Source organism: Alnus glutinosa, chromosome 2, assembly GCF_958979055.1.
Source record: "Alnus glutinosa chromosome 2, dhAlnGlut1.1, whole genome shotgun sequence".
Taxonomy (NCBI): domain Eukaryota; kingdom Viridiplantae; phylum Streptophyta; class Magnoliopsida; order Fagales; family Betulaceae; genus Alnus; species Alnus glutinosa.
The window spans coordinates 14,941,059-15,048,797 of NC_084887.1; the positions used below are offsets into that span (position 1 = coordinate 14,941,059).

At 36.1% G+C, this 107,739-nt stretch overlaps 2 protein-coding genes and 3 long non-coding RNA genes across 5 annotated transcripts; all 5 read left to right on the plus strand.

Annotated features, from left to right (window-relative positions):
- Window positions 1-23,887: 23,887 nt before the first annotated feature.
- Window positions 23,888-25,520, plus strand: LOC133859382 (uncharacterized). The gene is made up of 3 exons (XR_009898739.1): window positions 23,888-23,982; window positions 24,760-24,793; window positions 25,357-25,520. It is a non-coding gene; the product is annotated as an uncharacterized LOC133859382 (long non-coding RNA).
- Window positions 25,521-30,311: 4,791 nt separating this feature from the next.
- On the plus strand, window positions 30,312-31,944 carry LOC133859403 (uncharacterized). Its single transcript, XR_009898744.1, has 3 exons — window positions 30,312-30,406; window positions 31,184-31,217; window positions 31,781-31,944. It is a non-coding gene; the product is annotated as an uncharacterized LOC133859403 (long non-coding RNA).
- A 7,827-nt stretch (window positions 31,945-39,771) lies between these two features.
- LOC133861461 (multiprotein-bridging factor 1b) lies at window positions 39,772-43,043 on the plus strand. The gene is made up of 4 exons (XM_062297256.1): window positions 39,772-40,047; window positions 40,537-40,620; window positions 42,543-42,625; window positions 42,716-43,043. The coding sequence occupies exons 1-4, from the start codon at window positions 39,906-39,908 to the stop codon at window positions 42,833-42,835; spliced, it is 429 nt and encodes a 142-aa protein (XP_062153240.1). The 5' UTR covers window positions 39,772-39,905; the 3' UTR covers window positions 42,836-43,043.
- Window positions 43,044-50,021: 6,978 nt separating this feature from the next.
- Window positions 50,022-51,167, plus strand: LOC133860668 (uncharacterized). The gene is made up of 3 exons (XR_009898901.1): window positions 50,022-50,153; window positions 50,231-50,295; window positions 51,090-51,167. It is a non-coding gene; the product is annotated as an uncharacterized LOC133860668 (long non-coding RNA).
- A 14,197-nt stretch (window positions 51,168-65,364) lies between these two features.
- On the plus strand, window positions 65,365-79,918 carry LOC133861266 (uncharacterized). The gene is made up of 10 exons (XM_062297011.1): window positions 65,365-66,049; window positions 66,217-66,294; window positions 66,832-66,873; window positions 66,965-67,067; window positions 67,462-67,526; window positions 67,615-67,659; window positions 67,783-67,890; window positions 67,990-68,077; window positions 78,671-78,717; window positions 79,514-79,918. Exons 1-10 carry the CDS (start codon window positions 65,444-65,446, stop codon window positions 79,589-79,591), a joined length of 1,260 nt encoding a protein of 419 aa, XP_062152995.1. The 5' UTR covers window positions 65,365-65,443; the 3' UTR covers window positions 79,592-79,918.
- The last annotated feature ends 27,821 nt before the right edge of the window (window positions 79,919-107,739 follow it).

Here is a 107,739-nt window from a genome sequence, read left to right on the forward strand (position 1 = left end):
CTGTCTGAACATTCCTTTGTATCGAGAAGCTTCGAACTGTTCCAGCTTGCATCCATCCAGACATTTCAACAGCACGTCCGGACGACATTCAGTGTTTGACTAGCTATGGGATTTCTTTCCAAAACACAGATATGGGAAGATCGCTGCAACCGTCCGGACGATGTGGATTCCCGTCCGGATGCGTTCATCCATAAGGCAAATTGCGCATTCAAAATTCAAACGTTCGGACGTCAGCCTTCATGGTCCGTACGCGCGAGCTACTTATATGGAAATTGCATGCATCTGATCAACCGTCCGGACGACCATTCCCTTGGTCCGGACGTGCATAGCCTTGATATAGAAATTGCATGTAACTAAAGTGCATCCGTCTAGATGAAAAGGCAACACTGCCAGGATGCAGCTCAAATCAGGAAAGAATTTCATTGCAATTTTGAAAAGCCGATCGCATAGTTGTCCGTCTTGACGTCTTATGTCTACCGTTCGGACGGCCCCTGGGTTTATCAAGCCAAACGCTCATTTGAACCTGCAGCATATAAATAGAGGTCCCTAGGCTTGAAAACTGCAACAATTCGGTATTGAATTCCGTAGTGCTTAGAGAGTTATATTTTAGAGTTACTGCACTAATCTGCTCACTCTCAAGCTGTTGCCAAGTGCTGTTGCTGTGCTGAAACTGAAGTCTATCTTGGGGGTTGGCCCTAAGGTAAAGGATTCCATTGAAGACCCCTTCAAGTAGGAGACTTGGTTGGGAGGCGTTCGTGTTAGGTTACACGTTAGAGTTCAAGGTACGACCACTGCATAAGGGTATGTGAGTGGTACTGCTTTGTAACTAGCTTTGTCTTCTGAATAGTGGATATCCTGAGTTTGGCTGCCCTGGAGTGGTTTTTCTCTTAACTGAGTTTCCACTTCATCAACAAAATATCTGTCTCCTTTAATTCCGCATTCTGATATTTTGTTGCACATTATTGTACACACTTGTTTATATTAGAAGTCCAATTATTTTTCATTTGATATCAGAGCAGGTACACTTCATTTAAAGGATTTAATTCATGAGTGTGATCCTTATCTCTTTGTGACTTCTATTTTTTTATTACACCTTTATCATAGATTTCTCTCAGTTATCTGAAGAAAATAATAATATTGACCTCTCTAAAGTTTTTGCTAAATTGGATAAAATTGTTTCTCCAAAAGAGCTCAAAAAGGTTAAGCAAGAAAAAGAGTCTTTGATTGTTCAGTTATCTAAATCACATGCTTTAATTGACTCTTTGAAATCTGAGAATACTATGTTATTTGACATTATTGATACACTTGAGAAGAAATTAAAAGAATCTGAAGATCTCTTGAAAAAATTCTCTAGTGATAATTTAAAGAGCGTGTTTTGTATTCATTCAGATTTTCCTAACAAGCCTGATTTAATGGTTAATGATTTGAGTGCTTCTACTTCACATGCTTCTGATTTTGAATTAGATTCTATTGTTATTAAGCCTGTGATAGTAGACACTATTTGTTTGGATAATTCTGAAAATTCTTGCTTGAATAATTGTGTGAAGCCAAAATCCAAAGATACAGGTACACAAGCTCATGGTAAGTTTGTCCCTACTTGTCATAATTGTGGGAAGATTGGTCATATTAAGCCAAATTGTTATTTGTTGAGATCCCACAGGCCTTGGATTAAGCAGGATGCTCTGAGGAAAAGTGAAGTTGAAGATTCTTCCTCATCCCTCCGCATAGGAGACATATAAAAGGTAAGGGCAATATTGTTTATAAGAATGCTAACCATATTTCTATAGAAAAAGTCAAGCAGCATTCCAACAAAAGAAGCTGCCCACCTGTCATCACTGCGGCATCATCGGTCACATCCGACCCAAATGTCCATATCTTCAAGCTCATAAGTCGAAGGTTCAGAAGGAGCTGCCAACAAGAGCTACATCAGGCACTCTACCTCTGATTGCACTTCAGGCTCCACGGCATCAGCAATGACAGCTGAAGTTTGTTCCTGCCAATCATAGTGGCAAATCAAAGAAGAATAAATCAAGGCGCTACAAGAGAAAGCCGCAGAAACCCATTAGCAACTATGGCTATGAAGGGTTGCTGAGCCTAATGCAAGGTATGCTAAGAAGAATAGACAACATGGACAAAACCTGCAAGCCACCGCCACAAGTCAAGCAAGTATGGGTCAAGAATGACGAGACCATTCACCCCTTGAGGGGGAGTAGACTCACCTAGTAAAGGTGAAGTCTTACCATGCATAGGATTTTGGTTCCTAAATCCTAGTGCATGTCAGGTATGTTTGCATTGCATAGTTTATCTTGTCATATCTTATTCATGCCTTGCATTCTGTTTGAGAAACCGTTTATTTTATCCCCCATATTTTCTCTTGTTGTCTTGAGAAACATCTGCAGATATTTTTTTTGGGGATGACAGTTAAAGCACGTCGAGCGGCTGCTTTTCTGTCTTGGTATTTCTAAACCTCTCCCTGAGGACAGGTTTGATTTTACCTTTCATGCTGGGACTAGATGTCATTTTATTTTCCATAAGCATGTCTTTGTTGTTTTTCTGTTTATTGGATTTCAACAAAAAAAAAAAAAAAAATGGGGGAAAAGATGCAGAATTTTTTTTTTTTTGATAGCTTTTCAAATATTGTATATGTTTTTGCCGGATATCTCAGTTCATTGTGCATTAATTGAATATGCTTATATATGATTGAGAGTTTATGTCTGATATCTGTTAAATTTTCCTGTTGCATCTTAATGATAGATAGTTACTTTCCTCATGCGATGAAAATGTGCACTATCCAAGGCTCCCCTAAGGCACATCATTTTCCTCTCTAACTTCTTGCTTCTAGAAATTCTAATGAGAGAGATATTTTTGATTAGATGGTCAAATTGACCAATATGCTAGTTGAACCTAGAGCCTAAAAATTCTAGCATTCACTCTAGGTTGCAGCACCATAAGAAACAAGCAGTTATTATTCTGAATTCTGTGTTATATGCTTATATTCATTGCTTCTGTGCTGAATTAGCTTTATATCTTGTCCTTCATGGTGCAAGTAAAATTTTATCTTGTCCTTCATGGTACAAGTAAAATAATTTGGTGCTACATCTTAGAGGGAGTGTATCAGATGATGTAATGCCCCGCCTTTTTATAAAAAAAAACGTAAGTGAAAATTTTAAAATTTTCATGTGACATTACTACATCATCAAAGTTAAGATTTGGCAGCGGAATATAATATATCCAACAGACTTGGAATTAAATAACACATCAGAGCTTCTAACTAAAATACCTCTAGACATCCATTAGAAAATATTTAGAACAAATACATGAAAACATGTGTCAATAGTGACACAAATGAATACATGGAAATTTTAGCAATCTTCTCAACATAAAATGTTATAAACACAGAAGACCACAAACAAATTACAATCTATGTGTCCTTAGCTTTAAAAATTCTTGAGCTCTAATCTTCAACTATAAAACCTGCACCAATATGAAAATATTTATTGACTTCTAATTTAAACCAAGTGTGTGTGTTTGTGTGCAAACAAATATTTTAAATGCGGAATTTAAATAAGACAAGATATTTGTTACGAAGTGGAAACTCTATGAAGAGAAAAAGCCACTCCAGGGCAGCCAAACCCTGGAAATCCACTATCCAAAAACAAAGCTAGTTACAAGACACTCGTACTCACATAACCCTATGCAGTAGTCATACCTTTAACTCTGACATGTAACCCAACACGAATACTTCTCAACCAGATCTTCCACCTGAAGGGGTTTTTGATGGATTCATTTACCTAGGGCCGACCCCTAAGATAGACTTCACATGAACAACTGAGCACACATCGGCAACGGCTTGAGAGCTAGCGGATCTTCGATTCTCCCTAAACACCCTCTCAAAACACTATGGAATTCACCACCAAATTCTGTACAAAACACTAGCTTAGAGCCCCATATTTATAGGCTTCAAGAGACCTCAAAAACTGCTGAGATTCAGACTCTGGCTAGCGAGCGTTCGGACGAAAGTTAGCCACGTCCGGACGGTTTTCTGCAATATCTTTCAAAAATAGCACCAGAAATCTACTCAAACTCAGACTCTAACTGCGGACTGTCCAAACAGAAGTTAGCCTCATCCGAACGGTCTTCTGCGACCGCCTTTCAGAAATAGCACAATTCTAGAGGATGTCTGGACGCTACTCTCTTTCCATCCTGACGGTGGGCCGTCTGGATGCCTTCTGGATGTTTATATTGTAGGATTTTTTTTCTTAGCTTTCCAACGACACCAATTTCATCTCAATCAGATACTTGAGCAGAGAGTTATGATAAAAACACTGAGAAGTGCGCAGAAATATTCTTGGAAGCCTGAAATGCGTCCGGACGGTGTTGCCCTTCTGTCCAGACGGTTGCTATTTCCCAATCCGTGTCTGAACATGAAATCCAACTACTTGTTGAACACTAAATGGCATCCGGACGGTATTGCCACGTTGTCCGGACGAATGCACTTGAACATTGGATTCTTCTCGAACTCTTAATAGTGTCCGAACAATTTGCCATTACGTCCGGCCAGATGCAATCTTGAACAGTTCAAAGTTTCTAGACACTGATAGGCATCCAGACGAAAAGTTCTCATTGTCCGGACGGATGTTGCTAACTGAAGAGCGTCCGAATGGGAACACTACATCATCCGGACGGTTGCTTGGGATCCGACTTCACTGAGTTGGAATCTACACAGAATCATCCTTGAACACTGAAATAGCCTTCATGAAGCTTGTGACACTTGCAACTTGTCATAATACGGCTCTTTCACATCAGAGAAATAAACTCTGAATATCTGAAGACTCTGAAATATACGGCATCCCTGTGAAAGCAACAACAATACATAGTAGTGATTTTGTCAACAGAATGTTACCAATCAAAAACTAACAAACTCCCCATTTGGCCATTCTGGGACAAAAATCACTAGACCGATTAAAAATACATTCCCGGTCCAAAAACTAACATATACTCCCCCTTTTTGTCTCAAATGGACAAAGGATAAACAAAGTATAGAAAACCACGGTATTAAAATACTCCCCCTTGATGTCTCAACAGAACAAGGGTAAACAGAGTATATAAAATCCACAGACAAAAATGTTCTAAAATTCAAAACAATTGGAAACTAGAGAAGAGTTTGCAAGTGGCCCAAAAGAGAGGAACAAAAATCCTCCAAGTACTAAATCCTGCTGATCCACTAAAATCAAGTAACGGAGAGAAAATCGTATAAAAAGCTGGATTTGAACTACTTCGACTTCTAGCTCCTAAAGCTAGGAAACCATAGACTGAAAAGTTTCAGTCACTTGAGTCTTCTTGCCCGAAACTGATCATCCGCATAAAGAAATCCTCTAGACAAGTGGTCTGCAAGATGATAACGAAGATTCACCCCTGAATCTCTAGCTAGTGCAGATCTAGAGGAAAAGGTTACGGAAGACTCTGTATGAGCAAGAGGAATGAGCTCATCTAAAATTTGAGATCTTTGGAACATATGATTTCAACACTGGTCTGTTTTCCAAAGAGCCCTCTGTCTGACACTTTGTTGGAAGCCGCTGGACAACATATTCCTGAAAATATTAAACAAAAATCTATCCAAAAATAGCACCACAAGGAAATATTATATCCTATTAGTTTCAAAAATAATGTGGTATTATGATGGCTATCAATTGGATACATCAAGAAATACAAAAGAAGATATAGCAATCCAAAAGACATAGATTAGTAATATCCATCCAACATAAAGACAGAAAAAGATATCCATGCGCAATCTCTCAAATCATAATCAATTAAAGATTCCAATATTTTAAAAAGAACCAAACCTTAAGAGAACAAGGAAAGTCAAAGGAAATACCTGGGAATGAGAAAAGATGTGCAGAGAATGCCAAAATCTCGAGATCAGTCCGAGAGAAAACACACACAACACAACATGATAGAACAGGCAAAAAGTAATGTGTGTGTGTGTGTTTGGCAGAGAAAGCAAAAACCTCGCATCCGGACGTGGTGCATACTCATCCAGATGGCATGCTGTCAGATAAGAGATCGACAGAGCTGAGCGTGTCCAGACGCAAGAACATGTCCGTCCAGACGCTTCACACTAGAAGCTGAAAAAACAGAGGGAAATATGCAGAACAAAAAATTTCCTAACGTTAGCTTCAGAACATGCATGTATAAATAACTGATAAAACAGTCAAATAGCATTTCAAAAATATACCAAGATATAATTGAGAGTTAAGAGTCAATAAGCACAAAAATTTCCCTGCAGATAGAAATTTTTCAATAGTAAACTTAACTCATGCAATGCGTGTGTGTGTGTGAAAGCTTTCTCAATAAGGTATGAAGTTTACTGATATGACTTAAAGCAACTGGATTTTCTAAATAAGAGAGAATCAATGTTAGATCAGTCAAAAGTCAAACCTTATTTTACTAGGGCCTAGCCACCCTCATCTGATACACTCCCCCTAAGCTGCAGCACTTTTCTTTTACTTCTTCCTTTAGTGAGCGTCTATTTCCGCAATGATTTGGTCACTGATTGTTTCTATAGGGACAAGTTCAAGAACAGATTTATAGCACAAAAGTAGTGAATCTTTTTATTTATCCATATTTTTTTCAGTTTTGAATGATTTTTATCACTTGGTGCTGCAACCTAGAAAGAATGCCAGAATTTATGGGTTCTAGGTTCAACTAGCAAGTTGGTCAATTTGACCATCTTAGCAAAAAAAATCTCTCTCATTAGAATTTCCAGAAGCTAAAAGTCAAAGAGAAAAAAAAAATACCTTAGGGGAGCTTTGGATAGTGCACAATTTTTCATCGCATGAGAAAAGCAACTATCTAGAATTAAGATGCATAGGAAAACTTCACAGATATCAGACACAAACTCTCAATCATATATAAGCATACTCAATTAGTGCACAATGAACTGAGATATCAGGCAAAAACACATACAATATCTGAAAAGCAACTAAAAATAAATAAAAATTATGCATCTTCTCCGTTTTTTTTTTTTGTTTAAAACAATAAAATAGAAAAACAACAAAAACATGCTTACACAGAGAAGAAGACAGTTTAGTCCAAGCATGTAAGATACAAGCAAACCTGACATCAGGGAGAGAGGTTTGACTATATCAAGATACTAAAGCAGTGACATGCTTTCTCTGTCATCCCTAGAATGTAACTGCAGAAAATTCTCAAAGCAACCAAGAGAAAATCTAGGGATAGAAAATGTGGTTCCTCAAACAGAATGCAAGGCAAAAATAGGACATGACATGATAAACTATGCAATGCAAAACGTACCTGACATGCACTAGGATTTAGGAACCAAAATCCTAGGCATGGGAGACCTCACCTACTAGGTGAGTCCACTCCCCTTCAAGGGGTGAACGGTTTCATCCTTCCTTACCCATACATTCTCTACCTGTGAGGCAGGGGTGTGAGCCATGTCCAAATTGATCAGTCTGACTAGGACACTCTTCATCATGTTGAAAAGTCCTTCATTGGTTTGATTCTTCTTGGGCTTGTGAGGCTTCATTCTAAAGCATTCGACTTTGGTGTGGCCATACTTACCACATTGATGGCATGAGACTTGGAAGGTTTAGAGCTAGACTTACCTGTCTTTTGCTCTGGTTTCCTTATCCGAGGCTGCTGATGTCAGATCTGAGGACAGTGTGGCCTGATGTGTCCAAAGACACCACAATGATAGCAGGTAGGCTGACTTTGTTTGCTGAAATGCTTCTTGAAAGACTCTGTAAATTTAAGATTAGCATTTTCACAAATAACAAAGTCCTTACCTCTTTGAGATATATGCCTCCTATGGGGCGGGATATATTTATCTGAAGAGGTTTTCTCAATAAAGCCCTTTTTGGAATCCTCCTACTTCTTCCAAGGTCTGTGGGATTTTAACTGATAACACTTTGGTCTAATGTGACCAATCTTCTCACAATGATGACAAATAGGAACAAACTTACCTTATGTTCCTGAATCCTTGGAGCTAGGCTTCACACAGTTATTTAAGCAAGAAATATCTAAACAAGCTGTATCTTCTATCACAGGCTTAATATCAAAAGAATCTAATTCAGAATCAGAAGCATGTGAAATAGAAGTACTTAAATCATTAACAATTAAATCAGGCTTGTTAGAAATATCTGTATGAATACAAATCATGCTTTTCAAATTATTACTAGAGAATTTTTTCAAGAGATCCTCTGATTCTTTTAATTTATTCTCTAGTGCATCAACAGTATCAAAAAGCATGGTATTCTCAGATTTCAAAGAGTCAATCAAAATATGTGATTCAGATAATTGTAAAATCAAAGACTCTTTTTCTTGCTTAATCTTCTTGAGTTCTCTATTGGATTTCTTAAAGAATTTACCTATCAAAAGGGTATCTTTAGAGAAATCATAAAAATCATCTTCAGGGAACTCAGGAAGATTTATGTTAGAAGAAGTCATGGATCACACTCAAGAAATAAATCTAAAACAAAAGTGTAACCTGCTATGATACCAATTGAAAATATTTATTTACTTCTAATTTAAACCAAGTGTGTTGTTTGTGTGTAAACAAATATCTTAAATGTGGAATTTAAATAAGACAAGATATTTGTTACGAAGTGGAAACTCTATGAAAAGAAAAAACCACTCCAGGGCAGCCAAACCCAGGAAATCCACTATCCAAAAACAAAGCTAGTTACAAGACACTCGCACTCACATAATCCTATGCAGTAGTCATACATTTAACTCTGACGTGTAACCCAACACGAACGCTTCCCAACCAGATCTTCCACCTGAAGGGGTTTTTAATGGATTCCTTTACCCTAGGGCCGACCCCTAAGATAGACTTCACACAAAAAACTGAACACACACCGGCAACGGCTTGAGAGCTAGCGGATCTTCGATTCTCCCTAAACACCCTCTCAAAGCACTATAGAATTCACCATCGAATTCTGTACAAAACACTAGCCTAGAGCCCCCTATTTATAGGCTTCAAGAGACCTCAAAAACTACTGAGATTCAGACTCTGGCTGGCGAGCGTCCGGACGAAAGTTAGACACGTCCGGACGGTTTTCTGCAATATCCTTCAGAAATAGTGCCCTAAATCTACTCAAACTTGGACTCTGACTACGGACCGTCTAAACGGAAGTTAGCCTCGTCCGGACGGTCTTCTGCGACCGCCTTTCAAAAACATCACAATTCTGGAGGACGTCCGGATGCTACTCTCTTTCCGTCCTGATGATGGGCCGTCTGTACACCGTCCGGATGTTTAAGTTGTAGGATTTTTTCTTAGCTTTCCAACAACACCAAATTTCGTCTCAATCCAATACTCGAGCAGAGAGTTATGATAAAAACACTGAGTTGTGCACAGAAATTTTCCTGGAAGCCTGAAATGCGTCCAGACGGTGTTACCCTTCCGTCTGGACGGTTGCTGTTTCCCGATCCGTGTCTGAACATGAAATCCAACTACTTGTCGAACACTAAATGGCGACCGGACGGTATTGCCACGTCATTCGGATAGATGCACTTGAACCCTGGATTCTTCTCGAACTCTTAATAGTGTCCAAATGATTTGCCATTACGTCCGGACGGATACAATCTTGAACAGTTCGAAGTCTCTAGACACTGATGGGCGTCCAGACAGAAAGTTCTCGTCACCCAGACAGATGTTGCTAACTAAGGAGAGTCCAGATGGGAACATCACATCATCCGGACGGTTGCTTGGGATCCGACTTCTCTGAGTTGGAATCTAGACAGACTCTTCCTTGAACACTGAAATTGCCTTCATGAAGCTTGTGACACTTGCAAGTTGTCATAATACGGCTCTTTCCACATCAGAGAAATAAACTCTGAATATCTGAAGACTCTAAAATATACGGCATCCTTGTGAAAGAAACAACAATACATAATAGTGATTTTGTCAACAAAATGTTGTCAATCAAAAACTAATACAATATATATACATATAGAAACAATAACACAAAGACCCTAAGTGAGTCCGCCGTTTCCAATAATATAATGAGTGCTGATTTATTTAATAGATGCAACATAATGTAAATATGGCTTTATAATCACATATATACGCAATATATGATCTATGATAGCTAATCATGATCATAGATTGAATATAAACATAACCATAAAGCAGTAATATGACAGTTTTAAATGTAGAGTTTTAGGTATTGCCCTTTTTCCACTCCTCTCTTGGCCTAGGCATGGTTAACGTCTTATTTGAAGCCTGGGCTTCCTCACTTTAACTTTTAATTATATTCTTTGGGAGCCTAGGCTCCTGGAAACCTGGGTCTTCCCTGGTGACCTAGGTACACCAGTTTTTGTATTTGTTATTCTCTTTTTCGGTACTTCTACATTCACTGCACCTAGGCAACCAGTGATTCGTCATATACCACTGTGGATCTAGATCCACAGCTTGTTATTAAACAGATTATTAAAATAATAAAATATGCAAAGTCACATGCGCAAACAAGTAAATAAAGCAGTAGACACAATATTATGGGAAAAATCCACCAACTTTGTCCTCAGTAAGTATAGAGACACTTACAGCCTTTTAGTGCGGTTCTCATAATAGCTCATTTTCTGCGATAAATATATATATTTATACACAAAGTGTTAACACCATTACTTGTGAATATTAATTATACTCACTTAGGTACACTTATCTTTTTAATTTGGAGAGCCACTTAAGATAATATGTTTGTCTTGATGTTAATTCCCAAAATCTAAACTCTTTTTATGTAAAAATACTAAAACTCAGCCAATAACATTTCTTCTCAAAAGAGTTCATTTAAAAATTAATTTTACATTAAATTTTCCCCAATTCTAGAACAATTGAAACAGTTCCAAAATATCAAAACAACCCAAAATCATTTTACTCGAAAATCATCAACAAACCCGAACACTTCTCAATACACCACAGATTAGTACCCAAAACCCATATCATTCGGCCAACCTTCAAAAGCCACAACTCAACTCAGCTAATACAAAAACTCGACCAACACAGGGGACACCAATCCGAAGCATATACACATAGGGATCTAAGCACTCAAATCAGCAACCGGCCGAACAAGGGAGAACCCATTCCAAACCACACGGGTTCCACCCAAAAACATTATCCATCATCTACCCATCAAAATATAACCACAAGAAATCAACACCCATATGGCCAGAATACTACCCGAACACACACGACTAGACACAATTGGTCAAGAACAGGGAATACACAAAAACAGGGAAATACCAACTCAATACCCATAATCGGTTATCACCCAAAATACCTGGCTGATCAGTCCAAAACACACCACCAATTGGCCACCGTAACACCACCATTAACATCAAATTATAATCCAAAACACCCATTCTAAATCAGTCCTTCCAGAAAATACCCAACATCAAACCTATCTAGAAATTGCCCAAACATGGGTACAGGGGATCGCATGGTCGAACACACACACACAAAACACACCTACTAGCTGGAATAGGAACAACGCCAAAATACCCATGATCAAAACCATCAATACCGAAACAGGGGAAGGAATCAATCCAAGAAATTGGGTTTCGAAAACACATGGATTCAGCCAAACATCAAGACACCTCAGTTTATTCATCAATTCATTAGATAAATCAAATAAAAATTCAAGAACCACTTACATAGAGGATTTCGTTCAACACAGAAAATCCACAGGAAAATACAACCGTAAATCGCCTCTAGACCGTCGAAAATCGCTACTGGAACCATTACCTGCGATGACCCATGGCGGATTGGGTCTGGGTCTCGTCGAAGGGTCCGGTTTCTACTGGGTTCTAAGTCCTCTGGCTCCACCGGAAGACCGGCCTCCAATCGGGTCCTCTTCGGGCTTATCCCAGTTTCACTCTCAGCTCCAGTCTCTCTCTCTCTCTCAAGATTGGCGCCTCTTCTTTCTCTCTATGTCTCTCTAATTCTCCCTCTCTCTCGTCCTCTCTGTCTCAGAAAAGAAGAGAAGAAAGAAGAAAGGGGAACCAGGTCTCTCTTTCTTCACTAATTTCTCCCTCTTTTCTCTGATTTCCCCATGGGTTTTGGATAGAAGAAGAAAAGGAAGAAATTAGAAAGAAGGAGGAATAAGAAAGGGAAAAGGATTAGATTTCTCTCTCAAAATCTCCCTTCTGAGTTATCAATTTCTCCATTACTCTCACTTCCCCTTTCTCCCACGATCGTCCCCTTTCAGAAACTTGGATGGAAACAGGGAAAGCAAAGAGGAAGAAGAGAGAAATGAAGAAGAAAGAAAACTCAGTAACTTATACTGAGTGGGGCGAATTCTGTTGAAGGAAATGGGTTTAATTTATAGAGGAGTTAACTAGTCTGGTTAATTTTACCACAATTAGGTAATTAGAGTTAAAAGTAAAATATCGAATTAATCCATGGTTAAATTTTACCATAGTTAGATTAACCTTAGTTAATTTTTGAAAATATCTAGTTAACCCATGATTAACTTTTATATAATTAGGTTAACTAGAGTTACTTTTTAATAAAATCTAATTATTATTAATTATAAGTAATTTTATATAAGGTCTTTCTCATTTAATATCTCACTAGGGTATAATTTTATATTCGTTTTGAGCCCAGGTCATTTCATGATTAATGTTAATTTTTGAATAACATTATTACACTGATAATATTATCATTCCAAATAATATTAGGCCAAACTAATATTGTGTACAATAAATATTTAATAATATTATATATCAATAATATTATTCCACAAATATTTAATCAATTAAGAACAGGTGACACATAAATATGCAATTATCAGAATAATGTCGATCAAGCGACTTTACAGTCGATCGAGCGAATGTGTGGCGAATAAAATAGATCGATCGATTATACAATCGATCGAGCGACTTAATAATGATGAGTAAATAAAATCGATCGAGCGATTAAGAGTGGTTATCGAACGACAGGTATGGTCGATCGAGCGATTAAAAGTGTGAATTGATCACCATGGGTCTTCAATTTTATTTAAAGCGCCCGGTCTTAAAATCTGGGGTATGATAGATGAGGGTGGCTAGGCCTTAGTAAGATAAGGTTTGACTTTTGACTGATCTAACATTAATTTTCTCTCTTGTTTAGAAAATCTGGTTGCATTAAGTCATATTGGTGAACTTCATACCTTATTGAGAAAGCTTTCACACACACACGCATTGCATGAGTTGAGTAATCTATTTAAAATTTCTATCTGCAAGGAAATTTGTGCTTATTGAATACTTACTCTCATTTATATCTTTGCATATTTTTGCAATGCTATTTGACTGCCTTATCAGTTGATTATATATGCGTGTCTGAAGCTCACTTTAGGGAAAAATATTTTCCTGCAAATTTTCCTCAAGTTTCAGATTTTAAGTGTGAAGCATCCGAACGGATCTATTCTTACGTCCAGACGAGCGTAGTATTTCCATACACTGTCCTAGCAGTAGCCGTTCGAACAGCTTAGTGACATGTACGGACGGGATCTCTACAGGTTTAAGACTTGCATCTCTTTCTCTGCCATACACACATCTTTGCATTTTTATTGATTTATCATGTCATGTTGTGTGTTTTTCTCGCAGATTTTTTTTTTGAGATTTTGGCATTCTTTGCACATTTCTTATCATTCCATGGTATTTGCTGTATCTTCCTTTGTTCTTTTAAGTTTTTGTTCTTTTTAGAATATTAGAATATTTGGTGATTGGAATATTCTCTTGAAATATTGTAGATGAAAATCCTTTTCTATCTGTGTGATGGGTTGATCTTGATATATTTATGCCTTATGAATAGCTGCATTGCTTATATTTTTCTTTGGCATCCATTTGATAGCCGTCTTAAATACCACAATATTTTTGGAACTAATAGGATCTAATGGTATTTTTGGAGATATTTCTGGTTGGTTTTGGTTCAAGAATATGACATCTAGCGGCTCCCTGCGCAATGTTTGACAGAGGATCCTTTGGAAAACTGACTGTTGTTGAAGTCAGATGTTCAAAATTCCAAAGGTCTCGGGATTAAGATGAGCTTTTTCCCCCAGCTCATGCATAGCCTTCCGTAGCATCCTCCTCAGATCTATAACAGTTAGAGGTTCGGTGGTGAATCTCCTCTTTTATCTTGCAGACCAGCTGCTTAGAAGATGTCAATCTGTGGATAACCAGGTTCAGGCTTTGCAAAATCAAGCGGCTGAAGGTTTTCTAGTCCATGGTTCCCGGCTTCCAGATCTAGAAGCTGAAGTAGTACAAATCCAACCTTTTGTACGGATTTCTCTCCGCTACTTGATTTCAGTGGATCAGCGAGATTTGGTACTTAAAGGATTTTTGTTCCTCTCTTTTTGGCCACTTGTAGACTCTTCTCTATTTTCCTTTTGTTTTGGATTACAGAACATTTTTGTCCATGGATTTTCTATACTCTGTTTACACTTGTCCTGTTGAGACATCAAGGGTGAATATTTTGTTACTGTGGTCTTTTTATACTCTGTTTTACCCTTTGTCCCTTTGTGACAAAAAGGGGGAGATATGTTTGATTTGGACCGAGATTGTATTTTTAACCCAGTCAAGTGATTTTTGTTCCAGAATGGCCAAAGGGAGAGTTTGTTAGTTTTTGTGTTGGCTGCATTCTGTTGGACAAAATCACTTCTATGTAATGTTGCTAATTTCACAGGTATACCGTATCAGTTCAAAGTCTTCAAATATTCAAAGTTTATTTCTCTGATATGGAAAGGGCCTCATTATGACAAGATCATTGTCACAAGAGTCAAGAAGAAATGCTTAGACTCCAAGAAGACTCTACAAAGTCTACAGCTCAGCAAAAGTCGAATCACGAGTTTATCGTCCAAACGGCCTAGTGAAACGCCTGGACACTCATAAGTTAGTAACATAAACAATGATGCTTTTAGTCAGGGGTTCAATCAGTTCTCAGAAGTCTTCTTTAGAGATATGTTTCTAGAAGATTCTGTGCGGATTTCAAGACAGTGTAGTCAGATCCCTTGCATCCATCCGGACGACATGGTATTCCGTCCGGACGCTCATCAGTCAAGCAACATCCGTCCGGACGACGTGATATATCGTCCGGACGCCCAACTATCCAAAGCATCATCCGTCCGGACGATGAGAACTTTCTGTCCGGACCTTCCTCTGTGTCGAGAAGTTTCGAACTGTTCCAGCTTGCATCCGTCCGGACGTTTCAGCAGCACATCCGGACGACACTCAGTGTTCGACCAGCTATGGGATTTCTTTCCAAAACACAGATATGGGAAGATCGCTGCAACCATCCGGACGATATGGATTCCCATTATAACGCGTTCATCCATAAGGCAAATTGCGCATTCAAAATTCAGACGTCCGAACGTCAGCCTTCATGGTCCGAACACGCGAGCTACTTATATGGAAATTGCATGCATCTGATCAACCGTCTGAACGACCATTCCCTTGGTCCGGATGAGCGAAGCCTTGATATGAAAATTGCGTGCAACTAAAGTGCGACGATTAGGAAGACAGGGCAACACCGTCCGGACGCGGCTCAAATCAAGAAAGAATTTCAGCGAAATTTTGGAAAGCTGATCGCACAATTGTCCGTCCGGACGTCTTATGTCTACCGTACAGACGGCGCCTAGGTTTATCAAGCCAAACGCTCATTTGAACCTACATCCTATAAATAGAGGTCCCTAGGCTTGAGAACTGCAAGAATTCGGTATTGAATTCCGTAGTGCGTAGAGAGTTATATTTTAGAGTTACTGCGCTGATCTGCTCACTCTCAAGCCGTTGCCAAGTGGTGTTGCTGTGCTGAAACTGAAGTTTATCTTAGGGGTTGGCCCTAAGGTAAAAGATTCCATTGAAGACCCTTTCAAGTAGGAGACTTGGTTGGGAGGCGTTCATGTTGGGTTACACGTTAGAATTCAAGGTACGACCACTGCATAAGGGTATGTGAGTGCTACTGCTTTGTAACTAGCTTTGTCTTCTAAATAGTGGATATCCTATGTTTGTCTGCCCCAGAGTGGTTTTTCTCTTAACTGAGTTTCCACTTCGTCAACAAAATATCTGTCTCCTTTAATTTCATATTTTGATATTTTGTTGCACATTATTGCACACATTTGTTTATATTAGAAGTCCAATTATTTTTCACTATTTGTCATAAAACCAATATCAAATCAACAATTCATAACAAGGTCAACATAACTAAAACTACATACAAGGTCACCAAAACAAAACTCTCAAAATACAACCCATATACAACTGAACTCAATCCTTTACATAAATGTGAATAACATATTTTCTATCAAAACCTCATAATACCAATCATCAACAACCAATTAATAAACTACATCCCAATATTGCAACACCTAACAATCTTCGTTTAAACAATAATTTGAGAGACTTCTCTATTACTTCAACATCATTGACAAATAGAAATTCTATAAAAACTCAACAAAAATCACTACCAAATCAACCCATCCTTCTTTAAAACCCACATGAAAATCAACCCTACGATGACCCATTCGGCCAAACCACAACAGAACCCAACTTCAAACATCAATCCAACAACATAGCAAAGCCCCAAATCAAGCCCTAAATTCAGAATTACAAAACCATAGCAACCCATACCATTTTATAGCTCAAAAGAAAAATCAATGGGTAAAGTGAATCCATATGGACAAGCTTCGAACCTTACCCTATAGCTTCCATGGATGAAACCCCATAGTAAATAACTCAAAAATTAACTACAATCTCCATAAAATCGAAACCCATTAACATCTCAACCTAAAATCCGAATCTAAACAAATCTCAAACCAAACACATGATTTTTGTGCTATATAAACAATGGGTAACGTGAAAACACAAAGAAAGGCTAGAAATTTACCCCACAAAAGCCCACGGCCGAAACTCCTATTTCTTCTCTTCTTCTTCTCCTTTTTTTTTTCCTCCACAGGAATCTCTCTCTTTCGGCAGCTCTCTCTCTTCTCTCGAGTGTGTGTGTGTTTATGATAGAAGGAGAAATGGAGAGAAGGAAGAGAAAGAAGGAAGAGAAAAGAAAAGGAAAGGGAAGGGAGAGGGAGGGGTGCTGGACATGAGGGAGAGGGGAAAAAAAGGGAGAAAGAAAATGACAGAAAAGAGGGAGAGGAGAAAGGAAAGGAAAAGAAAGAGAGATGGGTGTGAGATTGAGAGAAAATGAGGAATGGAAAAATAAAAGAGAAAAGGGGAAGATGGGGAAAGTGACCGGTTATGTGCTTGTCCCACCTTTTTTTTTTTTTTAATATCAAGTAATAAGATATCCCCTCAACCAATCCTAACTTGTCATGTGGCATGGATAAGATTACATTTTTATTTAAGCCTTCCACTTTTCTAATTTATGATATTACCCCCACAATATCAAATTCTCTCATTTATTAATTGTTATTTAACCCATCATATTTAATTCAATTAAAACTTACCCTTTATGAGGCTCGTTATTAATATTTATTTCAATCATATAAATATAATCACTTAGAATTTACTACTAGTCCCATCTTATTTAATAAATACAATTTATTAATGCCAAACCCCTTATTAATCTTCTTGGGCGTTACCCTTTGTCATGGAACAACGCGATAAGGAAGAATCCCCTTGATGTAGACTTAATGGGAATGATTATCCTAAAGGTCGGGCCTGAGTGTGTTAGTGGTATTTACTGAAACTTTGTTTTGTGCAAGGTGAGATGAAAATCTCATAAGGTACAAAAATGATATATCATGTAATTAAATTAGGAGTATCAAGAAAAAAGGTAGTGAACTAAGTAATAGTGTATAACTTTGATTCGACTATGAAATGATTCTATGGAGGGGTAATATGTAATAAATAAGTACATCATGGGGATTAATTCATTAATTTGAAAATACATATTAGAGTATAGTCACATTTATTCAGTGGAATCAGTTGTGATTAAATAGAGTCGTGTGATATTGTCATAGACCTATTTGAAACTAATTGTATTTTACTTTTTAGGTCTCTCTTTGAGATGATGTAAATTGACAATATGCTACATGCCTCGATTATGTATTTATTTATTTGGATTATTTTATTTGATAAAACATGGGCCAAAGGAATTTAATTCTTATGTGGCTCATTACTTAGAAATGGTTTGGCTTAGGAATTAATTTCCTATGGGCTTAAGCAATTAAAGAGCTATGAGCTTAGGAATTAATTTTTATGGGCTTAAGGAATTAAATAACTATGGGCTCTTGGAATTAATTTCAAATGGCTTAAGTAGAGATAAAGAAGCATTGAGCATAAAAAATAAAACCCAAGCCCATGCTGAAAAATTGGTAGCAATGGGCTAGGGTTTTAACCCTAGCCCTAGACGCATGGGGAAATAATTATCTCCCCATGGCCTGTGGTGCATGGCCAATGGGCTATATGGTAGGGATTGGAATTTTAGTTAATTTATGACTTCAATCCTATGTATGCTACAACTCTATCTTATCTCCTAAACCTATCATAAGTGTAAATTAAAGTTTATAGATAAAGGGCCAGAGTGAAGTATTATTAATTAATTCACTGCTTCAAGTTGTGTGTCCGCACTCACAGTTATATTTAGTCATCAGAGAGAAGATTCAGAGGTTGAATCAAGAACAGGAAGAACATGTTCTTCACCATTCAATATACAAGGAGCAAATAAACCAACATCAACTGGCCCTAGTAGCCTAGGAGAGGCCGATTTTGATTGTAAGTACCCTAAACATGTTATTTTAATTAATTTAGCCTTGTTTATGTTGAATAAATTTTTTCTTGGATCAGTATTCCGCTGCGCATACTTTGATTGGCGCATGATCCCCAACAATAATAGTAAGCCCATGGCCGCAATACCGCACATACCGGTGTACCATGTCATACGATGCAAATAATGTTCATTTACTTTAAGAAAATCATATATAGACATTTATCCATTTGAAGCATTCTAAACATGTTATAAAATTAGTAGACTCAAGACATACAATTTTGAAAAGTAAAGCATGCTCAGTCCTTTGAGATATCGCATGTTAAAGTGAAACCAATTGTGTAAGCAAATTTACCTCAATTGCTCAACGACAAACTCGGACATCTTGGATTCCTGCTACTGTGAAACATATCTTAATATTAAACATAATATAACAAGAGTTCTAACCCATGCACGTAAAAACCCTAATGACGCACTAGGTACTCTAATCCATCATTAAAACTTTAATAATTCATTTCTAGTTATTGTCAAACATCGGTATCGAGTTTGAGCATTGGACCAACAAGTGTAATATTCAAGAAATTAATTAGGCATTTAAAACGCGAATTAGACTAATTAAACAAGAAATTAGGAGAAAATATAAGTAGGGCAATTAGAAAAATGTTAAGAAGTGAGTTTTTGTGCAACGTGTTTGGATGGACCAAGAGAGTGTCCAGACGAGCTTGGCAGAAAGTCTATGTCTGCTGCCGTGTCTAGACAGCCAGCAAACGAGACTTCCAGTAAGTCCCAACCTTAACGAGTGTCCAGACGGACCCATGTTGGATGGGCCTTACCAAAACTTCAGATTTGTGATTCCTCATGCGTGTGTCCGAACAAACTACTTATATGTCCAGACACGCCTCTGTTGAAATTCACTAAATGAGTTTTTCAGGTCATTTCTCCAAAAAAATTCTCCCCTCTCACCCGTTTTCTCTCATCTCTCCTAGGGTTTTGCCACAAAACCCTAGATCCCAGTATATTGAAGCCTCCAATCTCAAATCTAACTTCAGAAACGTGATCCTCGAAGCAAGATCTACTTTTTCACCGTTTGGTTTAAGGTAAATCCAAAATTTCTAGTTTCTATAGATTTGGTGTAAATTTTGAGAGCTTGAACTTAATCTTCCAATTTTCCTTAGGTTTTGTGCATATTGGAGCATTCTAAACAATCTTCGAGCTTTGGGTCTTGTTTGGGTAGATTTAAGGTAAAACCCCAAAATCCTAGTTTTTGTCTAAGTAGTTTAAGTTGTGATTTTTGGTGTCTAACCCTAAGATAAGCTTATGGGTTAGTATTATTTGTTAATGGGTTAGTATTATTTGCTAATGGGTTGTCAAGTGGAACCCTAGAAATTCAATGGGTTTTTCATGGGTAAAGTCCTTGAGCAATTCAAGAACCAGTTGAAAGTTTAGAGTTAGAAATGCCAATGTGTCATGCAATATTCTTATGCAAAAGTACATTGTGAGGCTTTGATTGAGGATTCATCTTTAAGCCATAAACCGAGCAGCCAAAGTGAGTATTTTACTCACTGAGAACTTGTTGTGTTTTATGACAAGAAAAATGATGTGAATTGATAACTTCAAGCCAATGTTATTTTAGATGAATATATGCTTGTGGATAATTACAATACTTGCAATGGTGTTAAGAAATGCTTTGATGATATCTTATGTGATTTGAGATATGATTATGAAATGATGTTTTGAGAAATGTTTTGATGAACATTGTGTGAAGTTGGGTTCTCATGATGTGTTGGAAAGAAAATGAGAAGAACATGATGCTATTTGAAAATGATATGATTTGCATGTGTGATAACATGGACACGGAGCACAAATAGTGTTGATGCACTAGCATAACGAAATCATGAACGCTGAACAAGCTCTAAGGTTGATGCCTCACAAGTAGAGACAATAGGTTTCAGAGAGTTGATGCTCCTTGCCTCAGAAATAATAAGACCAGAGAGTTGATGCCCCTGGCACAAGTGAGTTGATGCTCCTAGAAATAGTAAGATCAGAGAGTTTATGCTCTTGACTTCAGAGACGGTAAGTTATGAGTGCCAAATATTGTATATTTGGACCCCTTAATTTACATTTGTTAAACCTTTAGTTTTGTTAGTTTCTAATTTTTTTGGTTAGTTTTGGTGTTTCAGTGTTTTGCAGGACATTGAGATAAAATTGCTGTATTTTTGTAGAATTTACAAAGAAGCAGGAAAAGAAGTTGTCAGAGCCATTCAAGCATGGGTGTTAGGGCTGACGTGGCAGACACAAATTTTCGTGCTCTGACAGCTGCTGACACCCTAAACTCTAGCATTCTTTTCTCCTATTAGGGTTTTGAGGGGTATAGGCGCCATTTTGAAAATATGGACATAAACCCTAGCATTCTTTTCTCCTATTAGGGTTTTGAGGGGTAAAGGTGTCATTTTGAAAGTATGGCCCTAAACCCTATCATTCTTTTTCCTGTTAGGGTTTTTTAAGGGTAGATGTGTCATTTTGAAAATATAGGGTTTAACCTAAAATTTTGTTATAAAAACCCCATGATAGGCACCACTTTTTCATTGAGAACGTTGTATATACACATCATTTATTCAGAGCATGTTTTTAGCTCTTTTCTTTCTTTTGTAATTTAGTTTAATTTATGTCTTTCTATCTTCTCCATTTCTTTAGTTTCTTTTATTTTTATGTTTTCATTACAAGTTCATTCTGTATTTTTTATCATGTGTAGCTAAATTCTCAACTAAGGTTGAGGATGAAGCCTCACCATTGATTAGCAACAACATTTTCATGTAAGTTTATACTATCCGATTTTATGCATTTTTTATTTCTAATTGTTTTACTTCAAGTCAATTATTGAGATGATTCCTAGATATCTATTGTGATTTCTAGATACTTGCAATGATTTAGGATAGTTTCATTTAATTGATTGCTTGGGTTTTTATTTATCAAAACGTTGGATATTCATTGTGTTTTATTCTACAGATACATCTGATGATTTAGTTTAAACTAGATATCATTTGTGATTTATGCAAAGAATGGATTCATTGAATGATTTAATTAATTTTTGAAGCAAAGTAGAATATATATAAGATTTGTATGGTGAGAATTTCGGATATGTATTGATGAACATGAGAATATGTTGCTACGATTTGGTGGGTGTGGATTCTAAAACCTTAGTACATTTTCTTTTGTTTTACTTTATTTTATTTTCTTTTCTTTTATTCATAAAAACCCCAAAAATTGGAACTAGGTTAAGATAGGATTAGTTTAAATAGAAATTAATTTTCGTACGCAATTCCCTGTCGATTCGACCTCGCACTTGCACACACTATATTGCAAACGATTCAAGGGCTTGCGAGTTAATTAAAATTTGCAAAACAAGTTTTTGGGGCTGTTGCCGGGGAGTTATTGATTTGTGAAAATTGATTTTTGTTTAAAATGATTTCACTTTTCTACTAGTTTAGGTAGATTTGTGTTTTATTTTTTTTTATTTTTTTTTCTTCTTCAATTTTTGTTTCTTTTTATTTTTATTTGTTTTTGCTTCATTGTCCAAAAAAAAATATTGCAATTTTTTTTTGTTAGTATCTTTTTTTTTTTTTTTCTTTGCATTATCTTTTGTATGTTTTTATTCTCTTCTTCTTTTAAAAAAAAAAAAAAAAAAAAAAAAAAAAAAAAAGGGGGGGGGGGAGTTTCTGTCATTGTTTTGCTGGTGAAATAATCCACATAATTGTGCTCGAGCACACCAACACTAAGGGCACCACCTACGGTAGATCAGTAACTGAAACTTTGCCAAAAATTTATTTTTGGTCCATTTTGTGAGTTTTTAATTTTTGGTTATTTGTTTGTGCTTCTGTATTAATTTTCATTTTTTTATTTTATATTATTTATTTTTGGTTATTTTAACTTGTAAAAAAAAAAAAAAAATTGCTAGTGTAGGATTACGGCACTATCCAAGAATACAATGTATGGGAAAGTTCTGATTAGAAAAGTCTTGAAATTGAAGAGTGTAGCGCCCCAGATTTTAAGACATAATTTATAATGGTTTAAATTAATTTTAAAACACTTTTAATAAGACAAAAGAATAACTATGATTATTTATGAAAATAAATAATGTATTTCTGTTTTTAGAAACGTTTATAGTTGCAATTTGATAAAAACTCAAAACAGACCTTAAACTTTGGAATAACGGAAACAGGGTCAAACGAACTCCATTTTGGTCGATTCAAAAACTGAGACACTCGTTTTGAAGTCCTCTAGGTCCCCTCCAAATTTCATGATGTTTGGACATCGTTAAGGCCATGAAAACATCCGTCAAAAATACGACCCCTGTTCTGGACGGAAATTCACATTATTCATTAATGGGCTATCTTTGGACTTAACCCAACCCATTCCAATTGCTATCCACAAACCCAACCCATCTATCACATGTTATCTTCCTATGATCATGATGATTACATGAGTCATCACCCAACTCAACATGTGAAAGACCTATTTTTATACCTTAAAGAAATGCCATTAATTAATGTGTGTTAGATGATTAAATATGTTAGTAGAGGATATAATGATTCAACACCTAGTACAACATTCCACTACATTTATTCCCTCCCCCTCTTATGATGAAAGAATAAAGGATGTCTAGAATAGAATCTAGAGTAATCATAAAATGAAAGTAGTCTAAACAATATCTTGGTTTAACTTGTCAAAGTAAACCAGAAACTTTGATTGACCAAAACTAAGTCGTAACGAACTCGGATTGAGTTGAACCAAAAATAGAAAGTGTTCGTCTTGACGTCATGTATCTACCCTCAAAATTTCACAGCGATCGGAGTAGATTTGACCATTGAAACGTTGCTTGGAGTAAGCTGGCCTCTATATGGACGAAAATTCATATATAGCATTACTTAATACTTCTTTTGATTGGACAACTCATCACCCACTTCCTCTAATGTGTGCACTCATCACCTCAAGTGTTGCCCACATCCCACATCTAGAATGCACCACCTTAGTAATGATGAAACCCATGTGCCTTGGAGATAAGGCTAAGATGCACCAATTCCCATCCATTGGATCACAATGTGTCTACTTGATCCTAACCATTCATTCTCTTATAAATAGAACCAAGGTGGAAGATGCAATGCCCATTAAGCTTCACTCACACACACACCTAAGGCCAAGAGAGAGAATTGTAGGATTTGTGTAGTCTTGTGTTGTTCAAGGCTTGAAGTGTATGCTAGGAAGTATTTTGGGTAAGCTTCTAATCATTAGTTTCATTAATTTGATGATATAGGTTATGATTTCATTACTTGTTATTTGAATTGTTTAAAGACCCAATAAGCTTAAGAGATAAAAAGAAAGTAATATAAACTACTTTTATATTTCATTGTCCTCATGACTTCATGAGTTGATCGTATTTATATTGCCTTTTATATTTCATTGTCCTCATGACTTCATGAGTTGATCGTATTTATATTTCCTTTTATATTTCGTTGTCCTCATGACTTTCATGAGTTGATCGTATTTATATTTCCTTTTATATTTCGTTGTCCTCATGACTTTCATGAGTTGATCGTATTTATATTTCCTTTTTACATTTCATCGTCCTCATGACTTCATGAGTTGATCGTATTTATATTTACTTTTATATTTCATTGTCCTCATGACTTTCATGAGTTGATCGTATTTATATTTCCTTTTATATTTCATTGTCCTCATGACTTCCATGAGTTGATCGTATTTATATTCCCTTTTCATTTCATTGTCCTCATGATTCTCATGAGTTGATCGTATTTATTCCTTATTGTCCTTATGATATATTTTAATCCTTCAAGTTCATATTTGGTAGCATTGGTTATATAGCCTCGTCACCAAATCATGAACCAAGGTTTTAAGATTTATTATGAGTGATCGTCTCAAACGTAATGAAGTGATGAATAATAAATATAAAAAGATGAGGGTCTATAAACAATGATTTGTTTGATAGATGATTGATAAATATATTATTGCATGGATGGATTTATATGCAGAAAAGAAGTTTAAAGGAACTACACGAAGAAGAGTGTAAGTATTTCTATACTTACTGAGAACGAAGCTGGTGGATTTTTCCATGATATCGTGTTTATTGTTTTATTTAATTTATTCATTGCATGTGGCCGATCATGCATAGCATGTTGTGTCTAAAATAATATAACGGCTGATGAGATAGCCATCAACAAGCTGATGTAGTAGCTAGGGGAAAGTATGGCTAGTCAGTGGATCCAAGAGGGGTTCATAGTGACCCAAGGATATCCGAAGACCTAATATATAACTAATGCTGGGACCGGTAGGATTCCAGTAAAAACAGGTAAAACTTTAAGTGGGAGGCAACGGACGTGAACGGGTTCAGATAACCTAGAACGAGAGGTCTGAAGAAAGATGATCATAAAATACCAAACTAAATGGTCACTACGATGCATATTCATACAACCCATACATTTGCATTACACGCGTGACTATAAAGTCACATTTGCATGCTAAGGAATTTATTAAGTAAATCAGTATTCACCGTATTATTGGAAACAGTGGACTCACTTTGTTTGTTTTGTGTTTTTGTTTCTATATATATATATATTCTGTTAATGCAGGTTAATAGACAAAGATTTGAGCTCAAGAAATTCTATAGCTAAGGAAGCATAGTTTACATTTTATTTTTATGTTGACAAAATTACTAATAATTTATGTGTATTGTTTTGTGTCTTTATGGACACCTGTTTTCCTTGTATTTGTTATAAGTATTTTCTAATGAAGTCTAGAGGTATTTATTTTTAGAAGCTCTGATGTGTTATTTAATCCAAGCTTATTGGATAATTATATATTCCGCTGCGAGAGTTATCTCTGATGTAGTAACGTCACGTGGAAACCGGAGGTTTCTGCTTACGAATTTGCTGGTTCAAATTCGGGGCGTTACAGAATGGTATCAGAGCAGTTGTTCTGCGGCCTAGTGAACATTCAGTGTCATACTGTAACTTGGGTAAGTTACAGAATGGTATCAGAGCAGTTGGCTCTGAGGACTATCGGACTTGACCATAGAAGTCTAAGTGTTAACACAAGAGCTATAGGAAAATGAACTTTTTATAAACTCCTTAAAAGCTTTTGTATGAAGTTAAGCAACGTAAGAGAATAGTAACTATCATTAATGGTTAGGATTTTTATGCTTGTGTGAATGTATGCATTATATGGTTCCTATGTTTTCATTGCTATGCAACTTAGGAAACATATTGATATGATCTATTAAAAATTGCATGCCAAATAAAGAATGTACTATGAATATGCGTAGGAATAATATTATTAACCACTGCGTACAGTTAGGACTTGTGTAGTATGATGACTTATTCCTCTATAGATATTGGACGATGTATGTTTGTATATGCTACCTATCCTTGATAAAATAGTACACAACACTACCTTCGATAAATCGATCATACCTTTAAATTTATTTACTTAGTTTTTGTGTATGATCTCTAAGTTATCACTAGCTTGATAACACTAAGTGTGAATACTTTAAAGCTATCGATAAATGTTTGAATTATTATTTGTCTAGTGTAGAGTCGAATAGATATGCCTTATTTGAGGTTAACAATTTGGATGTTTTATGTACAGAAGGATTTTACCATGATCATGATCTCAGCATCATGATGATAAGATTCTTAGTTATGGCATTAGGCAGCAGAGTGTCTATGATATACATGAGATTTGAGGTATGGAAGTATAATTGATCTTATGATTAGGCTGGATGATACTTAGTATTATTGTGAGACATAATCTTGAAATGCTCTTTGGAGATATAACTTGCATAATCTTGATACTTGATATCTTTACAGATTTATGAATATTAAGTTAATAGGTTGATATAACACTTTATTGATGTACTTAGAATTGATAGTTGTCCTATGATCATGATAAGGTTAACCTTGGAATCAAAAGAACATATATTGAGATTTTGAGGTACACCTGATTAACCTTAGAGAATAAGGAAAAAAATAAATCCTACGGATTAATGATTCATGACTAGTTGTGTAATGAATATTTATAATATCTTTTGAAGATAGGTGCATAAATTATGGATTACTAATTTATATATATATGAGGAAATTAGTTGATCAAATGATTTGATGATTTTTGGAGAGATTATTTTCCCTATGCATCTAACAAACTTTGGAGAATATATTTGAGGTCTTTCTAGAGCTTAAGTTAAATAAAATTTTGATTATGTAATTCTTAGATATCCTTGCTTGGCAGATAAGTTTATAATTAGCAGATCTGAGTATTGATTGACTGCATAACTAAAATGGAGTAATATTAGGGTTTTAATCTATTGAAATTTGAAGATGATAGTAATTATGCAGAAATAGAAAGAAGAACATAGTACCATAAGGATTATACCCGAGTTTAAGATCATAGTTCAAAGAATTACAGACATATTAGACGATAAGGACAGTATGTAGAGAATAATTATTGTCTTACAAGATGAACCACTTTGGATTTAAAGAAAAAGCATAGACTTGCAAATCGGACCTTTTTGCATCATTCCCGGAGAGTTCATACCTGCAGGTATTTCATAGTACTGCAGTTAGTTATTTATTTTTGTTAGTAAAGAATTTCTAGATCAAATAGAATACCTGGCTAAGCCTCTGGGCGGAAAACCCTAAGGTTTTGGACTGCAAGCAAGAGATCCCTATGTTGTTCTCGGAGTCGGTTGGTGTTCTGCTCCAAATCAGCATACCTCTTTCCCAAGTCTTTCTCATACGAATCTACCACCTTCTTCAGCTTTTTATTTTCTTGCTGAAGAACCCGATTCCTTCGCCTAAAGTCCATATACATTCGCTGCAAAGTCGAAATTTGAGCTTTCAGCGTTTGAACTTCATTTCCCCGGACTTGGAGACGCCGAGCCATATTTGAAACCGAAGAGGCGCCCTGAATATTGAAAGCCAAAGAATCATTGATGGCTTGAGCATCAGTCCTATCCGCCAACAACTTTTCGTCTCGAGGAGTTATGATGCCTTCAGCCACGGATGCAGCTACTGCATCATTCAGCATCACAGAGTCATTAGTCAGAAGAGGACCTCTCTGAGATAGGAACAAAGGACGCCAAATTTCTGGTACTACAGGCGCATCATTTAGATCAAAATTATTTTGAGAGGATGAGGAAGCCATTTTTAGAAACTAAGGAAATGATGATACTCCTCAAAGAACCTGAAGGAGAAAAGATAGAAATGAAGGGGTTATTGGAAAAGATCTGAAGAAAAGAGGACTTAATCAGTGAACGAGACGCAATCTAATCAAACGTCATTCTGAGCGTAGCTGCCACTACCACTAGCAGACAGCTCTCGAATCACGAGCTCTCTCATTTATCAACTTTCACCTTTTTCACCTTCTCGAATTCCGAATTCACCCAATGGCTTTTCCGGATTTCTCGCCGCACTTTTCGCACCTTGCAGAGCTGGAAGAGCATCTCGAGATAGAGCTGGATAAGCATTCCGAGAAAAGGAGAGAGCGTTTCACGACCCACTGTCGGCACCACTTGCACCGTCCCCTCTCGAATCTCCTCTATAAATTCACTCATCTTCTCCCTTGCAAAGCACACCTTTGAGCTCTCAACCCTTCACACTTTGAAAGCCAAAATTTTCCTTCTGGTTTAAGCCTATCATCACTTCTTGAGAAGAAAGATGTAGTATCACCACCTCAAACCTAAATCAAGAAAAATGCAGCATCACAACCAGATTCACAAACAACGAAGCAAGATTATTTTTGATCATGTCATCCAGAAGCAAGATTATCCTTGATCATGCTTCTGAGATGAAGTATCTTTCTCTTCCTTCGCATCACCATAAACTTTTCTGGCATCTACTCTCAATCCGGTGATGGCGATCTATGACAGAAGAGAGAGAGCACTACGATATGAGTACCGCACTCATATCCTTTCCTGATTGCTTGCCTAGACTTCTTTGCTTTCTTCACCTTCCCCACCTTCCTCTCCTTCGAGGCTTCCATGTTCTTATTTGGCAAGCTTTCCACCAAGATTATCAGAAAGCATCAACGCAAAAGGGAAATGTTATACAGGAAATTTTTCCTATAATGAGATAAATAAATGCAACCGCTGTAGTAATTTCCATACTAGTTCGATTAGTAAAATAAATGCATTCTCTTCTGCAATCTACACATTAGTTTGATCTGTTATACTTCTTGTTATAATGAGCTTAAAATTCTATATATGATAATTTGTCATACGGTGTTGTATGCTTGTTTATTTTTCATGTTTAATAATTAGATACTTCACATAAAATCTGTATCACTAGACTTAAGATTTAGGAATCTAAATCTTCCCTTAATGTAAACTTTATGCGAAGAATAGTTTACGAATTTCGGGGACGAAATTCTGTTAAGGGGGGAGGAATGTAGCGCCCCAGATTTTAAGACATAATTTATAATGGTTTAAATTAATTTTAAAACACTTTTAATAAGACAAAAGAATAACTATGATTATTTATGAAAATAAATAATGTATTTCTGTTTTTAGAAACGTTTATAGTTGCAATTTGATAAAAACTCAAAACAGACCTTAAACTTTGGAATAACGGAAACAGGGTCAAACGAACTCCATTTTGGTCGATTCAAAAACTGAGACACTCGTTTTGAAGTCCTCTAGGTCCCCTCCAAATTTCATGATGTTTGGACATCGTTAAGGCCATGAAAACATCCGTCAAAAATACGACCCCTGTTCTGGACGGAAATTCACATTATTCATTAATGGGCTATCTTTGGACTTAACCCAACCCATTCCAATTGCTATCCACAAACCCAACCCATCTATCACATGTTATCTTCCTATGATCATGATGATTACATGAGTCATCACCCAACTCAACATGTGAAAGACCTATTTTTATACCTTAAAGAAATGCCATTAATTAATGTGTGTTAGATGATTAAATATGTTAGTAGAGGATATAATGATTCAACACCTAGTACAACATTCCACTACATTTATTCCCTCCCCCTCTTATGATGAAAGAATAAAGGATGTCTAGAATAGAATCTAGAGTAATCATAAAATGAAAGTAGTCTAAACAATATCTTGGTTTAACTTGTCAAAGTAAACCAGAAACTTTGATTGACCAAAACTAAGTCGTAACGAACTCGGATTGAGTTGAACCAAAAATAGAAAGTGTTCGTCTTGACGTCATGTATCTACCCTCAAAATTTCACAGCGATCGGAGTAGATTTGACCATTGAAACGTTGCTTGGAGTAAGCTGGCCTCTATATGGACGAAAATTCATATATAGCATTACTTAATACTTCTTTTGATTGGACAACTCATCACCCACTTCCTCTAATGTGTGCACTCATCACCTCAAGTGTTGCCCACATCCCACATCTAGAATGCACCACCTTAGTAATGATGAAACCCATGTGCCTTGGAGATAAGGCTAAGATGCACCAATTCCCATCCATTGGATCACAATGTGTCTACTTGATCCTAACCATTCATTCTCTTATAAATAGAACCAAGGTGGAAGATGCAATGCCCATTAAGCTTCACTCACACACACACCTAAGGCCAAGAGAGAGAATTGTAGGATTTGTGTAGTCTTGTGTTGTTCAAGGCTTGAAGTGTATGCTAGGAAGTATTTTGGGTAAGCTTCTAATCATTAGTTTCATTAATTTGATGATATAGGTTATGATTTCATTACTTGTTATTTGAATTGTTTAAAGACCCAATAAGCTTAAGAGATAAAAAGAAAGTAATATAAACTACTTTTATATTTCATTGTCCTCATGACTTCATGAGTTGATCGTATTTATATTGCCTTTTATATTTCATTGTCCTCATGACTTCATGAGTTGATCGTATTTATATTTCCTTTTATATTTCGTTGTCCTCATGACTTTCATGAGTTGATCGTATTTATATTTCCTTTTATATTTCGTTGTCCTCATGACTTTCATGAGTTGATCGTATTTATATTTCCTTTTTACATTTCATCGTCCTCATGACTTCATGAGTTGATCGTATTTATATTTACTTTTATATTTCATTGTCCTCATGACTTTCATGAGTTGATCGTATTTATATTTCCTTTTATATTTCATTGTCCTCATGACTTCCATGAGTTGATCGTATTTATATTCCCTTTTCATTTCATTGTCCTCATGATTCTCATGAGTTGATCGTATTTATTCCTTATTGTCCTTATGATATATTTTAATCCTTCAAGTTCATATTTGGTAGCATTGGTTATATAGCCTCGTCACCAAATCATGAACCAAGGTTTTAAGATTTATTATGAGTGATCGTCTCAAACGTAATGAAGTGATGAATAATAAATATAAAAAGATGAGGGTCTATAAACAATGATTTGTTTGATAGATGATTGATAAATATATTATTGCATGGATGGATTTATATGCAGAAAAGAAGTTTAAAGGAACTACACGAAGAAGAGTGTAAGTATTTCTATACTTACTGAGAACGAAGCTGGTGGATTTTTCCATGATATCGTGTTTATTGTTTTATTTAATTTATTCATTGCATGTGGCCGATCATGCATAGCATGTTGTGTCTAAAATAATATAACGGCTGATGAGATAGCCATCAACAAGCTGATGTAGTAGCTAGGGGAAAGTATGGCTAGTCAGTGGATCCAAGAGGGGTTCATAGTGACCCAAGGATATCCGAAGACCTAATATATAACTAATGCTGGGACCGGTAGGATTCCAGTAAAAACAGGTAAAACTTTAAGTGGGAGGCAACGGACGTGAACGGGTTCAGATAACCTAGAACGAGAGGTCTGAAGAAAGATGATCATAAAATACCAAACTAAATGGTCACTACGATGCATATTCATACAACCCATACATTTGCATTACACGCGTGACTATAAAGTCACATTTGCATGCTAAGGAATTTATTAAGTAAATCAGTATTCACCGTATTATTGGAAACAGTGGACTCACTTTGTTTGTTTTGTGTTTTTGTTTCTATATATATATATATTCTGTTAATGCAGGTTAATAGACAAAGATTTGAGCTCAAGAAATTCTATAGCTAAGGAAGCATAGTTTACATTTTATTTTTATGTTGACAAAATTACTAATAATTTATGTGTATTGTTTTGTGTCTTTATGGACACCTGTTTTCCTTGTATTTGTTATAAGTATTTTCTAATGAAGTCTAGAGGTATTTATTTTTAGAAGCTCTGATGTGTTATTTAATCCAAGCTTATTGGATAATTATATATTCCGCTGCGAGAGTTATCTCTGATGTAGTAACGTCACGTGGAAACCGGAGGTTTCTGCTTACGAATTTGCTGGTTCAAATTCGGGGCGTTACAAAGAGTATCCTTGTGACCCCCCTCACTTTTCTGGGAACTAACCTAGTAGCACCTTGGATAATTCTGTTTACCCAACTTGCATTTTCTTTTTAAGTTAAATTTTGGTTAAAAAAAAAAAAAAAAAAAAAAAAAAAAAAAAAAAAAAAGGTCCAGTTTGTGGGATATTTGCATGTTAAAGAGTGAGAGTGAAGCATGGAATTTCTGTTTGATGATTTTAATAATTTTTCTGCACAACATGTTTCACCTAGTGGTAGGACACCCGCTCCTACCAACTACACTCCTAATTTCTACCCACATGGACCATGTTCATATTACTTTTAATCCTTATCATTGTTCTAGTAATTGTCCATTTTAGGGACAATTCTCTAATTTTTCACATGAGCAAATGAACATCAATTTCTCCAGCCCAGAGTTCGAATCAAATTCAAATTTTTACAACCCTGACTGGAGCAATCATCTTGATTTCTCGTGGCAAGCTCAAGCCATAGGAAATTATGCTCCCCAATGCCATAAACTGCACCATCCTGAATATTCGCAGTTCGATAGCCAATCTTCCCTTCATTCATCCTACAATCAACCGGTACCACAGTCCACTCTTGAAGATACTCTCAAAGCCTTCATGTAGATCACAGGCCAGGCGGTTGCCAAGCTGGAAGGACAGTTCGATTATTTGGTTGCTGAATTCAACAGAATAGAGGATGAAGAGTTTCAAAGTTAGTTGATGGCTAAAGGGCACACTACATGATTGATGAGGATGTATCCAGCAATTCTTGTCATGAGCATGTCCATGCCACCATCATACTTGAGAGCAAGGAAATTGTGGATAACAATGAGGAAGAAGGAAAAGATGAGCACTTGGAGTCTATTGAGCACCTGAAGCAGATTGAGCCCCCATCAACTCCAAATTTGTCCAATGACAAGGAAATGAATACTAAAGATCATTCCTTCATCACCACCCCTTCTGAGACACTTCATGAGCCCCAAGCTTCAGTTCTTCAATGTCTCAAAGAGCCAGCTCATGATAAATTTGTCAAAGATCTATGCACACAAGATCACAAATGTATGAATTATTTTCCTAAGAAGATCTTTAGAAGCAAGCAAGTAGGCTATCTGAGATGGCGAAACATTGTGCCAGAGGGCTATCAAATTCTAAAGAAGAAATGGTGGAAAGGATTAGTTGGACATCCCAATGATCGGGGAAAGTGCGGAAACTTTTCTTTTCCATTTTATTTTCCACACATTTTCTTTTAGTCATTTTTCATTTCATTTGTCTTTTTCTTCTATTTCTAACAGCAATTGACCTTGTGATGTGTGTTTCTGTGACAAATTCGTTTGTGACAGGTGTGCTCATGTTTAAGTTTGGGGGACGCCTTGGCCTTTTTCACACTTTGATGTTTCCTTACTCTTGGTAATGTATTTCTATACTACACATTGTGGACAATGTGTGATTCAAGTTTGGAGGTATGGAAAAACACTTTATCTGTTTGTTTGTTTGTTTATTTATTTGTCCTTGTTCTAGAAAATTTTCAGAAAAAAAAAATTGATATGTTGTTGATTGAGTGTGATTACATCTTATTGTGGTTTGCATATCATTGGTTTGTTTAACATCTTAAACATTGTATGTCATTAGAAATCTGAATCTTTTGACTCATCTGTTAGATTAGAGAGACTTCACTTGTCTGAATTGTTTATCACAAGCACATTAGCATAAGGTCTGCGAGGTCTGAGATTTGAATTGAGGAAGGTGTATCTTGAGATTTGTAGGATGATTTGTTGATGAAACATTGGCTTAAATTCAAAAAAAAAAAATTGAAAAAGAAAAGAAAAGAAAAATATAATCAATTTGAGTTCTCATTGAATAACCGGACCTCTTGCCTCACTAAGCATTGAGCGTTCGCGTAAAAAGATGAGAAATTCAATTTGGTTGATTGTATGGCTAGTTTGACTTCATAGCCTTTTTTACTTGAGTAATTAAGCCCTTAGGGATGTCTCTACATCTAGTGCTATAAAACCATCTGGTTTGAGAGTCACTGGCCAAACAATCGTTACATAAGTCAATTAGAAAGCTTAAGGGAGTCAAGCATTGCACAACCTACACACACAAAAAATAATAATAATAATAATAAAATGATTTAAGCCTTGGTTGTTTTCATCTGGCAAGAATTCTTATGAATTTTGGGGTACACAAACTTTGAGAAAAAAATTAAAACCTTATAAGTCTATGTTAATCTCACTTTACACATATTTGAGCATATGTTATCTCAATTTTCTAGCTATGAGTTGATTGATTTTTGATGTTCTGATGATGATATGATGTTCACCTTGTTAAACTTGCTCATGATGTCTGAACCGTGTATTTGTGTGGAAGTCTTTGTTTGACAGCAACATAGTTCTTTAAAATGTTTGTGGATATCATTTTTGGCAAATCCTCACGAGACTTCACTCGTCCACTAGGGAGTCCTAGGGGTTTAAAAGGCTTGTTGCATATGCTAAATGCAATCATCTCCCATGCAATCATCTCCCTCACGACAGCGGACTTATGTTTCATGCCTTGATTTTTGTTTTTCATTTTGTTTTGCTAAGGGACTAGCAAAATGTAAGTTTTGGGGTATTTGAAGAGTGCCAAATATTGTATATTTGGACGCCTTAATTTACATTTGTTAAACCTTTAGCTTTGTTAGTTTCTAATTTTTTTTGGCAAGTTTTGGTGTTTCGGTGTTTTGTAGGACATTGAGATGAAATTGCGGTATTTTTGTGGAATTTGCAAAGAAGCAGGAAAAGAAGTTGTCAAAGCCATTTAAGCACAGGTGTTAGGGCTGACATGGCATACGTGAATTTCCTTGCTCTGATAGCTGCTGACACCCTAAACCCTAGCATTCTTTTCTCCTATAGGGTTTTAAGGGGTAGAGGCGTTATTTTGAAAATATGGCCCTAAACCCTAGCATTCTTTCCTCCTATTAGGGTTTTGAGGAGTACAAGTGCCATTTTGAAAATATGGGGTTTAATCTAATGTTTTGCTATAAAAACCCTATGATAGGCACTACTTTTTCATTGAGAACATTGTATATACACATCATTTATTCAGAGCATGTTTTTAGCTCTTTTCTTTCTTTTGTAATTTAGTTTAATTTTTGTCTTTCTATCTTCTTCATTTCTTTAGTTTCTTTTATTTTTATATTTTCATTACAAGTTTGTTCTGTGTTTTTTATCATATGTAGCTAAATTCTCAACTAAGGTTGAGGATAAAGCTTCACCATTGATTAGCAACAACATTTTCATATAAGTTTATACTATCCGATTTTATGCGTTTTTTATTTCTAATTGTTTTATTTCAAGTCAATTATTGAGATGATTCCTAGATATCTATTGTGATTTCCAGATACATGCGATGATTTAGAATAGTTTCATTTAATTGATTGCTTGGGTTTTTATTTATCAAAACGTTGGATATTCATTGCGTTTCGTTCTACGGATACATTTGATGATTTGGTTTAAACTAGATATCTTTTGTGCTTTGTGCAAAGAACGGATTCATTGAATGATTTAATTAATTTTTGAAGCAAAGTAGAACATATATAAGATTTGTATGGTGAGAACTTCGGATATGTATTGATGAATATGAGAATATGTTGCTACAATTTGGTGGGTGTGGATTCTAAAACCTTAGTACCTTTTCTTTTATTTTATTTTATTTTATTTTATTTTTTATTCATAAAAACCCCAAAATTTGGAACTAGGTTAAGATAGGATTAGTTTAAATAGAAATTAATTTTCGCAACGCAATTCCCTATGGATTTGACCTCGCACTTGCATACACTATATTGCAAACGATTCGTAGGCTTGCAATTTAATTAAAATTTGCACAACAGTAAGTTTCTTAGAGTTGATGCTTTTGGCTTCAAAAACAAGTCCTGGATTGATGCCCTGCAAGCCTAGAAAGTTGATGCTCCTAACTTCAGAACAAAAAAACAAAACAAGAGCATGCATAGCATGATGATATGTGGCATGATTTGAAAAATAATTTTATGCTAGACGTATTAGTATGAATATATTTTATGGTATGGAACAAAAAGCATATGTATATTGATATTCGACTAGATTGCATATGATTAAGCGATGTCAAGTTTGGATGTGCCTGTATATTCATATTCCTGGAGTTGTGGAATATATGTATGCTTGTATGACCAGGTTATGATGCCAATGATTAGCATGCTTAGAGATGCTTGTATGCATGTGTTTCTCCGAAGTTATAGAATGCTTGTATACGAGTATAGCTGAGTCACTTAATATATATGTATGTGTGTATAATGTAGTAAATTCTTCCTGTTTATGCGTACTTGTGTTTACTCTTATCAGCTACAATACATTTTATTTTTTTTAATAAATAGAAGCATCATGTTAATAGTAGCTGTTATTGTAAACATTCCGTAGAAATAAAAGGGATTGGCTCATTGCGAAAACCAGTGTATATTATAGTACTAAGTTTGTGAACTCATACTTTCACCTATGTGAACGTGGCTACCACCACGATCATGTAGTTGCTAATGCTTTTGCTGCAAATACCACAGATGTCGACGAGGACCTTGTGGCTATGTACTTGGGATACTACAACTGAAGCCTAACGTGACGGTTGTAGGTGTTGGACTTGAGGATAGTCCATATTTTGTATTTGGCGTGTGTCGTATGTAACACGTTTTGTATATCCATTCTTTTGTGTAATTAATATTGTGATTAAACCTTAAACAGATAGACAATTATATGGCTTTGTTGTTGTAATTAATACTTGTTAGATTTATGAGATTTAGTTTCCGTTGCATAGATATTTGTCTCTAATATATCAGGTACATGTTATGGAATGTGTACTTAAGTTGGCTGGGTGAATAGTCGTCATGCGACTGTGCGATTGCATTTTTATATGAAAAAAAAAAAAAAAAAAAAAAAAAAAAAGGGTTGTCACAACAAGGGTCGAACATTCGATAGGTACTAGAATGCATGAAAAACTCAAAACTTCTATGCATAACATATTTTATCTTAACCAAAGTTCATAATAACTCTATAAAAACATGTTAAACCATATCAATGTGAGATTTCAAGGAGTACTAGAGCAACTTCCTAACTTTTTAGAAAACTATTCTCTCTTAAGAGAGATAAAATATAAACTCATCATGGTATGCTTAAGACTCATAAAAAAGCCATGATAAATCACATGAAAAAAATATCAATATGAAAAACGAGTTTAAGGTCCAATGTTTACTGAAAATAAAATATGAGTTCTAAACAACCAAGTATGTGTTCATGTGCAACAAAATATCTAAAGTGCGGAAAATAAAAAAGACAATATATTTATTAACAAAGTATAAACTCTGTGAAGAGAAAAACCACTCTGAGACAGCCAAACCCAAGAAATTCATTATCCAAAGACAAAGCAAGTTACAAAGCACTCGTACTCACAAAACCTATTGCAGTAGTCATACCTTTAACTATAACACGAAGCCCATCGTGAACGCTTCCCAACCAAGTCTCCTACTTGAAGGGGTCTTTGATGAATTCCTTTACCTTAGGGCTGACCCCTAAGATAGACTTCACACGAACAAAGGTAGCACACATCGGCAACGGCTAGAGAGCTAGCAGATCTACAATTCTCCCTAAACACCCTCTCTAAGCACTATGGAATTCTATACTGAATTCTTACAAATAACAAGCCTAGAACCCTCTTTATATAGGCTTCAGAAAACCTAATTCTAGACAAATTCGGACTCTGGCTGTGGAGTGTTCGGACGGAAGATAGCCTTGTCCCGATGGTTTTCTGCGACCGTCTTTCTAGAATAGCGCGATTCTTCCCAAAACAGGATCACATCCGGATGGCTTGGCTGAGCGTCGGACAGTCTTCGCTATAACTTCTTTTAGCGCACGTAAAGGAAACTTGGAATATTCTGGAATGCTGGATATCGTTCGGACAAGTTGCCATGTCGTCCGAATGTCTTGAAAAATCTTCCCAAATAAGTGTCGACTGAAATCCAACTCCGAGTAGAAATTGGAGAAGCTTGACCTAGCGTCCGAACGGTGTTGCCCTGACATCCGGACGTCTTCAACGTTGAAGCTTCTAAACACTGCGGGGCGTCTGGATGTCTTCAAAGGCCTGTCCGGACGATTACACAGGAACTCGCTAGCTTACTTGGAATCTTCATGAACATCTTCTAGAAACTTGTGATAAGGCACATGGCTTGAAATAAACACTATCCATAAAACTTGAAGATCCTGAATAAGACCGATAATCCTGTTTAAAATGCAACTGTTACATAAAGTATTTTTGTCATCCAGAATGTTGCCAACATAAAATACTAACATTTACTTTAATGAAGATGGAACAACACCAAAATCATTTTCTTCTCTCTCTAGAATCTCTCTCTCAATGATTGTGGTGGCTGAGATGTATGTGTGAGGAATGAGGTATGAAGGGCGTAGGGAGTAAATTTATAGGCATGGGTGGAGTGGATAAGGCTGGATGACGTGAATACTAAGTTAAAATTACTTTTCAGACAGGGTCAAACGTTCGTTATACTATTTGAACGATCAGTGTACTGTTGGTCTAACGGTCCTAGGTTATCCTCGAACGTTCCAAAAAGGCGTCGAATGTTTGAGTCTAGGGTCCACTTCAAACGTTTGGTCAGAGTTTAAAGTATTTAATTGTTTGGACATTTGAAAAAATTATTTTAGGGTACTTCTCGAATAAAGTAAAACAACACGACTATTTGTTTATAAAACGTGATTAAAACTAATAATTATTCTTTATTTTATTTTATTATTTCGAGTTATTACAGTAAAGATTCAACAGGTCATATAGTTAAAGGGATTTCTATTATCAACCCTTCGTGTGATCCAAACTGTGGAGAAGCTCTTACAACTCTCTTGGCTGCTTCTCTTGGCCTTGAGCAGTTCTCTTTAGAAGGTGACTCGTTGACAGGGACTCTTGCATTTAACACCCAAGAATTACTCAAGACCGGAAGAATCACATATCATCTTTGAGATATTGTCTTTAATTTCGACTTCTTGTTATGGAAAGCTCGAAAAACCAACAAGAGTGCCAACTCCCATATCCACAATGCAGCATCTTAGGCCGAAGCCAAAAAAAATTTTGGCTGCATTTTCTTTGTTCCACCCCCTTCTTGTTCTCTTTCCATTTGTAGTGGGAAGGACCCCCAATTTCTTTTCTTTACTTGTATTTTTTTTATTTTTTATGTACTTATAAAAATTTGGAAAAAAAATCATAAAAACACAAAAACAGTTTTTTATTGAAAAAAAAAAAAAAAAAAAAAAACTCCACTAAAAAGTAAGAGCTTGTTTGGCAGATTACCCTAAATTTTCTTATATATCTATTCATTTTTCTTCAAAAAATCAAATAAAAAACATTCTAATTTTTTTATACTTTTTATGTCACATTAATAATTTTTTATTATTATTTAAAAAAAAAAAACTCATTACAAAACAAATTGTTTTTACTTTTCTATAAAATATTTTTAAATTTTATATCACATCAATCACTTTTTATTAAATTTAAATAAATATTTCACAACACAATTATTTAATACAATTATTTAACAAAGAAAGCTCTAAATTTTTTAACATTATCGTAGCAAAACACTTTTTTCGAAATCGTGATAAAATGTAACCTAGACCGTGCTGCGCAAGCCTGCTCTATTGATATATATCTCCATCCTCATCCTTTCCTTTCAAGCCCTACATACAAGAGCGCAAGCAACGAGTAAAGCCAAAGCACAGAGAAAGGCAGAAGGACGAAGAAATGTCAGGAGTCGGACCGATCTCGCAGGACTGGGAACCGGTGGTAATCCGCAAGAAGGCCCCCAACGCCGCCGCCAAGAAGGATGAGAAAGCCGTCAACGCTGCTCGCCGATCCGGCGCCGAGATCGAAACCATAAAAAAATGTCTGTATTTCTCTCTATACGCCCTCGAAACAAATCTATCTTTCTCTACTATAGTTAGGGTTTGATCCAATTTGATTACGTCTTTAGTGAAGAATTGGGTTTCTTTTATACTCGTACTTTGATTATGCTTGTTTGTGAAATTCTCAATAAATCTGTTCATCGGAGAACGTTGGTCCGGTTATTTTCATATATTTATTTATTTTAGCAATGAGATGATAAAACCGTGTGCGCTTGGAACAATCATAGCGAGTTAATCGTGGGATTCTTCGTATAAATGTAGATTCTTTTATCTGTTTGAGCGCACGCGAGAGCGTGTTCGATTAGATTAAAAAAGCAGCTTCTCCTTTGAATTTTAAAACGAATACACAGAAATGGGTCTGTCTTATGACCGTATTATAAGCAATTGGTGCTTATCTTGTGTTTTGAGCACGTCGTTGATATATTTTTAAGATTTTGAGTCTACTGGTTATTTTTTCTTGTATTTTGCAGCTACTGCTGGGACAAACAAAGCTGCCTCTAGCAGCACTTCGCTAAACACGAGGAAGCTGGATGAGGAAACTGAGAACCTTGCTCGTAAGTACATTTGGCTTTCGGATTAATGGACATTAAATCATGATTTTCTGGAAGTATTAAGCATTAATATCTCACGAGTTATGAATTTTTAAGAGTCTTTGGAAGTCTTTACTGTGTAGCACTTCGTTTTTTTTTTAAAAAAAGATACATTGAAATTTTGGTCTTATTCATGGAACATATGTATGGTTAGTGATGCTTCCACAGTAAAGACTTTGTTTACTTCCAAATATACTGAAAATTTTGGTCTTATTCAGTGCACATAATGTATGTTTAGTGATGCATCCATTTATAGTAGGCAATTATATACTTCTATGAGTTTATGGTCTAGTTTAATGACATTTTCTGCTATACGTATACTGTTCAAGTTTTGTTTTCTCATTCATGAAACCTTGAATTACCTATTCTAAAAGGTTCTTGGTTGTGGTTGCCGTTTGTTCTTGCCACTATAATACATGTTAAATTCTTTTACATACTGGGTTGTGTTTTTCCAACCCAAAACTTCATCTTCCTATTTTTGTTTTTTTCTTTGTTGTACCCACAAGCTTTAAATTGTTTAATGGATTAGAGTTTTATATATTTTTGCTTTAAAATTTTCAATTGCGTAGAATTTATTGTCCTTTTAAACTTTAGATTGTAGTTTTAACAACTTCTAGTATACTTCCTGATACTGGAGCATTCTTCTTTTTTTCGTTGAAATGATTATTGACTTATCAAAAGACCCGAGAATTGTATTAAAGAAAGAAGGAAATGACAAGGACTTTACAGGGAGATGGTTACATGAGACAAGAAGCTCTGGTACCAAGTTGACGTAACTCTAATACCAAATCTGATGTAAGACAGCAGCGCAGAGAAGTTTGTCTGCATTAAATTTGGGTAAATCTAAGGGAAAAAGATTGTGGCTTTTAAGTTCTGAAGGATTGGAACAGGAGGTAGAGGGTGTGGTTCAAATTGTGCTAGGAATGACTGAATTTTGGTGAGTTTTAATGAGCTGGAAGCATTTGAGGGGAATTATATGGTTGTTTGGGTCAGAATTTGTGACAGAAAAGGATGGAAAAGTATGTTGGTATGTTTTGCAGCTCAAAACAGGTTAGAAAAGGTAGAAAATTAGATCTGGTTTGGTTTGTGAACTGCTAATTGGAATCTGTAGCAGATTTGATTTTATGGGTTTTGAGGCTTGTAAAGGCGTGTCTTATGCTACTAGGGTTTTTTCATATGGATTTTAGGGGTTTAAGGGTGAGAAATCAAGGTTAGAAGATTGTAGGGTTCAAAAGCTGGATGAGTTGGAAAATTAAAAAAGAAACGAAGAATAAACAGATAAATTTTGGGCATTGCACCTAATTTTCCTAAACATTACGCCTAAGATTGTTCCACATCACACCTCAGGAAGGGATTACATCACACAAGCTTTGACAAAATTGCTGCAAAATTATATTAAAACTGGTTTTTCATTGAATTGAAAAGATTACATTCATATAAGTAGACAACTAGTCATCCTAACCCTAAAAAGACTCCGACTTCATGGGCTGTTACTATTAAACCAAACTAAATATTCTATTAAAAACCCACAAATAAAAATAGGAGCCTAATAAAACACATAAAAGAACAGAATGGAATAACCAAATGGGCCCAAGCACAACCCATAACTAGAAAAGATTACTCTGTTGAATATTTGTTCCTTTATGTGTTTTTATACTGGCTAATTTGTTCTAGCACTTATTATTGTGTCTCATATCCATCTCTGTCCTCTTTTCTCTTCCTGAAAGCGCATTTTGCTTGAACTCTTGCTGCATTTGTTTCTTCCAAGTACAATGTCTTGGGTTGATTCTGCGAAATGCCGTTTGTTCTATACTTAAAAGTGTCTCCTCATGTATATTCTAATGAGTTTCTGCTTATATGTCATCTGACATCCTGACTGAGTGTAGATGAGCGTGTACCAACTGAGCTAAAGAAAGCTATTACACAAGCTCGAACGGAAAAGAAGCTTACACAGGCTCAGCTTGCACAAGTAACTACTCTCTCTCTCTCTCTCTCTCTCTCTCTCTCTCTCTCTCTCCATATTTTGACCTGCTTCATGACATCCATTACGCATTTGTAGTTGATTAATGAGAAGCCTCAAGTCATCCAGGAGTATGAATCTGGTAAAGCTATTCCCAATCAACAGATCATTACCAAGCTGGAGAGGGCTCTTGGAGCCAAACTGCGTGGAAAGAAATAAAAAGAAGCCTTGGAACGAAAGAAGGAATCTTGTTGCTTTTATGTTGAACTGATGTTGCACATTGATGTGCAACTTAGGTACATTGTCCGTAATCAAACAGTGGCTACTTATGGTCTTTATGTAAGATAACTCTTTGGTATGATGGCTCCTGTGACGGGTTCAGCTTACCTGGTCTGAAATTAATAAAGTTGTGTTCCCTGTCTGCGTACCCCTAAACTCATAGCATCTCTAGCAAGGGTAGATATTTTACTTGTCCAAAATACTTTTTTTTTTTTTTAGTTACTAGTTTTTCAATACAAATTCTAGCAAATTATTTATTTTACATTACTTTTTTTAAAATATTATTATTTTAATATTTTACTCTACCACTTTCTTCCATTTGTCATCTCTCTCTCCAACCTATCTTCTCCATACCAAGATTTCCCCTTCTCTCAATAACAAAACAAAGCCCCCCACATATGATCTAAATTCAAAAATGGGCTTGCTCTACCTCTAATAATGATGTTCTCTCAGTTTCACTTCCGGGTGGGTCTCAGAAAAACTAAGGTTTTGAGCTTATGATCTGCTGAATCCTTTTTGTCACTTTGTGAAATCAGTTTTTGGGTTTTCAGATTCAGTGGGAGTGTCAACTGGGTTCTTTCTGCACATCAAAATATAGGTGGAGACCTTAATATCAAGGTTTATAACATTGATTGTCAGCTTGTGAAAAATAAAGGCTTCTCACTTCTAAAATGGGTGACTTTCAGTTGGGAAAGCATTAACTTTTTCAGTGAGGAGACACAGAACGAAGATAACAGAGGAGAGATAAGGCAGAAAAAAAAGAATAAAAAAAATCATTCAAGGTGCTACAGTAAAGTTTCAAATGTGAAAATTTACCCTAGCAATTTTTTCAAAACTTATCATTTTTAAGGCTTTGCTAGCGAGAGATAAAATGTTTTATAATAGCTATATTTAACTTCTTTTTTTTTTTGAGGGAAATCTCAGGCTTTCATTAAAGAAACGTCAAGCGTTACAACTCGATATCATGAAGAAAACTAGGATCTTCCATCTAAACTACCTCTTCCAAGTGTTGAAGAACAACTTTTGCCAAAAGGTGGGTTGCCTTCTTTGCTTCCCGCTTCGCATGCACCATACGCCAGGCATGGAAACTATTTAGCACAACTTTTGACTCATCAATTAAATGTCCATACCTACACTAAGTGGGGTCTTCCCTTCGAAGAGCATGGACTATCTCTAAAGCATCATCTTCTAGAATAACATTGTGGAGTCCCAGATTTATGCCAAAAACCATAGCCTTCCATGCCGCAAAAGCCTCCCCCATTGCAGGATCAATGATGAATTTCATAGAGGAACACATTGTCGCCATAACCTTTCCCTCATGGTATCTAACAATCGCGCCTACACCCATTAGTTTTTTGAGCTTATCAATCGCCGCATCCTAGTTAGTTTTATACCCACCATTTGGAGGAGCCAGCCACCTTGGGATAACAATAACTTATTGTTGTGGCTTCTTGATGTGATTCTGTTGTTCTACTTGTAACGATCCTTTTTTTTTTTATACAAAAATAAAATCGTACAGTGGCATGACGATTAGTCACCTAGTCAACTCATAGTACACATCTCATAATATGTAACTGATATATCAGAGACAACATCTATGCAGCGGAAACTAAATCTCATAAAACTATCAAGTGTTAATTTCAACGACAGAGCCATACATTGCCTATCTGTTTAAAGCTTAATTAAAACATTAATTACATCAAAAGAATGGCTGTACAAAATAGGTGTCACACACGACACGAGCCATCTACGAAAGTCTATACATAAATATGGACTATCTTAAAGTCCAACACCTACAACTGTTGGGATAGGCTTCAATCGTAGTATCCCAAGTATAATGCCACTAGGTCTTCGTCAACATCAGCAGTACCTGCAGCCAAAGCATTAACATTTACACGGTCATGGTGATAGCCACGTCCGCATAGGTGGAAGTGTGAGTCCACGAACTCAGTAGTATAAAACTCACTAAGTTTTCGTAATGAACCGACATTTGATTCGTTTACCAAACATTTACAATAACTGCTACTTGTATACACCATTTCTTTTCTTAAAACATTTAGTAGCTGATAAAGTAAACACTGGTACTCCATAAGTAAATAGAAACATTTCTTTGTAGCTATGATCGTATATACGCGTTCCAATCTACCGCTTGGAGGCACATACATATGAACCCATCTATCTCATACTAGACATTTATGTATCATATGCAAACCAACCGTAACTATATACATATGCTCTGTTCCATTCAAAGTTATAGGCATATTGATATGTCTAGCATGAAAACCCATTTAAAACATAAATCATCATCATATAAAACTATGACATGCATGCTTTTTTGTACATTTTCATCTTTACATTCTTTCTTTCTCATCACTCTGGGACTTGTCCCGGCGGCTTCTAGGATATCATTTCGCGTCCATACTTATCATCATAAGGGACTTGTCCCTAGGTAATGAGAGCTCACAACTCACTCCTTTCAAGGACCGTCCTCCATAACATCAACATTATGTTAACAGCATCTAGGGCTCGCCCCCATGGACTTGTCCATTAGTGCGATGCTAGGGACTCATCCTAATACTTTAATCTCTTATGCACTTCCCTCTTTCATGTTCATTCATACTTCATGCTATAAAATCTTCTTGCTTTTACTTTCATGTTCATGCTTTCAACAACATATCACTTCCATAAATCAACAAACATTTCATGAAGTCCTTTTCTCATCATAAATTTCATAAATCATATCTCATTTTCATTTTGATAACTCATACTTTAAAGCTCATCAAAAACATCACTCAATCTGCATTTTCATAAACATATCTTAAAACACATTGAACATCATCAAAACATATCTCAACATAATTGAAAGCGTTAGAAAGATATTCAAAGCACATACTATCATAAAATATCGTCGGCTCAAATTAAAGCAAACATATCATTTAGGGATACTATAAATCACATAAAACATAGTATCTTTTCTCAGTGAGTAGATTACTCACCTTGCCTGCTTGGTTTACGACTTAAAGATGAATCCCCAAACGACGCCTTGCAATGTATCTCTGCATTAAGACATTGCATGACACATTAATATTTTCTAACTCTAAACTAGCTCTTGAATTGCTCAAGGGCTAAACTCATGGAAAACCCATAGAATTTATAGGGTTCCATTTAACAACCCATTAACAAATAATACTAACCCATAAGATAATCTTAGGGTTAGACACTTAAAATTACAACTTAAACCACTTGAACAAAAACTAGGGTTTTGAGGTTTTACCTTAAATCCACCAAAACAAGAACCAAAGTTTGGAGATTGTTTAGAATGCTCCAAAATGCACAAACCTAAAGAAATTGGAAGATTAAGCTCAAGCTCTCAAGATTTACACCAAATCTAGAGAACCTAGAAATTTTGGATTTACCTCAAATCGAACGGTGAAAACATAGATCTTGCTTCGATGATCATGTTTCTAGAGTTGGATTTGAGATTGGAGACTTATACCAGGATCTAGGGTTTTGTGGCAATATCTTTAGAGAGAAGAGAGAAAACGGGTAAGATGGGAGAAATTTTCGGAGAAATGAGCTGAGAAACTTATTCAGTGAATTTCAACAGAGGCTTGTCCGGACCCATAAGTAGCCTGTCTGGACACGACATTTGTTCGTCCGGACACGCATGGAGGTCAGGACATTCTAGAATTCCTACCTGCTTGCCGTTCAGACATGGCAGTAGACATGGACTTTCTGCCAAGCCTGTATGGACACCAAAAGGGGTCCGTCCGAACGTGCTACTTAGAAAGTAATTTCTGAGCATTTCTAAGTGTTTTTCTCATATTTTCTCATAATTTCTTACTTAATTAGTCTAATTCACATTTTAAGTACTTAATTAATGTCTTGGACATTACATTGCCACTTGAAAATCCTATGCAACCTCAATCGCTTTTTTGACAAGTTGGTGTGGTGTAGGAACTCTCCACCAAAGACCACTGCATTTCTTCGTAGCCATATTCCTCTAGCAATTATGGTTAACAGTGCTAAGTCTCCCATTTTAAGCTTGTCTAGGAGATCTCCTGCAATGTGAAAGAAATCAACCACATCATTAGGGCATTTTTTTTTTTTTAGCACTCCCCTCAAACATCACATGATGAAGGGCATCTCCATAAGATGTGACAAATATTTTCCACCTCCACTCCACAAATTGGGCATAAAGGGTCCTTGACTACCCTCTTTTTAAACAAGTTTTCTTTGGTGGGCAATAAATTATTACAAGCCTTCCAAAGAAATACTTTTACAACTTGCAGAGCATTCAAAGACCATAAACTCATCCACGATTTGCTATGCTCTGAAGCTCTAGAACACTCACTTGAATTCTGCTGGATAAGATTTCTGCCCATATGGTACTCACTCTTCACCGAAAAATTACCTTGCAATGAGCCACCCTAAATTAATTTGTTGGTGTGTCCATGAGAACTAAGAGGTAAGCTACAGATTTTTTCCACCTCCTCCTCGTTGAAGATCTCCTTTACTAGAGGGACATTCCACCACCTTGTGCCTTCATCAATAAGATCCTTACTCGTGCCTCCATCAAAATCTGGGCTGGCGATTGAACCGCACAAGGAAATTGATTTGGGAGTCATTTGTCCTCCCAGATTTTTATTTTGGATCCATCACCCACACACCACATCAAACTTGTCTTCAATAAATCCTGAGCCAGCCAAATACTTCTCTAGGCATAAGAAGGTTTATTTCCCAAACCTATATCCAAAAAAAGCCCTTATGGGTAGTACTTCTCTTTAATTATTTGTGCCACTAGAGAGTCTGGATGTTGAACCAAACCCCACCCTTGCTTAGGCAAATGAGCTTTATTGAAACACTCAAATTCTCTGAACCCCATACCACCCATGGATTTAGAATGTCCCATCTTCTCCCAACTCATCCAGGTAATTTATGATTCATTTTCCTTATGTCCCCACTGTTGGTATAGTTTTCGGCTTGGTGACATGTCGTCTCGGAATGTGCTCTCTCTGTGCCACCTACAAGATAAAAAGATTAAACAAAAGAACTTGTTAGGTGTGTAGACGAGGTCTCACTCCGATGCCTAAATCAGATTCTTGTAGATAAAAATACGAAGAATGTGAGAGCACAGGAAAAATCAGATAGATTTGATGCCTGGGGTAGAGGCCTATTTATAGGTATGTAGTTTTGCTATTATGAGAATATTCTTATTAGAATTCAACTAGGATTCTAATCCCAAATAGTATGGGATTGGAATTCATCCAGCAGAGAGAGTCCTATTCAGCTAGGACTACTCCATATTTGAATTCAAATATATTCCCTATCCCGTATCGTGTGGGATAAGAAGTTATCCTAGAGGATTTGAGATTGAGACATTTCAGCAGCTTTCCAGGGATTATAAGACATATCTTCCCCATAATTCCCTCCAATAATACCGAGATAAGGATCCCTGTATACTTCATCCAAATCATCTCATGGTAGTCCCGAGAAATCCGGGCCCGGGACCATCTAGATATGGGCATTCTGCATGGATTCTTTTTGTGTTCCCGAGACAATGATGTCCCGAGACTTCTCGATTATATTTATCCTTGGTCCTGGTACCCGAGGGATATTCGCATTCAAGAGTCCTCGATTGAGTATTATTGATGAAATTCTCAACGTAAGGAGCATCCGAGGTCCCTACAGGCCAAATCTGAGGCATTTACGACTGACTGAATCTTCATGGGCCTCTGACGAAGTATGACTCCTTGTTGGGCTTGTATGGTGTAGTGCCCCAGATTTTAAACCCTAAAATAGAGCGTCTTAAATTAGAATTTAAGACGAAATAAAATGACTAGTCTAAAGTTGACGCTCGATCCACAGTTTATGGCGATCGATCCACTGATTCTGGTGCTCAATCGCAGTTGCGCTCAATCCACAAAATATGGCGCTCAATCCACTTAATACAACAGGGAATAGTATTCATGACTAGCAGCTAGTTAATTGTCTTCAGACATTAAAATTGAATTAACACTTATATATTACTATAATATTAATCCCAAAGGAATTTACGAGATTGCATGGATATTTATAAGAATAAATATTCATTAGTCTTATTGTTTTAACTTTATAAATAATAGAATTACTATTAGACTCTAATAATATTGCTGAATGATTTAAATAGACAGACTTGTAAATTCAGTGAATTGGTATAATATTATTAGTACAATAATATTATTGATTCAATTGGTATTATAATAATATTGATATTATAATATTAATTGGTGTTGTGTGATATTTATTGTGTATAATATTATTATGGATGTATAATATTATTTGATATAATATATCTAGTATATATTATGATAGTTGTTGTGTTATAGTATTATTAGTATTATAACATCATTGGTATAATAATATTATTAATAAAATATTATTAATCTCAAGATAAATTAGAATTAAAATAAAATGGGAAAGAACTTATGTGAAAAACATCTACAGATAAATATATGTAGATAAAATATCTACAAATTAAACTTAACCTGCAAGTTTAAGCCTATAAAACAGATGCCCCCCCCCCCCCCCTCCCCGCCCCTCAGTTGTAATGTCCGGGACATTATTTAATAATTAAAGTATAAATTTGAGTAAATAATTGATTAAACTTAATTAGGTGTACTTAAAATGTAAGAGAATATTTTTAAAGACCAAAGTTTATAAAATGGGTTTCTTAAGATTAAATAAAAATAAGTTTATTTAGTGTGGTAACATAAAATAAAGTATTTTATTTTTTATCTCATGGACTCGTAAATGGTAGCTAAGAAAAGAAAATGCAAGAGAATATTTTTAAAGTCCAAAGAAAAAAAAAAAAAGAATAGAAAATAGAATAGAAGAAATAAAAGAAATAGGAAAGAAAAAGAAAATAAAAAATATAAATAAATAAATAAATAAAAAAGAGGAAAAAAAAGAGAGGAATGAATCATCATATAAAGAAAAGTCAAAAGAGGAAGAAAAAATAAATAAATAAAATAACATAAATGGGGCGACCTGTGCCCCACAAAAACAAGTGAAGGGCCGTACGGCCCTTCATAATAAATAGAGGCATTCGGCCTCTTTAAAAAAAAAAAAAAAAAAGAAAGGGTTCCATTTTTCCTATTTTCTCTTTGGTTTTCATACAAAAATTGTGATCTGCAAAGATCTAATCGTCTAAACTCAAATCCGATTTTGGAAACGTGATCGACGAAGTCCGATCTACGTTTCTACCGATTGTTTTGAAGTAAAACACTAAACTCGTATTCTTGAGATTTTGAATTAAAATCTTGAAATGTGAATTTAATCTAGTATTTTCTTTAGGTAATGGGATATTTGGAACTTGCTTGAAGCTACCCAAACCATGGGTTTTGGTTTGGTGAATTTTGGTGAGTTTCCTCGTACCCTAACTTTTGGATATTTAATTTTAGTTGTATTTTTATGTGATTAACCTTTAGTAAATGTTATGGATTAATAATATTGTGTTTAGGGTAGTGATTTATAAATTATGGGTTAAGATTGGAAACCCTAATTTGATGGGTTAAATTGATTTGGGGTTTTTAGTGTTTAAAACCTAGATTATTAATTTGTGGATTAATTATAGTTATTGTGATGATTAATCCCAAATTAGTTATGGATTTTGTAAAAATAGGTATTTATAGGGATATGTTCTAATATTAGTAAAAATAAATAATTATGGGTATTTTGTTTAAATAGTATTTGTGAAGTTAACCCTAAGATTTTTTTATGTGTTAATGATTTAAGTAAATTAATTAGTAATTATTGTAAAAAGATTAGTGAAGATAATTTTAGAGTTAATGTTAGCATAAAAATGTTAGTGAAAATAATTGTGAGTTGGTAATTAATATTATAAGTAAATAATTAAATAATAATTTTAATATCTAACCCTTAGTAAATATTTTTGGGGTTAGTGTTATTTAGGTTTAATTAGTGTTTGTTAATATGGGTAAGAAAATAGGATGTAATTTTAGTGTCTAATCTTAAACAAGTGTTTTGGGTTAGAGGTGTTGTGATTAAAATTAGTAAATAAGGTTTATGGGTGTGTAATTGGGACCCTTAAAAATATTAGGGGTTTTCCAACGGTTTAACCTTGAGCAATTCAAGTGCTAATTATGGTGTTAATTATTTGAAGTGCTAAATAGTGCAATGTGTTATTCCACAGTGATACATTGCAAGGTGGCGTCTAGGAGACCTAAGCTTAATATCTGTGCAACCAGATGAGTATTCTACTCACTAAGAGACCTTAGAAATTTAGATATATGAATTGATATGTTTGGTTTAATTTGATGTTAACTTTATGATGATGATTTGGTATATGTAATTATGAGTTATATTGTGAAAATATGTTGATGAATTGATGTTGAAGGATACATGAGATTTGTATTGCGAATGATGGCATGACGTTGAATTTATGTTGAGTATCGCACGAGATTTATGTTGTGAATATGATATACGTTGATGAATTGATATTGAAGAATGCATGAGATTTGTATTGTGAATGGAAATGTGATAATAAGATAATGTAGAAATATGCATGAAAATAAATGTGAATGAGTTTGTGAGATATTGGATTATAGATTGTATGGATAAATCTTGGTTGTATATGGTTGTGGAAGTTTGACGAAGATATGTATTGATGATTGAGTTGTGAAGTGTTGAATTAAGAATTATGTTGAGATAGTTGAAATTGTATGTGGGAATTATTAGAGATTGAATAACATGATGTTGAATATATATATATATATATATATGTGTGTGTGTGTGTGTGTGTGTGTGTGTGTGTGTGTGTGTGTGTGTGTGTGTGTGTGTGTGTGTGTGTGTGTGTGTGTGGGGTTGAATTGTGGATGTGTGTAGATGAAAAAATTGTTTGGACATACATGTGTAACAATAAGGGTATGATGAGGTAATTTGGATAAATGAAAACTTGTAGTTGATAGATGGTAAGTACAGTGTTGTAGTATCTGGCATAGTGGTAGGTCAGAGAGTAGTAGCTCTTGGCTGAGATGTATGGTAAGCCTAGCATTGAAGTGCTAGTACTTGTGAGATGTGTGGTAAGCCTAGCATTGAAGTGCTAGCACACGTGAGATGTGTGCCCTGTGGGTCGTAACTTTACGAATGGTGTTGATGGTAAGCCTAGCATTGAAGTGCTAGCACTTGTAAAATGTGTGGTAAGCCTAACATTAAAGTGCTAGCACACGTGAGATGTGTGCCCTGCGAGTCATAGCTTTACGGGTGGTGTTGATGGTAAGCCTAGCATTGAAGTGCTAGCACACGTGAAATGTGTGCTCTGCTGGTCGTAGCTTTACGGGCGATGTTGACGGTAAGCCTAGCATTGAAGTGCTATCACTGGTGAGATGTGTGAAATATTGTTTATGGTATGCGTAAAATATTGTTAGTGAAAACCGTGATAGTATAATGTGTGATGAACAGCGTGACTTGTACTTAATAATGTGTTGTTGTGTGAACTTAATAATTTGTGAATAACGCTGTTGAACCCTGCATGCATTTATGTTTGTGTATGTTGTATACTTAGTGAGTTTTATACTACTGAGGTGGTGAACTCATACTTTCACCTGTATGGATGTGGTTAACCCCACAATCGTATAGACTCTGATGTTTTGACTGCAGGTTCAATGGATCTAATGAATGATGTCGTAGCATAGTACTTTGGATGTTATGATTGAAGCCCGACGCGACAATTATAATGGTTGGACCATGGGTTGTCCGCCTTTTAGTAGATTTTGTTTATGACTCGTGTCGCATGTGACAATTGTATTTATGAGCCAGACGTATTTAATAGCTATATAGAAGTCTTAAACAGATAAACATATTAATGGCTCTTTTGTTGTAATTAACTGTTGTTTATAGATGTACCTTCCGCTATGTTGATAATGTTATTATGTGTTATCCGCTGCATAGATGTAACTCTGATTATCAAATACATGTTGTGGAATGTGTACCGTATGTTGGCTGAGCAACATATAGTCGTGCCACTGTGATGACTCATTTTACATTTTAAAAAAAAAAATCGGGTCGTCACATTAGTTCTCGTGCACTCTTCTTCTTCTTTTTTCTTCATTCCTTCTTCTTTCATTTTCCTCTCTTTCTTCTCTTTTTCCATATCTGTGTCTGTGAATGAAATCTGATTTCTTGTCAAACACTGATGAGCATTCGGACGCATTGCCGCGACATCCGAACGGATGCAACTTTGAACTGTTCAAAACTTCTGGACACTAATGGGCGTCTGGAAACACGATTGGGCCGTCTGGACGGAAGCTTGGGATCCGACTTTTCTGACTTTAAATCTACACAGAATTTTCTTTGAGCATCTTGAACCACTTTTCTGAAATGAAGAATCTGAAATAAACGGCATCCTTGATAATGTAGCAACATTACATAAAAGTGATTTTGTCAAATAGAATGCAGCCAATCACAAACTAACAAAAAACAACTATCTAGCATTAAGATGCAACAGAAAAACTTAGCAGATATCAGGCATAAACTCTCAATCATATATAAGCATATTCAATCAGTGCACAATGAACTAAGATATCAGGCAAATATACATACGATATCTGAAAAGATATCAAAAGAAAAAAAAAAAAAAAAAAAAAAAAAAAAATCTGCATCTTCTCCCCCATTTTCTTTTTTTTTTATTTTATTTTTTATGTTGAAAAAAAAAAAAAGACAAAAAAAAAAAAAAAAAACAAAGACATGCTATAAGGAAAAGAAACAATATCTAGTCCTAGCATGTGAGGTAAGATCAAATATGTCCTCATGGAGAGAGGTTCAGAATTACCAAGACATAAAAGCAGTGACGTGCTTTCTTTGTCATTCCCATAAAATACCTGTAGAAATTTTCTCAAGACAACAAGAGAAATATGAGGATAGAAAATATGATTCCCCAAACAGAATGCAATGCATGAATGAGATATGACATGTAAATAATGCAATGCAAACATATCTGACATGCGCAGGTTGTAAGCCATGTCAAATTTGTCCAAACTGACTAAGATATTCTTCATCATGTAGACAAGCCCTTCGTAGTTTTGAATTTCCTTGGCCTTGTCAGGCTTCAATTTGAAGCATTCAGCCTTGGTGTGGCCATTCTTGCCACTGTGACTACATGAGGGAGAACCCCTTTGAGGGCATTGCTGCTTTTACCGAGAAGCATGATGAGGCTTGGAAGGTTTAGAGCTAGACTTACCTGTCTTCGGCTCTTGTTGCTTGATCCAAGGCTTCTGAGAACGGGTTTTAGGACAGTGTGGCCTGATGTGCCCAGAGACACCACAATGATGGCAGGTAGTCTGACTTCGTTTGCTAAAATGCTTCTTAACAGGCTCTGCAGATTTAGGATTAGCATTCTCACACAAAACAAAATCCTTGACTCTTTGAGATATATGTCTCCTATGGGGCGTGACATATTTATCTGAAGAGGGTCTCTCAACGTTTCCCTTTTTGAGAGCATCCTGCTTATTTCAAGGTCAGTGGGATTTCAAAAGATAACATTTTGGTCTAATATGACCAACCTTCCCACAATAATGACAAGTAAGAACAAACTTACTATGTGTTCCTGATTTCTTGGACTTAAGCTTCACACAATTATTTAAACAAAAACTTTCAGAATTATCTAAATAAGATGCATCTACTATCACAGGCTTAATAACAAGATAATTTATTTCAGAATTAGAAGCATGTGAAGTAGAAACACACAAATCATCAACAATTATGCTAGGTTTGTTAGAATTATTTGTATGAATACAAAGCATGCTTTTTAAATTATCACTAGAGAATTTTTTTCAAGAGATCTTCAAATTCTTTTAATTTATTCTCAAGTGTATCAATAGTGTTAAACAACATAGTATTTTTAGATTTCAAATAGTCAATCAAAGCATGTAATTCAGATAATTTAATGATTAAATATTCTTTTTCTTGCTTAACCTTTTTAAGCTCTTTATTGGAATTTTTAGAATTTTTACTCAATTTAAGAAAATCCTTAAAGACCTCATTGTCAGAATTCTCTTCAGATAGTTGAAAAAAATTCATGATAAATTGAGTTAACAAAAATATGGATCACACTGAGAAAATTAATCCAAACACGAATGTACTTGCTCCGATACCAATTGAAAATAAATAGACTCCTAATTAACGTGTGTGTGTGATCAATTATGCAACAAAATATTAAAAGGCGGAATTTAAAAGAAGGCAGATGTTTTGTTAACGAAGTGGAAACTCAATTAAGAGAAAAACCACTCCGGGCAGCCAAACCCAAGATATCCACTATTCAAAAGACAAAGCTAGTTACAAGACAGTCATACTCACATACCCTTTATGCAGTAATCGTTACCTCTAACTCTAACATGTACCTATACGTAAACGCCTCGCAATCAGGTCTCTTACTTGAAGGGGTCTTCAATGGACTCATTTAACTTAGGGCTCCTCCCTAAGCTAGACTTCACAGGTTGATCAAATCACACAAAAAACACCCTAAGAGAGCTAGCAAATATCTTTGTTTCTGTCTAAACACCCTCTCTTAGTACACAGGAATTTAGTACCGAATTCACTAAATAATACAAGCCTAGATATCTTTATTTATAGGCTTTAGAAGACCTAATACAATACTGATTCGGAGTTCTCTGGGTGTCGTCCGGACTTAGACAGTGCGTCCGGATGACAAGCAGCAACCAACTTCAATAATGTGCTTCACGCATTTCTTCATTAAACTTCAGTCTTTGGGTCCGGACGGTGTTGCCCTAGTGTTTGGATGGTTGCATGATGTCTTCATCAATAATGTCTGCTGAACTGTTCAAAATCTTCTCGAACACTAATGGTTGTCCGGACAACAACTAGGGAACCGACTTTTGCTGAGTTGTAAACTGCACAGAATCTTCCTGGAATCCGAAAATTGCCTTCTAGATGCTTGTGACACTGATACTTGTCATATTAAGGCATTTCCATAGTTGAGAAAATATGCTCTGAATATTTTGTAAGACTCTGAATAATTACGGCGTCCCTGTTTCAGTAGTACACTAATATGGCAGTGATTTTGTTTACAGAATGTAGCCAATAAAACTAACATTTACTTTTCACATTTTATATTTTAGTTTATTGATTGATCACACGCACAAACAAATGAGTCTTTATTTTTCACATATCAAATCTTATTGTGTCTGAGCGTTTGAAAGAGGTTGATGACTCCATTGTGAAGGTTAGAAGTGCGGTGAAATATGTGAAGTCTTCTCCTGCAAGATTTGAGAAATTTAAGTGTTGTATGGAAAGAGAACAACTTACTTTCAAGGGTTTGTTGTGTGTTGATGTTCTAATTAGATAAAACTCTACATTTAAGATGTTGGAAGGTGCTGAAAAATGTCAAAGTGCTTTTGAATTTATGGAAGAGTTTGATGGACACTTTACTTATACATTGTTTGAGGAAAAGAATGAAAAAAAAGGTTTGGGACCTCCTACTTTTGTTGATTGGGAGCGTATTAGGATTTTTCTCAAGTTTCTCAAATTTTTGTATGATGCCACAATGCGACTTTTAGGGTATTTGTATGTGATATCTAATATGTACTTTCAAGAATTTTGAAGCATTCAAATGCATTTACAAGTGTATAGTGAGAATGATGATTATGTATTGAGTGCTATGGCGAAGAAAATGATGACGAAGTACAATAAGGATTAAGGGAATCTTGATAGGGTTAACTTGTTAAAGTTTGTTGTAGTTATACTTGATCCACGAACCAAATTGAGATCATTAGAATTTTGGTTCAAAGATGTTATTAGTGCCGACCAATGTACTAATATGATGAAAAAATTGAGTACGTACCACTTTCAGAAATTATATGATCACTAAAATGTCTGAGAGGTAATGAATTTCCACAAGGTTCCTCAATGAATGTAGATGAAACTGAGAACATTTCACTTCACTTCATGAATAAATTTCATAAGTATCTAATTTCTAAAAGTGATGTTCAAAGCAAATCAGAGATAAATTGGTATTTGATTGAAGATATTGAAAAATTGAATGCGAATTTTAATATTTTAAAATGGGAAAAGTGAAGCCAACCAAATTTCCAATAGTCGGTGGTCCTTTGGAATACCCAATAATTTCTCACAAGTAGGGGTGTAAACGAGCAGATCCTGAGCGAGTATTGGCTATTCGGGATCGACTCGTTTATGTTTGTTTGAAGTTCGAGCTCGACACGAGCCTAGATTTGGTGTGCGAGCTCGGCTCGCTATGAAAGAATTTCTGATCGAGATCGAGCTCGATCATTTTGGTCGATCCTAAGCTCAAAAAAAATTTAAACTATTTATTTTAGCTGAAAGAAACAAATTGAACTGATTTTATTAATACTCTTTCCAAAAAGAATTACAAATTTACAAGGAAGACAAAATCCAATTGAAATTACAAATGATGTGATTCATGTGAAAAATAAAAAAGAAACAAATTTAATTAATGATAATTTCTCCAAAAAAAATTTACAAAAGAAATTTATACAATATAATCAACTAAACTAACAAATCAAATTTAAAAAATACGGGGAAACCTCTGAGAGATATAAAGAATGGTAGGGGAAAAATTATCTGTTTGGTCTATGGCCTTTGGAACCTGAGGAAGAACGTCCTAGCCCAGACACGCCCTCTTCGCAAGTTGATGATCCATGTGCATGTGAGGAAACCCAGTCATGACTCACGAGCTCCATCTCCATGATCGAAAAGTACAAGACGAGAAGATTATTTGTTAAGACTGAAGTGTGTCTTATATGGAGAATGGGTAAATATGGTTTTTTTTCTTCTTTTTTTGTGTATAAGATTTCTTGAAGTGCAGAGAAAATAATGAGAGAATCAACTAAAGAAGAAGAAGGGTAGGTACTAGGTGAGTTTGATGGAAGTGTGTAGAAGGGAAGAAGCTAGATCAGTTGAGGTGAAATTTGGCAGAGCGATTATTTTTTAAGGAAAACAATCCCCTGTACACGCGTCTTTGGTGAAACTTACTCAAGGTCACTGATGCAGCGACTCCAACCGTAGATTAAAAAAAAAATAAAAAAATTGATGATTCAAATCTAGTCGTTAAATGAGATGTAAGACCGTACGTGAGAAACGCCCTATAAATTCGTGTGTGAGCAGTGCATTACAGCTATAACCAAGACTAAAAATCGACGTCTACGATTGAAGATAGATATTTATCTCATGGTTGAGAATGATTCTGAAAAAAGCATTTTATTTCTTTGGTTTTGTTTTCAGCGCATCGTTTCATGTGCCATTCAAAATTGAGAAAGAATTTTTTTTGAAATTTTATATAATATGCTCATTTGTAGCTAAAATTAGTACTACATGTGATCTTGACTGCTAATTTTAATCACTGAATCACGATATAATATAAATCATTAGATTATATCTATATGAGTGCGCTCATGTAAGTTTAAAACACAATATAATTTCAACTAAAAGTCATGCACTACAGCTATATTCCAATATGCAAAAAGGAACGATTAGGATTGATAGTAAAATCAATAGACGGCCTAGATTAAATTTTAAGCAAGTCTTTTTATGCTCGGTAAACGTGAGAGTTTTGAACAAAATGCCATCATTATAATTCTTGAAAATGGGCGAAACAGTGCGTTGGGTTGTCATTCATTCATGGCAGTGTGTGTGAATGACTTGTGTGATCAATTTTGGAAAAAATTTCCCTCGACGCTCATCTGGCATTTAAGTTATATGTTAGGTTATAAAATTGCTATATACTACATGTTGCTGCCATCAAATAAGTAATTTTTTTTTTTAAAATGATAAGTACTTTAAGAACCACTAGTCACTAGATATTCCAAACGAACAATTGTAGTGTATAAGAAAAATACTATACATAATTTTTTTTTCCCGGACCAATTATACATAAATTAGATCAGGTATATAGATATTAATAAATTGTCATCATATAGTTGACATGATGTGCTCAGAAAATTATAATTTTTGTTACGTACATAATTTTTTTTTTATACTTAATCAATATACTTACGTACTTCATATAAATTAATATTATCATATGACTTTGAACAAAAAAAAAATTATTATTTGATCTTGAAGATTATTAACGATTCCTAAGTATTTAATGTAAGAAAATTGTAACAATAGTCAATATAAATACTAACTAACATATTTTAAGTTAATAACATTAAAAATGATAATTATTATATAATTATATAATCTTATGTAGTTAATAATAATAGCTTTTTGTTTAGTCTAATGGTAATACTTGGATCACATGATCATTATCATATGATCCAATAATCAGAGAAGTTCTATACTTAACAAATTTATTTATTTATTTTTTTAAAAAAAAAGTTGACTCCCAAATGATGTGTCAATCATAGATGAGATATACTATTTTGAAAAATGTGTCACAATTTCATAAGATAGTGACACATCACTTAGGAACCAACTTTGAAAAAAAGAAGAATGAAAGTAGAGCATTTATCATGATTATATGACATAATGTTATATCATATGATCATGTGATCTAAATTCTAATGATAATACATATAATCATATGATCTAGATTCTAATGATAATATTTAATTTATGATTATGATTAACACGTTGGTGATTCTAATCCTAATCACTTAATTTGAGATTATATGAATCACATTATCGTTGTAAATGAATAATATGATTAAGATTTGAAATTCTCATTATATCATATGATTAATGTAAATTCATACTTACGTATGTAATCTATATATTTAATTATTGTTGTTAATTTTTTTATTGGCTTAATTCGATGATCAAATTTATTTATGTGTGTAATTTGTGCCTTCGGATTTGCTTGGTGTAATTGTGATTTTTGAACTAAGTGTTTTTATGAAGGACAAATCGCTTCGTCTACAACTTGTCTAAATGAGCAATCCACAAAGAAGCTCGTCTGCAACCTCAGCTGAAGAGCGTATGTACCAGATAAGCTTGTTAATAATCACATAAACACTCGTCTACAATCAAATTCCGTATTATATTGGCATACATCTATTCAACCCTCCTTCTAGGTGTTGTTTGGAGAGTAGTTTATATTTTCAATTATATCCAAGTATGATTAAGAATTGTAAGATATTTATAACCTTAAATTATACTTAATCATTGTTTCTAAGTATATAAATACTTAATCATTGAATTAGTATAAATTTTTATACTTATATGACATTATGTGGTTATAATTTATACTTGTATTTAATTTTTGTGTGTGTGTATATATATATTATTTTTATAAATTATGAATCATATTATATCATATGATTTATGAGATTATCTATGATAAATATAATAGTTATAAGTTATAATTATCATAATTCCTAACTATTTACTGATAATATTTATATCATATGATCATACGCAGGATCTAACAATTTGCATGATCTTAGATTGGAAATCACGTGATCAAATGATAATACTTAGAACATATGAATCAATATGATCATATTCATATAATATAGTGATTATATGTGATATGGACCATATGGTATAATGTTATATTATTATATGATCATATAATCATATTATATTATATGAATAATGTGATTTAATATCTAAATTGTCATTAAATCATATGATTAAAAATTAAGTATTGATATTATAATAATTATTCACTTCTACTATTTAATATACATATAACAAATTAATTATTGCTACTTAGTGCCCGTTTGGGACTGCTTATTCGCATAAATAATTTGCGATTTTAAACGAAATCGCAAATCGTGGGGCGTTTGGAGATTGCGATTTAAAATTGCATTTTCTGAAATCGTGGAAAAAACCACGATTTCTGGCAGCAGGATAATAGCTGCTTAATTAGAAAAGTGCGAATTTAATCAAAAACCACGATTTCGCATAGCAATTATTTGGCGCGATAGTTACCAAAATTTTCAGCGGGAAGAAAAAAAATACCAAGATTACCCACCTAAAATATTTTAAAACCCTTGTTTTTTCTTATTTTTCTTGGTCTTTCTCTCTGCCTCTCTTCTTTCTCCCCGGCGTTGCCCTGCTCCAGACTTGCTCCTGCCGCATCTTGCCTCCAAATCTCAAGTAAGTATCTTACCTTCTGATCGGTGAATCTGCTTTTTCAGAGTCGCATTTTCTTGCTGTTTGTGTGGTTTTGTTTGAGAAGGGTAGTCATAAACTTCATAGATATATGTTGACAAAGAACTGAAAGAAGGGTAGAAGCAAGAAGGCAGTCGATATGTGCTTGGATATCCTTATACGTTGAAAAAGAAAGATAAAAGACAGTAAACGTTAGACCATGTGATGATTTTTTTTTTTAATAGTGGAGTAAACGTTTAAATTGATAGACAGGTGATAGAATTGTACACTGCAGGCACAGTAATTGATAAGTATTTGATTGATGACTGCAAGCTGTGGCGCATAACTTATTTGTTTTATAATATATTACTGTTCAGTGAACAGTTATCCGAAGAGGCAATGAATGGGTGATCTTTATTTTTTTTTATTATTATTTTTTTAAACGATTTTTTTTATATTTTTAATTATTCACAGATTTTAATAGATTACTGTTCGTTGAACAGTGATCCATCACTGTTCACTGAACAGTAATAATTTTTTTTTGAACTGTGCTATTTTTTTTTAATCATGAATTTCAATAGATCACTGTTCAGTGAACAGTGATCAGTTTTTTTTTTTTGGAACTGTGCAGAGCAGTTATTTTATTTATTTATTTTTAAATCATTTGTTTCAACTCTGTTTACTGAACAGTAATATGTACAATAATTTTTATTTTTTTTTAAAAAACCATCTCAAATTTTAATAGTTTAATAGATTACTGTTCAATATTAAGTACAATACTTTTCCTACATAATTTTTTTTTAATCGACCAAACTGATTGATCACTTTTTTTTAATAGATTATTGTTCACTTAACAGTGATAGGCACAATGATTTTTGCTGAAATTATAATCTCTTTGGTATATATTAGTTTTTCGATCTAACTTTAAAATTATAATTTTGTAGATGGATAATAAAAATATAAACTCCAATTCTAACCCTCAATCAAAACAAAGAAACTCAGATGCTAGAGCTCTTTGGACTGTCCAATTGACTACAGCCTTTTGTGAAGTTTGTGTGGATGAGGTGTTTCAAGGTAATCGACCAAATACCCACTTTACAAAAATAGGTTGGAAAAACATTGAAGCAGCATTTAAAAATAAGACTGGTAAGTCATGGGAATATCGTAAGTTTAAGAATAAGTGGGATACATTGAAGAAAGATTGGATTCTTTGGAACAAATTACAAGGAAGTGAAACTGGATTGGGATGGGACGCAGCCAAAGGAACAATAGCTGCAACAAATGAGTGGTGGGATAGGAAGTTAAAGGTGTGTTTTTCATAACCAATTTATGTTTTTTTTTTTTTAAGGAATACTACATACTTTTAGCTATTAATATGGCCATTTTAATTATGTAGGAGGTTCCTGATGCTTTAAAATTTCGAGAAAAAGGTCTAGAGAACCTTCATTTATTAGATGTTATGTTCAAAGATACTGCGGCCACGGGAGAAAATTCATGGACCCCCTCTTTGGGAGTTTTTTCCTAATAATTTTGAGACTCTCGTGGATGTGTCATGTGACTCATTCGGTGAGCCGAGTCCTCAAAATGGTCATGATGATATTGAGATACTTAGTCCTACACAACCACCTAATTCTACACAGCTACCTAATCCTACACAGCCACACAAAGAAAATAGAAAGAAGCGAGGAGCTACCTTCATGCAAAGTAAAGGGAAGAAAGGAGGAACAGTGTCAAAGCTGGTACACGAGCTCAGTCGTATCAGTGATGCTATAGAGCTAAAGAGGTCACCTAGTTCAGGAAATTTAGGAAGCAGTATTCGTGATGTCATGGAGCGCGTGTGCACCTTAGATGGTATTGAGGAGGGTAATGATCTTCATCGTATGGCAGCTCGTATCTTCCAGAATAGAGAGAAGAGAGATATGTTTGTTGTGATGGAAAAACCACATTTGCAGCTTATGTTTCTAAAAGATGAAGCAGCATTGTTGGGGGGGCGCCACTTCTCTATTTGATTAGCAAGTGATAAACTACGTGTTTTTTTTTTTTTTTATGCTAAAGAAAATGTTTGGACTATGTGATTTTATTTTCTCCACTTGTGGTAGCTTATGTTATTTTATATTTGAACAATGTGATTTTCTAGATTGTGATTGTTGAACAATTTCTCAAAAACATTTAGTTTGTAATGGTATATCTTATTAATTGTTATTGTTTTTTAGGTTTCATACACATGGACTGTAATGACTATATGGATTATGGGAATGATGATCATTGCCATGATAATGATGAGAATGATGATGGTCATGATGATGAATTTTACCATCTTGTTTCTGCTGGTTGTCGTGCAGTAGTGGCGTATGCCATTAAACGCATTGCTAAACAACCTTGTAGAAATTCTAAAGAAACTGGGTATAGGTGGTTAATACATACATTGACTGGTAACGAGACAAAAAGTCATGATATGTTTAGAATGAAACCACGTGTTTTCTTTCAATTATGTAATGTTCTACACAACATACATATGGACTTCAGCACACAAGGCAAATTAGACTAGAAGAGTCAGTTGGTATATGTTTGATGACACTTGCACAAGGATCTTGTAATAGATTGGTTCAAGAAAGATTTCAGCATTCTGGTGAGACTATACATAGACATTTGCATAAAGTTATAAAAGCGCTTAACCTAATGGCAATGGATCTCATCAAACCTTCTGACCCTACATTCAGTGAAGTTCCAAAAAAAATACGGCATCGTCAATTGTATTGGCCACATTTTAAGGTACTTATTTTATTTGTTCATTAGTATTATTCAATTTATGCTTACCATTTGTTAAAGTAATTTAGTAAGTATATAAATTTAACGAAATTTGTATTTTAGGATTGCGTTGGTGCCATTGATGGAACACATGTCTCAGCTGTTGTTAGAGAGGATAAGAAAATTCCATACATTGGAAGAAAGGGAACAATAACTCAAAATGTTATGGCGGCATGCGATTTTGATTTACTTTTCACATTTATTATGGCAGGTTGGGAAGGTGCAGCACATGATACACGTATTTTTTTAGATACTATTCGTAGGCCATCAGCAAATTTTCCAAAACCACCACCAGGTATAGTATTTTTCTTTTCTTATTAATTATGAATGCATATTTTCTTATTTATTATGGATGCATATCTTATAGACGATTACTATTATCATATGTAGGAAAATATTATTTGGTTGATGCTGGATACCCCTTAATGAAAGGATACTTGACACCTTACAAAGGGGAGAAATATCACCTTCCAGATTTTCGACGAGCTGGTCGAGGAAATGGGATAGAAGAGAGGTTTAATTATGTTCACTCATCACTTAGAAGTGCAATTGAGCGAACTTTTGGTGTGTGGAAGAATAGATGGCGAATTTTAAGGCAAATGCCGTCTTATGATATTAAAGACCAAATGCTCATTGTAGTTGCTACCGCAGTCCTTCATAATTTTATTAGAATACATGATAGGAAGGATAAGGGATTTAAGTGGGATAAAAGTAACTCCGATAATCTAGAGAGCAATGATGATGAAATAGAGAGTAACAGTCAAGAAAACATTGGTAATATACATGATGAGGAGATGAAAGTGGTTCGTGACCACATAGCTCGGTCCATTTGTGGGCTGTAAACAATACTTTCTTATTTATGTTTTAGGGTAATTTTTATTGTACTTTAAGTTTTTATTGTACTTATCAATTACTAGTTTGAATTATTGGTGAATTATGTAAAAGTTTAATTTGATAGACGGTATTGGTTTACTTTGATGGTTTACATGATGATGAAACACCCCGGCAACACCCCGGCTGCTTTGCTAATCAAAGCTTGTGTCATAATTGTGCTTCCAACCATACCTCTATTGGCTCCTTCATGTTGGTTATTTGATTGTTATAAACAAATGTCTATATTGATAATTTGTTTATGAAATCGCACTTTTATATTAATATTATCCAAACACTCAATTGACAGAAAAAACACTTTTTAATCAATATTACCAAACGCTAAGTGTGATTTTAAAAATTGCGTTTTCGAAATTGCACTTATTGAAATCGCTACTTTTTTAAATCGCACTTATTGAAATCGCAATCCCAAACGCGCCCTTAATATATATTGACCATTATTATTTGTTACTTAATTTATATATATATATACACGCGCGCATACGAGCCGAGCCTTAATAAACGAGTCGATTCATGAGTTTTAATCAAGTCGAGTTTATATGAATTTGCATCGTTAAATAATCGAGCTTAATTTCGTGTTCACGAGTAACTTATTTAATAATCGATTCGAGCACGAGTCGAGTTTATTCGAATCGATTTCAAATAAGCTCATAAGTATAACTCATTTAAACCCTACTCACAATGTGAATAAACCCTCGCAAAACCCCAACCCCCTCTCTCTCTCTCTCTCAACCTCTCTCTTGCTGATCTGACTCCATGGCATCCCTGAAGCTACTTCTCTCCCAAGCTCGCAGCCATTGCCTCCCCAAACCCCCATTTCCACCGTTCCTCCATCGGTTCCTCTCCTCCTCACCGAATCCTAACCCTAACCCTAACCCTGACTCGGATGAGCCAACAAGACCCTCCCAATCCGTACCCATCCAAACCGTATCCTATGCTATGAAACCCAAAGAGCCCTCCACCCCAGACCAACATCAAGACCCTCCTCAATCGCCACCGCCACCTCCTCGCCGCGAACCCGGCAGCACGCAGCAAGAAACGCGGCCGGTTTGGACCCGCGAGGACATCCGGTACGTCAAGGACGTGGCCGCGATATCCCCGGTGTCTTACCCCTCTCGTGTGGCTCCGCTTCCGGAGGATAGGGCGTCCGGAGAAGGTGAAGAGGCGAAGGAGGCAAAAGAAGAGAACGAAGAGATGGAGAGGGAGAGGAAGAGAATCGAGGCTGATGCTCGGATGAGGAGGGTGTTTAGGGTTTCGGAGGAACAGAACGTGGCGGTCCCTTTTCCGATGCTGATCAAGAAGAAAGAAAGGATGGAGAAGCCGGCTCCGCTTGATCTGATGGAGGCCATTCGCCTAGTCAAGGTCAGTGTAGAACCTCAAGCTTCTAAATTGTTTGTTTTGTTTTGTTTCTGAGAAAATGTGGAAGGACATTTAAGGAACCAGAAGTCTTTTGAGAGAAATTAGGAAAGCTTAAGATTGTAGTCAAGGTCATTGCTAAAATCTTTGTGATATTTCTAGTCATTTTTCAGGCTAATGCCAAGAGGAATTTCGACGAAACTGTTGAAGCACATGTAAGACTGGGTATTAAGAAAGAGCGAACGGATCAGGTACATACTCTAGGTCATCTTAGTAAAACTGCTCGCTTATTTCAAGCTTTATCTTATCTGTGTGGAGTTTGAAAGGCTGAATTGGAACTTTTTGTTGTTGATGGTTGGTTTTGTATTTGGTTTTAAGTCGCTTTAATAATAATGGCTAGATATTGATTTGATTCCATGTTTTGGCCATTAGATATTATTGAGTGGTCTAAAACTATGCCTCTGGACAATTGTTAATTTTGAAGTGGCTCATATTATATCAACCTATTTTCTATAGTGGGCATATACAGGGCATGGTGGGCTTTTTTAAGAGGTTGTAGTTTTTATCAATATTTTTGGATTCTGTGATCTTTTATTTTTTTATTTTTTATTTTTTTCCTTATCTTATCAAAAAATAATGTCAAATAGGATCCTGAAAGCAAACCTGAAAGACACATCACTGTTTATCTTCTTGATTTTTGGTGCTTACATTTTTCTTCGCATTACTGTGTTCACTTTTCAATATATTCGTCAAAGATTCAACTTACCAGTATCTCAATTGAAGTGCAGATAGTACATGGTAGCCTGGTTCTGCCTCATGGTGTGGCAAAGGTATCATGTAAACTTGTGCTAAATGAACACGGTTGCTATATTATATGCTGTATTGTATTCTGTTTTTTCAATAACCATTTTCATTTTTCAGGTTGTCAGGGTGGCTTTCTTTGCTGAAGGGGCAGATGCAGATGAAGCTAGAGCTGCAGGTGCTGATATTGTTGGTGGTGTTGAACTTATTGAAGAAATTGCAAGTAATGAACTACTCTTGTTGCTGCTATGTGAATAAGTTTCACATTACTGTAATGCAAAAGTTTACATCATCACTTGTTTTAGTTGTTTTTGGCTTTACTTTCAAACTCGTTAATTATGTTGCTTTCATTCTCCAAGCTGACATTCCTTTTATGCTTATTGCTCTCTCTCTCTCTCTCTCTCTCTCTCCTGCTCTAGTTATTATGCTTGCATAACTATGCACTTTTTCCCCCTTATTAAAGGATAACTATCCACCTGAAGTGCCACATGTGCTGGATTAATACTATTACACTTGACCCCCTTGTTTGGTATTTCAGTATTGTGTTTACAACCTATATGTTTTAATCTGCTATCAATTTCTGATTTTGATTCATAATCTGACCTTGTAATTTGCAGGCAGTCATAAGTTTAATGTCGACAAGTGTTTTGCAACTCCTAAATTGGTGCTGCGTCTAAATAAGGTTGTGAAAAATTGCTTGGTTTTGTAACTTGTTATTTTATTTGATAAATGGATCTTTTATTTGAAAGGGTTCTTTTACGGTTTCACAGATAGCAAGCTTTCTTAAAGAACGTCATCTATTGCCAGACCGTAAAGTAAGTTTATTATTTTTGGTTTTCTCAGTCAATGCACAGATCTGTAAATGACTTGTGCTGAATATTTCTTTATTTGTGCTAATATGTTATATAGTGTTACTTATAAAAAAAAATGTTATATAGAGTGGTACTGTTACTAGTGATGTTTCTGGGGCAATAAAAGCAGCAAGACTAGGTCGCATTCACTTCAAAATGGACAAAACATCAATCGTGCATGTGGGACTCGGAAAGGTGCCATATTTTCTTGATCCATAGCATAAGGTTTTATTTCAATATGATGCTAGTTTAAGGGACTTTATTCTTCTCATCTGGTTACAATGTTGCCTACAGGCAAGTTTTACAGAGGAGTCTCTACGTGAAAATATTGGTGCATTTATGAATGCTCTTTTGCTTGCAAAACCTCCAAACTTAAAGAAGGGTAAGTGTCTTATGTTCTGTTGAATATTCCGGTTAATTTGTTTCTTATGGGCTAAAAGTCAATTGAGGTGGCACTAATTGCACATGGTAGCTTATTCTCTCACCAGATGGACCATCTGGCTAACATTCTCAAGCTATTCAGGCTCATGTCTAATTGCATTGATTTGCTTGCTAAATAAATGAGGGAAAATTGATTCTCATGTCTAGGTCAAGTAACAATCAAACCAAAGCCCAAGCATGTCTAGGCTTGCTCATGTGCTCCCTAGTCCACTCAAAATGGCAATTATGTAATCCTATAGAAATTCAATGAAAATTTAATCCGATGGTATGAACCTAGGATACAAATTCACATAGCAAGAGCGAGTGAGCCATTTAAAATTACTATAGGGTTGAAAGCATGATGGGAACACCATATGTTGGTATTCCAAATTTATGTATAGATGTTATATTGCATAATTTTTGCATTAGATGAGAATAAATTTATCTAAGGTCATTCCTTATCGAAAAAGAGATGGAGTAGCTAGTGTAATAGACCTTGTCTATTTATATTTGTCCCTAAAGCTTCAACAAATCAGTTTGAGTTTGAGCCTTTGCACTTGCATTCCTTTTTTGATAAGTAAATCAATCTCATTAAAAAGCTCAAAGAGGCGCAACCCAAGTACACATGAAGCATACAAGAGAGTCCTCCCAATTAGGGAGAAAAAAAGAAGAAAACAAGTCTAGAAATTCCATATACTTGGGAAAGTGAGGACTATTGTACACCGTCATCCAAGCAAAAATAGATTTCAACGTAACAACTTCTAACTCTAACACCAATCACTCACAATCTTCAAAACTCCTCGAGTTCCACTCTCTCCAAGTGCACCACATTAAGCACAGACGAGCCATCCTCCAAGCTTCTAACATGCAATGCTTTTAAACTGACCTCTCCAAATAGCCAACAACTCTGCCATCCTTCTAGGCATGACCCACACTGCACTTGCATTCTTGTCTCTTATATGTAAAAGTTTGGTGAAAATAGGACTTTTAGTTAATTTGCGGTTTGACCACAAATTTGACTAAGTTTATTGCCCCAAGTGGGGCAACTTACGGACTGCATTGCAGTTTTCTGCCAAGGGTGGCAAAATATGTTCCTAGGAATGAACAATTTAGGGGTTGCAAATAAATTGGATATTCGTTACTGAATCAAACAAGTTTTCAATAGTTCATTCCTCTGCAGTTGACATCACCTTGTGTCAAGTTTAACCCGGCATTCTGCATGCTATTGCCCTTCATTAGTCTTTGAATGTTATATCAATGGTGATCGAACATTAGACACTCCGGGGATGTAGCGAGATGGAGAAGAGATTTATTGTGGAGGCGAAGTCTTTTGCTTTTGTGGTTTTGGATGGGGCGTCGGTGTTGAGGTTGGTGGAGAAGAGAAAAAGCTTTTTGGGCGAGGTTGTCCTGAGTACTAGTGCCTAGAATGGTTAGCGTCGACGTTGGAGATGTTGTTGGGTATACCGGAAGAACAAGATTTTATCAAGTCATTCCGAGAAGGCTCGAAAGTTTTGATTGCTCAGAGGGGTGGGAACAGAGCTGGGCACTTCTTGGAGGCGACAGCCTTTGGGTTGGGCGGTCAAAAAGGGTTTATCTTCATCCCTGAGGGTCGTGGAGGGAGGGGATGGCAGAAATTCTCCAGAGAGTTGAGTAAGGCTGTCGATTTCCTCTCTGCTACGGTGGGTACTGGGCTAGGTTCCTCGTCTTCGTTGACCAAGAAGGATGTGAAAGTTTTAGGGCCGAGATTGGGTTTGGCTTCAAAGTGGACGGGACCATCTTTTGCGGAGGTGTTGTGCTCGGTTCCGTCCACTATTGTGAAAAAGTTGCCCTTTTGGGGGATCATCGTTCCGGGTTGAGGGCATCGTCAGAGGAGCCAGATACTCTTGATCCCCTCTTGGCGATGAGTCATGCTGAGCAAGTCCTGAGCTCGGCGGTGGGTTGCTTCGCTTTGGAGTCTCGCCCTTCTGACCCGTTGGTTAAAGACCGGTCGCTTGGATCGTTGGGTAAGAAGCCTTCTCCAAGTTCAAATTCGAATTTCAAATTTTCGATGTTGCGCACGTGGAGCAAGTTGGTCAACGGTTTGAAAGTGGTCTTGGGTCAGGCTATTAAGAATTTTTTGGGCTTGTTTGTCGGGTTTGGCCTGGGTCGAAAGCGTTCTGGTTTTCGCTTGGCCCGACTCTTGCCAAAACCTAAAACCCGTTCGTCGAGAATCTTGTTGGAGTTGACGCCAGTCTTTTTTTGGTTCTCTGGTTCGGCCTCCTCCTGGGGGTTCGTGGTTCCTTTGTCGGGGGAGGGTCTAGCAGCTCCAGGGGGGTCTCCTTTTCCAGCGCCGTCTCTTGCTCTTCTTCGGCCGGAGCCCTTGTTGCCGGCAGTTCTAGGGGCTTCTTTGGTTCGGATGTCTTCTTTTGGGTTCTCTTTGGTTCGTCCTCCTCCTGGGGGTTTGGAGGCTCCTTCACTGGGGGAGGGTTTTGCAGCCCCAGGGGTGTCTCCTGCTCTTCTAGCGCCATCGCCGGCTGTTCCAGGGGCCTTTTCGGTTTGGTTTTCCTTTTCAAAGGGAGGGTCTAGCTATTTGAAGGTAGTTCCTAGCCGGGTTACTGCCTCTAAGCCTTTCGGGTTTCCCCCCTCGCTGGCTCAGGTGTCCCTTCCTCCAGTGGTCCCGGTTGATTCTCTGCTGGCTCAGGTGTCCCCTCCTCTGCTATGCAATCCTGACGGTGCTTCTTTGGCGGTCTCTCAACTCACGACCCCTCCTTCCTCTGGAGCGACTGATTTGGGAGAGAAGTTGCGCTCTTCTTTCCTCGTGGTCTCAAAGCCATTTCAAAGTTATATCAAGAAGGCGAGGGTACTCAGGGAAGGGGTTTCATTGAAGTGGAATGATGTGCTTCTATCAGATTTCCTGAAAGCCTCAAAGATGGTTGCTGACTTAGCTGTTTATAAGGTTTCAGTTGCAAAGCCTCTAGCGGAGGTTGCAAATCCTCCAGTGAAGACAGGCATTCTCAGAAAGGGGTTTCTCAACCCTCGCCCAGTTATGCTAGCCACTCCTGCTTCGCCTCGGAAGGTCTTCGATGTGGGGATGGTCGAGCCTTCCTCCCCTCCTAGAGGTTGCTCCATGTCTTCACCCGTTGAGGGTAATGGATTCTCCCAATCTCGGAATTGGCCGATCGGTTTTGATCATAACGGAGAGATTGTGGTTTGGGAGGAGGACATTGATCTTTGGGATGTTTCGCCTTTAGATTGGGTGTCGGAGGGTGCTTTTGGGGACGAGGCGTTGGCCATTTGGGATGCCATGGAAGAAGAATTTCAGCGTGACAAGATATCGCGCCAAAAGTCCAAAGGCAAGAGGGAGCTTTTGAATCTTCATTGCTCTATCAACTATGGCGACGCTAAACCTTCCACTAGGTGTAGGAAATGAAAAGACCTTATGTTGTAGAGTTGTGTGCCTTTGTGTCCTTGGGTGGGTTTGTTGGTTGTTCCTCGGGCTTTCGGTTTTTGCTTGGGTTCTTTTGAGGGTGTTTCTCTTGGGTTTTTCTTGCGTTCTTGGGTTTTTTTTCTTTGGGTTTAGGGGGTCCTGTTGGGGGTTTTTGGGGTTGGTTTGGGTGCTTTTTAGGGGCATTTATTGTATTACGGGGGTTACTAATGGGGGTTTCTATTGTATTGTGGAGGTTACTATTATGCTTGTTAGGGGGTTTCTTGTGGGTTTTCTTGGGTTTTTTATGTGGGCTAGCTGGGTTGTTTTTGTGTATACTTCCTGTGTACTTAGGGGCGCCTTATGCTTTTTTTAATGAAATTCTCGTACTTATAAAAAAAAATGTTATATCAATGGAACCATTTGGATCCATGAGCAAGCAAGAGTGTACCTCTATCATTTTGAGAGCTGATACAAGCTGGCTTTTGAGGTTGTTAGAAGCTCTCTCCCAACTCGAATGAAGCTGTTTAGGCTTTCCTCCAGATTGAGCCAAACTGTGAGAGCCTAGCATTTAGCGTGGCAGCTCATGTACAGCCCTATAAGGGATGTGTAAGCACATCGATTCAGTATTTCAACCTGCTGAGATGACCCTAGACAAATCTAATGTTGTTAGAAGTTCTATGCAATACTTATCAAAAAAACAAAAAGAAGTTCTATGCAGTCAGCTGCATGACTTGTGCATTGTTAAATCACATTGCAAGACATACTGAAAATTTATGGTACTTCTCATAGTATGACAAATTTCCATTTGCTATAGAGAATTTAGTTTTTTGTTGGCCAGCATTGCTTTGTTTTAAAGATATAATAATGCTTCTGGCAGTATTTGCTTATAGCAACAGTTAGTAGAAAAGTTTTACACTTTCCAAGGTTATTAGGAAAAGAGTTATTAGAAAAGTTAATAGTACCGCTTTCCAAGGTTATAGAGAAGGGCTATTGAAGTGTTGGACCAAAAAAATAAAGAAGAATTTAGTTTCTAGTAACAGAAGGTCATGTGGTTGTTTGGAGATCTTTTCTTTTTTAAGTGGAGAGTGAATTTGGTGCATTTTCAACGTTTTCATATTCCCTAGTGAGAGATTGGGTGAAGCTCTCGTTTATGCTGAGCTATGGAGTTTTTTGATTTCATTTTTGAGCAAGGCTTGATGGACCTTCGTCTTGTGGGCGGGACTTTTACTTGGTTGAATAATTGGGATGCTCCCTCCTGGTCCAGAATTGATAGATTCTTGGTCTCTCAGGAATGAGAAGCCCAGTTTCCTGGCATGTTACAAAGGAGGCTTCATAGACTCTGTTCGGATCACTTCCTGATCCTCCTCGACTGTGGTGACTTTCATGGGGGTGGTAGGCCCTTCAAATTTGAAAATATGTGGCTAAATTTTGAGGGCTTTGTGGACATGGTGAAACAGTGGTGGGACTTTTATATTTTTAAGGCCTTCCTAGCTCTATTTTAGGTAGCAAGCTCAAGGCATTGAAAGTTGATCTAAAGAAATGAAATGAGGAGATTTTCGGCAATGTAGAAAGGAAGAAGAAGCTCCTGCTAGAAGAGCTACATGTTCTTGATATCCTTGAAGAAGAAAGGGCCTTAGGCGTTGAGGGGAAAATGAAGAAAGTAGAAATTGTGAGCGAGTTAGAGATATCTACTCTCATGGAGGAGGTGAGTTGGAGGCAAAAATCTAGGGTCTTGTGGCTTAGGGAGGGTGACAAATGCATGAAGTTTTTTCACGTAATGGCTAACTCCAACAGAAGAAGGAACACCATTAGCTCTTTGTTGATTGATGGCCCAATCTCTAGCTACTCTTCGGAGATCAGCAAGCACATTGTCTAGGCGCAGAGCTTTGATGGGTACTCTATGGCATTCTTTCAAGCTTGTTGGGTTGTACTGAAAGAGGACATCATGAAGGTAATTTATGAGTTTCATGCTAGTGGTAAGTTTGAGAGAAGTCTTAATGCTACGTTCCTCACTCTTATTCTGATGATCCCAGGGGCTATTGACTCCAAGGATTTTCACCTGATCAGTCTGGTGGGTAGCATTTATAAGATTATTGCTAAGATTCTATTGAACAGGCTTAAGACGGTGTTGGAGGAGATCATCTCTTAGTCACAAAATGCATTCATCCGAGGTAGGCAAATTCTAGACCCTACTCTTATTACCCCTGAATGCCTTGATAGCAAATTGAGATTTGGAGTTCTGGGGGTTATTTGTAAAATGGACTTAGAAAAAGCTTATGATCACCTTAATTGGGATTTTCTATTTTACATGCCGAAAAGATGCGAGGCTTCTCTCAGCATTCTCACGGTGGATACTCTTAGAAAGAGGGGCTTCTCTTTAGCTAATTGGTGTTGTCTGTTTAAAAAGAATGGGGAAACGGCTAATCACTTTCTCATCCCCTGTGAGTATACTTCAGCTCTCTGACAATTGATCCTTAATCTTTTTAGAGTCTCGTGGGTTATGCCTAACAACATCCAAGAACTTCTTTATTGCTAGAAAATGCAAGGGAGGGGACATCCCAAAGATGCTATGTGGAAAGTTATTCTTGCCCTCTTAATGTGGAGCATTTGGAGAGAAAAGAATTGTCTTATTTTCGAGGATAGTGAGATCTCTCTTGGGTTTGGTTCTTGTTAATGTTCCTAACTTTGTCTCTACAAATTTGGTTGATTAGATTAGCATTTTACATTGTAGTAGCTTATAGGGTTGAGTCCATATTGTATAGCGTGTACGTGGGTCTACCCCCCCTTCCCCCTTTTTCCTCAATAAGATCTGAATTATTCATCCTCTGTGCTTTTAATGAATTGAATTACAATTACTTATATATAAAAAAAAAATTATTCATAAAAAAAGGGGAAACTTCACAAAAGGGTATCAAACTAACACGCTTTTTCAATTAAGAGTACTAATGTTACAAAACGTTCAATTGAGAGTATGAATTTATCAAAACTGTTCAATGTAGGGTATTCCGTCACCCTCCGTTCTAAATCGATGACGGAACCCAAAACACGTGCGTTTCACATGATTTACTTAAGCATTTCTTCCCTTTATGGGCCTCAGAGCTCTCAAAAAAATTAACTAAAAACAAAAACGATGACACCTTCAAAACGCCCCGTTTGAATAAAAAATCACACTCTTCGTCGTTGTCGTCTTCTTCCCGCATTTTCTCTCTCCTGCTCTGTTTATGTACCTGACTCACAACGAAACCAAACCACAGCATATAGGAAAACTATCCTATTTCTTGATGCCAAACTCAAACTGCTCCATTAGACACAACCAACAACATGATCCATGGTCGTTCTTTCTTTCTTGAAGCTTCTCTGTTTTCTGCCTTCAACAGACAAAAGTCTAACTTCTCTTCAGTTATCCTTCTCTTCTTCTCATCAACTGTCACTCTTTCTCTTCTGTTCTCTGTTTATGTCACCGAATCTACTGTCATCCCTCCTTCTAACATATGCAAACTTTCTCCATTCCTTTAACCCAATGCTGTCTCTCCTTTTTGCAACTGTCAACCCTTTTCTCACCCAGTCTTCCTTCAAACACCAAGTCTGATACTTACCATCTCCTTTCTCTTCACCAAAAAAAAAAAAAAAAACAAAAAAAAACAAAACTTTACTTTGGCAGCAGCCCATGTCATTTTTCCTTCTCTGTCTTCTTTCTTCTCTTCTTTCTTCTCTCCATGCTCTTATTTTCTCATTGGCAGCAACCCACGTCATTTTTCCTGGATCTTCCGTCAAGCCATAGAACCAATGAGCTTTCATCAGCTCTTCCTCAAAGTCTCCTCATTATCAGTCTCTCAGTCTCGTCTCTGTCTCGGCTTTCAACAGACAAAAATCTGTGTTTTCTCTTTATTTTTCTAATAAATGACAGGAGGCGGCTGGGGGAGATGGCCGGAGGGACGGCGATGGAGTGCGCTGCGATATGCTGGTGCTGTTCGTGCAGCGTCATGAACCTCCTCGTCCTGGCTGTCTACAAGGTCCCGGCGGGCCTTTGCAAAAAGGCCTGGAAATAGAGAAAACGTCATCGTTTGATCAAGAAGAAGAATCAGAAGCATATGACGACGGGCCTGTTGCCGTACAGGCCCGGGAGTGCCGTTGTTGGGCCCACGTGCACGGAGTTGGAGGCAGAGATGAAGAGGTCGAGTGTTGGTGAAGACGAGGATGAGGACAGGGGTGATGGGGGAACAGACGCTGTCGATTTGGAGAAGGAAATGTGGGTCCGGTTTTTTGCGGGTGGGTATTGGAGGAGTTCGTCTTAAAGAGAGATGTGATGAAGGTATGAATTTTTTTTTGTACATGAAAGAGAGTGAAAGACTTTTTGTGTGAATGAAGAAGAGATACAACAATGGATGCCGTGGTTTAAGATCTTGTTTTCATGAACTTCATACTGAGAGGCAGTGACAGAGTCCACAACGATAAGCTTTCTGTGATGATCTGAGCATTAGTGGCATTGGATTCTACATCATGATTTGTGGTGATTGCATAGGTGTCTTTGGCTGAGGGTGCATGATATGCAGCATATATGTCACGTTGAGAGGCTGCAAGATCTTTGGGAATTGCGTTGGTGATACGTGTGGTAGCTAGGCTAGAATCACTAACCTATTTTGTTTTTAAAAAAAAACAAAGACCATATTTGTTGAGATACCCAGCCATTGCAATGAGGGTAGCAAACCACGTAAGGGAATCCCAGGCAACTGATTTAGCTAAGCACTCCTTCCATTGCACAGTCCACAAGCTGCTGCTCTGAGAGAGAGATTCCCTTCCCAAATGCCTGAGTGTAGGCTGCCTCAACAGCTCCAGTGGTGCTGAATGTCTAGCAAGATCCACAGTGGCCTTGATCTTTAACTGAGCTGACTATGCGAGAAAACGCGGGAAGACGACGATGACAACGTAGAGTGTGATTTTTTATTCAAATGGGGCGTTTTGAAGGTGGCATGGTTTTTTTTTTAGTTAATTTTTTTGAGAGCTCTGTGGGGCATAAAGGGAAGAAATGCTTAAGTAAATCACGTGAAATGCATGTGTTTTGGGTTCCGTCATCGATTTAGAACGGAGGGTGACGGAATACCCTACATTGAACAGTTTTGATAAATTCATACACTCAATTGAACGTTTTGCAACATTAGTACCCTTAATTGAAAAAACGCATTAGTTTGATACCTTTTTGTAAAGTTTTCCCTAAAAAAAAAGATGCGGGTTTGGGGGGAATTAGTGCTCTTGGATAGCTCATTGTATTTTCTTAGTGAGGTTTTCAGTTTTGGTAAACGGCTCCTCCACATGCTTCTTTAGCAATTCTCATGGCTTGAGGCAAGGGGACCCTTTGTCTCCTTTGCTGTTTGTTATTGTGATAGAGGCATTGGGTATCATGATTTCAGTTGTTGTGAGTGAAGGTTTGTTGTTTGGCTTCTTTGTGGGGACAAGGGTTGATATCTCTCATCTTTTGTTTGCTTGTGACACCTTGATTTTCTGTGACGCCGACCCAAATCAGCTTTGTAATTTATGGGGCTTGTTCTTATTATTTGAAGCTGTGTTGGGTTTGAAGAAGAACTTAGTCAAATCAGAATTGGTTCTGGTGGGATATGTTGATAATGTGGCTGAGTTGACTTGGATTTTTGTTGTGGGGTTGGATCCCTGCCTTTTAAGTATCTCGATCTTCCTATAAGGCCAAACATATATGGGACGGTGTTGTCGAAAAGACAAAAATGCATTTGGCTAGTTGGAAAAGGTTGTATTTGTCTAAGGGATTATCTATATCAAGAACACCTTATTCAACTTGCCTACGTGTCTCATATCCCTTTTTCCTCTCATTTCGAGTGTTGCAAACCGTATTGAGAAGTTTCAACGTGATTTCTTATGGAGTGGTCTAGGTGAAGAGTTCAAATATCATTTGGTGAGTTGGCTGAAGGTGTGTACGCTGATATCTGAGGGAGGGTTGGGGATTGGGAACCTTTTGAGGTTTAATCATGCTGTCTTAGGTAAATGGCTTTGGCAATATGGCCCTGAGAGAGTGGTGGTGGACTCCAAATATGGAAGTTCATGGGGAGGGTGGTGTTCTAGTGAGCCTATTGGGGCATATGGGGTGGGTTTATTGAAGAATATTCGGAGGGGTTGGGGAAAGTTATGTAGTCACACCAAATTTGAAGTAGGTGATGGCTCCAAAGTTAGATTCTAGCATGATCTTTGGTGTGAGGATATGGCCGTTACGGATGCCTTTCTAGTTTTATTTGGCTTTGCTTGCGCAAAGGATGCTCTGGTTGAGGCTCACATAGATTTTCAGGAGGTTGCATTTAGTGGAATGTGAGCTTTGCTAGAGTGGTTCAGAATTCGACAAGTTGTATTTAGCAAGAATGAGGCGGGAAGAGGAAGACAAGTTGTGGTAGGCCCCTTCCAAGAACCAGTTATTTGGTGTTAAATCCTTCTACATCTTGGGTTGTCATGATGGTGTCTATTTCCCTTGGAAGAATGTTTGGAAGACTAAGGCTTTGTTAAGGGTGGCCTTCTTTGTGGGTTGGCGACCTCAAAGAAGATTCTTACCATGGACAATCTTCGGAAGCGGCACGTAATTGTCATTGATTGGTGTGGTATGTGCAAAAGCAATGGAGAGTTTGTGGACCACCTTCTTCATTGTGAGGTAGCTTGTGCCATGGAATGTCTTTTTCAAATGATTTGGGTTGTCTTGGGTTATACCTAGATTTGTAGTCGATTTGTTTGCTTGTTGGTGGACTGCCAACAGCACTCGAAGTACTGCTGTTTGGAATATGGTGCTTTTGTGCCTTTTGTGGTGTCTATGAATGGAAAAGAATGATAGGTGTTTTGAGGATCACGAGAGGACTTTGGAGGACCATAAATCTTTATTTTTTAACACTTTGTATCTTTAGATAGCCGCTTTTGTTTCTCTTATAGTGATTAGTTATCATGATTTTCTTGTTCGTTTTGCCCCTATTACCTACGTGGCTTCTCTTGTATACTTCCTCTGTATATGGAGACGCCTTACTCTTTTAATAATATCTCAATTAAAAAAAAAAAAAAATTGGTGCAGATTATGGGTCAGATGGCCTGAATTTTGTATATCATGTCCTTACTCCTTAAAAAATATTGACCCTCTTTTTTTGACAGCTTCCAAGTATGCTGGATATGTGAACTCATTCCATATATGCAGCACGGTAAGCTCATAATCCTGTTCTTGGTTAATTTGGTGTTGATAATGGGCTTTTCTTTTCATGACGCTTATATTGAAACTTCATATGCTCCAGTTCCAGAAAGGTTAAGTATTTTTTTTTTTTGGGTGGGTGGGGGTGGAATTTCAATTCATAAAGCAATGAAAAAAAAGGTTTTGAAACACAATTTTAGCAATATGAGAAAATGTTGAATATTTTCTTTCTTCAATTTTCCCTAAGGGGCGTTTTCCCCTCTCCATTACTCTCCTAATTCAAAAAGAGAGGTTTCTAGTTGGGCATATAAACACATACACACGTATTTGTATATGTGTTTTCATCATGTATTGTATTTATAGGAGAATGTATCATGATAATTGGTGTAATTAACTATTATCTCAAATAAAGTTATCATTTTTCCTGTTTTTATTTTAATGCTTGTGTCAACTGGTAATTTAAGTTTAAATTCTTGTTGTAGGTTTTATATAATACCGCCAAGTTTTTCTTTTGAACTGGTTATTTTATTATACTCTATAAAATTATGTGTGAACAGTTACTTGGGGGGAAGTTGGTAGAAAGTGGGAGTTGTAGATGTTTTGACCTTTAAACTAGAGAGTTGGCTTACTTATTAAATAATAATAATAATATTGAAGTAGGGGATTAGCTTAATACTGTAGTACAAGATAACTGCTGCTTAGATGCATGTAGTATCTGATTTTTTAATAGCTACCATCATGCAGACTCCTTTTAACATTTTTGTTTTTTTACATGGTTTCTGAAGTAATCCTCCATTGGTTACATGTAGATGGGTTCAGGATTCCCCATTTCAATGCAGTCATTATCCAAAGCTGCAGATCACTACAATAAAGTCCACCTTAAGTGATGCGGTGACAGTTACATCTAGATTGACGTTTTTCCCTTTTACGAAGTGAGGCGCAAGATTAATAGTTGAATTCTGGCTAGGATTCAAAGAGCAAGATCGTGATATGAAATTCTATTAGAATAGTTCAATTCTGGATTGGATTATCAATTTAGTTTTACCTTTGCTAAAATACGCTGGTTATTGAGCACTTTAGCCATGGTATTGGGCAGTATCATTTGAATTTTACTATTTTGTTATTTTAACTTATATTATCATCATCATTAGTACTCTTGATGAACTCAACAAAAGACTCATTATCTTTATACAACAAACTTTCATGATTTTTCATGTCATGCTTTTCAACAAGAAATGCTTTAGTCTTTTGATTATCTAATACTATATCGTTAAGTTTTTCTCTAGATAATAAACAACTTTATTAAGTGGTTGACATGCTTTATTAACCCCCTTTGGTTGGGGGGCATGACAAACGTTGATGCAAAATTTGATTGGGGTGTGGTTAAGAACTCATCTTCAATTTTATTTTGAAGTCTAGTTTTGACAAATATTCATTGTTGAAAATGTTTGTTCCATAATTGTGGTAAAAACAGGAAGAGTAATAACAAGTACAACAACCTGAAAAAAAAGTTGATTGGTAGTTGATTTTTTTGGTGCTAGCCAACTATTAGCACAATTAAGAAATATTTAACAAATAGAGTACATTCTCATGGTACCGTGTACCATGAGAATGAAAGCCCCCATAGTCAACAAGGGAAGAGAGAAACAACAATTCAATATTCAATGTTATGTGTACGAGGATAAGGAGTCTATATATATATATATAAAAGTTGAGTTCTTCCTTAAAATGATATAGAATGGTAACATATGGCATGAACTCATACTTTTTAGTGACTAAATTGGTCCTTTAAGTATTGAACCAGTCTATTTAATATCTCGGGATAATTGCATCGTTGGTCCCTGTGATATGCCATAATTATTTTTCACTCCCTATGGTTTAAAAAGTTCATGGGAGGTCCTTGTGGTAAGCAATAATTACAAATCGATTACTGGCGTCAAATTTTGTTAAAATTTTAACAGATTCCGTCAAATGCCACGTCATCACCATGTGTTGCCAATAAGATGGCGACAAGTGTCCATTTTAATAAAAAAAATATAAATTTATTAAAAAATAATTAAAAATACTTATTATTATTATTATTATTATTATTATTATTATTTTTAAAAAAAGGGGAAGCAAGGGGTGGCCGCGCGCCACCCCCAGTGGCTGCAGGGGGTGGCGCATGGCCACCCCTTGCTTCCCGTTTTTGTTTTTGTTTTTTTTATTCTTTTGTTTTTGTTTTTTTTTTTTTTTTAAAAAAAAATTAAGTATTTTTATTTATTTTTTAATAAATTTATATTTTTTATTAAGATGGGCACGTGTCACTATCTTATTGGCGACACGTGGTGCTGACGTGGCATCTGTTAAAAATTTTAATGGAATTTGATGCCAGTGATCGATTTGTAATTATTGCTTACGACAGGGACCTCCTATGAACTTTTTAAACGATAGGGAGTGAAAAATAATTATGGTATACCACAGGGACCAACGGTGCAATTATCTCTAATATATATATCTCTCTCTCTCTCTCTCTCTCTCTCTCTCTATTAATGATACAATTAGTCTTTCTCTCAATTATTGATACAAGTAGGACTCTTTTGTAGAGAAAGGTGTTTCTTTAGTATATTATATTTTTAATTGAAATATAAATCTATTTCCATGTTTGTGAAATTTTTGGTTGAACAATTCTTCATTTGATTTTTTTTTTTCTTCGTTCATTTACTTTTTCAAATGTTCAGAATTATATAGGATTGAAATATAATAGGTATCACATCGACGATAAAAAAAATTCCTGCTAATTCTCTATTTTACGCTTTGATAATCAAAATCATGGTTTTCTTGCTATTTTTCTTCTTCATATTTATTTTCATTCTAAACTACACCTATGAGAACAAAGATTTTAATATATTTTAATTTATATGAATTAAATTAAAAATAAGGGTCTTATGTTTTAATTCATTTGAATGTTTTATAGGATATTTATTTTTCCTTTATGTGATTTACACGATTTCATTTATTTTTGGAAGTGTTATTATGATTTTGAAAGCCAAAAAATGCAAAATTTTATTTGATTATTGTGCACAAAAGGAATATAAATGCTTTTAAAATTGATTTTTTTTTTTTTTTAAATGTTCAAAATTATATGGATTTTATTTTTATTGAAACATAATAGGTATGTATCACACTAACAATATCATAGATTCCTACTATTAATGTTTTGATTATCAAAATCCAAGTTTTTTTTCTTGTTATTTTTTTTTTCTTTACACTTCTTTCAATTTTAAACTACACATATGAGAATATTTTAAATATTTTAATTTATATGGATTAAAACTAAAATTATGGTTCTTTTGATAGTAAAATTTTATGTGAATTATATATTCATCCAATGTTTTTTGTGCAATGGAGAATTATGACACGTGGCGTGAACCCATAATTTTTAAATACTGAATTTTAAAGGTTGAATCAGTTTTGTCATGATTTTAATAAATTTATTGTACTTTAATGAAAAAGATCATGGGTGTTAATCTTCATGAGACTAAAATAAGGATTTTTTTTCGCATTATATCATTAAGTGTCATTATAGCCGCATTAAGTTGTGAGATTTTTTTTTAAATAATTAAAATTAAAAACATGCATTAATTCTAAGTGGTTAGATTTTTTTTTTCTTCTCCAAAATTTTATTTCAAAATTTTTCCTTATATGAGATTTAATTAAGTTCAAAATTTTAATGTATAATATTATGGTTTTAGAATTTACAACTCTCCAAATTTATGGAGAGACAAAATTTAAAACTAAGAACTTACTACATTAACTCTCCATAATTGACCATATAGGTATTGCATGCATTAATTCTAAAGAAACCATACAATTAAGCTGAAAAACCATATTATTCTTTTAGATTGGTTATTTATATCTCTTTCTTTAGGGTTTGCAATATCTTGAAATGTGAAATCAAGAGCATCCAACAGCGACATTCAAAAGAAGATCAGAGTGTTGAAGTACATAATTTTGTTTTGTTTTTTTGAAGAATTTTGCTTCTTTTTTTTTTTTTTTTTTTTTTTTTTTGTTTTTTGTGGAGGTTGAAGGACTTTAGATTTTATGCATTTTTATAATTAGAATCTAGATATTCTTCTGCTATTTTTTTTTTCTTTATACTTTCAGTTTTTAACCATGTCTACCTATAGGAATAAATTTTCATAAAAAATGTTTATTTTTCTCTATATATATATATATATATATATATATATATATATATATATATATATATATATATATATATATATATATATATATATATATATATATATATATATATATATATATATATTTTTTTTTTTTTTCTAATGTTCAGAATTGTTTGCATTTTTTGTATTGAAATATAATAGGTATCACACAAAGATTCCTACTAATTTTGTATTAATGCTTTGATATTTAGATTAAACTATGTATTCTTTTTGATATTTTTTTTTCTTTATACTTTTTATTTTAAACTATGTATACCTATGAGAAATATGATACCGTTTACAACTCTAATATATATATATATATAAATTAACCATTGGATATAAAAGATCTACATGTAAGAACACAGATCTAATGATTAGTTTAAAAAAAAGTTGTTGTAGTTGTACAACAATCATTTCTCGTTTCTATTGTGAGAGATTGTTCTGATGCCTACCAACTGTAGGGCCAAATAGCCCAAACACCAAATTACCCATTGTAGACAAAAGATTCAAATAATAGGGCCTTGGCCTTTACCAGCCGTTCTCGGGTGCCAGTTCTAAATTTCTAATCAGATCAATTTCAATTGCATGGCATTTCATTTCAAAATGAGTATGCCTTTGCAGCACCCCTCCCCTTCCTTTAAAATATCTTTTGGCCCTTTGGCTAAGTTCAATAAATAGAAGAAAGAAAAGAATTCCGATGATTTCTGTAGCGTCTAAGACGATTGAAATAAGAGGTTATATATACTGGTTTGGACTCGTATTTGCAATAAGATTGAAGTAGACATAATTGCACTTGAATTATGATTTTTCCACTAGACTTGCACATTGATTGTGATATCGACGATGATCATTGGAAGTTTTTTCTTTTGGCCGGTAGGTCATTGGAATATTATGAGAGCACAATTAATTAATGTATTTGTATTTTTCAATTATACAACATTTCAATAAACTTTTTCAATATGAATTGTGGACGATTTGTTGTAAATCCGACTCTACTATTACTATGGAAGGAGAATCCAATTAGTTTTCAGTTATAAAATTTCTCTATATAATTGTGGAGAACGTTGTTTATCATTAACATTAGGGTAATTCCCTCAATCTTCCATACTTGCAAGTTCTACCACAACAACTATGCAGTTGTTATTCCACAATTACATAGGTCGATTAATGAGTCCACAATCTTAGTATATATAAGAATTATTGAGCGTTTCAATATGAGCGATCTTTTTCGAAAATATCTTTAACATGATGAGTATAATAATTATGTTAGGTTTACCAAAAAATAATCATTTTATATAATCCATAGTTGATAAGGTAAGTACTTTAGAGTTGTTTAACATTACATAGTAAAATCAACTCGTCATTTTTTCTTTTTTTTTTTGACATTTCTTTAATAGCTATAGCTTTATATATATCGACTTAACCTTCTTTTTTATTTTATTTTTAATACGTATAGCTTCATATATATATATGTTACTTGCATCTCATAAAATGCATATGTATATAAATATAAAGCAATGAAACAATTCACTAATTACAAAACATATAAATCACATTATTCTTTATATGTAATGCAATCTTTTCTCATTTTCCTCTAGGAGACTCTTATGGCTTCTACGGCTTTCTAAGAGACTTAAACCCTTCGTGTACGGCTATCAAGAGACACCTTCGTCTCCTCGGTTAACGTCTATAGGAGACACCTTTGGCTCCTTGTTTAAACATCCTTTATAGAAAACTTTTTGGCTTCTTATTTAACCTAGAAGGCACATTCAATTTCACAGTTCAAATAAGAACACCATCTAGCTTTACTTTCAAATTTAGGAAGACCTTCTGACTTCTTATTTAACCTGGAAGACACCTTCGACTTCCACAGTTAACATAGGACAACCTTTTGGCTTCATATTTAACTTAGGAAGACTTTTTGGCTTCCTATTTTATTATCTTTTATTTTCATTGTTCTATAGTATGCAATAACATGTGTCTCTTAATACCATTATTTTGTTCTCATAATCCTCATCTTTTCATTTCGCAAATCATTTCAACACATGTTAAAATAATTGAAAATATATAATCATGTTATTCTTAAAATACTTAGGCTCATGTAAATTTTAATAATCATACCTCAAAAGCTTTATCAAATAGTTCAATAAGTAAAACAATATCATTTCTCAGTAAGTAGAGCTTCAAAAACAACTCTATACACTTTTTGTAACGCCCCGAAAATTAGGTAATGGTTTTACTTAACTTGGAGAGTTACTCGCAGTATTTCTAGAACAATTAACTGATAATTTGCCTAGTGGAACTAATAAGAGTGAAAGAAAAGCGAAAGAGGAAGAATATGAAATCTGAGAATCCAAAAGTAATTAAACCTCAAATAATGCTATCATCAAATTGATTCCAGTCTAAACAAATATGATAATAAGAGACCATTCACTTGGCATCTTCACCCATGCGAACTCCTCGACTCTAACCAAGGTCAACCTTATAATTAACGATACACAGAGGGGTTCGAGATAAAGGACTACATTGAGTAAGTCTATGACTTAGTAAATAAATTATTACAAGACTGATTATGAAATAAGCCTTAAGAATCGACTTTTAATTGGGGAAGCATAGAAGTGAGTATTTTGCGAAAATGGCGAGTATTGCCTCCATTACTATGCTCTCATTAAAAAGTTATGGTTTGTTTTGAAATATTTACAGAGGCATAATTCCGATGACAATACCTTTAATTCAGGAGAAAATCATGCTAAAATATATTTTGTATACATATAGGTCATAGTTCGTCCTATATGGTCTACCTAGGATTTTAACCCTTTTTCAGCAGGGTTGGCGCTGTCCCGAGAAACCTGTAATATAACACTAGTGCCCCGAATATGTACGCATACATACTAGCAGCCCGACTGAGTCCGACCTTGGGTGGCCCATGCTACAAGTAAAGCCGTAATCGTGACCCCATTCATGCATGATGTGCCGGCAACAAAACAACCATTGGACCCAAGGCCCATCATAATACATTATAAACTTTTGACCACAAAGAACAACCCATATATAAGCCCATGGCCGTTCTACTGCACATACTGATGTACCATGTCATAAAATGCAATAATATGGTTCATTTACTATTTTAATAAAATAGTATACTTGCCTTCGGACAATTATCAAATACTTACAAAAATTTAGTCGGCTTATAACATATCATTTAAGAAAAGTAATTCATGCTCAGTCAGCTGACATATCACATCCATTATAAACTTAGTTTTGTAAGTATTTACCTCGTCTGCTTATCCATAAATCGAGACATCCTGGGTTCCTGTTATTGCGAAATATAACCTACGATTAATAACACTCATTAATCTATAACTAAAACCCTATTTTTAGCATTTCTGGCTTACTTCGAACGTTCGGCAATAAGGACGATCGTTTGTCTCACAAGTGACGAAAGTTCGTGCAAGGCTCGGAGAACGTTCGACATTACCAGAATGCATGAAAATCTAAAGATAATCTAATCTAACGTGCTAACTCTTAATTTAAAGCTTCTAATAGTATAACAAAGGTTTAATAAAACATGTCACCGTGACCATTTATGAAAATCAATAGTGGTTGAAAGCTTATATTTTGAAAATGTCATTTTCTTTTGAAAAGGGAAATTAATCTAGAAAGTTTGCATGTAATGGAAATTGTAAAACAAATAATAAACCAATAAGGATTAACAATCGTGAAATAAGGGTTAGGCAACATGGGTTACCTAAAATGAAGGTGGATTATCAACAAAACTCCTTTTTTCACTCTAGAGCTTTCCACTAATAAAAAAGTATGATAAAATAGGTGTATGGAAAAGAAATGGTACTGAGAGATGCAGGGTAAGGGGTGTTTATAGGCAAGGAATGTAGAGGATAAGGATCAACTGATTTGGTCATTTGGCGAACGTTCCTTAAGTAAGTAACAAATGTTCGTGTAAATTTTAGAGTTAGACGATTATTCGGCATATGGCCACGATCGTTCATGGTACGGTTTGACACACATGCTGAAAGCGTGGGATGTACCTTCTGACACATTGTATGTTCGTCAACGATCGTTTATGGTGGGGACCACAAATGTTCCTGGTGGAAACTACGAACGTTCTTAGTGGGGACCACGAACGTTCGCAAAATGGATAAGGATGGCTAGCTATGTCAACTAGGGTTTCTTCGATCTTTTGCGAATGAAAGAAAAACGTTCCTCGAAGATGCATCGAGCCTTCCAAGAATAATGGAGAACGTTTGAGGAGGATTCCATTTGTAAAAAATAGTTTTGATGGTTGTGTATTTGGATTAATCTTTTTTTATAAAAATATTGATTTTTATATAGGGCATCACATTCTCCCTCTCTTATAAAAATTTCGTCCTCGAAATTTTATAAAGAAATAAGCATTTAAGTTTTAAATAAACATTCATGAAAATGCAATTATCCAAAAATTAACCAAATTAGAAGATGTCTAAGCATACATAATTAAACCAAATTTAAAAGATTTTTTTAAAACAAAAGAATAGATGTCAAAAGAACAAACAAAACAAGCAAAACAAATAAAGCTAAATCTCTGCAAGCAGGGGGTCCAAACTCGAGTCCTTGCCCGCCATTCCCTCCTGGATGAGGTTGACCATCGTGGTGAGGTGTGCCAACATTGACTGGTCAGCATCCTATTTGCCCCACTCCTCCCTAAAGGTGGCAATGTGGTCATCCACGACCTTCCATAGTGAGTGCAGTTTGTCAAAAAGCTGGGCTACCCAAAGAGGCATAACCTGGTCCTGGGGTGGTGGCTGGGGTGCTGCTGCCTGATCAGATGGCTACGCAGCTGCAACTGCTGGGTCATCCTCCCCTTGTTGTTGTGTAGCTGCCTTGGTCACTAAACCAAGCTGATGCCAATGAAGTGCTTGTTGAAGGGCCCTAGAGGCTTCTAGGTGTCTCCCCTGTGCGAGGCCCATATCCCGACTATCTTCATAATCAACCCTCCAAATGGCAAAGCGGTGTTGGTCATAATCCTATGGATGTTCCACATTGTCCTGATGGCGTGGGCGTCGAAGTCGATAAGGGTGCTCTGAAGCAGTGCATGTAGAAAATACGCCCTCTCAGGTGCGATCAGGTCGGTGTGGTAGACGAGGTAGATGCATGCTGCTATGATTCGATAAATGAGGCGAACATCCATTGGAAGAGCCTTGAGGAGATACTGGGTATCAGCTTCAGTTTGTCCAGTGCCTAGGGTGGCGACCACCTCCATGTGGGACAGAGCCTACTCGGGAGTACAAAGATAGGGCGAGTCATCAACTAGGGGAGTGCTGATGAACTCACAAATCAAGGCAGGAGAGACTAGAATTGGCTTCCCCTGGAGCATGGACTAGAATGTGCGCTCTTGGAAGTCATGCATGTTCGTGTAGAACTCGCGAAACAAGGTTGGGGACACCTCCTCAGATGTGGAGAGCATCTCCACCCATCTTTGCTGGGTGAAAACCTCTACCACTCCTAAAGCAGACTCCACGAAGTCCTCAAACTTAAACTTTCTCTTGAAAACCACATTCCCCCCCAAGGACTGTTTGAAGAAAGCATGGGATGTGAGTGGGGTGCAGAACTTGTTACGGTCGAACAACGACTTTGGGGGCCTTTGAGGCTACTCGGCTGGTGTAGTCACAGGTGTTGGGTGAAGTCATAGGTGGAGTCAAGTCAGACTCAAACTCTGTAGCATCAGAGTCGTAAACAACTTGTGAGTTGTGAGTAGGTTGGGGATCCTGAGTGCTCTGGGAGGTAGAGCCCTCGACTGAAGCGTGTTATCTCTTCCTATTGCTTGTCATATCTGACTGTTACAGAAGAAACAAAAATCAAACTCTATTCTTAAGTGTCCTACCCTTAATCAACACAAGAGAGTTTGAAGTTTTGATTTGCTCGCTTAGAGATTGGGTGTGAAAATATCTTGAGATGAAATCTTATTGGTGGTAAAATGACGAAATTGCCCCTGTAGGCTTCTCCCTATGTCTTTAAGCGAATTAGGTCAATTTAGATTGTGGTCAGGGCATTTCATTGAACTCTTCAAGTTTCATGAAACCTTTCAAGCATAAAGGTTTTCAACAAGGCAACAACACCCATAAGGGATATAACTGTAATTTTGGGTTGGCAGGGGCATTTTGGTAATTTTGGGTTACCAGGGGTGTTTTGGTAATTTTGGTAAAACTCCCAAAATTGAGTGGGTGAAACACGGGTTCAGTCTCAACACATCCATGGGGTACTACTCATTGCATGGGAATCGAAAGGGCATCAAGAACAAAGAGGGCTTTCGGATTTTGGGCACGAACTATACCCAAATTCGTAGGGATTTGATTTCAAGGGCTAGATGTGTTGAAACTATTCTTCCTACTTATCAAAACTATCCAACAACAATCCTAATCTAAGAAGTTCTTTGAAATAATTAGTTAAAAGTGGGCTTACCTTGTTAGATTCGTAAAAGAAGCATGGATCCTGGAAAACTTGGAAGTTTTAAGGAGAGATTTGGCTGAAATTTGCAAGAGGAGAGAGTTTCTTGAGAGAAATTTTGGGGAAATATGGGTTTTGGCATTTGAAATTCTGACTTAACACATTTTGAATAATGGCAAACGTTCAAGGATTGTGGAGAATGTTCGTAGCGATCATTTGCCAATTCCAGGGAATGTTTGTTTACCCTAAATGCACATTTTTTTTTTTCCTAAAGAAGAAACATGCTTTAAACTTAGGGAACTTCATTTTGGAAAAATACCTTTAAATTCAAAATGCAAAAACAAAATTGATTGATTTCTCAAAATGACACATCTAACCAACTACCCACAAGATCTGGCTACCGGTGCATGTGTGTGACCTAGCTACTCTATCATGTAGATTTCAGCAATCGTGGTCCATATCGGAGTCGTCGTAAACTGATTCCTCAGACAGGTCTTCTTCCTCTTTGATGAAGGCGATTAAATACTTCTCGATGCTCAATATGAAGGTTAACCTCTAACAACATGTTCCTTTCTTGAGAGCTTCCAATTTCAGTAACTGTATTTCGGTTTCCTCACGTTTCTTCTCCAAACTAGGGAAAGGGTCGCTTTCGTCTAGAATTGGGGAAAAGTTTCTTACTGCAGATATGCTACATTGTTTCCACTTTGTACCAAGTCATACAATGCAATAATATGGTTCATATGCTATTTTTATAAAATAGTATACTTGCCTTTGAACAATTATCAAATACTTATAAAATTTAGCAGGCTTATAACATATCATTTAAGAAAAGTAATTCATGATCAGTCAGGTGACATATCGCATCCATTATGAACTCTAGGGGTGGGCACGGGTCGGGGCGGTCTGGGTTTTGGCCATTTTGGCACCCAGACCCGCACACTGCGGGTTGTAAAAACCCTACCCATGGCCCGACTACACTGTGCAGTATCCGACAGGTCTCGGGCAGGGCGGAGCGGGTATTTTGTGCATGGCATTTTTGTAATTTTTTTTTTCAATTGACTGGGGTGGGCCTAAACCTATATGGGCTTATGTTTCTTGGTTATTTTTTTTTTTTTTTCATTTGACATATAAATAATTGGATTTTTTCATTGTTTTGTATTGTTTACAATTTTTCATAAAAATTACTGCCTTTTTTTTTTTTTTTTTTTTTTTTTTTTTTTTTTTCTAAACCAAATATGCAAAACTAAAATAATCAAAATGCAAAAAATAAGCCTTGGCACTAGGAGTTTTTTGCTACAATTTTGTCAATTACAAAAAATAAACCCAACAATGTTGAGGCTAAAACAAGTGCAGGAAGTTCCATAACCTGCAGAACACCCCTATTGTAGCAACCTATCCAACCAAGCAAACCTAGATAGATGAACAAATCCAGCAGCACAACACAAACAAACTAAGCTGTGACAACAAACAAGGTTATCTACAGATGCTGACAGTAAGGCCCCATGCTTCTACCAGCCTGATATTCGCAGATGACCTTGGAAAATTCCACTGGTAAATGGTCGTAGTTCTGACATACTCTAGGCCAAGCAGATTGCACAAATAAAATTTAAAGGCCAAGCACACATAACACTTAAGTTACATCAAAAAATAAAACTTACAAAATACAGGCTAGTAGCCAACAAATCACTAGACCTCTAGGCCTAGGCTCCTAGCAACAAAATCCAACAGATAACAGCCACCAAGCAGAATGCAACTTCAAGTCACTAATCATCCTCAAGTAAAATATTGATGTTCTTCAAAGTTATTTCTACAAAGAATGAAAAAAGAAAAAAGAATTACAATCTCAATTGAAACCAATAATTAGAATTTGTAAATAACAAAATAAATTAAGAAGTGAATAATAGAAAGCTTACCTGAATCGAGCTTATAACTTTCAGTATCATTAACCATCTCTATGTCATAACCATTGCCATTACTTAGGGGTTTTGATCTTAACTAGTTTTGTGAACATACCAATGCTTCAACCGTTCCTGGGGCCAATGAACTTTGAAAAGGATCCAATACATGCCCTCCAGTACTAAACACAGACTCTGAAGCAACTGTTGTAAGGGGAATGGCCAACACAACTAGTGCTATTTGGGCAAGTATTGGGAATTTGGTTGAGTTCACCTTCCACCAATTCAAAATATCAAAATTCGCATTCGGTTTTTCAAGATCCTCCATCAAATACCGATCTATCTCCAATTTGCTTTGAACATCACTTTTAGAAGTTAGGTACTTATGAAACTTATTCATGAAGTGAAGTGAAAGGTTCTCAATTTCATCTACATTCATTGAGGAATCTTGAGAAAATTCACTACCATGTTCAACTTGAGATAAACTGTCTCCAACGTTGAAGTAATCATATAATTTCTGAAGGTGGTGCCTCAATTTTTTCATCATATTAGTACATTGCTCGACACTAAGAACATCTTTGAACCAAAATTCTAATGACCCCAATTTGGTTCGTGGATCAAGTATAACTGCAACAAACATCAACAAGTTAACCCTATCAAGATCCCCCCTATAATTATTGTACTATGTCATCATTTTTTCCGCCATAGCACTTAATATATAATCACCATTCTCACTATACGGCTGTAAATGCATTTGAATGCCACAAATTTCTTGAAAGTACATGATAAGTGTCGAATATTTCACATTCAAGCCCCTTAACATACATATGTTAATTCCTTAGCATTGTTAGTTGTTTAATTTTGTGTTGTTTTATTGTTTTCAGGTTTTAAATAAACATGCAATTAATTCCATTGATTTTGGACTTAGAGCACACTTTAAGAAGACCTAAAAAATATCTTTAAGCTTAACCAATCATAATAGAGACCTATATGATGTGGTTAAGTTTAATCAAATCAAAGAAATGATTAAATCAGAATTTCTTCAACTGGAGTCAAAATCGGATTGGATTCAAATTTGGATTCTGCACACATTTCAGTATTTAATCATAACTTTCTACTTAAGTATTGGATTGCAATGAAATTAGTGGCGTTGAAAAGTTAATAGAAAATTCAACAAATATGTTGAAAATAGGTTTTTCCTAATTCAAATGTTTACTATGCCAAAATCGCCCCACAATAAATGACCGCAAATCTAGACGAATCCTATTTCGATTTGCACTAGGATTGGTTCCTAATTTGACTAGAAGACTCAAGTACAATTTTTTTTGGAATTCCTAGGGCTTGTTTACTCCATATAAATAGACTCCTAAGCTTCAAGAGAAGGTGTACTTAGCTTTATACAAAAAACTTTTCTTGGAGGCTTGGCAAGTTGAAGAAGAGAAGAACATGGCAGGAGGCCATCCAAGCACCACGATGAGCAACTAACTTCGTAATAGGGTGTTGATGTAGCCCTTTTCAAGTAACAATGGTTTAATTTTATTTTAATTTGGGATTTTCTATATGCATGATGGTTGTATAACTGTGAGAATTGATTTTAATGTTTATATTCAATCATTATGAATTTCTTATCTTGTCTTAGAAAGTCTTTTATATTGATTGAACTCAATCCTTCATATTTTATGTGATTATGTGAATGATTGTTATTCAATGATTTTAATTCACATATGATTCAGAGGGTTAGATAAGCCATGCTTAGGGAAGACAGATTGTACTACACCCTAATTTAGTGTAATTTAGGTACACAGTTCGTACTAACCGAAGATGGGTTATATTATTCTATTGATTGTGTGTATCCTACTAAAGATGTAGCTAATCCATACATAGGGAAGACGGGTCGTACTGCATCTTAGTGGTTAGGTGGATGGTCCGTGCCAATTGAAGATGGATTATTCTTTAGAGGTACTTTCTTGACTACTCGAGTGAGACAAGCCTTATATCATACATAATATAAATTTCTCTTGTTAATTTTTGATTGACCATTGTTATGCGGTCAGTGGTGAAATCAACCTCCTATTCTTTCTCTCATCACTACTTTCTTTACATTTATGTCTTTTACTTTTATGTATTTATTTTTAGAAAACAAAAATCAAACATCTTTTAAATTATGTTATATTTAATTTCGAAAAATTTGATAACAATACCTACACAGTTCTTGCGGTTCGATACCCTCATATAGCCATATTCTACAAGGATTCATACTATTGCGAGTGGTAATTTTATTATTGATATTTTTGTACACAAAACGACGACATCAGTACATATTAGATGTCACATACAAAGACCCTGAAAGTCGCATTGTGGCATCATAAAAAAGTTTGAGAAACTTGAGAAAAATCTTAATACGCTCCCAATCAACAAAAGTAGGAGGTCCCAAACCTTCTTTTATCATTTTTTCCTCGAACAACGTTAAAATAAATGTTAGTTTTTGTGTTGGCTGCATTCTTTTGGACAAATTACTTCTATGTAATATTGCTGCTTGATAAGCGTTGAATGTTGCATATTCAAGCCCTTTAACTTGCATATGTTAATTCCTTGGCATTGTTATTTGTTTGACTTTGTGTTGTTTTATAGTTTTCAAGTTTTAAATAAAGATGCAATTAATTCCATTGATTTTGGGCTTAAAGCACACTTTGAGAAGACTTAGAAGACATGTTTAAGCTTAACCAATTATAATAGAAGACCTATATGATGTGGTTAAGTTTAATCAAATCAAGTGAATGATTAAATTGGAATTTCTCCACTAAGAGTTAAAATCGGATTGGATTCAAATTTGAATTCTGCACATGTCTCAGTGTTTTGATCATAAATTTTGGCTTAGATATCGGATTGCATTGAAATTGATGGATTTGGAAAGCTAATAAAAAATGAAACATATATGTTAGAAAGAGCTTTTCCCTAATTCGTACGTTTACTATGCCAAAATCACCCCGCAATAAAAGACTGCAATTCTGAACGAATTTGGAATCCTTTTCCTACTTGGATTGAAGTTTCAATCTCCTACTTGGACAAGAAGACTCAAGAGACAATTTTTCTGGAATTCCAAGAGCTTCTAGGCCTTTCCTAATCTCTATAAATAGGCCTCTAAACATTGAAGAAAGACACACTGCTACCTAGAGCAAATTCAGAGAAAAACTTCTTGAAGGCTTGAAGAGTTGAAGAGAAGTAATAATGGCAGGAAGCCATTGCAGGAGGCCATTGCAGCAATGTCATGAGCGGCTAAAAACCTTTGTAGGGTATTGATGTAGCCCTATCCAAGCACAATGGTTTTATTCTATTTTAATTTAGAGAATTTTAGTTTATGCATGTTGGTTGTATAATTATGAGAATTGCTACAATTTGATATTGTTCTTCATCTTTTAATGCAATTATTCTTCAATTCATAATCAATATTGGTAGAATTCTTCTCTTGTCTTAGAAAGCTTTTTACCTTTATTGAACTCAAATCATTCTTATTTTCTGTGATTATGAGAATGATGATTATACAACGGGTTTAATTGACATATGATTAAGAGGATTAGATAGGTCATGCCTAGGGTAGACGAATCGTACTACACCCTAGTTTAGTGTAATTTTAGTAGATGATTCGTACCAACCGAAGATGGGTTATACTTTTCCACTGATTGTATGTATCCTATTAAAGACGTAGCTAATCCATGCCTAGGGAAGATGGGTTGTACCACATCTTAATGGTTAGGTGGACAGTCCGTGCCAACCGAAGATGGATTATACTTATTCTTTAATATGGTAACTTCTTGTTTATTTATAGCATGCATAGAATTAATTTCTCTAATTAAATACGATTAATCATTGATGTGTGGATAGCGGTAAAGTCAATACTCTACTCTTTCTCTCTCTTATAGTTCAATTCTCTTGTACGTTTATTTTATGCACTTTAGTTAATTACAAATTCAACAATCTTTTCTTTAGTTATTTTTAATCTTCACAAACTTGATAGCAATACCTCTGCAGTCTTTGAGGTTCGACACCCTCTCTATAGCCTTATCTTACAAGGATTTGTCCTATTGCGAGTGGTTATTTATTATTGATGAATTTTCTTCAAAAACCTGTAAAATACAAGAAAACATAAAAACAACATAAAACATCAAACTATAACAAAACTAAGAGCTTAACATATGTAAATTAAAGGGCTTGAATGTGTAACATTCAGCACTTATCACACCCCCAAACTTACATATTGCTAGTCCCTTAGCAATGCATAATTGAAAATAAAAGGAAAAATAAAACAATAACTACTCTACCTCCTCTGTCACGGGAAACACGATTGCATTTAGCTTATGCAATAAACCTTTTAAACCCCTAGGACTCCCTAGTGGACGAGTGAAGTCTCGTGAGGGTTTGCCATGAATGACACCCACAAACATTATGCAAAAATTCATGTTTATTCCAAAGAGTTAAGTGTCACCAAAATTATGATTCTCATTCATTAGCAAGCTTAGAAAGATAAACTCCATCTTCAATATAAAATAGAATTCCAAAGTCTAACCACTTACAAACGACAAGCTGAGGCATCACAAGTTCAATTCAGTGTAAGGTGAACTAACACATAATCATGAGGCTTCAAATTAATTCCAATGTGCAATGACTCAATATCTCAAAATTCGCTGGGATCCCCATCAAATTGAATGACCAAGGCATAATAGCAAGAGCTTTATTCTTTTTTTTTTTTTTTTTTGTCAGACTGTGCAATGCTTAGTTATCTTAAGCTTTCTAATTGACCCATGTAACGATTGTTAGGCTAATGCTCCCAAACCAGATGGCTTTAAGGCACTAGGTGTGGAAACACCCCTAAGAACTTACTAACTCAAGTCAAAAAGGCTACAGAACTAAACTAGTCATGACTTTAACCAATCCGAATTTCTCACTTTTTGACGTGAACATTCAATGCTTAATGAGGCAAGAAGTCCAGTTACTTAATGTAAGCTTCAAAAAAGGTTTTTTATTTTATATATATATATATATATATATATATATATGCCAAGGTATTCATCGAACAAGTCACCTAACTTCACCCAAGACATTGAAAAATACACAATCAGGTTCATTTATCATACCTCACAAATTATATGCTAATGTGCTTGTGATAGTTTAGATTGAAACAAATGAATCCTTAGATGCCAAAAGTAAGTAGTAGGACTTTAGAATCAATTTCAAATGATCATGTGGTCAACAATCTAAGCTCACCAATGAAATTCAAATCACAATTTGTTTAGATCAACCAAAGTCTTAAAAATAACATGAACATGCAATTTCAATTTTTTTTTTTTTTTTAAAACGAAAAGTATGTATGTCTCATACCCCCAAACTTAAATTACACATTGTCCTCAATGTGTAGATAGAATGGAAAGATCATACCCGGGAGATGAGAAAATTGGTTGGAGTAGGTATGGCTCGTAGCATAGCTCCAAACTTGAATGCAAAAACACTTGTCCCTAAAAAACAAAACTAGAAAAACAAAACCAAGGAAAGGAAAACTAAAAAATAAAAAGAATAGAAACTAAAATTAACCACAATAAAACTAAAATTAACCAAAATAAAATGAACTATAATTAAAAACAAAACTAGAATTCTTTAAAGGATATGGATTTTCAGTGCATGCAATGGCCTCAGAACCACCAATCTGGGCAAATGTGCTTGAGCTCCTGGACTGCTCGAGCGCTGTTCGTAGTAGCTTGAGTTTAAATTTGAAGCACCAATCTTTTCTTCTCCTGGACCATAGAGAATGAATTCTACCTACAGAAAGGTAGTTCCTAATGTTCATAGATTGGGGTAAATTACTATGAGAATTCTCAAATAGTTTCTCATCCGAAAGGGAATCATGAATTGGAATACTATGAGGAGAATACTTAGAGAGTTTTTCTACTTTGATGACCTCATTTTGCTCGTCTAATAGCAGTAACAGACTATTCTCATGGCCTCTTGGTAATTCGGGAATAGGAGTTGATGCTGAAGAAGCCTTAGTGCTCACTTCGTTGCCTTTTTCCCAATGTGGATTCTGTGTGACCTCAATTCGCTCCTCCTTCCCCTCTTCTTCATGATTTTCGACCACTTCTTCACTCCTAAATGGTGTGATAACTTGCTCATGATAGGATGAACTCCAATCCTCCACGTAATATCCACTAGGATTACCCACCAACTGACTTTTAAGCTCTTCTTCTCTTTCTCTTTTGATGTGGTTGATGATTTGTTCACAGTGAGCTTCCATTGGGAATTCTCCCCTTTTTCTCTCAATAATTCTTTGGCCAACTCCCCACTTATGTTTCCAATCTTTGGATAGCTTGACTTGTAGTGGCCTCCAATTTTTGAATGGCTTGACTAGTTTGAGTGTTGCTATGTTGTTGTGCTGTCATAAATTGGAGTAGAGCACTTTCGAGGTAATTCTTCTTTGGCTCTGGATTTGTTTGGACAGCTTGTGGTGAAGCTTGATAGTTATTTCCCTGTTGGAAATTTCTTTGCTGCCCTTGTGGATTCTGCACATTCTGATTGTTACTCCATGAAGTGTTGGAGTATGGATTGTTCTTTGGAGGGTAATTATTCTGGCCCACATAATTTGCTTGCTCTTGATCTGTAGATGAAGACATGGGGCAAGTCTCAGTGGTGTTGTCAAACTGGGAACATATGGCACATACCTTAATTTGTGCAATCTGTTGTGAAAAATGAAATTGACTTCTAATATAAAGCAAGTGTGTGCACAAAGTGTTAACAAAATAACAATGCGGAAAATAAATGACACAAGAATTTTTGTTAACGAAGTGGAAACTCAAGATGAAAAAAACCACTCTGGGGCAGCCAAACCCAGGATATCCACTATTCAGAAGACAAGACTAGATACAAAGTAGTAACACTCACATACCCCTGATGCAGTGGTCGTACCTTGCTCTCTAACGTGTAACCCAACACGAACGCCTCCCAACTAGGTCTCCTACCTGAAGGAGTCTTCAATGAAATCCTTTACCTTAGGGCCAACCCATATGATAGACTTCAAAATAAGCGCAGCAACAGCACACACAACAACGACTTTAGAGAGATCAACTCAGCTCAATAACCTGACAAAATAACTCTCTAAGCACTAGTGGAATTCAATACCGAATTCTTGCTGATCTCAAGCCTAGGGACCTCTATTTATAGGCTAACAGTTCAAATGAACGTTTGGCTCGATAAACCGGGCGCCGTCTAGACGGTGGTCATAGGCCGTCCGGACGGACAACTGTGTGACCGAAATTCCAAAAATTTCGCTGAAAATCTTTCCTGTTTGAGAGCCGTGTCCGAACGGTGAGATACTGTCATTCTGACGGTCGCACGTCCGCTGCAAGTAATTTCCATATAGAGGATTCGTGTGTCCAGACCAGGAGGATGGGCGTCCAGACGGTCAATCTGATGCATGCAATTTCCATATCTGATGCACGCGCGTCCGAACCATGCTGACTGTCGTCCGGACGTCCAGATTTGAATTGCGATACTTACCCTATGGATGAGTGCGTCTAGACGGGAATCCATGTCGTTCGGACGGTTGCAGCAATCTTCCCATATCTGTGTTTGGAAAGAAATCCTGAAGCTAGATCGAACACTGAGGGTCGTCCGGACGGGCAGCTAAATCGTCCGGACGTATGCAAGCTGGAGCAGTTCGAAGCTTCTCGACACAGAGGAAGGTCTGGACGGGAATCCATGTCGTCTGGACAGATGATGCTTTAGTTTGATGTGTGTCTGAACGGTTGATGCATTGGACAGTTGGGCGTCTGGACGGTATGACACATCGTCCGGACGGCTGGCAGGGAATAGAATTTTCTGACTTGCAAACTGTGCAGAATCTTCTGGAACACTTCTGAATAGCGGAATCCCTGATAAAAAACATTTTTACAAAGAAGTGATTTTGTCCAACAGAATGTGGCCAATTACAAACTAACAAACTCCCCCTTTGGCTATTCTGGGACAAAAATCACTTGACCGGTTAAAAATACAATCCCGGTCCAAAAATAAAAATTACTCCCCCTTTTTGTCACAAAGGGACAAAGGGTAAAACAAAGTAATAAAAATAAGGGTTAAATACATATTTGTCCCCTGTGCTTTACGACCTTTATTTTTTGCCCCCTCAGTTTCACTTTTTATCAAATTTGGTACCTGTGGTATATGAAAAGACGGAAATGGTACCTCCGTTTGATTTCCCGTCCAAAACTAACGTCCACCCACGTCATTGGGTACCTAAAAATTTGAAGCCCAGAACCCAATTCTTTACACATCGTTTCCAACAACATCCAGACAACAACATGATAGAAAATGCTGTGGGTGGACGTTAGTTTTGGACGGGAAATCAGACGGAGGTACCATTTCCGTCTTTTCATATACCACAGGTACCAAAATTGATAAAAAGTGAAACTGAGGTGGCAAAAAATAAAGGTCGTAAAGCACATGGGACAAATATGTATTTAACCCTAAAAATAACCACAAGTTTTTAAAAACAAGGAAAAGGACTAAATAAGGAAACATTAAGCTGAACTGTAGATAGAAGTAGGGGTGGGTATCGGGGGAATCGGGGATGGTAGGGGGTTTTCCGCCTACCGCCCCGACTTTGTCGGTGAAGTCGGTAATTTCACCGACTTATTTCCGACATGGTCTATTTCGACTGTTACCGTCACCGGTTAACTGGCGACGGTAACGGTCGGTAATCGGTTAGAGAGAGGGGCTTTGCAGTTATTTTGTTTTCAGGCCAAATCGGTCTGACCGATGAGAAAAATAAAGACGCAAACGAATGAGAACAGATGAGGAAGAGGCAAATGAAGAGAGCAGATGGCTGGTTCTTGTTGTTCAGAGAATAGTCACCTTGTGGCTTATGCAGCAAGCTGGAGACTATTTTTGGAGACAAAGGGGTGTTGTTGTTAAGTTTTTAGAGAGGGCAGTAGCCATGGCCCCTCCCACAGTGGGATTAACAGTGAGCCAGCCTGGAGTAATAGCCGGCGTACGAAGTTGAAAATGAAAATAGTGGAGAAGAAATAGAGGGAAGATGGAAGATGCATGGAAGAAAGTGAAAAAAATAAACTCAAATAAATAAAATTGTCCTGATCCTAAGCTGACAGACAAGGGAGTAGTCATTGGTAAACTAAAAAGTAAAACTTTTAAAAGTAATAAAAATAAATAAAAATAATTTTCAAAAGTAAAGCTAACATACAAGAGACATCTCAACCTGAAAATGTTAGTAAAAAATAATACGTCAGAAAAAAAAAATTCATTCATAGAAGTGAGAATTATTTTATTATATATATATATATATATATATATATATATATATATATATATATATATATATATATATATAACAATTGTCCTAGACTAAGACGTTCCTGCACTGTTTAGTTGCAGGCACACTGCTCCAAAGATAGGCACACTGCTCCAAAGATAGGCAGTCTGCTCCAAGAGTCTAAACGTGTGAAAATGTGTACAACAAGAAATAAATAAATAACCTGACATGAAAGTACTTTTTTTAAAAAAAAAAAAAAAAAAAAGAAGCGTACAAACGCCAATGGCTTGTGTTCTCACAAAATTGACTCAGCCGTGTTCTAAAGCCTTGCGCCTAACGTGTTAATCTATGGCGTGTCAATCTTAAAAGGTGTGCATAGATAATTTAATAAATTTCAATAACCAAATACACGTAAATAAGAAAGAAGGCATAAAAGAAGCGTCAGTTTAGCTAGTTTACCCTTAAAAGTGACTCAGAGCTCAGCAAGAGATTAAGAAAGAATGAGTTTCCGACGTTGGCAACAACAAGAGAGAAATGGATAATCAGCCTTTCAGCCTTCAGGTTAGGTTAGGTTTTTGAATTTTTTAAGAGTGGAATATATAGGATGAAATAACGAAGAAGAAGGCCGATGGCTACTTTTTGTATAACAGAAAGGTGTCGTCTTTTTATTATTATTTTTTTAAGTAAACAATATAGTCGGTTCGGGTCGGTGCGAAAACCGACTGCACGGCCCTCATTTCGCCTATCGACCGAACCGACGTCGGTAGGCGAAATCCGTACCGCTTACCGGCGGCCAGATGTAGATGGCGGCTCGGTGTCGACGCGGTGACGGCCGGAGGGCGGCCGGTGGGCGGCAGGCGGCCGATCTGCACGGTCCTAGATAGAAGAGCAGCATGGTTAGGTCCTTCACAAGTACAATAGCACACGCATGTATCCCTGTCTGAGAAAGTAGTCAAAGAGCACATCAGAATTATGCAAACATATAGTCGATAGACAACGATAAGATAGGCAAAGATTCCCCTGCAAACATAATAATGAAAATAGCTTTCTCAACTCATGCAATGTGTGGGTGTGTGAAGGCTCTTTCAAAGGTATGACTTTCACTGAGATGATACACAGCATCCAGATTTTCTAGACAAGAGAGAAAATCAGTGAAAGATTAGTCAAAAGTCAAACCTTATAAATTATTAGGGCCTAGCCACCCTCATCTGATACACTTCCGCTAAGATCCATCACCCAATTGTTTTACTTGCACCATGAAGGACAAGGTAAATTTTACTTGCACATGAAGGGCAAGGCATATAGCGAACATAAGCAATGAATATACATATACAATTTAAAGTGTAGAACTCACAAGATTTACTGCTTGATTCTTTTGATGTTGCAATCTAGAGAGTGCCAGAGTTTTTAGGTTCTAGGTTCAACTAGCATCTTGGTCATTTTGATCATCTTGTCAAAAACCTCTCTCTTGTATAGAGTACCCAGAATCAATAAATCAGAGAGGAAAATACACACCTTCGGGGAGCCTTGGATAGTGCATGAAGTCATCTCATGAGAGAAGCAGCTATCAATCATAACAAGTGAGCAGGAAAAACTTTGCATATGTTAGACTTATGTTCTCAACCATTTGTAAGAATAATTCATCAATGCACAATAAACTAATAACCAAAAAAAAAAAATACAAGAGATAGCTGACATACCTTTGAAGGAACCATCCTGCTACAAAATTAAAAAAAAAACATTTTTTTTTATTAAAACAAAAAAAACATCATGCTATCAGAGGACAAGACAAAAATCTCATCCTAGCATGGAAAAGTATGTCTAGGACATGGCACAAACACCAATGGCTTTCCGAAGGGACTCAAACCTGCTACCATCTAGAGGTTTGGTAAGAATGTCAGCCAATTGGTTTTTAGTGGGGATGAAAGAGAGAGATACTACCTCGGATTCCACAAGATCACGTAAGAAGTGATGTCTGATGTCGATGTGCTTGGTCCAAGAGTGCTGAACGGGATTCTTGGAGATGTTGATAGCACTAGTATTATCACAGTTGATAATCATGGTATCTTGAGAGAGTTCGTAGTCGCCTAGCAGTGTCTTCATCCACAGTAATTGGGTACAACAGCTTCCCGCAGCAATATATTCAGCCTCAGCAGTGGAGAGAGATATAGAGGCTTGTTTCTTGCTTATCTAGGCTACAAAATTGTTTCCCACATAGAAACATCCTCCTGAGGTGCTCTTTCTATCATCAGCATTTCCAGCCCAGTCTGCATCAAAGTATCCTGCAACAAGAAGATTTGTTTATCTGGAATACCATATGCCATACAGAAGAGTATCATTTACATACCTGATGATACACTTGACTGCTGTGAGATGAGATTCCTTAGGATTTGCTTAAAAGCAAGCACAAACTCCCACATTGAAAGCAATGTCTAGTCGACTGGCTATAAGATATAGGAGACTCCCTATCATACTCTTGTAAAGGGATGGATCAACGGGTTTTCCTGCAAGATCACTACTAATCTTGACACTGGTGCTCATGGGAGTTCGGGCACGACTCTTTCCATCCAAACCAAACCGTTTAACCAGATCCTTAGCATATTTGGATTGGGAGATGAAGATGCCTTCAGCAGTTTGCTTGACTTGAAGACCAAGAAAATAGTTCAGCTCTCCAATCATGCTCATCTCAAATTCCTGCTTCATTTCTTCAGAAAACTCATGGGCAAAAGAGTCTAAGGTAGCTCCAAAAATGATGTCATCAACATAGATTTGAGCAATGAGTTTGTGAGTACCTTGATTTATGATGAACAAGGTTTGATCAGCTTGTCCCCTTGTAAATCCCTTAGCCAAGAGATAAGTGGTGAGACTCTCATACCATGCTCGAGGACAAATCCATGCATATAGTAGATAGGGACATGTAATTGTTAACAGGATCTACCAATAGAAAAAGAAGGCTCTAAAAATACCCGGAGTTAGATACTCGACTCGATCACTTGAAGGTCCATGAAGGCTCTGAAAATACCTGCAATTTGCAAACCCATCTCAAAACATCAATCTTAGACCCTGGGGTTCTTTGTTAGCACATTCTCGCACCTCTAAGTACAAAGAAGGCAGATCCATTTATATACGAAAAACCAAAGCATGAAATATCTTACCTTTCTATAGATGCAAAGGTCAAGCGCTAAGCTCAACCAAGGAAGACAGAAGAACTTCCAATATGACAGACAAGATTGGCAAGCCAAGAAAAGCGAGAAGGAGCTCAATTCGTGAGGTAACCTCTCAATCTCGTAGTGAGTGCATTGAGCAGGGTTAGGTGAAAGCACAGAAATGAGAAAGGTGAGACCGTGAGACTGTGAGAGTTGAACGAAAATGATATGAGGGGGTGAGCAGCACAAGGACGAAAATGATATTAGGGTTTGTGAGACTGAGAGCTAGATAGGTGAACAAAATTATGAAGCTGCGCAGGGAATATTAGGGTTTTTTTAGGTCTTAGTTTTAGAAGTGCGGGGTGGGGCGGGTACATAGGGTTTTAAAAATTTTATACCCGTGACTCGCCCTGCCTTGCACGGATAATCCAAATTCGTACCCAAATCCACAATTTTAACCCTAAAATTTGGCTTTCACGGGGCGGGTCGGGTAATATGGGTTTGGGAGGGTTTTGCCCACTCCTACATGTAAGGTCCCTAAATTACATTATATTTGACTAAGGTGTGAGTAATGAGATTATCACATAGAAGATCATAGTCATAGGTCCTTGTAATTTATAAAAGATTGTTCATAATCATAAATGGAACTAGGAAATCCATCTAGACTATAATCTGTCAACCTTAACGATCTATCTTGATTAGGAGAAGCAGAAAGGGCTTCGGGGTGATATGTTGGTGTAAGAGCAAGGTAGTGCCGTGCACCAAACAGACTATGTGATTCGTCATTCTTTCAACACTGTGATTAAGAATGATGTACATGCACAACGACTTATAACAGTTACTTTAAATCATGAGAAGATTGCGAACTCAGATGTAAAGTGTATGCCACTTTGATGTATAAGAATGGGATCAAATCGCTGGTCAATTCTTCTGTACGTTGGGTGATCGCATGTAGCATTGTAAGAACACTTACTTCAAGAAGGAATCCAAATCCTTTGTCATGGAACAAAGCGATAAGGAATATTCCCCTTGATGTAGATTTAATGGGATTAATTATCCTAAAACTCGGGCCTGAGTGTTTCGATGGTATTTACTGAAACTTTGTTTTGTGCAAGGTGAGATGAAAAACTCATAAGGTACAAAAATGATAAATCATGTAATTAAATCAAGAGAATCAAGGAAAAGAGATGGTGAACTAAGTAACAGTGTATTGACTTTGATTCGACTATGGAATGATTCCATGGAGGGGTAATATATAATAAATATGTCGTAGGGATTGATTCATTAATTTGAAAATATATATTAGAGTGCAGTCACATTTGTTTAGTGGAATCAATTGTGATTAAATAAGGTCGTGTTATATTGACTTTGGTTTGACTATGGAATGATTCCATGGAGGGGTAATATATAATAAATATGTTGCAGGAATTGATACATTAATTTGAAAATACATATTAGAGTGCAGTCACATTTGTTTAGTGGAATCAATTGTGATTAAATAAGGTCGTGTGATATTGCCACATTCATATTTAAAGCTAATTGCATTTGTCCCTTTAGGTTCCTCTCTGAGCTGATGTAAATTGACCATATGCTATGAGCCTCGATTATGTATTTATTTATTTTGGATTGTTTTATTTGATAAAACATGGGCCAAATAAATATGATTCCTAAGTGGCTCATTACTTAGAGATGATTGAGCTTAGGAATTAATTTCTTGTGGGCTTAAGCAATTAAATAGCTATGAGCTTAAGGAATTAATTTTCTATGGGTTTATGTATTTATGAGCTATGTGCTCTTGGAATTAATTTCAAAAGGCTTAAGAAGAGATTAAGGAGCATTGGGATAAAACCCAAGCCCATGCTGGATAATTAGTTACAATTAAGCTAGGATTAAAATCCTAGTCCTAGATACATGGGATGGACGTGTGGTGCATGACCAATGGGAATGTTTCACTCCCACTTGGCCGTGCACCCTACTAGGAAGGAGGAGAAATTTCATTCCTCCTATAATTCCTATCTTATCTATGCTACCTACATAGTAGGGATTGGAATTGTAGTTCTCCTATGACTCCAATTTTATCTATGCTACAACCCTTTTTTTATCTCCTAACCCTATCATGAGTGTAAATCCAAGTCGATAAATAGAGGGTCATAGTAGAGTATTATTTACTAATTTACTACTTCAAGTTATGAGTCCACACTCACGGTCATATTTAGTCATCAGAGAGAAGATTTGGAGGTTGAGTCAAGAACACGAAGAACCAGTTTTTCACCGTTCAACATGTAAGGAGCAAATCAACCAAAGTCAACTGACTCTAGTAGCCAAGGAGAGGCCAATTTCGATTATAAGTACCCTAAACATGTTAGTTTAATTAATCTAACCTTATTTATATTGAAAAGAAAAAAAATTATGGGATCGGTATTCCGTTGTGCATACTTTCATTAGCGCATGATCCCCAACATGGGCTACCCGAAGTCGAATTTGGTCAGGCTGCTAGTATATGAGTGTATGCATACATATTCGGGGTACCGGTGTTGTATTATAGGTCCCTAAGGACAATGTCAACCCTGCCGGGAAGGGTTTAATATCCCGTGTAGACCATATGAGACGAACTATGACATATATGTATATGAAATTTATTTTTGCATTATTTCTCCTGCATTAAACTCTAGGTATTGTTACTGGAACTTTGCCTCCATAAATATTTCAAAATAAGCCCTAACCTTTTAATGAGAGCATAGTAACAGAGGCAATACCCATCATTTTTGCAAAATACTCATGTTTATGCTTCCACAATTAAGAGTTGATGCTTAAGGCTTATTTCATAACTAGTCTTGTAATAATTTATTTACTAAGTCGTAGACTTACTTAATGCTCTCCTCTGTCTTGAACCCTTTTATTTGTCGTTAATTATCAAGTTGACCTTGGTTAGAGCTGGAAAGTTCACAAGGATGAAGATGCCAAGTGAACCATCCTTTAGTACCAGGTTTGCTTAGAATGAAATCAGTTTTTGGATATCTCTCGGTCTATATTTGATGATAGCACTATTTAAGGTTTAATTACTTTTAGATTCTCAAACTTCATATTCTTATGTTTTTCTCTTTTCTTTCACTCTGATTAGTTTATAAAGGGTGGTTCCACTAGGCAATTACCAGTTAATTGTTCTAGAGGTACTACCAGTAACTCTCTAAGTTAAGTAAAACCATTACCTAATTTTGGGGGCGTTACATGAACAGTAACGTGCATTTGGTCGTCTAACATTTGTGACGTAAGCATCAAACGTTTGGCGTACTGAAATTTCGAACGTTTGGTTTAAGGCAAAAGTTTGTATTACCTTTAAATCCAGTCTTAATTTTATTTTTGTGCTAATCAACTTTTTTCTTAATTCTATTACACATAGTGGGATTATTATTGTTGATGCACTTTAGAAGTGTTTCACAATCTAAAGGATTGAGAATAAGGTCTCTCCAATAACATTTGACAATTAAGATCTAATGATGTTTTCATTAGGATTTTGAAATATGATTTTAGTTTGAAAAAAGCCTTGTTTATTTGGGGGGGGGGGGGGGGGGGGGGGGGGGGGGGGGGATGTTTCATGTGTGTTGTTGTGTGCATATAACTAATCTATTGGTGCAAGATGGACTTTGTGAGATTGAGGATATTAATGATTGTGTTAGGGGAAGTACAAAATACTTGGTTGCATTGGAGGGGAGGTTGAGGCAATTTAGTGAGATTGTAAAACAATTGTAATTGTGTTCAAATAAATTTTTTAGGTATGACTAAAGTGGAAAATGTGTGTTTAGTCTTGAAGGTTTTTAATGAGGTGATGAATATAATATCTGGAAGTGACTATCCAACTCCTAATTTATTTCTTCCTGAGGTATGAAGAGTGGCTAAGAAGTCTAGGGATGAGAATGATTATATAAAAGCAATCAAGGCCGGCTCTATATAGAAAAAAAATTAAGCAGTCGCCTAAGGCTCCCAATTAATAAATATTAATAAAAAATATTTATGAAAAAATATTTGAAAGCT

Excerpts from the sequence above, each read along its gene's own strand:
- LOC133861461 (XM_062297256.1), top strand. The coding sequence starts at position 39,906 with ATGTCAGGAGTCGGACCGATCTCGCAGGACTGGGAACCGGTGGTAATC. Across the intron at positions 40,621-42,542 it reads GGAAACTGAGAACCTTGCTC|ATGAGCGTGTACCAACTGAG; the intron begins GTAAGTACATTT and ends GACTGAGTGTAG. Across the intron at positions 42,626-42,715 it reads CACAGGCTCAGCTTGCACAA|TTGATTAATGAGAAGCCTCA; the intron begins GTAACTACTCTC and ends ACGCATTTGTAG.
- LOC133861266 (XM_062297011.1), top strand. The coding sequence starts at position 65,444 with ATGGCATCCCTGAAGCTACTTCTCTCCCAAGCTCGCAGCCATTGCCTC. Across the intron at positions 67,891-67,989 it reads TGCATGTGGGACTCGGAAAG|GCAAGTTTTACAGAGGAGTC; the intron begins GTGCCATATTTT and ends TGTTGCCTACAG. Across the intron at positions 68,078-78,670 it reads ACCTCCAAACTTAAAGAAGG|CTTCCAAGTATGCTGGATAT; the intron begins GTAAGTGTCTTA and ends TTTTTTTGACAG.